A 144,179-nucleotide genomic window follows, 5' to 3' on the forward strand; every position below is an offset into this window, starting at 1 on the left:
TATGAAATAACATTTTTTGTGCCATGATCCCTAGTTTTTACTAGTATCATATTTGTGTACATCACACATTTTGATCACTTTTAATTCGTATATATATATATATATATATATATATATATACATATACACACAGTGTATATATATATATATATATATATATATATATATATACACACACAGTATATATATATATACACACAAAAACAAAAAAAAATCAGCAAGGTTTCTAGGTTGCTGGGATCCTAAGCCACTGGGTCCCAACAGGAGATGCAGAGTGGTGGGGCGTCGAGTCCCCGCAGTTGGCAGCGGTGGATGTAGATGAAACCTTGACAGGCACTGGCCAACAGCAGATATAGGACTAAGTCCAAAGCAGGTATTACTAAAAACACATTTATTTGTCTCAAGGGACAGCGCGTTTCGGGGTACAGGGGACCACTTTCTCAAGTCAGGGAGACAACCCCTGTCTCCCTGACTTGGACTTACTACTCTACTGTCGGCCAGCACCTGTCAAGGTTTCATCTACATCCACCACTGCCAACTGCGGTGAATCGACGCCCCAAAGAATGTTTTTTTTTCACATTTTAAGTCCCTTTAGGAGACTATTACACGCACTTATTAGACTGCATACACTGATCAATGCTATGCAATGGCATAGCATTGATCAGTGTAATCAGCCATCTTAACATAAAGCCTGCCTGTGACTGCACAGAGGTAAGCAATATACCTCAAGTAAGTGACAGGAGCTGCTCAGGTTAATGAAAGGTCACTGCACGATTGCTGCTGCCTGTCATTGAGGGTGAGGGCCCAGCTGCTATGAAGCAAACTTATCTCTTGAGCTCACTCATAGTGCCATAGGAGATAATGGCGTACAGGTATGTCATGGGTCATCTGGTGACATGCGTCCATGCTGTACCCGTATTCCAAAGTTGGTCTAGGGGTAAGTGCTATGACATAAGAATTGCCTTTATTATGAAAATATACTGTAAGAACATGCAAAATGCATTAGGTCTGCTTGAAGGGGTGTGCTATTTTAAGACTATTTCACATATTAGAAAGGGCATTGTGTACCATGCATAAATAAATAGCTGCTGTCGCTGTTGTTTTTAACTGAAAACTTAAACTTTTATCACTGATTTAACTTAAAAGGAATCTGTCAGCACCTGGGCTGGTCTGAGGTGCTGACAGTGTAGTGAAGGTGCATGTTCCTTAAAGGGGTTATCCAGCGCTACAAAAACATGGCCACTTTCCCCCTACTGTTGTCTCCAGATTGGGTGGGGTTTTGAAACTCAGTTCCATTGAAGTAAATGGAGCTTAATTGCAAACTGCACCTGAACTGGAGACAACAGTAGGGGGAAAAGTGGTCATGTTTTTGTAGCCCTGGATAACCCCTTTAATGTATGCGGTACCTTTCTTTTAGCCATCGGTGCAGTAGTTTTTTTTTTATTCTTGCCTGTAACTTGTAGTGGTGAGGTGTTCGTGCCCCACTTAGGCACGCCTCCTGATGACTTTGCTGGCAAGGGCCGCGCGCCGACTTGCCAGTATGCCCACAGTTGCGCTGCTCATCTGCGCTACGGCGAATGCACGATTCGGGACGCAGGAGTGCACAATACATGAGAGATCCAGGGAGCATGTGCATACTGGCAAGTCGGCGCGTGGCCCTTGCTAGCAACGTCATCAGGAAGCAGGAGGCCGGGTCGGGCAGCAAAGAGGGAGGAGTAAGCGATGGTGAGGCGTGCCTAACCGCGGCATGAACGCCTCACCACTACAAGTTACAGGTAAGAATAAAAAAAACAAACAACTACTGCACCGATGGCTAAAAGAAAGGTACCGCATACATTAAGGAACAGGAAGGCACCTTCACTACACTGCCAGCACCTCAGGACCAGCCCCGGTGCTGACAGATTCCCTTTAAACATAAAAAAAACATCATAGACAATAAGTTTTTCTATATGTAGCCTCTTATAATCCTCCCCCCCCCCCCCCTTTCCCCTGCTGGTGGAACAAAACGCACAATTTATTTTTACTTTCACCTTCTTCCACGTATTTTATTCAAATCGTACCATATTAAAGAGATCTTAGGGTGCTTTTACACAGAGAGATTTATCTGGCAGGTCTGTGAAGCCCAAGCCAGGAATGGATTTAAAAAGAGAAGAAATCTCAATCTTTCCTGTATAACCTGTCTCCTGATTATAGTCTGTTCCTGGCTTTGGCTTCAAAGATCTGTCCTCTGTTTAAAGGCACCTTTAGACTGAACTGGTCTGATTTGGCTTCCCAATATCTCAACAGAGGAAGTGCTTTTAATCACGGCTGTCGATATTTTGGATAATGTAGAATTAGTATCTTGAGATCTTAGAGGAGAGGTCCGGCAAAATTTTTTCTATTAAAGTATTGTATTGCCCCCCAAAAGTTATACAAATCCCCAATATACTTTTATTACGGAAAATGCACATAAAGAGCTTTTTCTCCCTGCACTTACTACTGCATCAAGGCTTCACTTCCAGGATAAAATGGTGATGTCACGACCCGCCTCCCAGAGCTGTGTGGGCTGTGGCTGCTGGAGAGGATGATGGTAGAGGGATGCTCAGTGTCCCTCCAGTGCCCTGTGTCCCTCAGTGTCACTCTGCCATCATCCTCTCCAGCAGCCACAGCCCGCACAGCTCTGGGAGTCGGGTCGTGACATCACCATTTATCCAGGAAGTGAAGCCTTGATGCAGTAGTAAGTGCAGGGAAAAAAGCACTTTATAGCATTTCCCCTAATAAGTGTATATTGGTGATTTGAGTAACTTTTGGGGGAGCAATACAATACTTTAATAACAAATTTCACCGGATTTCTCCTTTAATTTTCAAATCTTTAATTCTTCTCCCAACCCCCAGTGAGCATAGAAATGTATCAATTTTTGCACTTGTTTGCACCTCCTTACTGGGGCTATTTGACCTACAGCCTTTGGTGGCATATCAGATTTTAAAAGTGCCAAATTTTCCCCAGGGAAATGGTATATCACTTGTAGAGTAACCCATTTTCTGATTAAGGCCCCTTCACACGTCCATGATAGTTTTTAAGGTCAGGAAATCCTGATCAGGAGGCCATCAGGTAGCTGGAGGTCCTCTTTCTGGATCAGTGGAGGTGCCAGAGGTCAGAACCTACTGTTAGACAATAGCATATCGTATTTATATAGAGGTGGGGAAAATTGGGGACAATGGGTAGGGAAAATTGTGTTTCTGAATACGAGTTTATCTTCCACCATTGCAGACTAGAGCGTGTCTGTCATTTCAGGTAACCCTTAAGGATGAGCTGTCTTGTGTTTGTAAATGAGGACTAACACTATTTCTGGCTATTACATACCTTGTATTTGACATTTTTTTTTACCAGTTTTTCCCTCTGTAGGCCCCATCTTTCATGCACAGAGCCTATGCTCTGAAGAAGTTGATCCTATTCTCCTATCTCTCTATACACACCCTAAGAAGCAGCAGCAGCATGGAGAACATTACACAGCAGTACTGAATAGTCTTAAGTCTTGAACCAAGCCCTGGGTGAGAGCAGTATACATACTAAGCTCTTGTATAGGCTTTTTGTAGTAAAGAAGAACTCCTTATTCAGGACCCTTATTTATTGCCCACAAGGAGAGTGGCTAAAGAGAGCATTATGGGCCCAGCCTGTCTACACCTTACACAAATAGCCTGTTGATTCTGACACAAACTGTGTAGTACCTAATTTCCTATGTGGTGGCACTGTAAAAAATTGAATGCTTGTTGCTGAGCTTCTCCGCAGCTGATCACTATGACCTCTAGCAGTAAGATATATCTGCTTATTATCAGGATAAAGAGCCCTTGTCCACAATGGACATCTCGGATTGCTCAGAATAAAAGCCCATGTTATATAAACAGCTCTACTCCTGAGAGCAGGACTGACATAATTATATTGCTAAGGAAAGCGTGTATACAATATGACAAAACTGAAAAATGACATTCCAGAAAATAGACGTGCATTACCTAAGGCTCTACATACTATAACCTGGTATGATGACAGATTTCCTTCTATAAATTCTGTATGCAAGGAGAAAGCAATAAAACTTAGGTATTGCAGGTTGGATCACAATGTTCCGGTGGTGAACATGTTAAAACGATAGCTGACAAACCCATAGGCTTTCCGGGGATAACGTGAAGGAATCGTTCCTTAAGCCCCTGTTATGCTTCTCATTAAAACTGATAATCTTTTAAGAAATGTTCCCACAAACTGCGTATACTAAACTGTCTTAAGACAATTAGTTCAGCTGTCAAACATTGTTAACTTTTATTTCTGAAAACACTAAACAATAAATAGTAAATCACCCTGGCGCCATTGGATGAATGCTTGTGTTTGGGTGTGTCGTTTCTGTGGTGTATCCTGTGCACACAGGTACATCCAGTGCTAAGTGGATGCAGAAGATGAAGCCTGATTCTTCACTTTTCTGAATTAAGAGTATCATAGGGGTCCCTGGGGGTCAACAGGTCATCACATAGAACATAAATGTCTCAGATGGGTAAGTTTACAGTGATAGCGAAGAGCTTTGCTGAACTCGCGGTCACCTTGTCAGTCAACATCTAGTTGAATTCTGTGCTGCTCCAGTGCCTGAAAAAGCGGGATCCAGTCCTGGGAAACTGGAAGAAGTTTCCTAGGGCTCGATCCAGCTTTTCCTTGAACCCAGAGCGGTACAGAGTTCAAAGGCAGCCTAGCCAATCACTTTGTTAGTAATATATAGTTGCTCATCCATGAGCACTACTCCTTTAAGTTCCATTTTGGCCTCCGGGAGTGGTATAATCTGACAATATAGCCCCAGATCAGAAAAGGCAAGCTCCATGGCCCCTTCCCACTGATAATTGGAGGTCCTGGTGGTCATTCCACCAATCATATGATGATGGATAATGATTAGAGATGAGCGAACTGGGTTCGGGTTCTAGTCCATCCGAACCCGAACGTTCGGTATTTGATTAGCTGGGGTTGTCTGGAAAACATGGATACAGCCAATGACTATATCCATGTTTTCCGCATAGCCTTAGGGCTTTATCCAACTTCAGCAGCCCCAGCTAATCAAATGCAGAACGATCGGGTTCGGATGGACTCGAGCATGCTTGAGGTTCGCTCATCTCTAATAATGATGGATGCCTATCCAGAGGACAGCAAATTCATGATGCCTCAGTCACAAACAACAATTGGTGGTTATAGCCCCACAACTGTGTAATGTACATAGTAAAGTTATGCAGAATCATATAACATTGCAGTTTCATAATATCACATGCCATTTACAATTAACACATAAAATCCAACCCTTTGTTCCAGTACTGCAGTGTGGTATGATCCCCAAACATTTTATACCCATGGCGGCCACCTAAGTCTCCGCCGACAGTAGAGACAGGTTTCATAACATTGATCCAGTTTTAGCAGCCACCACAAATCAAAGCCGCACTCTCAGGTTCAGAAGAACCAGAGTCTGCTCAAAGTCTGCTTAACTCTAATAGGCACTTTTCACAAAAAGCAAACAGATTCAGTGGTCACCGTTAGCACTTACTTTTCACTCTGGGGGCACTGATCCTGGCACTCATTTCCCGTCTTAGAGGTAAGCCTTCCGAGACATGGAGGGGCAGGTTCTAAGTTGTGATCAACATGTGCAGGCAAAACCATACCCACATGCTATGTGAAATAGCTGCACAGTGTCTCCAATATTTCAAAGACACAATGTAGCTATTGGATATTACATGCAGGCACGTTTTGCCTGCGTGTGATGATCATGGCCAAGCGTTCTTGTGCTCTCTATGGGGAAGGGTAAGCTCTGGATAGGGCTTATCTCTCCCAGAACAAAGGGGTCTTGTAGTGATTTTTCCATTACGATCAACCCCTATCACCACCGACATCATCTGTTGGTGGTCATTCAGGAGAGTCCCATACACCTTACACTGTTAGACAGACGCACCGCTTGCGGCGGGTATGGCCAACAAATGTATAAGGTGTATAGGGACCTTTAGCCATTTAATGCTTCTCAAAAAACGGTTTATACACTTTCTGCCCAACAGATTGCAGCCAATAACTGCAAACAACTCACTTAACATTTGCATTAGTATTTTATCTTCTTCCCTTTATTAAAGTAAATCTGGTTCTCCAGGTAAAAAGGGGGTCTCTTTTGGCCATGTGGTCAGGTTCTGACTGCTTGAGCAGGCTCTAACAATCCCAGTTTGATGTGAATAAATTTGGACAATGATATTGTCCCTCTAAACACCGTTGACATGTTAGAACACTGAATATTTTATAATATATGGGACATGCAAGAATTGCTATGCTTTTATTTTGTTCTCACCAATGCTCTAGTAGAGCATGAAATAAACCTTGAAAGCGTCAAGAGTCATGTTTACTTGCTATTATACGCACCTGAAGTGTTCATTGTTAATGTATGACAAATAGGTTTGTTGGTTTGTTCATTGACAACATGGAGTGAAGCCAGGGTCAGTATGACTGCAAACACACGGATGGGGGATCTATCAAAATATGTGATGCAAATGTGAGCAGGTATATTATGAGATACATCTCCTACTGCAGTGCCCTAAATATTACTGAAGAGAATCTACATCAAATCACCATCAGTTCCTCTAGGTTCTTGCAAACAGGTTCTGAAGAAACTCAGCAGGGAGGTTGTACCAGACGTCGCTGATCAAATCCTCCTGTCCTTCATGTAATCCCAGACAGACTCCTTGATGTTAAGATCTCCCGATCGCTACGAGTCTGGACACTCAGAACCGGAAACAACCAAAACTTTTGACGTATTCATGACATTTTATAACGATAGGTACACTTAAAGGGGTCATTCTCATTATGTTTGTGTATTCTGCTGCAGCAACATAATGAACGACATTGCCTGTATGTTTAGGGTCAATGCCCTGCCGTAGAATAAATTTCAAATCAAACATGCTCGAGTCTGATCCTTTGGCTTTTTATTACCGGTGGCTGAAGATGTTGGATACATCCCTAGGGAGTCCTGGAAAATATGGATACAGCCATTGGCTGACCTAACTGCTCTGCTGGACAAGTTTCATTTTCCTTGGCCAAGCACAGCAGCTACAGTCCTCAATATTGGCCATTTCTTTGTGCTTCTACAGAGATTTTAAAAGTTCAGGACTTTGACATCTTTGCCTGGGAGAAACCTAGCAGATTCATTATAACTACTTAGTATCTTGTCGCTGTGCTCTGACTTGATGGTATATGACCTGTGACAGCCTGTATATGTGACCTGGTGCAATGGGGGAGGGACTACAACTCTCAGCTCACCTACCTGCCCCTTCATGAATAAAGAGGTGGAGCTATACCTGACTACACAATCTCTTACACCTTTCTGAGTACCTAAAAAAATGTTTTTCTCTCTTTTTTTTTTTTTTTTTGTATTTGTATTTTAAGGTGCCATGCAGCATTACTGCCTCCAAAATGTCTCACCACTGTACGTACGTCGGGGCTATTTATGTCTTTTTATGTGTCTCACACATGATGTAAGATTCCACTGGACACTACTTTTTAATTTTAGAGTTGGTGGTGCTTTTACATAGCCCATTAAATCCTATGTGTGCATTCATACCATTCTTGCCGTGAAAAAATAGGACAGGTCATAGCGCTGATGGCGGCACCGATGCCTCTCACCGCTCCTGTCTCTCCCCTGCTCCTGTCAATGCTCCCATCTCCCCGTGCTCCTGTCACCACTCCAATCTCCCCCGCTCCTGTCTCTCCCCCTACCCCCAACCCAGATGCAATCAACAGACTGTTTTTCACAGAGTGGACAAAATCATGCTCCGTGAAAAACACTGGACAAGTGAATGAGGCCTAAAAGGCTATGTTCACACTATGAAAAAACAATGGCCATATTTTATTATAACCGTTGTTTTTACATAGTGTGAACATAGCCTAAGAATGGAAGATCCTTCCAGATCCTCTAGAATATAGTTATTGGAGCAGTGTACTTGTCTAGAACACTTATGGCATATCCAGATTAAACTGTGTAGATTCCTGACCACCTCTGTCGTCCACAAACAGACCAGAGGATGCCCAATCTACAGATAGATGAGAAATATAGTTCTGTCTAGAAATTAAGATTGGTATGTGCATTTTTTGTTTGTTTGTTTGTAGGTTTCAGGCCAGGGGGAGGGGAGGGTGAATACAGTTCGGTGGCAGAATGTTAGAAGAAAGTATAAGAAGATGGATGTAACGGTTGGTCGGCCGCTCCACCGCCCGGGCGAATAGTTTGTGTAGCTAGGGATGGGAAGAGGTGAGTTGGGTGGGGAGGGCTGGAGGAAAGGTGATGACCACCCAGTGTGGGATGTACGGAAAAAGGGTGAACAAAGAGCTAGTAAGTGGGAAAGATGGAATGACTGTGTGGAAAGATCATGGTAAAATCTTGTGTTAAGACATTAGCTCTGCAGTGGATGGTCTAAGGTGCCTGGAAGAAACTGGTGCACATTGGCCGGCTTATGTGAGTTGGGCCACCGGTATAGATGGTGTTAAAAATTTCACCTCCAGGGGAAACCTGGTGCATGGAGCATCAGAGCCTCTGGAGAGGTATGGGTTATTAGAAGAGGATAGGGAAGGAAGGAACGAGAGAAAGAGAAAGAAGAAAGAAAAAAGAGGAGGAAAAAAGGAGAAGAAAGAAAAAGATGGAAAGCATAAATTGGTCCCCAAACGTCTGTCTTCCGCACTAGGTGGGGGGGTCCCTGGAGTACCAGTCCTAGTTTTGGAAGGGTAGTTAGAATATTGGGAAGAACGGGGTGTGAGGGGTAAGGAAGGTGTAGCCGTGCAGATTAAAAGCGCCCCGGGGGGTGGAGGTGAGACGACCCGCTGAGCAGGAGTAGCCTATGTGAAATGATATGTAATATGGGAATATCAATTGCTGTATTCACCACTGAAGGGGGAATGGGGTTTATTAGCGACAGAATATGTTGAACAGCTATTTGTGGGATTCACATCAAGGGAACACTAATGAAATATCCCAGATGGGTGTACTCTGTTAACCCCTAGACAACCTCTGTGCAGTCTGATCCCAGATTTTCTCATAGAACATGCCTCACACATAGTCTATGAGAAGAGCGTCAAAAACACTGATCAATGCTATGTAGCATTGCATTCAACAGTATATGCAATGACTTAAAAAGTGTAAAAGAAAAAAATTATATTTTAAAAAATATGACTCAGCCGCTCCCCCAATAAGAGCTTAACTCATCCCCTTTCCTGTTTTATAAATAAAATTAGTAAAAATAAATACAAATATTTGTTAACGTAGCATGCAAAATTGCCCAATCTATTAAGATATAAGATTGTTGTTTCTGCACGGTAATTAGCATAAATGAAAAGAGGTGAACAAAAAAAAATACTAGGGGCGTCGGGGGTCACATTTGGTGGGGTAATACTTTGTCTATATTCACATTATAAGTGTCCTAATTAAATGATGCAATATGCACTAAACTCCCTCCATAGCCCCGCACCACCAGGCCATGGAAAATGGTCTTGCCTGAAGCTGGTTCCCGATGCAAAAAAGGTTGGGGACTGCTCCTCTAGAATATATATTTGAATGCTCCGGAAGAAAGGTGATGGGGAATCACCTTCCTCATCTATAATTGCACCAAGGAGACCATATGGTTAAATATTTGTCATGAATAGCAGTGCCCCAGTTAATTAGATGGAACACAGCCTATTTGTATTTTTATTGTGTTGAAGCCGGAGTTTGTGAGCTCTGCTATCAGCATTATCAAGATCAGATCAAATACAATTAAAAAAAAAAAAAAAAACACCCAGTGATGAAACTGTGGTAATGCTAATCACATTGTAAATCCCAGTTAATTTTGAAAAAAAAAATTTGCAAGAGCCCACATAATCAAACCAAGCCATAATTATGTATACAAAATAACAATAAAATTCTGCTTCAGGCTGCTTTCACACACAAGTTTTTTGTTTTTTAAACTGCCACTGTAGTTCTTGAGCCAAAACTAGGAATGGATTTAAAAGGAATGGCAAATATAAAAAGCTACCTATACATCTACCTATACTTTTGGCTCAAAACTGAAGTGTCAGTTTAAAAAAAAAAAAATGCCGTGTGTGAAAGCAACCTAAGGCTGTAATTTCACACGCGTTAAGAATGCGTTCGGAGCGCTACGGAAGCCACAACCCCAGTTCCTCAAATAGTGTTGCTTTGTTGCAGAGAATCCTGGTAAAATTGCACAGGTATTGGCACAGACCAGGGGGCGTGGTTTCCATAACGTTTAGACCACATACGTGGAAACACAGCCTTATTTCTCTAATCCTCCTAAAATGCGAGTGTAGCCTGGATGACTAGCTTAGCTGCTGTGAGATGAGCATGGTCATAAGACAAAAAGCAGTTGCGGAGGATCCATAATAAAATAAGTCACACTGCGTTTTTGCAATCCATTTCAACATATCAGTTTTTAATCGGTTACTTTTAACGGACAGAAAAATGTAGTCAAAACTATCTTTTGTGTGTGTTAAAAAAAAGCATGCGTTTCGATCATTTTTTATTTTTTAATAATGGAAGTTAATGGAAAAATGGATCCAATTAAATGACATACAATTGCATCCGTTTTTTCCCCCATAAAACGCATACGTTAAATGGATTGCAAAAACGCAGTATGAACCCAGCCTTATACAGAAATCTTGCACAGGGAACTACTCTTTTTAACGGTTTGCAATCATTTGTCACAGGACCACCATAAATGCAAGATAGGCCAGATGAAGATGGGAAAACCTGCAAAACATGCTGTAGCCCTCCTACACAGCCTGAGGGTATGTTCCCACTATGCAATAGGCGCAGAGACTTCAAGCGAATTCCACCGTACAGCCTCTGCTTGAAGTCCCGCCCGTCCCAGGGTGATATTTGCCGGCATATTCTGCAGTCTGCCCAAAGAATTGACATGTCCCAAAGAACACTGTCCCTACTGTCAAACATGGAGGTGGAAACATTATGTTTTGTGGGTGCCAACCACCTTCCCTCTGCCAGGACACTAAAAATGGGTCTTGGTCGGATCTTCCAGCACAACAACAATGACCCAAAACATACAGCCAAGGCAACAAAGTAGTGGCTCAAAAAGAAGCACATTATTCTCATGAAAAAAAGCATAGCCAGTCCCCAGACCTCAATCACATAGAACGCTTATGGAGGGAGCTGAAGCTCCGAGTTGCCAAATGACAGCCTTAAAATCGTAAAGGGGTTGGCCACTTTATAGTAAAATAGTTCAGTGTACAGCATTAACAAGTGTACTCACTGTATATACTGACAGCAGCTCCCTGTGTACCTCTTAGAGCTAAAATCAGACTCCCCTCCTCCAGGCTGTGCTGCCCTGCTCTGTGGTGAGTCTGTCCATAACATGGCCAACATGGAGGAGAATGTGACCATGCCTCTCCACCCAGTGTCTGACACAGAGTCTGTATATGTCTTTTTTGGGCACTGGGGGATGGGGCATGGTCACATGCTGTTTCATGTCGGCCATCTTATGTACAGCCTCACCACAGAGCAAGGCAACAGAGCCTGGAGGAGGGGAGTCTGGTATTAGCTCTATGAGGGGGAGTCTGGTATTAGCTCTATGAGGTACACAGGGAGCTGCTGTCAGTATATACAGTCAGTACACTTACTAATACTGTACACTGAACTATTTTTCTATAAACAAGTGTACTCACTGTATATACTGACAGCAGCTCCCTGTGTACCTCATTGCATATTAGCTCTAAGTCCTCTCCTCCAGGCTGTGCTGTCCTGCTCTGTGGTGAGGCTGTACATAAGATGGCCAACATGGAGCAGCATGTGACCATGCCCTGTCCCCCAGTGCCCAACATAGACATATTCAGACTCGGTGGTGGACACTGGGTGGCAGGGCATGGGTCACATGCTCCTCCATATCAGCAATCTTATGGACAGACTCACCGCAGAGCAGACCAGACCAGCCTGGAGGAGGGGAGTCTGATTTTAGCTCTATGAGGTACACAGGGAGCTGCTGTCAGTATATACAGTGAGTACACTTACTTATACTACGCACAAAACAATTTTACTATAAAGTGGCCAACCCCCTTTATGATTTAGAGATGATCTGCAAAGAGAAATGCCTCATCATCAACTACTAAAAACACCTCTGATTGCTGTGCTTGCCAACAAGGGTTTTGCCACCAAGTATTGTCTTGTTTGCCAGGTGGATTAAAAAATTATTTTGCTTTGCGAAATGCAAATAAATTTACATAATTTATACAATGTGATTTTCTGGATGTTATTTTTGATATTCTCTCTCACTGTTAAAATTAACCTACCCTTAAAAGTATAAGACTGCTCATGTCTTTGTCAGTGGACACATTTACAAATTCTGCAAGGGCTCAAATAAATATTTCCTTCACTGTATGCACGATGATTTACAGATACCAGCAGCATCTCTGTTGCACATTATTATGATAGCGGCAGAAAAGAAAATCGGGCATGCTCTTTTCTGGTTACTGGTGTATTCCATCCAGTGTAAGGGTAATGGTTTGGCCCTAGGAATACCATTTAATCTTTTGCATCCCAATGTGGCCTGCATGTGTTCTTTCCAGGGTGTTTCTGGCATACATAAAAGTATAAAAGTTGATCAGAGCAGTACAAAACCCCCGAAGTCTTTGTCACTGGGGGTCTCATGTTCCTGCATTTTGCTGTTCACAGCCTGTTTTTAGACTCGATTGCATATTAAAAAAAAAAAAAATATATATATATATATATATATATATATATATATATATATATATATGCTCATAACAAGGTTAGCTGAAAAACCTACGCGTTTTGCGCACATGCACGCTTAATCATAATACATGATAAAGCACGCATGCGCGTGAAACACCTAGGTTTTTCAGCTAACCTTGTTATAAGCTTTTATATATATTTTTTTTTTATATGCAATGAAATATTTTAACCTTTTAGTGCTGGGACCATCACTTTGTTACTTCCACTATTGAACAGGCAACTGTCCGAAGCCGGACCCATGCACCCTCTTTCCATGAGCTGAGATCCTTTTGCATCCATGTGGAGGAGAGCTGACTACCATTACATTTCTTGTGTTTAGGCTCAGTTCATCTCAAGTAAAGTTACCAAGTTAGAACACAGGAAGTGGGGTGAACTTAGCTAGTGTTATGTGCAGGAGAGTGTACCTGGAGTCGATCAGCCTGTCCACCTCTTGTGGAAGACTCAAAGTGAATAAAAGGTAAATCAAGGTTTATCTCTCTGAATTATCAGCAATTATCAGTACCTTTTCTTGATGTGCTGCTTTAACAGAGAAGATTAAGTGCTGTTATGGTGCGTTCACACAGACAGATTTATCGGACAGATAATTGAAGCAAAAGCCAACAACAAACTAGAACAGGTCATAAAGATTGGAAAAGAGGGAAAATTTTTCCTTTAGGACCTATTCTTTGTTTATAGTCTGTTCCGGTCTTTGGCTTTAAAAATCTGTCAGATAAATCTGTGTGTATAAATGCACCATTATGTGATTGCCAGCAGTACTTATTACACAAAATAATAACCAGCCTTACTTGGATAGGTTCATGTAATACACAATGTCGGCTGATTGTGGTCCTTCAACTTGTTAAAAGAGCACGATTTGTGCAGGGATGATCTGTGCTCTTAGCTCCATGTAATAGGACGCAGCAGAACACCGCTGACTCCAATGGGCAGCCCCTCGCTGGATGTGCATGTAATTGCACAAGCAGTTAGCAGGGAACGAGGGGAAAGTGAGCCGACAGGTTGGTGCCCGCTTCGCCCAGACTATTGTACCATGTAATACAGCCTTTACAGAGGCACCGTATTTCTCTTAATTGTCTGGTTAAACTGGCCAGTTCTGGTCCCATCCTCTAAAATGGAGAGATTTAGAAATAGATGTGCACCATAGAGAAGAATTCCAGTAAAAGCACCAAAATCAAGTTATCTTACAAAGTTATAAAGGTTTTTAAACTTTTTAAAAGTACAGGTACACTTTAGGGTAGGGGCTATACATAAAAAAAAAATCACCATGTTGTGAAAGCAGCACCAGAGCTAATAAAAATAAATGTGGTCATGTTGTGATCTGCAAATTGCTGTGGCCCAACAGTCATCAGAAGACTATTCAGGGTGAAAGCTATTCGCATGTCCCAAGACTACCTAATTCACTTTTCTTGCAATGCACCATGATCATCAGTGGCCATATACAAACATACTGTGTAGGCATGTTGTGAGTTTTTTTTTTTTTTTTTGGGGGGGGGGGGGGGGGGGGGATTGGAAAGGAAGTAAAATATTAGCAATTGACACAGTTCAGGCCAGACCTAAACAGGTAAGGCTGGGTTCACATATTTTTGCAATCCGGTTTTTAATCCATTTTTTTTTAAACGGATGCATTTGTGTGCATATTTTTCTATCTACTTTTTTTTTCGTTTTTTTTTTTTTTTAACGGACACAAAAAAAGAGGTCAACTACGTTTTTGTGTCTGTCAAAAAAAGGATTTTTTTTTATAATGAAAGTCAATGGAAAAAATGGATCAATATGGATGCACACAAATTCATCTGTTTTTTTTTGTTTTTTTTTTTGCAAAAACAAAGTGTGAACCCAGCCTAACAAAGAACAGCCATTGCTTTGGTCTAGGCTTACTCTCTACAGAACAATCTTCAGATTTCCCCTCCTTACCCAACAAGAGAACAGACAAACTGGAAATAATTCTTTACTTGTTAAAAGCTTTTCATATAAAAACAAAAATTACAATATACAGAGTAAAACCCCTCCCAAGATTAATATACAACAACTTTATTACAGCAGCTATGTACAAAAGAGCTTATTTACAAGGCAAGAAAAAGTATATAAACTGATTCATTCTGCTACTGGCAGCCAATATAGTTTAAAGGAGGTAGCTGTAATTGACAAAATAAACTGAAGCTATACATCCCAACCTTGTGCTCTATCAAATAATTTATAATAGAAAGATAAAAAAATATGCTCACTATATACAGCTGAATTTGTAAAACTTCAATCTAGCTTCTCGGTTAAGATCGGAATGTGTCTAAAAACAAAGAAGGGGAGATGGGATCGTGGGGAGAAAGAAGGGATTGAACTCATTTTGCTTCTTTGTGTGCTCAACGAATACTCAAAAATGAACGGCACTAAGGAATGATACAAACAATAACAAAAAAATTGATTTACAACTTAGACATGGCAAAATATATAGGATTGATTTGGAAGAATTGATTGATAGGGATTTAAGTGCTTAAAATTACATTTTTGAACTTTGTAAAGTTTACCGTCAAGTTTTTCTTTTGGGATAGAGTTGTCTGGTTTGGAGAACCCATTTTTAGAGCATTTTGGGTTAAAGGTGTTTTCTAGGTACAAAGAGTATTACCTGCTATTCACACAGCTTTTCTGTCTGAAAATGGTTCAGTTCAATAACTGACACTTGAACAATAGTTTGGCTGTCAAAAGTCATCCTCCTCCACCATTGTTCTCCCCATACACAGGAATGTTCGAAACAGCTGAGCATTCCTGTGTTCTCTATGGAGTGGGGAGGGGTAAGCCACAGCCAGAGAGCCTAGGCTGCGGCTTTTCTCAACAAATGGGTTCCTATCACCACAGACATCACCTGTCAGTGGCTGCTTGGGAGAGCCCCACACACCTTATACCAACGGTTGATTGGTATAAGCTTATAGAGACTATAAGAATTATTTTTACCAATTTGTGGACGCTGATGTAATAGATTGGTACATCAGCCTGACAGTTCATTGGTCAGTAGAATGGTCACAGTTCACTTATGTCCCAAGATGTATGGAAAACCACAGTGGCATGTTACCTTCGTACATTACCATCCTTGGAAGGGGAGTGGGCAATTTGCATAAAGTAGGAGGAAAAGTTTGGGCAGCATGGATATAGGGGACCCGTAACCTACCCGCTTCATTGGTCCAACATTCTAGGACCACAGCTCTTTAGTCATCTGGATGCTTCCGAAAACAGCAGAATAAGGCATCTGACAGAAAGATTTCTTTTTAAGCACCCAATCTATAATAGTTACTGTAGAAATACATGCTTGTACCTGAAAAACACCTTCAATAGAAGTCATGGAGTCTCCAGTTTAGGACCCTCCTCTATTAGCCAAAGTGTGGCTAAAAATGGCATCTCAGGAGAACCATACTTTATTACACAGACACTGATCTGAATAGGCATGGTTTAAAACTTAATGTCTCCTATGATGGTGCTGCAGGCGAACTGAACACTTGCTGCCTGTTTTGCACAGAATACAGCTGATTGATGGGGACAATTTAACAGGAGGACCCATCTATACATCCCCATTTAAGAAAAAGGGAATATGAATCGGAAAGATTATTTCAGATGCAATTTTGTGGTAAAGCCTGGGAATGATGAGTGCCAGGATAAAGATGTGCTCCATAGTTAACCACATGTCACAGCAGATTCAGGTTTTGCTCTCTGCAAAATCTGCATACTCTGCAGTGTTTACAGCACCATTGTGCGAATAGTAATGGTATCTCCACCTTAGAGGAGCCCATACACATTAGATGATTGTCATTTTGGCAGGCAAGGCAACACCTTACTCTATGGGCACTACTGAGTTTTTTTATCAATTCTTTTTTCGACCAGAGATTTAAAGGACTTGTATGAGATCAGACAAGGGATTTTTTTAAACCCATGCAACCCATTCAAGCCTACACTAGTAAATCTTTACGCCTTACCTACAGATGCCTAGAGTATGCAAATTTATGGAAACATTCTATATACTGGCACCTATTGTGTGTTATATTCACTCTTCATAGCAGGTTTTGTGCATTTCCATGGTAGAATAAAAAAATTATAGCATATTATTAGATATGTTGAAAACTATGGTAAGGACAGGTGGATTTTGTCCAGTCACCGAATGACTTTAAGACATCCTATCTGGTAATCAGTAAGGCACGAAGAATTACTTCAGGACTGCTACAAAGTGTACTGTCTGCAAGATGTCTTTCACAAATACGGTGATCCCCCCCCCGCCCCCAAAAAAAACAAAAAACAAAAAAAACCATTTGGATTATAAAACTTATTGAACCTGTGCACTATTCTCTATTACTTGAAAACCCATTACTGTCCCAGATTTCTAGCCCTTGTGTTAACATATTAGATAATACTGTAATTTATTTTTGGTCTAGGGTTACCTATAGGACAGATGCTAAACTGGAGCACACTTCTGGTAGATCTAGGACCCACTTGGCTGCTAGCACACACAGATGGCGGCATAGCACTACTAGCTGTGATAGACCTTGTGTACAGCAAACTAGCTCCATTCATTCTTCCATACAGACATGTTTTAGGATTACAGTTTCACAGACTGGGAGTGGATCCCTTTTTGACCCTGCAGTAAGTTATCCTGAGCTACTGAACATACAGGCTACTTTGCTGCAGATTATTATTGACAGCTGTCTTCATCCAATGACACTCCCTCAGTATCTGCACGGCGCTACATGACCGATCTACACAACGACGTTTAGCTAACATACAAAAGACATTATACTGGAGAATAAGACGACACGTTACGTAGATTAGAAGACAGACACAAAAAACCGATTGCAGGTAAAATTTTGGTTTACACGTTATTTGTAGTCCAAACAGTCAGTCTTTAGACTTCTGTCTCCTGCAGAAGCAAGTAACTGCTTGCAGCACAAGATACAACGCCCCATAAACAAAGGGTTTCATTTAAAAGTCCTGACATCCTTTGTCCGCTTCCCTTCTTATAAGTGACATGCTTATAAAAGTGCTCCCTTTGATGTTAGGTCGTTCATGGTTTGTGCTCTTCGACCACCGCTATATTTTTGTATATGTATAGATGCCACCAGCGTCTGCTCAGTCTTTCATTCTTGGTATATTATATGCATAACGAACCAATGGAAAGCCACGACTCTGGTAGAAGCAGGCTCGACCGCAAGCCTGGACCTGGTCCGAGCTATCAGACACAAATGAGTCTTCTTCATCTGCACAGTCTGAGTGGGCAGACTGAGTCCCAATGTCCGACCAGTAGTTTTCTGACCGGTGGCAGGGCACAACGGCCAACGTTGGACAACTGTGAGATTTTATTAAGTGTTTACAGGGTGGTGGATTCTTTAGGAGAACCGACTCGCAGTAATCGCACACTGCATAGTTGCCTTGTAGATGAGAATACATTCCAAAGTCATAGTAAAAATCCTGAGTCACACATCCCCTCTGGGCATTGGTTGCGACTGCAACAGAGCCACGTCTCTTGGTCAAATGCCACCTTAGTAGCTTCCAGTCTTCCTTAAACTTGGGGTTAAAGAAAACATACAATACAGGGTTAAGGCAAGCAGGCAATGGGAAAAATATCAAAGTCACAGATTTCATGATTTCAGGGGTTATGGATATAGCAGTAATGAGTGGTGCAAATGAGAAGAAGGCAACGGGGCAAAAGAAAATACAGTTAGTGAAGATGAGCCAGGCAACATGTTTGATCATACTGGACTCTGCATTCTCCGAGAGGTCTTCTTTCTCCAAGGTGCAGTATAGTTTCGTATACGTTATAACCATAACCAAAAATGCCAAGGAGTTTAGAAGAACGAGGGTAACTGTAAAGCCTAAAGATGGCGTCTCTCCAGTCGGGAAAGGCAAGCAAAGAGGAGAGGAGGAAAATTCTCCTACGTGAAACAAAGGCAAACATCCTGCTGCTATTGCAAGAAACAGAGCGACGACTGAAGCAATCTGAAATTTCTTTAAATGCTGGCTCTTTTCCTTCTTAATTATATCCTTTGCAGACAAGCTCCGTTCAATGGCTGCCAAGGTCAAGAAGAAAATGGCACTCTCTGAAGAGAAAATTGCAAGGAACCCAGCCACTTTACATCCACTGCCAGTTTCCCACCAGATGCCAAACTCTGCAAAATGTCCCCAAGATGCTGTGTCCAATACAGTCAAAATTCCTGTATATATACCCATAAAGAGATTGGAGATGGCAATGAGGCCCACAAACAGCTTGGAGGAGGACATGGTGGAACAGGAGGCAAACATGGTCATGATGACTACGACATTGAAGAGGACAGCGAGTAGAAAGATGAACCATACAGTGAGCCGAATCATCCAGCTGCCAAGCAGGAACTCACATGGTTTGAAAGCACCTGAAAAAGAAGGTATGAAAGGATTAACTTGGTGGTCAAGTGAGGTCTGAATAACATATCTAAAGGTGGCTACACAGATAAAAACAAAGTCAGCAGAACCTACTGATTTTGTCAAGGCCGACCATGTTATGGGGAGTATGGGGGTGCCCAATCCTCCCATGACAGAAGTTGCAGGTGGAGAGAGGATCAGACAAGTTATATTTCAATGCCTGATCCTTTTGTGCTCAAGGTAGGTACGCATAAAATTGTTGACTGCAGTAACTACAGCTGGACACCATGTCAATGATTTTTCTAGTTCATCCTAGGCTTACTTACAACAAGTTCACAAGTCCTACTGTGCTACAAACTTACCATACCTTGTTAAATTATCTGGCCTGACTGGATGACTGACCTGGTAGTCTGCTTTACGTTGCATATTCTTGGGGTGAGAGACCATTCATTTGCTCACATAAAGTGGACAACGCTAGGGGGAATGAAAATTACACTCACCTGTAGGTGGATTGCAGTGAACAACTGTTTGCACATGGTCTTTCACTTCCTCTGATATCATGTAATCTTCAATGGCACCTATGCGAGAAGACATTTGTTTTTACTTAGTAGACCTTCTAACAGTTCAACATATAAGGCTGGGTTCACACTGCGTTTATTCAAAAAAAATTATGAAAAACGAATGCAAGTGCATGCACCCTTTTTGATCTTTTTCTCCATTAAAAAAGTGGATCAAAACATTTTTTTTTTGCGTACACAAAAACGTGTTCGACCAAAGGATGCATTTTGATCCTCTTTTTATAATGGAAGTCTATAAAAAAAAAAACTGATGGAAAAAACAACAGATGAATCCAGTGTGAAAAAAGTGAATCCAGCGTAAACCTAGCCTTACTTGATAAGCTTATTTGTTGCTACGAAGGGAGTTTAGCCGATTCTAATTATTGCCTTCCTTCACAAATGCTCTTCTGTACAGGTGGCCGTACATAGTGGGCATACCAAATGAATGGACCTATCATCAATACCAGGTAATATGAAGGCAATATGAAGTCCCGTATCCCACATTTTTGCTGACCGGTGGATGTCTGGAGCATCCGTTCTTCACCAGTTGCAACCCTATGACTGGCATGTTAACACACACAGGTTGGGTGCATTGGGTTTTTCCTTTTCTACAGTTTTTTTCTCTCTATTTTTTAATTTTCCTATTTTACTCTGGTATTTCCTAGCACATTCAGGTGAATACCTTTCTCATGATCCAGCAGAAGCTTCTGGTACTTGGATCCATCCTCTTCCATACTGGAGGTCACATAAGAGTCACATGCGGAAAATGCACAGCACTGATAAGCATATGGAACAGACACAGACCTAAAGTAAAGAGAGAGCAGGAAATGAAACAATTTATCATGCATGCAAAACTAGGCCACACAGCGCACCAAGATGAAAAAAAAGTGATGTAGATCACTTACTGCAGCTTGAGGAAGTCTTTGGCTGACAGGGAATCTCTGAATGTAGGATTTCCCATAAGTTTTAGTTGGGTCAAGCCATGAAGTCCTCCGGTTGGAAACGATGACAACTGATTAAAACTCAGGTCACTGAAAGCATCAATGAGCGACATTATCAGTGCAAGAAAACTATACAATAAAAAAAGTATATTAAATCCTGATCCATAACGTTCAGGGGTAAAGTCCTTGCATGGCTTTGACACTTTGGGCGCCACTGGTCTGTGTTTTTCCAATCTGGTAACCAGGGAGTATAATACTCAACTAGTTCAACAATCAATTTAGCTCAAGCACTTGACATTTCTCTAGATCGCCACTAAAATCTTAATCTGACAAAAATGCCCTTTCAAGCACATTCGTTTTATCAACATGCAATTGCGCGGATTTCTGGCGATTACCCTGGGGGTCTATGATCTTATTAAATACTTTTAGAAAGTAAATCCTCTTAGCATACAAAGACAGATTACAGTGTATGGAAATTAAAAAAAAAAAAAACAGGAGAAAAGGGGAGACGTGCTGCGTTCATGGTTTTGCAGGATGATGTGAGGCTGGTCACTTACAGTCTGGATAGAGAGGTCAGTGTGTTGAATGCTTCACCGTGGATCCTACTGATCGAGTTCCTACTGAGGTCCCTGGAATAGTTAAACACAAAGCTTTAGACCTCAAGAAGATGGTATAAGACAGACTCCTTAATTTATGTTATTGTGGTCCACTTTTAGTCAAATCAGTGATCTCCAAATTGTGACTCTCCAGCAGTCCTACACAGCATGTCAAAACCACCAACATCTGAATGAGGCTTTCAAGCAATTCTCCAGCATTAGAAAAACAGCACCACTCTTGTCTCCAGTTTGGGTCCAGGTTTTGCAACTCAGTTCTATTTAAGTGAATAGACCTTAATTGCAAACTACACTGGACTACTACTGGACTGAAGACAAGAGTTGTGCTGTCTCTGGAAGAAAGTTGCCATGTTTCTCTAACATTGGATAACCCCTTTAAGTACCCCACCCACATTTACTGAGCTGTGTTCAAACCACTGTCAGTGGCTGTGTTTTTTTCTGCGGGCAGATCTGTCAGACTTGATAGGAAAAATAGAACATCCCATCAAAATTCCAGAATCCATTTTCAACCCGGTAGCTCTCTAGCTGTTTTACAATTCACATAATGCCTGGAGAGTGAAAGCTTTAGCTGGAAGGCAGCAGGCTGGACATCCAAGGTCTAAAGGTGGCCATACACCTTCAATAACTAAAGGTCAAACAATCATTTGGCCCACAACACCCCCATACAATGGGACATTTGTCACAGCCAAGCGATCCTGTGTTTTTTATGGGGAAGGTTAAACTGCATCCAGAGAACGCTGGCTGCGGTATCATGCTTGACCCCCCATCTCCACTAACATGATCTGTGGAAGGTCCCGTACACCTTATACCAATAGTTGAACCGTATCAGATGTATGGGGACCTTTAAGTTTCACTAGACTAGATATGATATGTGAAGAAATCAAGCAGTTAATGAATTTTTAGATGTTCGTGATCTTACAGCCAGCCTATCCTCAATGGCTGCTTACAGGTTACAATTGATTACATGTGGTGTGCTGCTGTATACAGTTTTTAGGCTTGGGATGCCTTTAAGAGGTTTAAAAGAAAAAGAAAAAACAATTGTCATAAATCAAGTACTTACAGCATGCGGAGGGAGGTGAGGCCTTGTAAAGACTCGTTCTGTACCTCTGCAATCTGGTTGTGCTGCAGGGAACTATAAAAGTAAAAGAAAGCAAGTGCATATTAAAAGATAATTATAACCTAAGCAAGCGACACTGGTGTAATAGATGATGTATATAAAGGCGCATAGATGTATACTTTTTATTAGGAGCATGTACAGTAGGACATCAGATAATAGCTGCAATAAATAACCAAAATGGCTGCATCATTAAGAACTGCTCCTTACACTTCTTCCAGCGAACTGCAGCCCCTCAGTCCGGTCAATGATGTAATCTCGTTGTAGGAGAGGTCCCTGAAAGAAGAAATAAATGAATATAATCAAAGATCAAAGCCCATAAAGTGAAAGTTACTAATAACAGACTGTCGCTATGGACTCACAGAGATCGAAGCATCTTCTGCTCCTGGCACAAGTTCAGTGGGATGCTTCTTATCTTGGTGCCTGTCAAGGTCCTGTACAACATATAAGAGAAGTGTATGAGTGTATGGCAATGAGATGAGAGATAAGATAAGGGGGATAAAATGTACACTGCAAGGCAGGGGCTGATAAGGGCAATGTTGCTTAACACTGCACCAAACTGCTTAGCTGAGCTCCACTCCATCATCCATTTGGTGTAAATATTTGTGCTGAACGTTAAAATTCCTAAAGGCCCCCATACACATTAGAAGTGTTCAGCTGACAGTCTAATATTTATTAGGGTCTCCTGACTCTTCCTCAGAGACCCCCAGAGAAATAAGCTGTGGTTAGAGTCTGGCAGCATCTTCCTCCTCCTTCTCTCCATGCTTAATATATGAATGCTTATGTGTATGAGGATAGTCAGAGGATAAGGGGTTTTACAGAAAGTTATCTTATGCACATGGCTACCTTTACACTGCAGTCATGTGTACAGCTGAATACAAAAAGCCTCCAGTCAAAGGTTGATGCAAAGTCTTCAACATCAAGATGCCATAGGTAGTCTCTTAGACCTTCAGGGAGTTACAACCATTGTCATTTAAGGGTCTATGAAGACCGTCTTCTTACTGGTAGAATTATTTAAAACAAATGCACCAGCAGTACATTTGCTTTAAGTTTTGCACATAGACAGAACAGCGCCGGCAAGGGGAAGTCGGTGCAGCGTTTTATTTTTTTTATTTTTTTTTTAAATTGCGGCCCAATTCACTCGTAGGGGCTGTTCTATTCCTGGGCACCAGCCAGGAGTAAACTGGAGGTGGGCCGGCCGGCCCCCAGTGAAAGGAAACCCCCGCACCTCTATGACGTGGCTCCATTAGGAGGGGAAGGTGCTTAACCCCTGGCTGATGCCCTGGAATAGAACGGCCCCATACACATGAACTGGGACGTGGTTTAAAGAAAAAAAAAAAAAAAAAAAGGACCACGGCATCGGCTTTCCTGTGCCAGTGCCCTTCTAGCCACGTGAAAAACTTAAAGCGAATGTAGTGATGGTACATTTGCTTGAAGGGGTTGTCAAGAACATGGGGAAAAAAAAACACAAGGTCTGGTTTTTAGAAGAAACCGTGCCACCCTTGTCCAGTACTGCACTTACCCCATGGACAAGAGGTGCAGAGGAGACTTTTTCTTCATTCCGAACTCCTCCTTTAAGGCTGGGTTCACACTACGTATATTTCAGTCAGTATCGTGGTCCTCATATTGCAACCAAAACCAGAAGTGGATTAAAAACACAGAAAGGATCTGTTCACACAATGTTGAAATTGAGTGGATGGCCGCCATTTAATGGCAAATATTTGCTGTTATTTTAAAACAACGGCTGTTGTATTGAAATAATGGCCGTTATTTACTGTTATATGGCGGCCATCCACTCAATTTCAACATTGTGTGGACAGAGCCTGTGTTTTTAATCCACTCCTGGTTTTGGTTGCAATATGAGGACCACAATACTGACTGAAATATACGTAGTGTGAACCCAGCCTAAAGATGCAGACCTCTCCCTTTCCTACTTCAATGCCCTCTGTCGTACAGGTATACTAAGGGCTCTATTACACAGAAAGATTATCATGCGGAAAAACGCTATATTGTTCGAATCTAAGCGATAATCTTTCCGTTTGAATTCAGGCAACGATCAAACCACTAGCGGAAATTTGTTCATGTGTCGTTAAACGCATCCTTTGAGCTGATCATAAAATAAATGTGAATTGTTTGCTAGTCTTTCGGTGAATGTGCACATCGCTTGTTCGTTATTGCAATTGATCATACACTAGAGTATGTGAACGATCGTAATTACAATCATAACTAACAATTATTGTTCCGTGTATTATGGTGAAGGATTTCAGGTCGTTCGTAAAAGCGATCACTTGCAATCGATTATCAGAGAAAAAGAAAAATCACTTTGTCTAATAGAAACCTTAGTGAGTATGCAGGGAGCATCTGCTGCATACCCACTAAGCAGACCACACAAGTGTGATGTGAACACAGTCTAAGCTATGTGGGTGAGCTAGTTATCACTGAGCCAATACAGATTTGCATGCAGCTTTGGATGTAACTGGAGGAGTACAGACTGCATCTTTAAGGTTAGGTACCCTAGGGCTTGCATAGTGCTGATAAATACTTACAGGCTTTCCAGATTAACTGTTCCTGTTAGGTTTGGAAACCACTGGATATCAGATGCCCCTCGAATCACCCTTGTGGAAAGAAAAGCTTGATTAGCATCAGCTTCACAATAACACATACATATCTATGCATCTATTAAGCATCTTAGAACGGGAATTTTATATGTGTTTAGTACTTCAGGGCAATGGTTGTTACATGCTGAGTCTATATACTGCTTTAAAGTGGTATATTTCAAATGCCAATTTCCTTGAGGTTCACTGGTGAATTTAGGCAGCAACCTAATAGGGTGGCATGGGTAACAGCTCCACTTAAATTGTCCTTCTCCCATTTAAACTTCAATTCTGTACACCCAGAACATCCCTCTAAAAAAAAGGCTATCCCAAAATTAAAAGTTATCACTAATCCAAAGGAAATAGGTGATGACTAAGGTCCCCCACTAGTCATGAGAATAGAAGTCCCCCATGTCTTTCTTCTGTTCCATTCACTCTCTTTGGAATTCCCAATTTTCGCTGAGTACACCGCTTGGCTATCTTTGGAAATCCCATAGATGGGAAATAGGGACCTCTATCCTCATGACTAGTGGGGGCTCCAAACACAAGACAAGGGACTGTTCTTCTTGTAACTGGTAGGGATCCAAGTAGTTGGATCCACACTAACCAGCTAGCTATTACACATCTTGTGGCTAAATGATAACTTTTAAACTAGAAGTTGAGATATCAGTATACAGTCAAACAGTCAAAACTGGAGGTAGCCAGAGCCACTACTGTTGTCAAGAGGGCTGTGGAGTCGGAGCTAGCTTTGGCTGGAGTCAGAGTTGGAGTCGGAAAAAAAATGTACCGACTCCAGCTTTAAAAAAAAAATCTTTAAAAAATGTAGAATTGGATCTTGGTATAAATTTTACAAGTTTTGCTCATGAATATATATTATGAGCAACATTCTAATAGGACACTGGCCCTATTACATAAGGGGGGTCATGGAAAAGTTGTCGGTCACTATTTGGCAGTTTGTTTCTGAGCTAAAGTGTCCATTGTGTGGGGGGAGATCTGTGCTGTTCTCTTCCTGGATGCTGGATGTGTGTATATGAGCAGCAGTGTAATATGAAGATATCCTGTGTAATATAGAGGAGGAGGAGGAGGAGGAGGAGGAGGAGGAGAAGACACAATTAGTGTAGCAGTAACCTCTGTCCTCAATGTGTTGTTATCACTATGTGTGACCCCTCTCTATATCACTATGGCTGACCTCTATATTTCAGGTATCTGGCATTGTTAGCAGGGTTCCTTTAAGTACGGCGAATAGTTAGAAACATAGAAGACTGTCAGCAGGAAAAGACCACCTGCTCCATCTAGTCTAGTTGTGAGTAGTTCAGGACATGGAGGCTGGAGACTGGCTGCATCAGCTGCACACACAGGAGAATCTGCTTTATATACAGTATTTTTTTTTTCACTCAGAAGTCACCCCAGGATCATGTAGGACATTAGGGAGAAGCTGCTGAGCCAGTGTGATAAATAACGCCCCTGGTATATGACTGGCCATTTATGAAGGAGCAGGAGTCAGGAGTCGGAGTTGGTCCTGATAAAATTCAGGAGTCGGAGCTGCGGCTTACCGACTTCACAGCCCTGGTTGTCAAGTGTCTTACTTCAAACTTAATAGTAAAGGTTACACAAGTACTTACAAGAAGCGGAGGTCTGATAAGTTCTGAAAAGCTGAATTCCCAACAAAAGACAAAGGATTGTCATAAAGTTGTCTGTGAATTAAAAAAAAAACAACTGTTAGTTGAAATAATTAGTAAGTATACACGTAGTCTGCAGCCACAGAATGGAAATATGTCAATGTGTCACCTGGTTAAATATAAAAGTAAAAACAACCATCACAGCTTTCTTCCAAAAACTCCACGCTTGTTTAGTATTGCATCTCAGCTCTAATACAGTGCCTGTGTCTGAGCTGCAATACTACACACAACCTGTTTTGCGCAGAAGACAGCACCAACCCAACTCCTCCTTAAGCTGACCATACGCATCAGAAAAACTTGGCTCATTCTTGGATTTCTACAGTGGCAAGACCAAAAACCTGTTCCGAAATTTTTCAAATGGAAACTTGTTTGCATGGCATGCAGATTGTTGTAGAAAAACATCTTGAGAGGATTGGTAGTGAGTGTGGAAGCAGATGAGAAGAAATGGATTAAAGATGCTCTGGACCATACCCCGCTATTGTTGAATATTGACTTCCCCGAAGTGGACTATATAAAATAAGAATAAAACATGTTAAAGTAGTTAGAATAATAGGAGGCAAGAAAGGATGGTTGGATTTACTGGTTGGGGAGCTGGACCTGTGGACCCCTTAAAGCAGAATGTAAGAAATGATTCGATTTAAAAGGAGGAAAAAGCAAAAATGAGAAAAAAGTGGCTTGTGAAAATAGCAAAGAGACAGGATCTCTATAAAAGGTGTGTGGAAGAACTGTGGGGACAATGTGGCCTCTGGACACAGGGCTCCCAGATGCCGCATGAATAAAGTATGTATAGGTTGGGTGCCCTGGTCTTCGGCCCTCCATGATAGGTTGGGCTGAGGACTGGGGGTCTCAAAAGTTTGGGTGGGGTGTGCCAGGTGCCCCTAGTATAGGGGCATGAGCTACACTTGGCTGGACCTCAGAAGAGGAGTAATGAGGTTGGAGAGCCTGTCCAAGGTAAGGGAAACAATTCTGCTGAGAAGATCATAATATAAAATTAGGATTTTGTTTCTCCTTTTCCTTTATCAGTTGAGGTAACCCAACAGGTGGATGTGTATAACCTGTGGGGTAAGCGTATGAACACCTGATCATCCTTCTTGTCCTGCATGATTTTAAATTATCTATATTATATTATTATATTTATATAAGCAAATAAAATCATCTACACCAAACTAGGGATGCACGATGCACCGAAATATCGATACTACTATCGATATTTCGGGCAGAAAAACGGTTCGATACCAGGATTTCCTAGTATCGATACTTTATGTTAATTTGCATAATAGCGCAGTTTAACATAAAGTATACAGCAGAGAACACGGCCGGGGGCTATCTGAGTGCCGTCCGTGTTCTCTGTATGCCTCTCCCTGCTCCCACCTGTCACTTCCTCCGCGCTCTCTCTCCCTACGTTCCCGGCGGCGCCAATTTCAAATAGCCGACACATAGCAATTGCTTGTGCCGGCTATGTAACTGCGTTGATGCCGCTGTCACACTGACAGCGGCATTAACCCCTCCTGAGCCGCTCCGTATGCAGCAGGGGTCGGCTACTGTGTGTAGCAGACCCCCACTGCCGGTGTCTGTCTGATAATAGGATCCGGCTCAGACAGACTCTGTTATCAGGGAGATGATTTATGTGGCATGTGGCACGGAGGAGAGCGGGAGGTCCGGGAGAGGAGGACAGAGAGGGCTGGAGGTGAGGAGGCTGACGAGGGAGAGCCAGCGGTCCGGGAGTGAGGAGAAGGGAGAGGAGGTGAGGAGGCTGAAGAGGGAGAGCTGGGTCGGGGAGAGGAGGACGGAGGAGAAGGCTGGAGGTGAGGAGGAGATGCGGCCACTCCATCTGGCTGCACTGTGAGGTGGGGGCCACAGGACTGTGAGGAGGAGCGACCGGGGCCCTCAGATAACTCCCAGGCAGACATCAGTGGGGGATGACCAGGAGGTCGGCCGTGCTCTGACGGGGGAGGGGGGCTGTAACCTGCAGATTACCCTGCCGCCCAAATCCTGGTCACCATGCCCTGAAAGAAGAAAAAGTGCAACTACAACCCTCATCATCCCAATAGCTGAAGTGTGTGTGTGTTACATGACTACAGCCCCCACCATCCTCCTGGTAGCTGAAGTGTGTGCTACATGACTACAGCCCCCACCATCCTCCTGGTAGCTGAAGTGTGTGTGTTACATGACTACAGCCCCCACCATCCTCCTGGTAGCTGAAGTGTGTGCTACATGACTACAGCCCCCACCATCCTCCTGGTAGCTGAAGTGTGTGTGTTACATGACTACAGCCCCCACCATCCTCCTGGTAGCTGAAGTGTGTGCTACATGACTACAGCCCCCACCATCCTCCTGGTAGCTGAAGTGTGTGTGTGTGTTACATGACTACAGCCCCCACCATCCCCTGGTAGCTGAAGTGTGTGTGTGTGTGTTACATGACTACACCCCCCACCATCCCCCTGGTAGCTGAAGTGTGTGTGTGTGTGTTACATGACTACAGCCCCCATCATCCCCAGCTAGCTAGTGTTACATGTCTTCAATTTCTATTCTTGTGGGTTTTTTTTATGTAATTTATTCAGTATCGAATTGGTATCGAGCATTGAAAAAAAAAGTTGGTATTGGTATTGAACTCAAAATTCTGGTATCGTGACATCACTACACCAAACAAATAGGTATGTATGTTACAATAACTTACAGGGACTTTGTAGCCAAGCTCCTCATGTGCAATACAGTCTTAGACAACCATACAGTACTCTGCATTCTTAAACTGGTTGCTCAACATTATGACGAAACCCTATGGAAATTTTAAGCTAAAAATCCTGTAGTACAGAATGTAATCCATGGTGTCCTCAGCTGAGCTACTTACATGCTTTTTAATAAAGGGTTTTTCTCAAACGCTCCATCAGGAATCGTAGTAATGGAATTGCTGTGGAAGCCTCTAAAGAAGTAAAAAAATATATTTTACGGTTAGCCAACCTTTAGAAAAAACTGCTAACGGAAAAGGGCATCTGTCCCCAGGGCGTCTGACATTTACATGATGCTGTAATACAGGGGAATTAGTGGCCAAATTATTGTCAGTCATGCGTTTTATTACGGTACAGCGCTTTATTTATGAGGTCCCACAGACAGATACTTACAGCTCCTTCAAGTTACTCAGAGACTTTATAACATCAGGGAACTCCACAAGGTTATTGTAATTGAGGTCACTGAAATAATAGGAAATTAGTCATCAAAACATGAAACATACCATAGCATCAATTCTAGTTTACTAATATAAAAGTATATTATACTATTTCAGAGAAAAACAAGTATCTTACAGTCTAAGGGCCCATACACACTGAGCAAAAGTGGCAGAATTTCATCCAGAGTCCGCGCTGTGGACGATGCTTGAAATTCTGTCTCATTGATTTAATTGTTTTTTTACTGCGCCTTCGCTCTCCGGCCAAAAGAAATTCTTTGGGCAGAGGCGCTCGAGAAATCCCACCGAAACAATGCGATAGGAGGAATTTTAAACTGCGTCTTCTGCGCGGGCTCTGCTTGAAATTCCGCCACTTTTGCTTCGTGTCAACGGGCCCTAATATAAGGCTGTGCTCACATCTGCAAACAGAGCCATGGGTATTCCATATAAGTATACACTGAGTGAGCCTCCCAACATACACTTTTTTTATTTTTATCAAATTAGTTTTTTTATTGAAATAAAAAAGTTATAACAAAAATGATGCTCAACATATAGAGATAAGGCATGCAGGTGTATCCTATCCTGACACAGTGCTCTCTGCTACCACCTTGGTCCGAGACAGGAACTGTCGCAGAGTAGTAGCAAATCCCCATAGAAAACCTTTCCTGCTCTGGACAGTTCCTGACTAAATAGAAGTAATTTATTCTACATGACTTTCACACCAATTGATTTGAAAGATTTTTTTGCCGGAGTATCCCTTTAAACATATAAGGCAAAGTGCCTTCATATTGCACAGTGACTATTAAAAGAAACAAAAAGGCACATTATACTGAAACACATCTGCCTACAAGAGAGTGGAGCGGCTGGCGTGTAAATACAATCGGTGGTATCCTTATCCCCTGGTTACACCGCAGGATTTGTCTTTCCATCTTTAATTACTTCCTTCAGTGTGCAGTTTATATCTGATCCAGCAAAACAATGGCCAGGGGTCAGTTCAGTTCAGACCGGCAGCTTCATGCATGCTGGATGGTGAGGCAAGGACATAAACACGGACAGAGATGGCAACGTGGGGACCATGCCCTGCTATATTTAATCAGTGTGAAAAATTGGTAAACCAAGGAGGAAAAAGCTGTATGCATTATTTTTATGTAAATGCAGCAGAGCGGAGCTTGTAATTTAACCGCTTGTTCTGTTTCGCGTTAAAAAGCATCCAAATTCAGATAATGCATAGGACCTGTAGTCCTATAGAAAACCATGGATAAACGTGTTGTTCCGTACAACAAACTTAATGAGTCACTGTCATTAAAAAATAACTTTTGCCATGTCATCAGGCATGTCAAATATTATTGATCGCAAGGGGTCTCACTACTGAGACCTGCTTTAATCAGGAGATACAGCCAAGAAAAGAGTGTGGCAGTCGTGTGCATCCAGTCACGGGCTCCATTTTCTGATAATCCTGTCTACAAGGCTACATTGTCAGAATTGGCCAGAGCATGCGTGGTATGGGACAGTGAGCCTCTGACATGATTGTGGGGGCACAGGTAAGTAGAGCTTCTCCTGCACCCCCTGCCTGCTGCGGATTTTTCATTTAGGCCAGACTTCTCTTTTAACACCCTAAAAGAGGGTATGAACCAAACAGCCCCTTTAGTGCCCCAACACATTTTTTTCCCCCCATACATCCTACTGCACTTCTTCCAATTCTCAGGTATGGAAATGCCTCACTATTTGGCAGTCTAGTAACCAGACCCCATCCTTACAAAATTGTGAAATCTAATCTTATGTCAATGTACATGCATTCAATGAAGAATTCCTGAAGACCAACAACATTTGCAGCGTAATCTCTGATCAGAAGGTGACTGGCACTGTGCTGTTTACTGATCCTATCTCCCGCACAGGTTTGGCCCCAGCAGAGCTTATTCTTCATTGTCTCCTTCATACCTTCCTCCTTTGTTTGCCTGTCTGCCTGTGTTGAATTAGAGGCAGCACTGTTACGGTTACATGGAGTAGGGAAAAAAGTTTGGTTTTTTTTTCTTGTTTTTTTTTCCAGGGAGTGACGATATAAATATTCTTTAGTTTTCATACAACCTGCCCGGCTTCCGTGTGAAGCGATAGCAGTAATGGAAGCTGTGCAGGATAAGGGGAAGGAAATATAGATACGCTTATGTTTAACAAGTCAAGAGGAACAAATGTGTTTCAGCTTGACTTGTAACACATCTGATACAGTGGAATTGCAGCTCTGAGAAGCAGACATGTTGACGGGATAGGCAAGAGCTTATAGTCGGGGGAAGTCACATGGTGCTCATATAGCAACATCATATTCCGTGACACTGTAGAGATTGATACTATTCACATTAGTCTTTGTCCCCAGCTGAGCTTACATTCTTACTTTTCTATCTCACAAGCTTGCATTTCAGGGGCGATTTAATACAGTGTATTCATACTTTGCAATGGAGTTGTAGCCAGTGTGTACAAGACTATCTTGCACCGCAGGAAGTTGCAGAAGGACAGATAGTTACCTACATAGTCCTGCCCTATTCCTCATTATCGGGTGCAGGAGACATATAAAGCTAAATAAAATCTCATTATGTTTCTACACGCGAGAGGAAAACTGGAGTTCTGAGAATCTCACGCCTCACTAACCAAAGTGATGGTAAAACATCTTACTGGCTATGGCCTCCCTAGCATATTCCAAGAAATGTTTTCTAAGACGTCGACTATTTCTTCCCCCTCACAATATAAAGAGAATGCTAAAGTAAAGGCTCTTGTGATGAAACTCGTCCCTGGAGTGCCATACCCTGAAGTAACAGATCTAAAATGAAAGAAGTATGTCCGGACACAATATGCAACCATGCTCCTGTCATGCCAGCAGTGCCTTAATCCCAGGAAAAGAATAAGGTGATAGATAAATATTGTAGAGGGACAGGTTAAGCAGTGCGGATACTCACAGCGCCTCCAGACTGTCCAGGCCATCAAAGCAGTGCAGGGCCAGGGTTTTAATTTTATTGTTGTGAAGGTGTCTGAAAATAAGAAACATCTGGATGAAGAAAACAACCAAGACAAGGAAATACTTGTTTCCTCAATATACACAGATCAGACGTAATATTAAAACCTAATGTTATGGAGGTTCCCCTCCAAAATAACTCTGACCCCTATGGACTCTACAAGACCTCTTAAATAGTGGTGAGCACAACGCAAGAATAGCACAAGACATTGTAGAGATGTTCTGACCCTTCTGCCTAGCCACCACAATTTGGCCCTTGTCAAGGTCACTCCAATGGGGAACGGCGCCAGACCGCTTAGCAATAATTTGTATATACTCTCAGGCTATGTTCACACTACATATTTTTTCGTAAAACTACGGCCGTGATTATTATGAAAAAATATGTTACCTTGCAGTCTATGGGATCCCGGCCGGAGTGTATACACATAGTATATGCTCCGCACGAGATCCCTAGCGGCACCACAAACAATTGACATGTCAGTTTTCTGCGGCCGCTATTCATTGAATAGCGGCCACAGAAAACCCTGTCAGTGCACACTGTGGAGGGAGCGGCTCCGGCCGCTCGCTCTATAGTGTGCAGTGGTGGGTTCTGATGCGGGCGCACATGGATGCCTCCGCTTCAGAACTCTGCGGCGCTACAGATCATCTGGCTGGTACTGCAGTACCGGCCGGGATGATCTTTTCAGAGACCGGCCGTTCCGTGACCAGGCCGGGTCACAGAACAGCCGATCTCTTACGTAATGTAAACATAGCCTCAATATGTAAGAGTGTACATATACATACACACACAGACACAGTTATGTAAGCATCAACAACCTTAGTAGACATTCTGCCTCTTTGGTATACATGAAGACAATTGTAGATTTTAATATGACTAGATCAGATTAGTAATTCATGCCGCTGTTTAGAGTACTTACAACACAACCAGGCTGGAGAGATTGGAGAAGGCATAATCTGGTATGTGAGTGATTTTGTTCAGGGCCAGTGTCAAAGCCTGAAGGGATGGGAGATTGCCGAGTGGGCGAACAGGCACCTCTATTAAGCTGTTATCATCCAGCCATAGATGCCTGAGCTGCACAAGACCCTCGAAGCTGTCATCTGGCACTGTGACAATGTGGTTTGCATCTAGTCGCCTGCAAGAGAGACATTGAATTGATCAGTACAGTGTTGACTTCATGACACAGATAGACACAAGGACAGCTATAGCTGATCCCCAATGTAGGGATCTTGTAAACAATCCCACAGCTGTCAATTTTATGGGCCTCGTAAGATGCAGCGTTGAAAATGCAATGGTATCATTATTATCTGTGTGACCAGTAAGTGACCAATAACAGGCAATAGGTGGATGCTACAAACAATAACTTTTTGTTATATAAAATTCTCAGCACTTTTCTTGGATACGTGTATAGGCATAAGAACATGTACAATAGGTGTGTGTACTGTCCAGAGATTACATCAGTGGCGCTGTATTGTTCTGCTTCCATGTGAATGTGCTTGGTCACCATGCACTGCAGTTTTAATACCGTGATCTAGAGTCCATCGGTGCCAGATACGTTTACTGCCCACTTATTCAGAACAGAAGAAATGAATAGGACCTTTTCATTAACAGCCCCTTCACAGCAGTGCTCTGCGACTTCTGGCTATCCAGCTGCTCAAACTCCCAGCATGACCTGAAAGCCAGTAGCTGGGAGTTGGAGTTCCACCATGGGCTGGAGAAGATATTTTTTAATCACTTAAATGTAGTTTTTTCTTATTCCACAAAATATAATGAAAGTCACTGGTAAGTCTTTTTTTTTTCTATAATAAAAATTTAAACAAGTCTAAAATTGTAGATTTGTAGATTGTAAGCCCTTGCAGGCAGGGTCCTCTCTCCCTAAATACTAGTCTGTCATTTACTTCGGCGATAATCAGAGCAAACGATTGTAGTAATGATCGTAACTAATGCTACGTTTACACGGAGCGATAATTCGCCCAATCATTTAACGATTTTGAAGCAACAATTTGGTTTTTATAACGATCAGCGTTTAGACAGAGAAAGATCGTTAGAAAAATTGTTATTGCGATCGTTTTTAAGATTACTTAAGCCTATGTCACACATAGGGTGAACCTTTGAAAGACTGTTTACACGAAGCGATCTGCAAAGTTTTAGCGAACGACCAACGACGATTTGAGAACATGTTGTAAGATCACAATGAACGATTTCTCACTCGTCGCTTGATCATTTGCTGTGTTTACACGGAACAATTATTGCTCCAATGCAGTCGTTATCGCGAAAAATTCAAACGATAATCTTTCCGTGTAAATTCGAAATATAATTGTTCCGTGTAAACGCAGCATAACATCTGATCCCAGCAAATGATGTGGAATTTCACTGAATAATTAACGAACAACTAATGAGTAGCACAAAGAAAAAGTGATAAAAGTGGTGGCTTCCCTGGCGCAGTCTATCTGGACCAGGAGTCTGATGTCTGGATCACTTTCTTTGGGCTAATCTTGCTGGCGGAACTCCTGGCTGAGTTACCAGAAGGTGGCGGGCTGCAATCCCACTGCAATTTTAAGCTCTGAATAGTGTTGTACCTAATTCAGCACGACCACATCAGATGAGCGTGCATACTGTGTACTTGCATTTGCGGCTCCCTCAGAGTTTCATTTTCCTGCACATGCAGTGCTTATTGCTTTTTTCTTTCATCTATTCGAACAAATAATGATGATTTTGGTGTCAGCACCAAATCAACGATCAACGCCACATGAACAATTTCTTGTTGGTCATTTGATCGTTGTTCGCATTTACACAAAGCAATTATCGTTTAAATTTGAATGCTATAACAATTTTTCGCATTATAATTGCCACATGTAATCGGCCCTATGTCTTCCGAACAGGGCGATGGCTTGTCTCCCTGAGAACAAAGAAATCAGGTATGCTGAAATCCAACATGAGTCTATGATTCGCTGCCCCTGTCATAAGGACCCCCCCCCCCCAATTTAAATAAGAAAGTCAGATGATCCGGCTAAAGGCCCTATTCCACCAACAGATCTGACGACAGATTATCTGTCAAGGATTTGAAGCCAAACCCAGGAACAGACTATAAACAGAGAACAGGTCATAAAGTAAAGACTGGATTTCTCCTCTTTTCAAATCCACTCCTGGGTTTGGCTTCAAATCTTTGGCAGATAATCGGTCGTCAGATCTGTTGGTGGAATAGGGCCTTAAATCAGTGGGCTTCGCCAACTTTATTCTAACATGTTTTAGTTTAGTCCTAGCTTTAGTATAAAAGGGTCGCCATACACCTTAAATAAAATTGGGCGATTGGGTTGCAGCAAAATTGTCCGATTTTACTTGCTAAGTGACAAACGCAGCCTACTGGAGGAGCTCCTGCAGGTGAATTGCCAAAATGTTATAAAACCATAGCATTTGCAGTGGTTATGTGATAATTATGACTGCACAATATAAATACACCCTCAGGGTACATTTACACACACTGTTTGAAGGCAGCATCAAAGTTGTAGCAATCACCTAAATACAATTTATACCGCAAACACGGTATGTGTTAATGGACCCTTAAAGTGTCAGTGTAATATCAAAAAAGCTTTTGAAATGTCAGACAGACACGTAAAAAGTTTTGATTGCTAGGAATCTGAGTGTTCACACCCTGACTAATCTGTTGATATTACCGCCATAAGCACATGGTAGCGTGCATCACTTTTTCTGGCTCTCCATCTAGGTGCACTGGGAAAGCTATATAAGTCCATGGGTCCAAACCAGTGCAGCTGGATGGAGATCATGACCAGCGAGTCCTACTCATCTGAATGGGCTTATTCTGACGGCAAGCACAACAGATTTTCTGATCAGACGGCCGGGACAGTCAGATATTTCTGCCATGAGTGAATCCCTAACCCAGTGCAGCTTGTTGCAAAAAGACCAATAAATCTGTTTTCGACAGCATCACTTATTAACTTCAAAGAAGCTTCCTCCAAACATATACATGTATCAGACAGCGTTCTGCCCTGGCGTTTCCCCTCTGCTTCACAACAAGCTGTTTGTGCGTGTTTTGGAGCCTAAATAACATCAATGGAGCAATGTCTAAACCATCGTCATTCAGCGGAGATCACAGCAATGTTTATAACAAAGGGCTAAGCTCTAAGCCAGCGCCCCACCTAGGCTATCACGTTACACTGGAGGTTTTAATTAATCCTCAGTTACGGGATACTTTGAACTGGGAATTGATGAAGTTGTGCTTGAGAACAAAGCGCATGGGAGCGTGCAAAGGGTTAAGATGGAAACTTTGGCCGATGCCCCTGTGGCAGAACCTAGGCTGCACTTAAATTGACAGGCTCCCTCCTGGTTAAACAGAAAACACCTGCACTTTTCTGTCAGGTTAGTGATGAATGGCTGCGCTGCCCGAACATTAAGCTTCTCAAAACAAAGCGCCCTGAGATCATTTACAGATCTCCAATCTTTCGTCTTTCTGAGTTACTGTCAGCTGAGAAATGAAGATGGAACGGACAACAGTTGCAATTTCATTCCTTTCAAAAAGAAAAACAAAAGCTGATGACTGTGCGCATTATCCGTCCTGTCGCCGGGACCACATGAAATCTGGGGAACAGCTGTAGACATGTTGGTTTTTCCTCTTTGTCTGAGGTAAATTGAAGTTTCACCTCCGGTTGAACAGTTGTCATCCATCTTACCCGGAGTGTAAAAAAAGTGATGATTTATGTGTTTGGGCCCCCCAAAAATATTTGTTTTGTTTGCAAGCTCCTGAGGTGAAAGGTGAGAACAGACATCTTTTCTGGCCAACAAGGCAGAGTTTGGCGGCTCTGTTTGGGTCCTCCATCCAGTTAAATAGTTGATAAGTTTGCGGGGATCCACTTCAACCTATAAGCCTACTGTGCTGAACCCTAAAGGGTACTATTCCACGGAGTGTTTTTTTTTTAAATTTTTGTTTAATTGTTTAATCAATAATTAACGATCTCAAACGACCAATATGGCGAACGACCTGAAATCGTTTGCCCAATTACACGGAACGATGATTGTTACTTATGATCATTCTTGTGGTTGTCCTGTTGCTACTGCGAACGACCGAACAATGTCTTATTCCATGCAAACGAATTCTCGTTGGTCATTTAATCATTGACTGCTATTAGACTAAATGATTATCATTCAAATCCAAACTATCTAACAATTATTAGAACAATAATCATCCTGTGTAATAGGGCCCTAAGAGGTAGACACGATTTGCCCTATACAATGGGGGGGGGGGGGGGGGGAATCCTTCCCAACTCAATCACAGAATCCATCCTACCAGACAAAAAAAAAAAAAAATGCATGTCCACATGAATTCTGCCAAATTAACACCATAAATCTGGTGGACCCAATAAGAGTTATTGGTCAGCCCGGTATACTTCATACCAGCCGGCAGGGTGACATTTGCCATGTCAAAAGTTATTGATCCCACAGGGTCTCACTGCTGGGATCAGGAGATATAGCTGGGGAAAGGACACAGCAGCAGCGCAACCCACTCCTTGGATGCCTGCTCTGCCCGTCTAGGTAGACTCATTGAAAATACACTCGTTCTTTGCTCTCATAAAGAGGATACCATTTAGAAATGCTAATTCCCCTCCTATCAATCCTGCCGTCACTTTGACAGGTTGCTTGAAGGCTTCTGAACGTGTCAGAATTATTTTTACAAGCCAAGATAGATCTTCTGAAAATACACTGTTGATGCAGAGCCATGACCTGAGAGCCGACTCCCCTTACGTAATGACACCTGCATGCCTCTTACTCAATGCAAATAAATAATCCTGAATTGATGAATCATTTCTGCCTTCACGAGAGAAAGGAGTATTTAAACAGAGGTGCATTAAAATATCTCAGGATACAAAAGGCCCGAGGCTCCGTCAAAAAGCAACGAGAAAATACCTGTCCCTCTTTGTCCTCTTATTCCAGATTCATCAACCTCCCCAGAAGATCAAAAGGAGGATTCTCCGGTTGGATAAACTCGTCAAAAGTCAACAAAATGCTTTTACTATAGACAATCACAATGCTGCTCAATGGCCTAATGGTAACACTGTAAGTTGGAAGTGGTAGGATTGGATGTCTACTAGAGATGAGCGAACCTCGAGCATGCTCGAGGTTCGCTCATCTCTAAAGTCTACCTATAGTCCAGAAACAACTATGTCCAAGAACTCTGCCATCAATTCCATCAGGGATAACTATCTAAATTTACAATGTGTTAGGCCAGGTTCACACTAAGTTTCCCCATCCATTTAACTTTTTCAGTATGTTTAATGTTATTGTACAGAAAAACATGGTCAACCATGTTTTTGTGTACATTAAAAAAAAAAAAAAAAAAAGAAAACTTTTTTTTTTTTTATAATGTAGGTCAGTTAAAATGGATTCTGCAGCATGGTATACAAATGCATACGTTTTCTTTTCCTTTAAACGGACAGAAAAAATGCAGTGTGGCTTAGTCCATTAACTAAAGTCAACTGATCTATTCTCCAGAAAGTAAATGAAAAAAGAGAAAAAACAAAACAAAACAAAAACACACACACACACAACGCCAGATGTTTTGTCATCAAGATGCCATCAGTTTGTAGTGGGCATTGACACTGTAGAACCTATAGAAACACTAAATTTTCAATTATTTACCAGGCGGTTGCAGCTACTAAACCTGGTGGACCCAATAAGAGTAGTTGGGGTCTGCCCAGTATGCTTGATACCAGCCGGTAGGTAGTAAGGAAGTTCCCCACCCTATTCACTGGATTGCAGAAAGCCCTGAGACAAAGTTGAGGTGTGCTTAACGTAACACCTCACCTGAAACACAATTTCTTATTACAGGGTCTCTATTTGCGGCTATCTTTAGCAAAGACATGTTATAGGGTATGTAAATGTTGCCAAGTACCAAGCCCCATTCACCTCATACTTTTGCCTTCTAACAAATGACATGTCAGGGTTGAAAGGTATCTCCCTGTAATGGCCTCCAGATTCATATGCCATCTGCACCCAGAAGGGGGCGCTAGTGATGTAACTGTCCATATATGAACACTTACACCCCTAAAGTTTTCACAGGGAAGCAGTCAATCTTCCTCTTCTCCCGAGTGCCCTACAGGTGGTACTGCTGACAGCCACTCCACAATCCTTCTGATACAAAAGATATATTTGGGAGGCTATCGGCAGGTCTCCAGATAAATTACTGCTGACAGTGACAAAATTTAGTCACTAATTCCTATGGATCTCATTTGTGTTATTCTGCCATAATGTATTTACTTTGCTCCCCGAAAAAACAAGAAGAGTTAAATGAAAGTGAGATTTCGGTCATTTCCATTGTGTATTCAACGGTTGTTACTTGGCAGGAGGCTCAGTAGCTGTGCAAACATCAAGACCTCTAGGAGGATTTGGTTTAGATCAGACAACCTGGTAGGTCTGGTGGAACACGACCCAATGTGCCAAACCTACCAACTTAAAATTGGCTCGACATCGCCTTCGCTAAAATAAAAACAGTGCCTCATACTAAACAAAAGCACCTTTCAACAGTGCACGTTCTGGTAGGATACCAAGGATGTCAAGGTGTTTGGACAGGAAAAGAGCATGAAAAGACTGGGTATCCGCTTAGTATAAGCCATGTATAAGCTCAGCATAGCACCCTTTCTTTTCATACCTCACAGATTTTAATCACAGAAAATCTATGAAAAGCTCTAGGCAGTGCTATATCCCTTCTTAAAGATGCAAAAGAGTCCGCAGAAGCTCACTTAAGAGTGTGAAGTTCATTTAAGAGGTTTGAAACACAGGACTAGCCAAATATCCCTCTAGGAAAGGACCTAGCCAAAGCACAAAGCGATTGTCAGCCATATTTGGCGATTATCAGCCATTATGGCAGATAATCGATTTTTTTTTATAATAAAAGGCAACAATCAGCCGACATGCAGGATATTGGCTGATCATTGTCTTTTAACGTCATTCAACAATAGCAGCGATCTGCTGCGGTCGCTCTGAGCAATAGAAGCTGCGGCAGCAGCAGACCGCCACTATCTGCCCGTCTTGCAGCTCCACGCAAAACCCTGCATGCTTGTAATTCCGTCCGTACGTATAATATATATATATATTATATATATACATATATATACACACACTCCAGAGTGAATGATCATAAATTGCCTTTGTATCCATATACTGTGAAAGTGTTTACACTGAAAAACTTAAAGTGGCACTATCAGCAGGTTCAGGCCAGTGAACCTGCTGATATAAGCCAGCCGCTATTTACCTCAGGATTCCCAGGGCCGTACATCTTATTGCTGTGGGGTCCGGTATAGCGGCGTTTTCATATAATTCCCGATATGCTAATGAGCTGGTTCAAAGCGTTTGAGGCGTTCCCCATGTTCCTGGAGCACCCGCTCGGCCGCCCTAGCCTGCCGGCCGACCCACTATGCATATTCATATATGTATAGCTAGGCCACTTTTTACGGTGCATGGGAAGGAAGCAGCCTGTAACAAGCGGCCTAGCTATGCATATATGAGTATGCATAGTGGGCAGACGGAGGGGGCAGGCTAGGGCTGCCGAGTAGGTGCTCTGATACCATGGGGAACACCCCAAATGCTCTGAACCAGCTTGTTAGCATTTTGGGAATTATATGAAAATGCCGCTATACTGGACCCCACAGCAATACGGTGTACAGCTCCGGAATCCTGAGGTAAATAGCGGCTGGCTCATATCAGCAGGTTCACTGGCCTGAACCTGCTGATAGTGCCGCTTTAAACGTTTAACAATGATTTTGAGGTCAGCTGAAGAGATGCGATCAACAGCATACAAAAATTTTTTCCTTGTTTGTTGACATGTTTACCCCAGAAGATTAATCCTCTGCATTGTAACAATTTTAACATTTTTTGCATGATAATCGGCCCGTGTAAAAGGCCCTTAAGAATATGACAAGGGAAATAGCAAAGCAAGGTATCCATCCACAGACTGCTGTTTCAGGGTGTTATCCCTCAACAGTGTGGAGTAGGATTCTGGCTGGGCAGGAGCAATGCCTAGTAGATCAACACGGCAAAACAAATCACTGATCTTGGGGAGACCAGACAAAGAAGACACTGTAGGCAGCTTCTTAAAGATGGCAGTCCAAGAGGGAGATCCTACTCAGTGACTGATGGTTCACTCATGCACAAGCCATCAATTATTTAGTAAGATCACCCATTGGACTCCTAAACCAAGATGGAGTCTATGTTTAAAGGTAAAGGTAATCTGTCATAACTTCCATGTTGCAATCAGGGTGGTCTCATTGGCTTTTGCCTGCCCCAGCAGCCTTGTTTGACAGATTTCCCCCCCATACACAGAGATCGATCAATCAATTAGGCTTGTGAAGCACCACCCCCCAATGAATTCGGGCAGCATGAATTTGATGACAGGTTTCCTTTAAGTGGCTAAAACATAAGTTATACTAACCTATTTTTCCACAAATGCATGTCAAAACACAAAGCTCAAATGTGACATATTAAAGACTACACAGATCTTTTAATGTCCTATGAACTGTATATCAGAATGGAGATAGACAGTAAAAAGGGCCTTAAAATATGGACAACTCCAAGGAACCAGGCATCGGACAGGCAACCATTAAAGCAGCTTAATGGCTTATTCAGCAAGGACCTAGCAACCCTAAACCTACAATGCCACCCTATTATAGGGAAAAATAAATGCATTTACTTTAATGGTATCTACCCACTTGTACTTCTGATAAAAGGAAGTGTGTATAGAAGGCGTCATAATTTATAAGCCACTATGTAATATATATTTCTACCCACAGCTGCCATTTCCAGTATTTCTGACCCGGGCTGTAGACGATCCTGAACACACACAGCAATGATCACTGTGGGGATACCAAAATAGATCTTTGCATAGATTAAATTATAGTGTTTGGTCGGGCTAGAAACCTCACAAGCATCTTCCATACTTCAAATGTACATTCTAAAATGGGAAAGGGCACCAGTCCACGACCGTCATAACATTTATTTATTCTACGGCAACCTAAATCCAGTCTTCTGCAGCTGTACACAGTGTTATTTGTGCAACCACACCGACAACCAACCCTTTGCACAACACACTGTTTCCATAGCAAAGAGACGGACGTCTAATTCATGATAGTTAAAAAGGGGACTGTAAAATTAAGCATCTTCATAGAGCGGTGCTGCTTCCTTACGGGTTATCCATGTCAAATTTGTAATTGGTGGTGTCTAGACGTTGCAGTATAATTTTAGCATTGGATTTAACACCATCTGTTCCTGATATATAGAAGAGTCTGATATATATTAAAAAGAAATAAAAATTATTTTCTTTGCACATCATTATCATCAATCTGCAATAACATACCAGGAGGTGAAAAAGTTCTACGGTCTTATATGTTTAACAAATCTATAGCAACAGAATCTGTCAAAGTGTCTCAATTCTTTTATTGTATGAATATACAGAAAAAACACACACGCACACTAAAAAGACAGATAGTGGATGCTAGGTTGATTTTTCCCCACTATGGTAATTAATGTACATCACCATATATCTATGCAACACCCTAAACCGTGACAGATGAAATGTGAACAAATTCTATTACATCTGTAAAAATTTCTAGAATGAAAAAAAATAAAATTAAAAAAAAAAAAAAAAAGGAAACCGCCAAAATCATAAAGCCACTTACAGTGACTGAAGGGATCCCAGGACCTTTAAAGCCTCGCTCGGAACAGTCTTCAGCTGGTTGTTCTGAAGAGTCCTACAATAATAGAAAAAAAATAACCATGTGAGGGATAATTATTGATTATTACAGCAATGCCGACTAATTGGGGGGGAAGGGGGTGGGGGTGTTGATCTCAAGTATCACAAAGGCTTTTAGGTTGTTTTTAACCATGATAAGAAACCAGAGGGCCGATGTCCAGTATCTCTCAAATGACAGTTGACAGTGTCTTTAAATGACCTCATCTTCTGCAGCCTCTAAATAACATCTGAATGAACAGCTATTAGGCTTCTCTGCCCACAAAATCTACGAGAAGTTTACTAAAGGCCCTATTACGCGAAACGATTATCGGCCATTTTCTGACGATAAACAGCTTGTGTAATAGAAGGCAACGATCAGCCGACATGAACGATGTCGGCTGATTGTTGAAAGACAAATAACTAATAGCAGTGATCCTTTTGGTAGGGAATCACTGCCATACAATGACTCCATATAGGAGTGTATTACAGAGGTATTTCTGTGCAGAATAACGCATGATAACGAGTGGTAAGCAGACCTTGAGCACACAGTGGATCGTCTGAACCAGAGCATGCAGCATTTGATTACCAGTGGCTGAAGAAGTTGGATGCAGCGCTAATGGTACTTTTACACGGAGCGATAATTCGCCTGATCGCGCGATTAACGATTTTGAATGAACAATGTTTTTTTTTTTATAATGATCAGCGTTTAGACGGAACGATATATCGTACGGAAAAATCGTTATGCGATCGTTTAAGCCTCACACATAGGTGAAATCGTTGAATGACTGTTTACACTGAATGATCTGCGAAGTTTTTGCAAACGATCAACGATGATTTGAGAACATGTTGAAAGATCAAAATGAACGATTTCTCGCTCGTCGCTTGATCGTTCGCTGCGTTTACACGTACGATTATTGTTTGAATTTGATCGTTATCGTGCAAATTCGAACGATAAATTGTTCCGTGTAAAAAGACCATAAGGCTGACTGGATTTCCGGGACTCCTAGGGCTGCATCCAACTTCTTCAACCAGCATTAATCAAATACCGCATGCTCTGGTTCAGATGATCCAGAGTGTGTTTCAGGTTGGCTCATTTCTAATAATAACATCATGGAACACTACATGATATGATTTTTATATTGGAATTGATGGAAAGAAAAACTATGATTTAAGAGACAAAGATCTGAAGCCAAAGCCAGAAACGATAAGCTGTAAACAGAGATCAGGACATAAAGGAAAGCCTGAGATTTCTCCTCTATTTAAATCCATTCCTGGCTTTGGCTTCAAATCTTTGGCAGATAATCTTTCTGTGTAAATGGACCCTAAATTACAGTTCCCCTGGATGAAAAAAAAAAAACAAAAAAACACACAGGTGCCTTCTTCCCAAAACAGTGCCACGCCTCTCTACAGGTTCTATTTGGTATTGCAGCTCAGCCCTATTTACTTCCAAGGAGCCAAGCCAAAGTAGATGCAACCAGGGGTGGTCCTGTCTTTGGAGGAAAGAAGTCATTTTGCCCTAATCTCTCTCTTTCTTGGAAGACCAAGCACATGCTCCCACACCAAACAGAGAAATAGATATCTTTATATAGATTACTAATGTCCGAGGATAGCAACCATTACCACCCAGAAGTACTAATATTAGACGTCATCTGTAAACAGGGGGTGGGCAGTGTCACAGGAGGACAAGCGATTTCCCCTGGGTCTATGAGGGTTAAAGGGAAAGGCTTGCTGTGCTGACAGAGCAGGGCAAGCATGTAATTACTAACAAAACTGCACAATTACTTACAGAACTTTGAGTTCTCTCAGGCCAGACAAGGCCATGGGATGGATGAAAGAGAGGTCATTGCCCGCCAGCCGCCTGGAAGAAAAATTGCAATAATAATTGAGACTGAGAGGGAAAAAAATAGATAAAGTGAGAATTTATTAAAAATATTCTAATAATGAGTTCAAAGAATAAAAAAAGAAATCTGGAGCCATTGTTAATTGATTGAGAAGAACATTTTACTTGTTATATCACAACAGTAAATGGCAATAAGAGACACACTGTACAATAATGAGACCTGGAGAGTGCCCAGTGAGGATGTCTCGTACATCAGACAGGGACTCGGCCAGCCTTTTCCTGTAATCCTGCCAGTGCTCGGTCATAATGGGACAAACTGTGACCTAGTTTAGCGGCTGTATCTAAAAGGGGGTCATTTTTATTCATTTTCCATTAAATAAAAAAAAAATCCTAAATCCACACAGACTGCCACTCAGCTCTCCTGTAAGGGCATGTCCACGTGCGCAGGTCCGATGCAGAAAATGGTCAGCGATTTGGCACCAAAACAAAATCAGATTTGGTCTTGCATGCAGATTTCAATGCTGCAAAGCCTGTGGCACCTTTGCCTCAAGATCTGCATTACAAAAGAATCTACAGATCTTTGTAACCTAAACTACAGGCAAAATGAAACTTTAACAGACTCCCCTGCTCCTACATGTGCACATATCCTAAGGCTGCATTCATAAATGGCATTTTGGATGGTTTTGCCACAATTTTACGCCAAATTTGTGGTAAACGGCACCATTTTACTGCAGTTTACAGCTGAATAGCCAGAAAAATGTGGCAAAAACACTGTGTGAACGCAGCCTAAAGTATTTTTTTTAAACTTGACATTTCCTAATGGTGCGTTTACACAGATTTATCTGACAGATTTTGGAAGCCAAAGCCAGGAATGGATTTAAAAGGAGAAATCTCAGTCCTTCCTTTATGACCTGTTCTCTGTTTATAGTCTGTTCCTGGCTTTGGCTTCAGATAATGTTTGTGTAAACGCACCATTAGGATGGGCCATAAATCACCATCAGGTGCCAACAATCTACTATTTGGCATATCTGTGGCACCCAGAAGAACACAGGGAATGAAGCCAGAAGCCCAGTCTACACACAGTGTAGTGGCTGGGCTACTGCAGGGTCAGCTCTCACCAAGCAGTAACCAAACATGTCCACGGTTCTGCTGAATGGCTGACCAGATTTCATATTAACGGATTCTCTTGAGGACAGGTCTCTTTTGACATTAAAAATTATATTAAACTACAGTAGTGTTCCCCCCCCCCCCCCCGAAGATTGCTTTTCTGAAACCACCTTAAGGGTATGTTCACACTGAGCAAATACGGAGAGACGCCGCGGAATCCTGCAGTGCTCAGTGTCCCGATGTGAATGAAAGCGCACGCTAACTCCACTGCCGCTGCTCTCCGCTCATAAAAGTGACATGTCTCTCATAGACAGGCTATGGCACACTGAGACAGGCAGGATTCCACCTGTTCTACTCAGTGTGAACATACCCTTAGGATTAATTTATGTTGTTTTGTTGTGGTTTGTGATAGCATACACAAAGAAAAACAAAAAAGAGCCACACATGGCTCTTGATGTAGAAACCATGGTCTGTTTGTTTTTAAATATAGTAAAATGTATTTTTTGAGATTCAGGGGGACACATTACAGGTGACTAGATAGGACAATGACTATGGCCACTTTCTTCCAGAGACAGCCCCACTCTGGTCTCCAGCTTGGGGGAGGTTTGCTGCTCAGTTCCATTGAAGTGAATGGAGCTTAAAAGGGTTATCCAGCGCTACAAAAACATGGCCACTTTTCCCCCTACTGTTGTCTCCAGTTCAGGTGCAGTTTGCAATTAAGCTCCATTTACTTCAAAGGAACTGGAGTTTCAAAACCCCACCCAAACTGGAGACAACAGTCGGGGGAAAGTGGCCATGTTTTTGTAGCGCTGGATAACCCCTTTAAATGTGTTAAGTGGTATTGGGTACCTAGAAACTATCTATAAATCCATTAAGTTCCATTAGACTATGTACACACACAGGGTTGGACTGGCCCACCAGAGCACCAGAGAATCCTCCGATGGGCCCACAGCTTTAGAACCTGCACTAACACTGACTAACATGTCATTTCTCACAGGTTCTTTATTGGTGGACCCCCAGAATAATTTCCTCTGGTGGGCCCCAGATATCCCAGTCAGACACTGCACATAGGATTTTGGTACTCATTTTGGTCAATATTCAGATTGTTTTCCAATTTTTCCACTTCTAGCTTTTACTCTCGTCATGTTGAATATACTCTGGCAATTTGGCTCTTGTCGCTCAGATCCTTTGACTTGCTGTCTAATATATCCCACCCTCTCACATGTGTCATTGCTCTACATCACCCGTTATGACTGAAAGTGAAAACTAAAAAATCCTACACAAAAAATAATCCGATTTTTGCAATTTTGATGCATCCACATTCATCGAATCCATTCAAATGTGTTCTGGGGGCAGATATTCATCAGCGGGAATAAAAGTATTCTGCTCTGTATGGTAGGGTTGCTTATAGTCTCGAACTGATGTCAGGGCACATCTATTCTACAGATCCTGGCAATCTATGAAGATCAACAAACAAACTAATCTCTTCTAGATGTGCATTTCTCTGCACAACGTCCTTCCTCCTGGCTTGTTTTCTTCTGCTCGGTCTACTTCCCGATAAACATTTTCTGTGTGGTCCAACCTTTGCTTGCACCATGGCTTAAATATCACAAGCCCTTTCCTGAATGCAGAATCAGACAAGTGCTAAAATGTGGCACACCTAGTAATCCCAGCCACCAGGCTGCCAACACCAGATCGCTTTACACGGTAAGCTGAGCACAAGCTGAATAGTTCCTTTTCCTGAGAAAAGAGGGGGGGCTCCCAGGGTCCGTCTCAGCCCGGCTCTTCACAATTTACATGGCTATTAAAGAGGGGATGTGCTCATAATTGCCAACTAATTGCTCCTACATCGGTTTAACAGCAATGTCCTTCTATCTACAGGAAAGCAAACTGGACAAGTGCACAGATTGCCTGATCACGACCAATACCAGTCTATATTAGGTAGATACGCAAGATAAAGGTTCCCCTAAATGCCATTTGACTTGTTATAAATGTTCCTCAAGTCGGTACGATTACGATATGTAACATGTATAACTTATTTTATATGATTACTTTTTAAAAAATTTAAACCATTTTTTAAAAATACATGTTCCTTAAAATCGCTTTATTCCCATGCTTATAGCACTTTTATCCTTTGGTCTATGGGGCTGTGTGAGGTGTCATTTTTTGCGCCATGATCTGTACTATCGGTACCTTGATTGCACATATGCAACTGATCGCTTTTTATTACAATTTTTTTAGATTTGATGAGCAATTTTGCACTTTGGAATTGTTTTGCACTTACGCCATTTACCTTGCGAGATCAGAAATGAAATAAAATAGTTTAGGCGATTATGCATGCGGCAATACAAAACATGTTTATTTATTTATTTTCGTTTATAAAATGGGAAGGGGGGGGTGATTTAAACTTATTAGGCGAGGGTTTTTTTTTTTTTACACACATATACTTGAAGCCCCCCAGGGGGACTTCTAGTATTGCCACACTGATCTCTCATAGAGATCTATGCAGTATAGTAATACTGCATAGATCGATGAGATTCACAATTAAAAATTTACAATGAAATCTACACTTTGGTATGTTCACACACGGAAGTCATTCTGCACCAAAACAAATCAGTGTATATACACAATCAGTTGCAGATCTGACGGTGTGAATATACCCTTAATGTAAGGTTGGGGATTCTCTGCAGATGAGCAGTAAAACCCTTAAAGGGGTTGTCCACCCAAAATGTTTCTTTCAAATCAGTTGCTGCCTGAAAGTAACAGTGATTTGTAATTTACTTCTATTAAAAAAATCTTCAGTATTCCAGTACTTATCAGCTGCTGTGGGTTGCAGGAAGTGGTGTATTCTCTCGAGTCTGGCATAGTGCTGTTGCATGTTGATGTTGCCATGAATGGAAGTAAAGGCAGTCTTCTCGCTGCTTCACAACATACAGATTTACCCAATGTCACCATTTGATGGTGAAGAGAAACATGCTGATATCAAGAGCCATTGCGTGACTTTAGGTCTAGCTGAACTGCCTACCTCAAGGCAACTCCTGTTTATTCAGCCTGCTAAACCAACTAACAGAGAAGAGCAATTCACCCAGCATCCGCTTTTCCTCACTTTGGCAATCTTCCAGGAAACAGGATACAACTGGCCGAGTAAGCGAAAGGTTTTTCTAACATGCCTGCCAAATATTCGTGGGCCGTTGACGGACTTACTGCTTAGAAGGGTCAAGAACCTCATAATTAGAGGCGGGGAGGGGATGTGCACTATTAGCACTAGACACAAGCTCTTCAGATGATATAAATAATGCCTTCAGGATTGAGGAAGCGGAAGATGAGACATTTCTTCGCCTGCAGGCTGCAGTTTGTGTTTTCTTTTTTTTTTTTAATGACATATTAAACCTTTAACATCAAGACATTACCTGCAAGCTCATATCCGTAGCATGCGGATTAGCTCATGGATAATACCCAATTTGGGGGCAATTATATAGGTGGGCTGATTTTCACAAGAATTCAGTGTACACTTAAAACACTTAAAGTAAAAAAATTATATATATCATTTTTTACTTTATACACACATAATTTTGTGTATATATATATATATATATATATATATATATATATATATATATATATATATATACATACATACACACACACACACACTTTGGGGGGCACTATATCATATGGGGTCTGTAAGTCTTTGGGGCTATATTAAATTGGGGCTGCTGGACAGGGGGCAATATCATATGCTGGACAGGGGGTTGGCTATACTATTTGGAGACTGCTGGAGAGGGAGGTTAAACTATAATAGTGGGGTGTATAATATACGGAGACCTGATTGTGGGGTGTGTAATATACTGGGACCTGATAGTATGGTGTATAATAAACTGGGGACCTGATAGTGGGTGTATATTATACAGGGGACCTGACACAGGGGTGTGTAATGCTCCCTTTGTATTGTTCTGACTGTAAAATTCTGAAAAAAAAGACATGACAAACCACACCCACACACAGACCACACCCACAATAGGCCACAACTCTTGTTGTCAACGCTAAAGTGTGCCTGGAAAAGTGTTTCAAATGTTGGCAACCATGCTCGCAGCGGCTTATGTACGAGAACAAAACAATTGGTCTTCAGATGAAATCAGTGGGTTTGGCCAACATGTCACGACCAAGACCTTGAATAAAAACACCCCCCACCCCACAAATTAAATATCTTCAATTGTTCAATGTCTAGAGCTCTAATGGAAGCTTAGGTGTCTCCATGGTAACAGGCTATAAACTGTAGTCCTGTTTTGCAGGCATAATATTCCCTACTTCCTGTTACATACTAATGGTAGGTACAGAGATTAACGCAATTCAAGCCAATTGTTCGCCACTGAACAAGTTGGATCCAGCCCTAGGGGGCCGGGAAAACATGGATACAGCCTGTGGCATGCTCATCTCTAGCGAGTTATAGTAAGGGGACAGGTTTAGGAGCAGCGACTGCAGCATCTAACTGCACAGTGTCTGTTACCAGGCTTTTGCTTCACAGCTGCATCAGAGCAATGAAAATCATTGGCTGTGTGGACGGACCTTTAAAAAAAAATCACACTTTAAAATCACTTTAAAGGTTGATAATAATTAGTAACCCAAACTGTTCTTTTCATATCTAGGAGGCTCATTACATATATTACTCTGGGCTGAGCTGTAGCCCGGCTGTAATAAAACACTTAAGTGTCGACATCATTTTGCAGCTACCCAGCTGAATAATTTGCTGAACTATGAATGGGGATTAGCAAAACTGTGGCTGTGGTTTTAGGTTTCGGGAAGAAATATCTAACACCATTTTTTGGCTGTTACAGTTACAGCGGAAGAGAAGGGGTCCACTCAATATTTCTAAAATAGATAAGGCAGCAAAAGAAAAGGTTAACGCAAACAACAAAAGAACGGATCCCAGAAGTGTTGCACACAGGGTGGGGGCACTTATGCTCCATGCGCTGCATTTACAACAATTTATGCCAACTAGTCGGGGGGTTAGGAGAGGTCAGTCTTTTCAATTTACCCAAAGTATCTACAGGTAAATTGACACAGTGGGTGGGAAACCCCAAGCAAAAAAACAACATGTACTATATTTGGGCAAAATTCATATAGACCTACACCCATGTTTACCAGTTTAGTCTGCATGGGTGTTACACTAAACTGAACTCAATGCACCATAGGAATCTAGCAGAACTATCGGGGATTGGTGTATATGTAGGCCATCTAACATTTCTCACAATTTGCAACAAATGTATTATACCACAATTTAAATAACCTTGGTGCATCATGTGACAACTTTAACCTCTTAAGGACGGAGCCAATTTTCGTTTTTCAGTTTTCATTTTTCCTCTGTGTTTAAAAGGCCATAGCACTTGTCTTTTTTCACCTAGAGACCCACACGAGCCCTTATTTTTTTGCGTGACTAATTGTACTTTGCAAAAAAATTATATGCGTGGTGAAATTTAAAAAAAGAAACGCAATTCTTTTTCTTTGGGTTTTTCATTTTTAGGCAGTTTGTCCTATGGAAAAACTGACAAGTTACACATGTTCCTCAAATCGGTACAATTAAAACAATGTGCAACTTGCATAACTTTTATATTATTTGATGGCTTTAAAAAAAAAAAAAAAAAAAAAACCTTCTACAGAAAGAAAAATGTTCCTTAAAAATTGCTCTATTCCCAGGCTTATAGCGCTATTATCCTTTGGTCTATGGGGCTGATAGAGCTGTCATTTTTTTGTGCCATTATGTGTTCTTTCTATCTGTACCTTGATTGCATATATGTGACTTTTTGATCGCTTTTCATTACAAGGTTTATGGTCTTGATGTGACCAAAAATGCACAATTTTTGCACTTTGGCGGGTCTTTGCGCCATTCACTGTGCGAGATTAGGAATTAATAGTTTGCGCGATTATGCACGCGGCCATACCAAACATGTTTATTTATGAAATGGGAAAAGGGGGGTGATTCAGACTTTTAAGGGAGGTTTTTTTTTTAATTATTAATGAAGACACCACTAGACACCAGGGATGGGCTGCATTTAAAGACAGTTAGATGCAGCTGTCATGTTTGACAGCTGCATCTAACCATCTTAATTAGCGGGAGCGGCGATCGGCCTGCTCCCGCTAATAGCCAAGGTCCCAAGCTGCAGATAGCAGCCGGGATTGCGGCAGTTCAGAGCGGGGTCACGGTGCGGCCCCCCTCTGAACTCCTCTTCTGGACATATGCCGTACATCATTTGCCATTTTACATCAGTCGAACCCTGTGGAGAGGGGAGGCGGGAGATTAGTCGCCAGCACAGAACAAAGGATTACACAGCGGGACCTGTGTGAAAGCCGGTATTCAGAGGGCAGAGAGGTCAGTGCTAACTTCAGAGGGAATAGCCCGGTGATTTAGCTGTAAATTAAATCTTTTTCGTCCTGTTTTGGTGCCTTTTCTCCCTCCGCCCCTCCCTTCTCCATAAGAGAACCATGGAGACAGGAGGGAAAGCTTTAAACTGCTTTTTCATTATAAAAACACATTTTTCGGCTAATAAACCCAATTACAAAGTTTCTTAAAAATAGTCTTTATTATAGATTTCTGCAAAAAAAAACTTTTTGGGCAGCTTTTTAACTGGCCAACATAGTGCAAACTTTTATTGGGTCCTAGGTTCAAGACTTCACTGTACGTTCCACAGGTTCCTATAAAAAAAGGCCAATAGGCGCATTGGTTTCCTATGAACAAGGACCGAGAATGAATGTTTGAATAGCAGATAGAGAAACTAGGGACAGAGACTGGCGATATATTGAGAGACATGCAATGTGGAGTTACACTGTCGTGCAAAAAAAACCGACACCACTCAAGCAATGCTAAACCTGTTCTCTATGCGGTAATCCCTGTTAAGTAGCCCCACCTTATTTTGTGCTCCAAGATGGAAAGCATTAAGAGAACATGACATGTAGGCACCTGGCAGGTAAGGAGTAAAGATCGGTTTAGTGTGCAGGAAAAACACAAGTTGAAGGTGTAAAGCGTAGGAGCATGTAATAAGTACACACTTGTACTTATGTTGGGCAGAAATAGCTGTGCACATATTGCGAAATGCAAGGCAAATATTGCAGGCACCATCATAACACCTCGTAGGTTGAGAGAACCTGACCTGACTGCATTAACACCTTCCCTGTCAGAGTGCGGAGCTACTCAGCCCAGAGATCAGGACTTGTGAAGTATTGGGATACCCTGTATAGATTTCACATGCAGGAACTCTACCAAGGTTTAGCATTTCAGCCTCTGTGCTTCTTTATAGTACTGTACATTCTGGATCTCAAAGAGGAAGCATGATAACGCCATGTACTCCATACGGTCAACATGCAAGAAGAGCTCATGAGATCTATCCATGACAGTATCCCAAATAAAAGGATTGGTTCCCCATGAGCTAAAACTTTCAGCAGGAGCCTGAAAAAGCACTAAAAGGCCCTATTACACACAGACTTCTGTCAGATCAATGAAGCCAAAGCCAGGAACAGACTATAAGGGCCCTATTCCACGGGACGATTATCGTTAACGATAAACGTTCTCAAACTACCGCTTTGCGAGCATCTTGAGATCTTGTGCATAAATCAACGGAGCGATGGTCGTTAATTCTAGTCATTTTTTGCGTTGGTTTTGACCTCGTTGATCGTTCGCTTCACAGCAATTCCACAGAACGATGAACAACAGATTATCGTTCAAGTAGGTGGGGCGAGCCCATTTTTTCCCTCGTTCTCCGATGGGCAGATTCTTTCGTTATACTCGTACGCAATCAATGAATAAAATGTTCGCAAGCAATAAATGCTATGCGAAAAATGTGTCAAACCATTATATTTAAAGGGGCTACAAAAACATGGCCACTTTTCCCCTCTGTTGTCTCCAGATTGGAACTCACAGTTCCACTGCAAACTACACCTGAACTGGAGACAAGATAATGGGCATGTAGTAGCGCTGGATTAATTTGGATAGGCCAAAAGAACACAAGCAGTGTATGCAGTGTATCCCATTGGAGAAAAAAATACTTTGGGCGAACCTTCTGTTGCGTAGCAAAACCGTTGGAATGTGCATTTTCCCCTTTTTCATACACAATGTATCCCATTGCTCAACTTCGATTTTTAAGAAGGATACTGTGAGTGAGCTTTTTGTGTGATAACTAATTCACGGCAAAAAAAAAAAAAAAACACGGTCGAAATGGCCCTTTCCTTAGTACGCAATTTCTCAAGTCTAGTGCGAAAAATATTACAATAAGAACATTTGGGGAAGACACCCCCACCCAAACCCCTCGTATATTGACACTACCATGCTCTATAAAACTTGCACGCCGCTCGCCGGCACGTAGCACTGGCTGCCGCGGCCTTCACTTCCGGTTGCTGACCACGCGATCAGAAAGGCCCTTTCCTTCGTACGCAATTTTTCGAGTCTAGAGCGAAAAATATTACAATAAAAACCATTCTGAGAAGCCACCCCACCCAAACCCCTCGTATATTGACACAACCATGCTCTATAAAACACGCATACTGCTCGCTGGCACGTGGCGCTGGCTGCCTCTGCATTAGCTTCCGGTTGCTGACCATGCGGTCGAAATAGCCCTTTCCTTCATGCGCAATTTCTTGACAAAGAGAACAGGTCATAAAGGAAAGACTGAGATTTCTCCTCTTTTCAAATTCATTCCTAGCTTTGGCTTCAAGAAACTGTCAAATAACTCAAATTTTTCTGTAAAATTTTTATTTGCTATTGCCGTTAAATCCGTTAATATCAAAACATAATTTATACAGAGTGCTAGTGATGACTAAAAATGTAACCCAGAAATAGAAGCAGAAATGTCATGCCAGGTCGTACAAGAGGGAGAAAAGTGGCCTTGACTAACAAGATATGCTAAAAGCTTAGAGGGCGGAACAACTGTGAAACACATAATTAACGAATGAAAGCATACAAACTATCCTGCATAGATCACTTAACAAGACTTATATACTAAGGAAGCAGAGTCCCCAGCTTATACATCTTACATCTCCAACTCTAGACTTAAACGCCACTATCACTTCCTGGAGACTGCAGCTGAATGGGGCATGCCTGACCCACCTTAGTAGGCTGTAACCAAGCATGCCACTGCAACACACTGCACAAAAAGTGTAAGACACTTGTTTACCCATCAATCTACTTTTATCTAACGTGTATTGCCACCTTAAGGTGGTCTATACACGTTAACTAGTAACTAAGTCAGGGATGGGCAATGAATTTTTCCATGGGGCCACATGAGAAATTGGAATTGTGTTATGTTTCAATGTTTTTTATTGGTTATAAAACAATTGGAATGGATTTAGAGGGCAAAAGTAAAATACTTAAAGGAGAAGTCCCACCAATTTTGAAATCTGCAGGCAGGCAGGGGTGGCTATGAAAATAACAAAGAACTCACCTGTCCCCCTATGCCATGTAGCGCATCTGCCAGGGTCTAGTTTGATGCCACATCACATACCCGGCTCCTGCAGCAACAACGTCTTGGTGAGGCTGAGCGATTGCCCGCTCAGCCAGGCAGTGACTGGGGCGATAGCTGGGAGCAGTGCTACGAGACATGGGCGACATGCTTAACCCCTCACTTTACCCCTGGGCCCTGGCAGCGTCTTAGGGCGGCTTTTGCAGCAAATTTAATAGCTGTGCCCCACCCCTGGTAAGCGGCACTATAAGCATCCTTCACCTGTCCTTATGTTTACCTGGCCTGGTGTGGTCCCCCAGCTTTCGTTCGCTGGGAGAACAAACGCAGACAGAGACCTGTACACAGTGTCAGCAGCACTCTAAAAATGACGTTTTGGGGTGCTTTAAATGCTGTACAGCAGAACTGGGGACGGAATGAACTACAACTCCCTAAGGTCGTCTGACTATCCACTAGACATCAACTGTAGATGTAGTAATACTAAACAGAATATTTCAAAACTCTAAAAAGACCCCAAATATTCCGGACTATCAGAAGATCACTGATGATAGAAGAAGCGCCTCTTTTCTGAATAAATAACCTGCCAAAAGACTAACATTTCTCTATTGTCTGCCCAAGAGACTCATCTGGAAGCAATTTACAGATTTCTGTATCGCTGTATCAGCCAAAACAGACACTCGGACCACCGGGAGTTGTGTGCTGCAGTGCAGGAGGCGCACGTTACGCAATACGCAAGCCGGACACCACAGGGAGGTGGCTGGAAAGCAATGAAAAGCAACTTTAGTGCTTGGCCACATCTCATAAGCCACACCTCACAGAGAGGAGATAAAAAGTACATGTGTGGGGAGCACGGCTTTATTAAGACAAGTTGACAAGCTTGTGTTCACTATCTTACTATGGTCATGACTTATATCGGAATAAAAAAAATTAAAAAAAAAGCATCATCTCCACTTTAAGAGATGATTCTACAAAAACATCTCATCATTCATCTTGTACTGATCCTGATTTAGAGCCCGTATTATATGTCAGAGCTGCATTTACAATGTTTTAGACTTCAGAGCTGAAATCTCCCGGCATGCACAGACATTGATTTCTATGCTGAGAAGTGTTATTAGAGAACTGTGCCAGGTGATAAGTAGAACAGTAATCATGCTGACTGCTCATAGTGACAAGAAGCGGAATTGCAAATGCTCCTCTGTAGTATAGGACTCCATAGTCATCTGTAATATGGAATCTTTGTAGGGTTTCTATTGATCAAAATAACAGGGTATAGCGGAAGGGTGAAAGACCCCATCATAGGGCTCAATGAGGTTTACCCTGCACCAACTGGGATCTGTTATACAAAAGAATCCAGCACCTAGTTACTGGTCCTAATATGAACCAAATATATGACCTGAGCTCCTGCATAGTGACATCCTCCCTCCCTAGGCGGCCGGCGTGTCTCCTATGCAGCTGAGTGCGACGGCCATTGGGAGAGGGAGGAGCAACGTTTAAAGTGTGGATTCCATTCATTATCATGGGAATCCCCGCTCCTGTAACTTTGGTGTTCCCAACTACCTCAAAAACTGTCAGCTGAACTTTGGTATTCGAATAAAATTTCTCCTAAAGTGTTCAACTTCAAACACCAAGGTGTTCAGAAACCAAGGTCTTGCTGTATTCCTCTGCTGCACTAGCCATCTGTGGGGAAATCCAGAGGCAAAGGTCCACATACACTATGCGGTGTCTAGGGCTCTCCCGACCGCCCGACAGATTATATCGGTGGAGATGGGGATTGAGTGTGATGGAAAAATTACTGCTCAACCCCTTTGTTTTTGGAGAGAGAGCCACAGTAAGAGCTGTCTGGCAGTGGCTTCTCCCTCCCCTCTCCAAAGAAAGCACAGGAAAGAATGGCCGTGCCAAATGTTCCAGTGTATGAGGAAGATTGAGGAGATAATATACTTGACGGTTAAATGATTGTTCGGGTTTCAGTTACTGAAGGTGTAAGGCCAACTTAAGTGTTCAATTTTTTCTGCAGTGCCCCCATAGTAGAAAATAAGTTTTCCATTTGCTATAATAGCCTGTGTAATAAAGGACAAACCAAACAAATCTGTCAGATAATCTGTGTGTGTAAAGGCACCCTAAGAAAGGAGGATTCTAAACCTTGTAACATAATATTTGTTTCTTCTCTACGTGCTCAGAGATTTGTTCCTCTAATAGATGTTAATTAAAAATTCCGCCCTCGTCACACCCTTTGTTATGCATGAAAGTGGATTTCTGACTACTGGTTGTGAGGCATTTCCAAACCATCTAACTAGGTCACATCAGTCCAGCTTTCATTAACACCGTCCATGGCAGTGACTGTTCCCGAACGTGAAGGTTTTTGAAAATCTGAGAAGTTTGTGTGTCACTAATTATAAGGCGCTTCTTTATACATCATGTAAATACGGAATAAGCTAATTTTTCATCTCCGTTTGACAGAATGAAGCAACATTCTCATCGGATGAATACAATGACAGGACGGGCTAATTGGAATCAGTTGGAAAAGCAGTCTTGCAAGCCTTTACGTATACACAGCCTAGCGTTTAGAAAACTCCCACCCACTTAGATAGTGTAAACACTAATTAGTTTCACTTTATGCCATTCTGAACACATGTGTACAAATACAAAACAGTCACAACTGGCACAAGGGGCGGTAGGGCTTGGCACATCCGCTTTCCAATACATACAAATACATTTGTATGTAATAGATACTGACTATAAAGTGCAAGCATTTGGTTGCTTCAGTTTTACTATTAGACACATGAAAAGTTTGGATCAGTCGGGGTCTTACTCTAGACAGCAACCCAACAAAAGACCCAGCGAGGAGACGACTGCAGTGCCATGTGCTCCTCTCCCTGCCCTGTCTGTGAGCAGGACAGCTCCATAAACCTGCATAATACGGCCATCCAGGTCACGTGACACAGAGCGGGAGAGAATGCGCTGAAATGGTTCACCCTTATTGGGGTTTTTTTAGGCGTTTTGAAATGCATTGTCCATCTGTGTTTGTTTTTTGTATATGTGATAATGAAGATATTGAGGATTTAATAGATTTGTCATACAGTGAGTCCAAGAAGTATTTGATCCCTTGCTGATTTTCTTTGTTTGCCCACTAATAAAGACACTATCCTTCAGCACTTTTAATGGTAGATATATTGTAACATGGAGAGACAGAATATCAAGAAAAAAATCCAGAATATAATTTTAAAGAATATATTTTAATTAATTTGTATTTCAATGAGGAAAATAAGTATTTGATCCCTCTTGCCAAACACACTCAATACTTAGTGGCAAAGCCTTTGTTTGCAAGCACAGCGGTGAGATGTTTGTTGTAGTTAACCACAAGTTTAGCACACACACCAGGGGGAATTTTGGCCCACTCTTCTTTGCAGATTCTCTCTATATCATGAAGGTTGGTGGGCTGTCGCTTGGCAACTCTGACCTTCAGCTCCCTCCATAGATTTTCGATCGGATTGAGGTCTGGCGACTGGCTGGGCCACTCCATGACCTTAATGTGATTTTTCTTGAGTCAATCCTTTGTTGCCTTTGCTGTATGTTTAGGGTCGTTATCATGTTGGAAGACCCAACCACGGCCCATTTTCAGAACCCTGGCAGAGGGGAGGAGGTTGTCCCTCACGATTGTGCGGTACATGGCTCCATCCATCTTCCCAGTGATGCGGTGAAGTAGCCCTGTACCCTTGGCAGAGAAACACCCCCAAAACATTATGCTTCCACCTCCATGCTTGACAGTGGGCACAGTGTTCTTCGGGTCATAGGCAGCATTTTTCTTCCTCCACACATGGCGGGTGGAGTTGAGGCCAAAAAGTTAAATTTTGGTCTCATCTGATCACAAAACTTTCTCCCATTAACTTGGTTCATCTTTCAAATGATCATTGGCATACTTGAGGCGCGCCTCCACATGTGCTCTCTTCAGCAGGGGTACCTTTCGGGCACTGCAGGATGTGAATCCATTGTTGTGCAAAGTGTTGCCAATTGTTTCCTTGCAAACTGTGGTCCCAGCTGCCTTCAGGTCATTTGCTAACTCCTGCCGAGTGGTCGCAGGACAATTTCTGACTGTTCTTAGCATCATTGCCACCCCACGAGGCGAAATCTTCTTTGGAGCACCGGGCCGAGGTCTGTTGATTGTCATGTTATACTCTTTAAACTTTCTGATAATTGCACCAATAGTTGTTACTTTCACATCCAACACCTTACTAATCTTTTTGTAGCCCATTCCAGCTTTGTGAAGGTCAACAATTCTGACTGAGGTCCTGTGACAGCTCTTTGGTTTTACCCATGTTGGAGACTTGAAATCTGTGTGATCTGTCTGATTCTGTGGACAGTTGTTTTTCACACAAGTGATTAGTGAGAACAGGTGGCTTCAGGTCAGGTAACAAGTTGATTGGGAGTGTCTTAACTGGTCTGTAAAAGCCAGAACTGCTAATGAATACTAAGGGATCAAATACTTATTTCACTCCATGAAATACAAATCAATTAATATATATTCCTTAGATTTATTTTCTGGATTTTCTTTTTAATATTCTGTCTCTCCATGTAAGAATACATCTACCATAAAAAGTATAGAATGATCATGTCTTTATTAGTGGGCAAACAAAGAAAATCAGCAAGGGATCAAATACTTCTTGGACTCACTATGTTTGTGGGTGCGCCATTGTGGTGTTTTTCTGTGTTTTACCGAGTGTCTGGTATATGGAACACAGGCAGCACCCCACCTGTAGATCTATAGCAGCTCCCACCTTTTTGTCTCTTTTGCGCTGAGAGCCTCTGTGATATATCAAAAGTTTTCTTCTATTGACAGGTATGCTTTAAAGGGAACCTGTCACCATGAAAATACTATCTAAGCTATTGGCATCATGTTATATATCAATCTGCTCAGCTCCTTCTGCTCTATATCTTTATTGGAAAAGATTTAACATAACTTTATTGATTGAAAAAGTCCAGTCCATCGAGTGTCACTGCCCACTGGACGCAGTTTAATTGAGAGAGAGATATATGCTCAGTCCCCAGAATGACTTTGGATACATAATACAGTCCAGGTGGGATCCTCACTATACAAGTACGGTTACACAAGTTGAAGTCAAAAGTTCTTGCATTATAAAACATATATACTTACAATTCTACAAGATAAGGCAAGCCTTTAAATGCACCTTCTGGTAACTTTGTGATGTTGTTCATGCTGATATCCCTGAAAATAAAACACAATTGAGTTAGGATCTAGAAGAACATTTTTTTAATGATAGCAAAATATACAAAGATTTATATTCAAGAAAATAAAGAAACCAGCATAACATGCACAATGAGGTAGGTGGTAGAATTGACGGAGATAATGGTCCTATTTCTATCTGTACTTTGATAGCGTCTTTCCTAAAACCATATAATCCCTTTAAAAAGGCCATACGATCCCATTACGGTAATGTGCCGTCCTATATCAGGGAAAGGAGGACATCTATTAAAATGACAGCAGTTAGTAGTGATAATGATATCTGCAGCTGCTATGATCCCGTAGTGGGAAGATAGGCTGTACCTGATGTATGCAAATACATAGGGATAGAGATTCCCACTGTCTGAAGGCAACAGTGTTATGTGCCATGCTATTCTAGCTACCCACAAGTGACAGAACCCTCACTGCAACCTTCAACAAGCACAATTGCAGAAGGGAACACAGCTTTAGTCCTTGGTGAAGTCCTCAATATATTCGTATAGGCCTAACAAATAGGTGAAACCTTGCGTTTCAGGCTTACTATCTTTATAACATCTCTGAATGCTGCATACACTTTTTTTTTTTAAATGTTTTACTTTTATAGAACACAAAGTCTAGATGTTAGCAATCTGTAGACCGTGCAAAAAAAAAAAAAAAAAAAAACATAACAGGGTCAGCTGTGGACAAACATATGTTCCGGATCTTAAATTAGTATCCAGTTATGATTTACAGTTCAAGTAAATATAGGGTTGCCGTATAGAATTTAGTGTTATGAAACCTAAATGTGTCAGTATTTCTGGTTTCCACATAAGCAGCAGAACAGTGCCAAGTCAGGACCTGTGTGATCATTACACTTAGGGCGGCCATGATGTACAACCAAGACCTGGTAAATACTCTTCAGACAGATGCATATCGAATTTAAAGGATTTGTCCAAATGATTTAAAATACTCTCTACAACTTCGTTAGAAGTAAAAAAAACAAACAAACATATAACCCCGTTTTATCTTTGTTGCATCCATTGTCGCCACTCCGATCCTCTGCCAACTATGCTTACATGGTAATTTCAATGACACCCAATAATCACTGAAGCCAATCGCTGTGGTATAGGAGCAAGACGGCACTCGTGGTAGGAAGCAGTCCAAGCAAGTAGTAAAGGAATATCCCGGCCCTCGCCAAGTTCTTAGTTTTCTTTTATTAAAGTGTCACATCATACAGGTACAAATAAGGAGGACGCAGTGTTTCCGCCTGTGGCCTTCATCAGCTGATGAAGGCCGCAGGTCAAAGCTTATTTGTACCTATATGATGTGACACTTTAATAAAAGAAAACTAAGAACTTGGCGAGGGCCGGGATATTCCTTTACTGAAGCCCATTGCTGACCTTCCTAACCTCATACCATCCAACAGCAATTGGATGAAGGAAGAATGGGCACATTGCCATAGGGAATTAAAGAAAGTAGAAATGGACATGGAGTAGTGAAGCTGCACATCAGTGCCAAGTGTGAGAGGGCTAGCAGCTAACAAACCTACGATATCATATACATTGGGGCTGACAAATAATAAAAGACAAATCTGAGTGGGTCACATCACATGACAGTAAAGTGACAAATTAACCAGGATGCCATACAGAGTTTATAGCCAAGATGAAAGTCAGAAAACCCCTCTAACTCACATGATGCCATCTGTTTCTCTTCATTGTACACACACACATATATATATATATATATATATATATATATATATATATATATCTTACACACACACACACACACACACTAGGTTTCATACTATAACAGATGATAAAATAGTTTAACAGTTTGTAGCTTCAATTATTAATAGCAATTTTCCTAAACTTAAGATTTGCCATTTATATACCTACAGGACATGTTTGCTGGCAGAAAGAAAGCACTACCAACCTATTCCATATTAATAATATTGATTACACTAAAAAATAAAACAAAATATCCAGGTACCTTGTGCCCAGAACACCCAACCACACAACCCTAGAAACAACAGGGAATATCACTCGTGGACTAGAACAATAAGCTACTGTTTGTCTTGGCCCCTGTCCCAAATTCAGAATGCTCATCCCTGAACATTTTCACCCACGTCTGTCCTCGAGGAGGTCTGGGACATGAAGATAGTTCACAATTTAAGAATAGTACAGTGCAGGTCACGGTCTTCCATCAGCACGTATCTCATCTGTACCATCCAGAAGACACTATATTCACAGAAATTATGGCCAGAGAAGTAATGGAACCATGATTATCAAGAAAAACAGCAGCCTGTCAGCAATGGCTCATGACTTTGCCCGATACACATCACATTATAGCCAAGAAATACAATAAAATCCCTATAATCTGGCAGCCCTGCCAACAATAAAACATTGTGCTATTTGGTTAAAAGACAATTCTGAGGAGTTAATAGGCTGACTGTCTAGTCTTAAAGTGGTACAGTGGAGATTTTTTTTTTTTTATATATATTACTGTCAGACTTGTAAATTACCTAAAAAAATATAAAAAAAAAAAAACCTCAAGAATTCAAGTACTTATCAGCTGCTGTATACCCAGGAGGAAGAGGTATATTCTTTCCCATCTGCCACAGTGCTCCCTACTGCCACCTATGTCCATGTCAGGAACTGTCCAGAGCTGGAGAGGCTTTCAATGAGGATTTGCTACCGTGGACAGTTCCTGACATGGACAGAGGTGGCAGCAGGGAGCACTGTGGCAGACTGGAAAGGAAACACCACTTCCTGTAGAGCAAACCATTATCATTTTTTGTCGGAAGATATCTCCCCATTCATCTGTCTATAAACAAGGGTGTTTAAACAAAAGGATATTAGGGCTCTACAGAAGACAGATACCTGGGGGCCTACTCCACGGAGCGATAATCACTCCGTGGAATAGAGACAACGATCAGCCGGTGATCGTGTCATCGACTGACTGTTTATTTAGGTACAAACCTAAAATCGGGCACCGATCGCGCATCGCTACGTGGAATGGAGGTGCGCAGCCGTCGACCAACGATTTCACAAACACCATACTTTTCCTAACCATGCTGCAGGTCTTCTCCTGCGCTCCTTATTCCTTCCGGTCCCGCACAGCAGCAGCAGCTTCGGAGTGGCCTGTCTGAGCTGACAGACTGCTCAGCCAATCACTGGCCAGGACCGCTGCGGCAAGTGATTGGCTGAACGGTCTGTCAGCTCATACAGGCCGCCCCTGAGCTGCTTCTGCGTAAGAGAAGACCTGCAGCCTGGTTAGGTAAAGTATGCTGTTTAAACAAGGGCTGCAAGGACATCGGTAACGTTGCCACTGCAGTCCTTGCTAAATCGTTATCGGGCCGTGGAATAGGCCCAGTAAACGAGTGCAGATGGGGCTCGTTTACATTATTGATGGGGCCCCCATCGGCCCGTGGAATAGGACCCTTACACAGACCGATTATTGGCAAGGAACGAAACGCTCCTTTGTCCGATAATACATGACTTCCTGCAGGACATAGAGCAACTGATATGTACTGAAGGAATTTTTTTGAATAGAAGTAAATGACAAATCTATATAATTTTCTGAATACATTTAAAGTGTCGCTGTCATCATAAAAAAAACTTGACATGTCATAGAGACATGTCAAAAGTTCTGATGGGTCCAGGCCTGAGTATTCAGACCTGTACCGATTGGGAGAACGAGCCGGGAGAAGACAGTGCTAACAGCGATCCTCTCCCGTCTCTGTGTCAAGTGATTAGTCGGGCTTCAACTGATAGACATCTTTACATTAGGGAACAAATTTAATGGAATCCCCAGAATAGGAACACCCATCAAAAATAATAAATGAAAAGGCAGGTTACAATTCAGCAACAACAACTACATTTTCCAGCACAAAGGGGGGGGTGGACACATGCTCCGGAAAGAAAAAAAACTCAGAAGTTTGGGGAAAAGATAAGTTATAAAAACACATAACATGTAGGCGAGCCAGCTAATGCGTTGCCACTTTTAAATTAGACGTGACGGGTTGGAAATGTCAAACTGGACGGAAATAGCCTGAAGTAGCACAAGGAATACACAGTCCTAAAACGGAAAATATGCAATAAATTTGGCACTATTATTTTTGACTAAAAATATGTTTTACAAGACTGCAAAGGCCGAATTATTTATTGCACTTGGGTCAGCAATTGTGTTTTGATGGCTTCCTGCATCCTGGCAACAGACTCTTTATACATGTATTTATGAAGGGGTGGGGGCCCCCAAAAGAAGAACTCCTTGGCCTCAAAATTAAAACCCAAGGCTGAATTTAAAGACTGACATCTCAGTGATCTTTTTTACTTTCCCATGCTTGTGGACAACATAAGTTGGTGGAGTCAATTTTCATAACCGTTTCCCACTAACTTCAATGGGTAAGTAATAGAGATGAGCGCAACTAGAGCATGCTGGAGTCTGATCCATGGGCTTTATGTTTTCCCAGACTTTCTAGAGCTGCATCCAACCTTTTCAGCCATTGGTATTTCAAAGCAGAGTGTTCGGACTTAAGCATGCTCGATTTGCACTCGTCCCTAGTTATTGATGTGCAAACATCTAAAACAAAAATATAGTGCTGCTGCTTTTGTTGTGAACTTCTTGCAAACTCTGCAGGAGATTGAATAGATAACAAGTATGAACTGTAATGGGGCGCTTACACAGACATTTATCTGACAGATTTTTGAAGCCAAAGCCAGGAATGAATTTGAAAAGAGGAAAAATCTTAGTCTTTCCTCTATGACCTGTTCCCTGTTTATATAGTCTGTTCCTAGCTTTGGCTTCAAAGATCTGTCAGATAATTCTCTGTGTAAACGCACCATTAGTCTCACCATGGGCAGCAAGACATTGAAAGTCATGTTTGAGTGGAATATCCCTTTAAAGGGGTGTTCCGCTCAAAGATAAGTTTTCATATGTTGCTGCCCATGGTGAGACTAGCAATTCCTTCAATACATATTATTTATTCAGTTTTCTTTCCCCAGTTCTGAGCTGCAGATACCTGCTAAAGACATAAAAATCTGTATATTGGCTTTTCTCTCCACCCCCCACCCCCCGCTTCTGAGACGACTGCTGTAAACCTATCAGCTACTTTGTAATGCTGAAAGGATTGATCACAGTGAGTTCATCAGCAAATTGACCTGGGATTAACCCTCCCAACCTTACAAGGTAGCTACAGTGTTGCAGATAAAGCCTGCCAGGGACTTGTTTACATAAACGTACGAGAAGGGAGTAGGGAGGCTGGGATTAAAGTTGAGAAACTGGGGGAGAAAGCTGAGAACTGGGGGAACTAGAATGAATAAATAATAACACATATGGAATAAATTGTTAGCTTTACTATGGGCAGCAACATACCCAAAGTTATGTTTAAGTGTAATATTCTCTTAAAAGGTCTTAATACACTTTAGACTTGACAGCTGGTTTGACCGTCAGTATAGCGTGCATGGGGCTCTCCTGACCATCCAACGACAGATGATGGAGATAGGGGTAGGGCATTATGGAAATTCACGCCCGACCCCTTTGTTTCGGATAGATAAGCTGCTGTCAGAGCCCTCCTGCTGCGGCTTATCCCACCCCATAGAGAACACAGAAGGCTTGGCTACTGAAAGCTGTAAACCACAGTCTATGAAGAGGATAGGATTTTTTACAGGGTCCTGTACAGTTCCCACTGGGTCCAAAAGGAGCAGAGTAGCGCAGAACAAGTAATACCGCATTATACTTTAGGGAGGTGCTACTAGACAGCCAATCATTGCATACACTTCAGTAATACAGGTGTGTTACCAATAAAATATCCACTTTTATTAGTCAAACCCCCTAACCTCATGGACAGCGCTACAAATTTACAATTATACAGGAAAGACCCATGTATGGTAAAAATTGTAAACTGAGGGACCAATGTATATAAGTCATTGATATTTGTGTTTTGGGTATATTTAAAAAAAAAAAAAAAAAAAAAAATGTCAACATAAAAACATATACACTTTTGCTAACCAACAAGTGTCTCACCCGTCAGGTTATCTGCTTCAGTATCATTAGATAACTGTTCTGGTACGAAGGGGGTAACAAACAAGAACATTACAAGATCAAAACACATTACATGAAGGCAGATGGCAGACTGATACATGGGGAAGAGGACCCTGCCCACGAGGGCTTACAATAATATATATATATATATATATATATATATATATATATATATATATATATATATATATATATATATATGAATGAATGAATATAAATAAAAAAAACTGAAGGCATTCAGGCGGCAAAGTGTCCAATTTCTCCCCCAAAGCATCCAATCTGGTTAGGCAAGGGTTAAATGGCCATTCACGTGGAAGAGAGGACTCCACCCCGATCCATTACCCTAGTGAGCCTCACAGTGAATGTCTTCCATTCACACCACACTCTGTTGCTGCAGAGGTTGCAGATAATGAATTCAGGGGTCAGGTATTTAAGATAAGACTCACATTACTAGACTAACAAGAGGAGGGAAAAGAAAACACTAAATACCCCCTGGGAGAAAAGAAGCAGATTCTTATTATTACAAATGATTCTCTCTGGCTTCCCCAAAGAGGTCGCTCCTACAGGTTTACTAGAGAAGAACACCACCTCCCCTTACCTACAAAGGATGATGTTTAATTGAGCATAAGAAACAACAGGTGGCTCAACCAAATACTGTGTGAAATAACGGGGGTGCCACTCAATGTCTAGATAGCAATAATGTTAACCCACAAAGAGACAAAGAGCTAGACAAATGTTAAGTGCACTCCACCATATAATAAATACATAAAGATATATGTCCAGAAAAATATATATGTAATTTTTATTAGTTGAAAATACTCATATAAAACACTCACAAAAAAAACCCACTACACAATACACTTAAAAACATTTAAAAATTCCAATAAGGAACATGCAAGTCTACGGTCTACCCACACAATCAATAAAGGGTATCAGACCTACGGGGAGTAGCAAACAAATAATATTGTCAACATGACCCAAAGATGAATCAAAAATATCGGCAAAGCAACAAACCAAAATGCCAAACCATAAAAGATATATAGATGTATGAGGCTAAGAAATTTTTTAAAATATATATCACCCAGCGCAACACAGGCAGAAAATGTATATATCTCGGTGCCTGGATGGATACAGGGTCATGGAGCTGCTACCCCCGGCAAAGAACCCCACGCGTATCGTCACCCTCCGGTGACTTCGTCAGGAGTAAATACTGTGTGTCACAGTGTCCTTAAATACTTTAGTGAAGCTAAGTGTATATGCAATACAGCTGCTAAATTAAATAATCGCGGCTACCTGGTGGTGTTGTGCTGTGTCGATGACCCGTCAGACATGGCCGCTCTTGGCGTCCTCAGGCGGCTAATGCGCATGTCCATGCGCTCAATGTCATGTGTTCATGACGTCACCTTATTGGAATTTTTAAATGTTTTTAAGTGTATTGTGTAGTGGGTTTTTTTTGTGAGTGTTTTATATGAGTATTTTCAACTAATAAAAATTACATATATATTTTTCTGGACATATATCTTTATGTATTTATTATATGGTGGAGTGCACTTAACATTTGTCTAGCTCTTTGTCTCTTTGTGGGTTTACAAAGGATGATGTTTAGCAAGACCTAGCAATTATATGACATGAAGACAAGAAGACGTGACCATCTATCATCTGTCAGTCCCCTAACAGGGACTTGGGGGGGGGGGCGCATGTCCCCTATTATGTGGTTGGACGGACAATGATTCTTCGTTGGGGCAGAAGGGTCCGATCAGACGATGAATGAGCTGATCACTAGCTCTAATAAATAGGGCAATTTTGGCATATTCACCACGTCTAATAGGGCCCTTACCGTTATCTTATCTGTGCGCCAAATGTGTCCATTTACTAAGATGTCACATGCGGAGCAACAAATCTGGCACAATAGGTTACAGCCCGATTAACCAACACAACTATAAATCAAATCAGGCAAATGTCACCCTAAAAGGGCATATGAAATTCGGTTTCCTAAACTGGACAACCCCTTTAAGAATATGAATAATATAAGAGAACAGACTAAGGTGTGAATTGGTGACAGCTGCCAAGCAGTTTTTGACATACGTCAGCTGCCACTTCCATGTGCCACAGTTTGCTTTCCCTTTATTGACTTACCCAGAGCTTAACAAGTGTCCAGGATGGCAGGAATGGAGAAGAGAAGACAAATATTGGCATATACAGTATAGAGAGTAGCTGACTTCAAGCCAAAGTGCAGAACAAACAATGTCAATTGGAGCAAGTCACAAAGCGTCAATTTGTAAGTGGTTGATTTGCCCCGGAGCTGAGCAGCTCTTCTTCCGCATTTCCCTCTCAGCAGAGACAATGAACAAAATGTATTGTGGTGAAGGAGAACACTAACCACCTTCTCATGAAGGAAAAAATACAATCCTAAGCAGAGATGTCAAAATAAAATCTATATAAATTTCTTTTGGGACCTAGAGGCTCTAGGGAGAATCCAATGTCCACAGATGGAACCTGTGGCCTCTCCCACATATCTGTTGTAGGAACTGCTTGTATTCACAGTTTTAGGGGGAACCTGACAAACCCGGTAAGGCCCCCAAACCCACCCCAACCCTGGGCGCCGATCTGGCGCTTAATATGCCAATGAGCAGAGATGAGTCTCATGACCATAGGAAATCAATGGAGCAGTGATTTCATATCGCCATCGGACTCATCTCCGCTCAGTTACATACTGAGCGCACAGATGAGCCGCGGCCAAATCTCAGTGGCAGGACAAGTAGGAGCGGGTATGTATGCTGGGCCTTGCCAAGGGGTGGGTTTGGGGGGACTGCCCGGGGTGACAGGTTCCCTTTAAGTTACAATCCTGGAACATCTTTACTCATAGGTCTGTGATGTGTCATCCTTATCATATCCCTACTGAAAGTGTATGACAAACTGATATCTGGGTGCTACCAGTTTGAGGGGGGGGGGGGGGCGAATTTCTATCTGAAAAAATGTAAGCATGAGAAGAATTTTTAAAATCTCAACCCAATTCATGTCTCTGTAATTTCTGTGTGAACGTACTCTTATACATCTACATGTTCTTATACAAAACCCAAAAGTTCAATGAAAATCTAGGAAACTGGAATTTTGTGGGTACAACAAGAACACAATCCAGGGAAGTTGATTGGGCCTAACAGAGTTCAAACTGGATTACATTAAAATAAGGCCGAGAATTATTCAATATTCCGTAAAATGTGACTAGTTCTATATAATCTGTATAATGACGACAACGATATATCCTTATACCAAACATTTTCCCCCAACGGAGAATGCATATATGTCCTACAGAAGAAAAAAAAATAAAATATTCAGCCTGAGCATGACCACATTTCGCATGCACGCCTAGTTGTACCTTTCTGAAAGGTACAATGCAAACCTAAAAAGTTGGAGAGTTAACACGTTTATATAGCAAATTTCTATACAAATTGCCAAATTCTGTCAATTGACAGTTGTTACAGAATTTCCCCCATTGTGTTTCACCACAGGAAACCAGGAAGTTTAACCCTCCTTATTAGACAAGTAAATATCATCCCCACAAAAAGGCTCAAAATACACAATAAAATCCTTCAGTTTAAAGCAACGTACCAAAAAAAAAAAAAGCTAAATCGAACCATCACAGATCCAAGAATATTTGCCTTTATTTTCATCATTCTGCAGCTGCCTTTCACAGAATGACAAAAAAAAAGGGGGGGGGGGGGGGGGCGCCAATAATTGGCTTCTTTCACCTCCGTTAACCACGAACAAAAGTGTCAGTAATGTTCAGAAAGCACATAGTGCACCAATAGCAGGCCGGTAAACCAGGCCGATAGGGACAGCCAACAATGAGCCTGAATCATACTTTTTCTTCAGCCTCCTTTGTTGAATCGCACAAAGCCCTTAATTAAGGACGGGACAAAGCACTCCCACCGGCTCCGCTCAATAACGCATTACACGCCTGTTTTGCTGAATTTAAAGGAGAGGGGAGAAAATAGCAAGGGCCTGTAAAACAGCTATATTATATGAATGATGCAAATGCGAAGGGTAAAAATGAAGCAGCCCATAATTATAAGAGCCCTATTACACACATATTCATCTGACAGACCATTAAAGCCAAAGCCAGGACCAGAAAACAGTTCCTAAAGGAAAGACTGAGATTTCATCTTTTTTTAAATCCATTCCTGAGTTTGGTCTAAAAAAACAAAAAAAAACAAAAAAAAAAACAAAAAAAAAACAATCCGTCACATAATCTGTGTGTGTAAAAGGTCCTTATGTAACCAGAGGAGGGAATCGCTCAGCTGCACACTTCCTTTAGCCATATCTAGCAAATTGGCTGGAGTCTGAACACACAGACCGACACCAATAAGAAAAAAAAAAAAATATCTTAAGGTTTATTTTTTTTTATATATTTTGCCGAGGACAGTTTGAAGGGGTGCTCCAAGATTACAAAAACAATTTTTCTTGGAAAAACAGCCCCCCACACCTGCACCCATGTGAAATTACATTACGTTTTGGTGGTCACATCCAGGGTTTAGCAAGATAATCGATAACAAGACATGAGCGCAACCAGAGCATGCAGAGTCAAAATGCTTCATATTTAAATACCAGAGGCTTAAGTTGTTTTTAGCCCTAGGGAGTCCTGGAAAACATGGGTACAGCCTATGGGTATGTTCACACTGAGTAAATCAGGTGGAATTCCGCGGCAGAACTTTCCACCTGTCTCAGTGTGCCATAGCCTGTCTATGGGAGAGCGCGCACTCCTCCACTACCGCCGCTCTCCGCTTGAAGAAATGACATGTCACTTTGTGCGAATTCCGCCTGATTTACTCAATGTGAACATACCCTATGACTGTATATGGCCTTTAGCTGTATCCATGTTTTCCCGGACTCCCTGGGGCTGCATCCAACTTCTTCAGCCACCGGTATTCAAATGCTGTGCAATCCAAATCCAGCATGCTCAAGTTGGGCTAATCTTTACTGATCACTATTTTTTTTTATTCAACTTAAGTCTGTCTTTTCACTTAGGGCCCTATATTACAAGGCACATTATTGTGTTACTGCTTGGGTCCAGTGCAGGATCGTCTGGTACTTTGGCGGGCTACTCCAACCCTCTTTTTCCAACACATGGATTATCCTACCAATTAGATTTCACCCTACATTTACATTCATCTGCAACAGAACTGGCAAAGTTATCAATGCGATTTGTAGTCTCATCCACATGAAGAGCCAGTGGAGACAAGAGTCTGCGGCAAGCTACAGTGCCTCCATATGGTATGGTATTATGGAGAAAATTTTCTCTCGAAATTTTGCTTTTAGAGGAGAATGCCTTAGTAATGAAGCATCTAATGCATAACATCCCATCTAATGGATTAAATCCGTTAGATGGAATATTATCCATTAAATGCTTCATTACTAAGGCTTTCCCTCATTTACATTAGATGACCTCAAACACAAAAAACAAACATAACACACTTGTCACTGTACTGAAAGCATCTGCAACTTTACTTTATTGTTGGCAATTGTTACAGTCCAGTAACAGGTCTCCGCTCCCAGTGAAAGACAACTCAGGTCTAGAAGTCGCAGCATGCCTCATATAACCTGTGGAATGCTCGGCCTTTATACCTGAAGTATGTGAGAGCTTTGTTATGTTCACAAGCAGGAAATGCTAGAAGGCTTCATGAATGGCCTTTCTGCCGTCAAACCAATCATGTATTGAATGGCTTAAAATCTCGGGTATTACCAGAAGTGACTGCCTAAAAAAGGGGAAAAAAATTTTCCGAAGACCCAGAAAGAGATTCTTTCTAGTGGCTAGGAACCTTGGTGTCACTTGCTGGATCCAGATGCAACTGAATTTAGGAACACAGGTGCCCCCCAACCTGGGAAAGAACGTTTGTCATAAAGGGGCGGGGGATGTTACCGTTTTGTAACAGCTGAAGAGCCACAGGTCAGAGAACACTAGATTAGTGGAATTGTGCTTGGAAAAAAAAAAAGTTATAATTTATTTATTTTTATTTTACTGCCTTATAACATAACAAACAAATATTAAACTCATGTAGGGCTGTAGCCCACTAGGTGTAAGCACTCAACTAGAATACGACATCAACCAAGAGACCCACTCAACAGAACCATTGCCGGAGGCTACAACATTGTACTGCAGGCTTTACCATCAGATAAAGGTTCACCCCACCTACTTTGTGATAGCTATGTGAAGAAGTCGAGAAGATCGGTTCAAGTTACAGCAATGCTGGGGTTAGGTTTCTTCATTCAAAGCTGACAACATAAAAAATTGACTTTCCACCCATAAATCAAGAGATAAACAGCTTCCAGCTAATGCTGGGGGACACGTCGGCTTTCATTTCCATTCAGTCCTGATAAATATATATGACTGGGAAGTAAAATGATTAACACTTCTCTGCGGCTAATGAGCTCCAAGGAACCTTATTTTTCTAAAAGGAGGGGTCCTAGATTCCTCAAAAAGCAATGGTACACAGTGATGGGTTTCCAATGGCTCCATTGGTGGTACAAAAGGCTAAACAACAGCTTAAAGGGTAAGTGGACTCCTGCAAGTATTCTGATTGCCCCTATTTATAAAAAAAAAACACACACACACACACACCTTGATAATACAACCTGTTTTAAAAAATAAATAATTTTTTTTTAGCTTTGTGCACACTGTCAGCTGGCAGTCCAACTCATTGATCGGAATCGGGCCGGCCATAAAATGGTGTTTATGGCACGGGCAGAGATGCGTGCTGCCGCGAACAGGGGCCAGCGACGGAATCCGCAGCGGCCTTTACGCACGTATTCCGTAGTGTGCATGCACCCTGACAGATAGTAAAAAAATGGATGATGCTGTACGGCATACAGCAGGGTCTATTTCCCATTGACTTGCGTTATTTAAAAAAAACGTAATATATATAATTATGTACACCTCATTCTGTATGTTAAAATTAAACATACTGTAGTATAACAAACAGTGCAAGGGACAGAAAAATGCAGTGTGAACACATCTAACAATGTCTGCAGATGGGACTTGCAATCATTCTGATCAATAAATCACAATGATCCACCAACTACAGCAACAACATCATTACCTGAGTAAAAGTATTGTAAGGGCAAAACAACTCTTAAATTATTCCCTGCAAAATTAAGAGGCAAACATGAGAAAAATCAATCAATATAACAGTTTTTTTGTAATGTTCAACTTGTTCTGTATAGAATCTCAGCTGAACTGAACAAAAGACATTTGTTCTGATGGTTCTTCAACAGATATGGACATGAAGCACTCAGTGTTACAAATCTATCCTCAGATAAGCAGAAAGTTCATCAATAACCAGCACGGCAGATGCCAGAAATGCTTCAATGTAAGACACACCTTGTGAACTTGTGCCTGAATACACATGAGCACTTCATACCACTTGCTTGTCCATTTGTTCACATACCACTCAATGGACAATCACTGGGGGTCACCATTCAGACCATGAGGTCAAATATGGGATAATAATAATAATAATAATAATTTTAATAATAATAATATAACAACAACAACAGTAAAACAAGTATTCATGGTGCCATATACAGACGAAGTTTAGCAGACCAGCAATTAAAGTTATAAAAACTAAATAAAAATGAATGAGAATAGGCAATTTAATTGAAATTTGAATTTATTGAAGTCACTAGCCTGTAGATGACATCACCACCTGATGACATCACTGAGTAATTGCCCTACTTCTAAAAACTAGTTCAGCCCACAAAATGGCAGCCTTCATATTCTCAAAAAGTATCATCTTTACTTGCTGCCTCCCAGAAATATCTGGACTCAAGCCAGGATGAATGGGTGAGACACGAGTTAGCCCAGATTGACCCCTCTGTGGCTTCCTGTAAAACCGAGAACCCAGAAATATGCTAATGGCAGTATAAGAAGCCTGCCATCACATATCACACATCTCTGTACTATAGCAACAAAGCTCGATAAAAGTAGGACAAAAGTGGAATAAAATAACCTAAAAGCAACTGTCAACTGAATATGGAGCCACGCACAAACTAAAATTTACAGCTAGCAGATGTTACCGAGAAAAAAAAAACACCAACCATACTTGAAAACATTGTGCTTGTAATTTCAGTGTTTATGTCAAGTTCATACCAGGACTGAAGGCGTAATGATCCACTACTGCATCCCAAAAACATGCAATGTGGCCTCAAAGTCAATGTATTAGGGCCCTTGCACACGGAGTAAGGCTGGGCTTACACTACGTTTTTCCTATCTGTTCAACATATCCAATTTTTTAAATGGATACTCTTAATGGACAGGAAAACATAGCCAAAACTATTTGGCTAATGTTCACACAAAGTTTTTTTTTTTAGCTCCGTTTAAAATGACGTCCGTTATATTGAGTCTAAAATAATGGACGTTATTTAGCAGCCTTGCCTCCCCTTAGTACAATGACGGCTGTTAGCATATTATTCTAGTTTGGGTTACTAATTGGACTTTGGGTGCGGCTTAATTGAAAAGTCCATTGAATTTAATAGTAAAAACGGAGAAAGGACAGTGACAAAAGAAAAACTGTGTGAGAATAACTAATAAAAATGTCCGCTGTTTGCAAAAGACATCCGAAAATAATGATCATGTTCATTATTTTGACGTCCACGTCCATAATTTAATGCATTGTGTGCATTGGACGTCCGTCTTTCCATTGACTTCAATGCATTGCCGTTGCAGTCAGTTAAATTGCGGCAAAAACGGACGTTTTAAATATCAAAATTGGACGCCTTTTCTCTATTTTTGACGTTGTGTGAACATAGCCTTTGTGTACCGTGTGAAAAAAAAAAAAAAGCATCCATTTCGATCTTTTTTTTTAATAATGGAAGTCAATGGAAAAACATATCCAAATGGATGGCACACAATTGCATCCGTTTTTTCCATAAAACATACGTTAAACGGATAGAAAAAATATAGTGTGAACTCAGCCTAAGAGAGGCTTAACGCCACTAGAAATTCTGCCTGTCCTATTTCTTCAATGGGATTTTTCTTACGCCTCTCCTCTCTGCTCAAAGAATGAACATTCTTTGAGCAGAGGACAAACGTGCAAGAGAAATCCCATTGAAGAAATAGGACAGACAGACTTTCTAGTGGAATCCGCTTGTAAATGCAGCCTCTTTTACTCAGTGTGCAAGGGCCCATACGTAGAGAATTATATATATATATTAAAAAAAAAAAAAAGTGAAAAATGCAGCAGACCACCAGCGAAAGAGGATTTACAGCTCTTCAGCTTTTGCAAAACTACAATTCCCATCATGCTTGGGCAGCCAAAGCTTTAGTGCAACGCTGCTACAATAGTTGTGTATACTAAAAATACATTTAAAGGAGACCATATGGTTTATTAAAGTCATAAGGGTTAGGGGTAAAAACAACCAAAAATACAGACGATCAGCCAGACTTTACAAGAGACAAAAACATTTTGTTATGTAGCCGTCAGTTCTTGTGGGACCTGTATAGGCAGTCTGAACTGCTTGTTACCAAACTTGGCTGGAAACAAATGCAATAGAAAAAAAAAAATAGCCACTTTCTTCAATGTTATCCTGATAATGAGAATTCTGTGCAGAAATCCAAGCAGATACTGCATTTAAAAAAAAAAAATTAAAAAAAAAAAATCCAATTTTCCCTGAGAATGAAAGAATATGAATAAAGATTGATTAGGAGTGTCTACTCTAATAACACTTTAAATCTTAAAGGGCATTGTATGTGCTGTCCCCAACCTAAGAGCGATCTCTTATTCAGGAGCCTGTAAACGCGGTCTCTAAACCAGGCATTAGGAGATTGCCCTTGGCACAGCACCAGCCGGTACAACCCCCTATAAAAAATTTCATTGGCTTCCAACAACATTGCAGGGAGTGAAACGTTTGCAGCATGAAGCCGATTACACAGGTTACTTGGTGTTTGCTCTTGGTAGATATTTGACTAAAATTGATTTGCTTGTATTCTATTCACAAAGGGAACTTTACAAGGCAGTGCAGAATGTATATGTAAGGCAGTGAGGCCCAACGTACTTTGTCAAAGGCATAAATCACGGCCCGGGGACAGCTCGAGGCACTGCCTTGTTTGGAAATGCTCACCGAGCAACAAAGTTTCTCCAAACAAATGTTACAAAGGCCAAAGGGCAGGGAAGGTAATTATTGTGAGGAAATCTCTCACTAAGCCGTGGTGGAGAGGAGATGTGATCGTAATGGGGGTTACTGAGGTAAACGCTGCCTGGCAAGGAACTCTATCCAACACATAATGGGCCCCACCAATCAAAACTCAGACAAAAGAACATCCTTGGCCGCCAACGTTCAAATTGGAGCTTCCAAAATGGCAAAATAGGAGCCAAACCCAACTGGTTGACACCGACAACCTAGGACACGCTCTTAGCGACCATGTTAATGCATGAAGCTCAAAGAGCATATATAGGAAATTATAGCAACTAGCCAAAATGACTGACAAAGTATAACATAGCGTGAAAAAAAAAGAAACAGAACTCGGCAGGGGCTACAAATTTTGATGATGTGAATGCAGGCATCTATACAATATTTGTTGTAGATGTTTACCTATTACTATGCCACCTTATCAAACATTCCTACAGCACCCATTGACTTTTTATGGGTTCCGCTGAATGTTCAGTGCAAGCCCATTAAAATTGATGGGATCCACCAGGTCTTAGAAATTACAAAATCTATGTTCATTATGTCTTTCTATGTAAGCAACATTTCTATTCAGCAATAGTAAGGTACTGAGTAAATTGAGCATGTAGTAGTTACGTGTTTATTGGACACCATGTTGCAGCTTATGCTCTATGTATAGAATAGCCAAGGAGGTAAGCAGCTCAATAGCCACTGGCCGCAGGTCACATTAGGAGAAGTGCGGCTCCAGTCTTGTGTGCATTCTGGGAGACAGAGGAAGGCTTCAATACACTTGTCCTACACAACCAGAGTAAAATATTAACTGTTTGTTTAGCACAAGGTGTGCAAACAAAAGCAAATATCAGAGTTACCTTGCGGCCATATGCTACGGTTCCCATATCTGACAACATACTGGACATATGACTGACTCAGAGCAGTGACAATACTTAGATGCTAATTGTGGGGTTGTGGGAGGGGAACGAAGACAAACAAGACCTGAGGTGACTTGGACTGGAGATGTAGAGGCAGGAATAAGAACCAACTGACCAATAAGAACAAGATTATTGGCACTAGAAAATCTGATCACTTGCGTCTCTAACAATTAAGACCCTTTGCAATGTGCGGACGTTACCTTTAACACACCATCTAGAACACTTAACTGGGTAGTCTGCTTTAAAGGGGTACTCCAGCAGGAAAAAAAAAATTCTTTTGAATTAACTGGTGTCAGAAAGTTATAGAGATTTGTAATTTACTTCTGTTTAAAAAATCTCCAACCTTCCAGTACTTATCAGCAGCTGTATGCACTGCAGGGAGTAGTGTATTTGTACTAGTCTGACATAGTGCTCTCTGCTGCCACCTCTGTCCATAGCAGGAAAGGTTTTCTGTGGGTATTTGATCTTGCTCTGGACCATTACTGTCATGGACAGAGGTGGCAGCAGAGAACACTATGTCAGACCAGAACAAATACACAATTTCCACATGTTGAAAAACAAGCGACTGATAGCTCTGTCACTCCGTGGAATAGGAGCAGCAGACCGCCGCTATGCTCTATGGGCTGCCCGAACGATCTAGTGATCACCCGACAACCCCCCCCCCCGCGGCCCCTCCTGCACTCACCCACTCGCTGCTGGCACACAGAATAGTGGCGGCAGCGAGCGGGGAACAAGGAGCAAACAAGCGCCGACAGCGCTTGTTTGCTCCTCAGAGTGGCCTGGTGGAATACGGCCTTAATCCTGCTAAAAACTCCAGATATCCCATGAACAAAACCCAACAGCAAGAGTTAAATTTTCCTGTAGCGCCACCTGAGGCAAAACAAAAGCATTGCACTGTTCCCTATGAAATCAGTGGGCTGTTCATGTAATGCAGATGTGCTGGGTCATTCAAAGAGAGACACTTAGCTGCTCTGGACAAAAGACGGGGGTCCTGAATAGGGGAGCTCAGCTGCATGACTGATAACCTCCTCCCATCATCTACCCATTCACTGTAGAGAGCTTACAAAACAAATGCCAAATGGCACCTCCTAAAACCAATATATTATACCTTACATGTTATATATATTATTCATGTATGTATAGACCAGTGTCCTTTGTACTGAAATCTTTGGCCCAATAAATGACGTAACTCATAGAAAAAAAAAAAAAAAAGTGCTGCCTGCATGCTTCCCATCCAGCCCCACGCTCTGCCAGTATGGGCAGCAATGAAATATCCCATATGTTTACTTTGTCAACAAGATGTCTATTGAATGCAAAGCCACATAAGCCTCCTACTGAGGCACTGGGTCAAAGCATTCATGTGTAACCAAGATGCTAATGGGGAAAGGAGGGGGGGCAGTAAAAAGTATCTTAGGCGGATGAAATGGCCACAAATATAACAAAAAAAAAAAAAAACATAACACACACACAGGCCTTGGAGTGCACAGTCCAAAGTGCATCATGGATTTTTTATTTGCCTGCTATCAAGACACATTTTTGTAAATTTTGTTCCAAGAAAAAAAAAAAAAAAAAAAAAAAAAAAAAAAAAAGGGATGAGGCTACAGGATTACAATACACAGAAACTGTCTGCATCTTAGGGTCCTATTACACGGAGCGATTTTTAACGATTAACGATCACAAACGAGATTTTTTTATTGTTAACTTGAAATCGTTCACCATATTACACAGAACGATAGTCGTTAGTTACGATCGGTATTGCGATCGTTACTATGATCGTTTATTCCTTCTGATCGCACAAAACAATGGACAATGTGCTATTACACTGAACGACTAGTGAACAAATGCGGAACTTGAGGGAACGAATGTGGAATTACAGCGAACGATTAACGATAAATTTAGGTTCATATCTAAATCAACAATCAACGACATACGAACAATTTTTCGATCGTTGCCTGCAATTACACAGAACGATTATCGTTTAAATTCAAACAATTTAACGATTTTTCGCACGATAATCGTCCCGTGTAATAGGGCCCTTACTGCGGTGATACAGAAACACATTCCCAGGAAGTGGAGTTTTTAGCCATGATGGGCAGTGTTCACATCTCTAGTGACATGAGGGATTACATTGGAGGAAAAAAGGCTATAATTTCCTGACACAGCAACATACATCAAATACAAAAAGATTCATTTACAGAATCATTAGACAACATCACTTCAGCCAATTGTAAGGCGGCTTTAATACAACAAAGAAACATGGACCCACCCTGAGCCCTCTATGTACAGAGGTGCCCAGACCTTCCCTGATCACAGCTCCATCTGTTAGAAGATTAAAGCCACCATTTACTATGACAAAACAGACATAACAGCAGCTACTAGAACTACTAGAGTTCAAAAGCTTCATAATCTCCTCATCATAGGAGCACTAAGAAATGATGGGAAGGCAGAAGGAGCAGTGCTCCAACATAGACGTCTGTGGAGACACCATCTAACAGCAAAAAGGTCCATGTTCCACCGTATATTCCGTGTAATAGGGGATGTGTGGATGACAATTATGGCGGCTCCTGACATGATGGTCAAGTCTTCTAGTACTCTTAAGGATCCCCATGCACCTTCATAAACTGATGGACGAGCAATCTGCTCTACGATAAAAGTTTAAATGTGTATAGGAATGTTGTTTATTCCAGCCTGAAAAATCATCGGCCACCGGGCACACATCACTACGTGTAATAGCAGAACACATAGTGAACACGTAGCAGATTCTAGCAGAATTTGCAGCGTAGGCTCCGCTTGAAATTCCGGAAATCCTGTGTTTAGTCTGTTTTTTTCAGCACCAGCAGAAGTCAGAACATCTGCCTGGAGGAGACTGGACCTGGATTTCTGGCAAGTACAGCTTTGCATTACAGCATGATAACAACAAAATAATGAAAAGTAAATGCAAACTTTCTTTATATCACATCTACTGATGATTTAGATTTTGAAAGTTATAACAACAGTGACACTTTAAGCAACATTCAGATGTTCCATGCATGCACTGCGTATACGTACAATGTGTTACGGACCGGACTTTGGAATTCCCAACATCATCGTTATGATGCCATGAGCTCGGAAAGTGACATGGCTGCACATCACCCTATGTCAACAGGGCTGCGGGGCACACACTAATGCTTAAAGAGCCACACAAATGATTCGGACACATACATGGGTTTGTATTACACACATGTGGAAAACCCATACGTCCTTGAAGCCCAGATAAGGCTACATACACTCATAACACATTTAGATGAACATGTTTGATACATCAGGAAAAATTTCACAACACATAGCCATAGGCCTCTATGATTCTTGCAGAGGATTTTGGCCTCCATCACAGTGGTATGAGCATACACTGCATGGCGGCCTACACACATTAAGGGGTATATGTCACAGACAATCTGAAGCCAAAATGCAATGTGTACAGACCCTTACAGTCAAGTCTATATGCTGTCCTTCAATGCCAGACAAAGCCCAGGGACAAGAGCTGCATTTCAGGAAAATACTTTTTTTTTCTCTCTTGTAATCCAGTCATGCAAAACTAATAGCTCCTGCCTCATTGCTGCAGGCATAAAAACTATAGACATATGGCATCTGACAAGACTGACCCCTCCAACAGGAGAACAGGTTTCCAGGCGTACATTGGGAACTCTCTCTACTGTCACACATACTCGTGCTCCTATATATACGGTTGTGTCCTACTGAAACAAATGGTATACACAATGAGGCCTTCTCCATCCTACCCAAAAAGAGAGAGAGGTGCCAAATGGACAGTCATAAACTGGAGCGGTCAAGAATCAAAAGGCAGCTCTGAGCAATGCAAGGAAGACTAGAAAACCATTTGAGGTATTGAATGTAATCCGTGCCAGACAGGTCTGTAACACCTGGGTGGTAAGTCTGCCTCTGGCACAGTAGCAGCAGCATAAACCTCTGCACGCCATCTTGTGCCCCATTGTACAGAGGGCAGGTGATGCAACGCCCATTTACGTACAATTGTTAAGTTGCACTTTTGTGTGAGGTGAGTCAGTTATTGCAATGAAGTCTACAGATGTGTAACTTGGGTTGGCAAAAAAAACAAAAAACCCACACACCCTTTTAGGGTGCGTTCACACCTACAGGATTTGATGGTGAAGATTTGATGCTGTGTTCAGTTATTTAAATTAAATCTACTGCGGATCTGCAGCAGAAAATCAGCAGCGGATCCGGTAAGTGTGAACGTACCTTTAATCTACATTCAAGGAACCTACTAGGTCCCAGAATATTCTAGATTATCAGATTTATTTATTAATAGTTGCTTTTTTCTCATTTTTATTTTTTTTTTATTAAAAGAATAAAGAACTGATTTACTTTCTATAGTAGCAAACTTTGGGTTATCCCAATTTTATATGTTACCGATTGGTGTGCTTCCAATCATTAGGACCCTACTGATCACTGAAGTCCCCTATCCCCCAGCCCCCCTCTCCCCCAATATGATCAGAGCTATGGTTGAGCATCCCTTGTTAATGGGACCTACTAGAGGGACAGGAGAGTACAATGCTGGACAGTCTTCAGCAGGCCCATATGATAAGCCACCTAAGGCTGCATTCACACGTCTGTTGTTCTGTCTGCAATTGCAGCCAGAACATAGGACCAACGTTATTCAATGGCCCCATTCACACATCCATAGGTGCCGCGATTCGTGCCGCAAAAAAAAAAAATAGGACCTGCTGTAACGCGGACTGCTGTGCTAATGAAGCCGCAATGTAGCGCTCCTTGAAGCACAAAGCACTACAGATGCACATTCGTAGTGCAGGCCGCGGGTCAGAAATGGCCAGACACTATTCGTATAGGACTGACAGACACAGGGGTATGAAGGACTTTTTTTGGTGGGGGGGGGGGGGGAATATAGGGAAGGAGGGAATCCTTCAATTCCTAGAAAGCACAGCTGAACACGTGAGCCTTTTGTAGCGTGATCCCAGCATTTACCTCCTTAGTAACTTACGACTGAGGACACAAAAACCACAGAGAATATAAGAAAACTTGAAAGCAAGAGACTAAATAAGCAGGGAGTTCAGTCTCCCGGGTGCACACTGATGTGAATCTGCATTTTCAGATCTTACCAGTGTCCCGACTTGTTGCTGCTTGCTTGTTTACCTTGAAATTCCTCAACCAAGTCTGAGAAATGGCCAAGATATACAGTGTTTAGTAGGACTCACAGGCACTTACATAAGGACGACGCAGGGAGACCTTTTATTAGAAAAGCCAGAAAATCCCTGGTGCTAAAGCCATTGCCATTGTATACAAAAGTGCTGAATAACCTGACCCGCCAACAGGAGGAATCAAAATGGCAGATCACAAGAATAAAAATAAAGAGACAGACAAGATTAAGATTAAGCCAAGACCACACAAGGCAATGTGAAGGGTAAGAGAAAAGTAATGGGCGAGAGGAACAAAAATATCAGAAGTTCTCATATGATAGAAGAGGGTTTGATCAGCAAGGATCCAACCACAGAGACCCCACTGATGAAAAGAAAAGGGCTCCCGTATGCCCAGGACTGAATGGAGCATTCGGCTATCTATATCTGGCCATAAAGTCAAACCTCCAACCACCGATCCTTTTAAACAAGGGGACACACAACGCCCGCCATCATATTCATCACCTATGTGCTGGCGCCCTGTAGGAAAGACCCTGTAAAGAGCAATTCTCCAGCATACAGTACACAAGATGTGATCTGTTACTATTCAGTGGCTGTAAGGTGGTGTTTCCAGCTGATGCAAAACCCCATAGGTTGACCACGGGTCGGGAAATCATGCAGTACTGTGTGCGTGTGCACTTTAATGCTCTATTATCCACCAGATATCTGACTGATTTTTGAAGCCAAAGCCAGGAATGGATTTGAAAAGAGGAGAAATCTCGGTCTTTTCTTTATTACCTGTTCTAGGCTATGCTTTGGAGTCTTCAACAAGATGGTGGTCAGTACCATAAACAATCCTTAAAGGGGTTATCCAGCGCTACAAAAAAAAAAAAATCTCGTCTCCAGATTGGGAGATGTTTCAAATTCAGTTCTATTGAAGTAAATGGAGCTTAATTGCAAACTGCACCTGAACTGGAGACAAGAGGGGGGAAAGTGGCCATGTTTTTGTAGCGCTGGATAACCTCTTTAAAGAGGGGTATTCCACTCAAACTCAATGTTTTATATGTTGCTTCCTATGGTAAGACTAACAATTCATTCCATACTTGTTAGTATCTATTTAGTCTCCTTCTCCCAGTTCTTAGCTGCTGCTGAAGGCACAAAAAATCTGTGTGAGCTTTTCTCTGTCTCCCCCCCCCCCTTCTGAGACAGCTGTTGTAAACAAGTCCCTGACAGGCTGATTCTGTAACATTGTAGCTTATTTGTAATGCTGGGAGGGTTATTCTAAGGTCAAGTTGCTAAAGAACCCACTGTGACTTGGGTACTATTACACCAACAGATCTGACGAAAGATTATCTGCCAAAGATTTGACGCCAAAACAAGGAACAGACTCTAAACAGAGAACAGGTCATAAAGGAAAGACTGGATTTCTCCTCTTTTCAAATCCACTCCTGGGTTTGGCTTCAAATCTTTGGCAGATAATCTTTCGTCAGATCTGTTGGTGTAATAGTACCCTAACCCTCCCAGCATCACAAGGAAGCTACAATGTTGCAGATACAGCCAGTCAGTAAGTTGTTTACATCAGCTGTCTCAAAAGAGAGGGGGGGGGGGGGGTGAGACAGAGAAAAGCTCACACACAGATTTTTGTGTTTTCAGCAGAAAGCAGCAGTTCAGAACTGGGGGGGAAGGAGACTGAATACATAATATCAAGTATGGAATACATTTTTGGTCTCACCATGGGCAGCAACATATCAAAAGTTATGCGGTTCAGGGAAGAAACAGAGTGCTGCACCTCACACCTATGGCTGATACTAGTGCCCCTAGGCTAAATAAAAAACACATCAGAATTTTGTGTATGAATTGATCAAGCCATACTGCCCCATGTACCTCGTGCCGGTATCTGATACACATGGGTCCATACTTGGGTCTGGTCCTGTGACATTGGGGTTGCAGGGCCGTTCCATGGCCTCCCTTCCCTGCACGTGCACGCTTTGCGGGGTTGGCAGTCGCTGACCGACACGGTGTGGAGTTAGCGTAGGGACCCGTGTGGACCAGAGGACCTGCGCGGTGGTACACGGGGCAATATGGCTTGATCAATTCATATACAGACACTCTGGTGTTGATTTTTAATATAGGCCTAGCGGCATTAGTATCAGCCATAGATGGGATGTGCAGCGGTTCCATTCTCTCCAGTTCGTGTTTTGCAATTCTCCCTCTCTGAACAGCTAGCACTCCTTTATAAGACCCACATGACCAAAATTAGCAGGAGATGCCTGTGCTCACATGTCTGGACCCTATGTCTTCCCCATTCTGTGAGAGCAGCAATGGTAAGTGTAATACCATATCCATACTTGTGTCGTTTGGGGGCAGCCTTCCCCGCCGGTGGTGCTGGCTGGGTTTTGGTGGGGCTTTTTGGGTCTGGTCCTGTGACATTGGGGTTGCAGGGCCGTTCCATGGCCTCCCTTCCCTGCATGTGCACGCTTTGCGGGGTTGGCAGTCGCTGACCGACACGGTGTGGAGTTAGCGTAGGGACCCGTGTGGACCAGAGGACCTGCGCGGTGGTACACGGGGCAATATGGCTTGATCAATTCATATACAGACACTCTGGTGTTGATTTTTAATATAGGCCTAGCGGCATTAGTATCAGCCATAGATGGGATGTGCAGCGGTTCCATTCTCTCCAGTTCGTATATCAAAAGTTATGTTTAAGCAGAATTTCCCTTTTAGGATGGTCAGGAGATGCTAATCAACTACAGAACAAGGATTTCTGCCACCAATTTTTGGATTATAGCAGAACGTTGTCTTGGACGTTCTATATATCGGTCAAATCAAACACAGATTATAGCAAAGAGGTACAGTTTTGATGCAATTTGTGGCCATTAAATCCCATGTAAAAGCCTCCAGTAATCGAGCCAGATGACTTTCCACCCAATTACAGAGGTAATGCAGCAGTCTTTTGTACTGCTAAAGCCATAGCTTCATTTAAAAGAAATCATAAAACACTAACAGAATTTAGTTTTCTATTTAACAGAGTCTGAACTTACATCAGCGGACTGCACAGACCTAGTACACATGGAAATAACAAAAACCACAGCATAATGGAGGGGACCCCTAGCATTGTAGAGCAAAGGGATGAAATGAAAAATCCCCCTCCTGCCAAAGCGATGAGCTGTATCACATCTGCAGTGAGGAACAAATCACATACTGATTCCATTTACAGCTAAGGTCGCCTATAGAAGACGGCTGACCACCAAGAGGCAGACTGCAGAAAGCAATGGTATGTATGCGCCATATAGTGTAAATAAGCTCAAAGTATTTCTCACCCAAGGTCAGCATTTCATACACCGCCTACAAACCATTCACCACTACTAAGTTCCTTCAGTCATAACCAGACAACTGCACAACTGGCGCTTTACGGCTGGGTCCACATGCAGCAGACATTGCATTTATGTTGCATGCACATCTAGCTGTTGATTCAGCGAAAATCCGCAATGAACTACAAATCCAAGAGAATGAGCGCGCTTAGGCTGGGTTCACACTACGTTTTTGCAATCAGTTTTTTTTATCCGTTTTTTGCAAAAAACATGAAAAACTTATGAAAAAAAACGGATGCAACTGTATGCATCCGTTTTGATCTGTTGTTCCATTAACTTCCATTGTAAAAAAAAAAAAAAAAAAAAAAAAAAAAAAAAAAAAAAAAAAAGGATCAAAACGGATCTTTTTTTTAGCGTACACAAAAACGTGGTCGACCTCATTTTTGTGTCCATTGAAAAAAAACAATCCGTTTTCATCCATTTTTTTTTTTATAATGGAAGTCAACGGAAAAATGGATGTACACAATTGCGTCTGTTTTTTTCATCAGTTTTTCATCCGTTATTTTGCAAAAACGTAGTGTGAACCCAGCCTTATATTTCTGCACAGGAAAAAAAATAAAACAAAAACACAGCATCTAGTCTGCAACTCGCTGCAGAATTCACCTGTGCCAATTGTAAAATCCAAAGTTGCACATGTACATAGAGAATAACAATTCTAATGCATCACTACAGTCTATTTGGACTCTTAAAGGGACAGACATGGTCACTGTAGACAGAATGAGATCATTTACAGATCACTGGAGGGACTGACTGCCCATAATGGACTGCAACATTATAAAGTAGTATTAATCCAGGTAGTAAAGGTCTATTCACACATCAGGATTCAGGCAAAGGAACCCGTAGCAGCAGAGGCTATGGTGGAATTGTAAGGGACAAAGTCACATATTATAGGTGTGTGTGTTTGTAGTTGCACGTCTACAGTACTCGAGGAACTGAACCGACACAGGAGATAGAAGTGCCTCAAGAAAGTGTCAAGGTAATAAATTGCTTGTCAAATTAGACTTTTTTTCACAGACCCCCTGTGGCTCCACAACAGTTCTGGAACTAGATTTCCCAGGACCTTATTCAGCGACTGGACACCTTTTTCTGTTCTGTCCTAGCATCAGAAAGGTGCATATAATGGAGAGCTGGTGCTGTCCCACCATGGGCACCAGCAGCACCTGGCGGTTTCCAGTGAGGTCTGTCAGGATCCCTCAGTCTCTAGAGGAAGAAAGCTGCTACACACTGCAACAATTATCCCAGCAAATGGCATGGAATCCGCAACACAGGGTCAAAACAGATGTAAACAGAGCATAATGGTGCGTTAATAAGCACAAATCTGACAGATCAGTGAAGCCAAAACCAGGAACTAAGTATATACAGAGAACAAGTCATAAAGGAGAGACTGAGATTTCTCCTCTTCTCAAATCATTCCCGGCTTTGGCTTCAATAATCTGTCAGATACATCTGTCTGTGTAAACACATCATTAGACTGTCTGACATAATGGACTGCTGGTCAGAAAAGAATACATCCCCACGCTATTCTCCCAATCCCCAATAATAGATATGAATGCTTATAAATAGAGGGAACACATGAAAGGATCAGGCAAGCATCAGGTAACTTTAATATAAAGGGGTGTGTGTATATTAATGGTAGGGTTACATATGGGGATTTTTCTGCCACGGATTCTCTGCAGCGGACAGGCTGAGGACATTATAATCTGCACCATAGAAAATGCTCACCATATGGATACAAACACACTCAGAGATATTTATCAAGGGCTTTGTGCCTATTTTGAGGTGAATAATTGGATTTTTCATAAGGGTTCTATTTATGAACCAGTATTCGACGGGTGAATATCTGGAATTTGCGCCCAATTTATCATTTGCGACTTTTTAAAAAAAGTTACAAAAACTGGTGCAGACTTCTGCCTGGTCAGTACCGGGTGCGACTTTTTACTTAGCTGCGATTACTATGACAGTGCGACTTTTCCATAAATCACAAACAATATAATGGAACGACGTAAACACCGACCCACATTAGACAAGTCAGACATATTAGACTCCTTAGTAAATGTCCCCCTATGTGAATTCATGTTCCTTCCTCAGTTTCCTGACTAAAACAGTTCATACTGTAACAAGTCTCTACGTATACACAGACAGGACAAATCCCTGGTCAGGTAAGCAATGTATGGGAAGATTTACAATGGTTTGGGGTCATTTACCATCTCCATCTAAAAAAGCTCTCACTGCTGGCTCATTGGCCCCTGGAGTGGTCCAGCTGGCCACTAAAATTATACACCATCTTGTCCACTGAGGCTCTATAAGGTTTGCTGAAGTCGCCACCTGCACAGCAACTGGGTGGGAAGCAGGGTCACCGGGGGTAATTGCAGAATGACTTCAACAATATTGTCACCTCTCTGCAACCTGTCCATAACCTCTCCCAGCTGCAGCACTGCCTCACAAATCTATATCATATTGATAAAGGGTTAATGCACATAACCATAACAAAAGCACAAGAGGAGTAAAACTATTACTATTACATAGACTGGAAACTAAACTGCTAAATGTCCCAACAATAGTACATAGGTGATGCAATGGCGTGTGTCTGGCTGCACCACCGCTCGCACAGCAGCTGCCACCCAGCTTTCCCAGATTCCTGGACTGCATAGCTGGTATATAGTCAGAAAGCAACTGAGGCAGGAGGGTACATCATTGACCAACAGGGCTGCAGCTGACTAACACAGAAGTATCAAGCCGAACATGGAATTATATATATATATATATATATATATATATATATATATATATATATATATATATTTCTTTTTTTATTTTATTTTTTTGCCCCACCACCACACATTAACAAATAGACTGTAATAGAAAATGACTAAAAACTTTCAAGCAAGAGCCTATATAATAAATAAAGCCCCCCCCCCCCCCAACTAATCCAAGCACAAGAAGGAACATGGCAACAAAACAATCCACATCCTCCATGTATATATGGGGATTGTCATAACATATTTAGCTATAGTAATGACTGCGACATGTGGCCCCATACAAGCCAAGGGGATGGCAGGACATGCTGGGAGTTGTAGTTTCTCACAAACTGCTCTGAGGGTTGAATAAATAGTATGTTGCCATTTCCCCCAACACATTACTATCCAGTAATATTCTACAGGTAGAACAGACAAGTGTATAATGACCTGCCTGCCAGGATTACATGTCACCATCAGGTCATACAATGTGACTTCTGGCCAATCTCCCTTGTGCGATTTTTCACTCTCCTATATTGGTGAGTGTGCCCGGTTCTCCGTGGCAGGGTGACCCCAGTATTAGTGAGTGTGTCCGGTTCTCCATGGCAGGGTGACCCCGGTATTAGTGAGTGTGCCCGGTTCTCCATGGCAGGGTGACCCCGGTATTAGTGAGTGTGCCCGGTTCTCCATGGCAGGGTGACCCCGGTATTAGTGAGTGTGCCCGGTTCTCCATGGCAGGGTGACCCCGGTATTAGTGAGTGTGCCCGGTTCTCCATGGCAGGGGGGCCCCAGTATTAGTGAGTGTGCCCGGTTCTCCATGGCAGGGGGGCCCCCGGTATTAGTGAGTGTGCCCAGTTCTCCGTGGCAGGGTGACCCCAGTATTAGTGAGTGTGCCCGGTTCTCCATGGCAGGGTGACCCCGGTATTAGTGAGTGTGCCCGGTTCTCCATGGCAGGGGGGCCCCAGTATTAGTGAGTGTGTCCGGTTCTCCATGGCAGGGTGACCCCGGTATTAGTGAGTGTGCCCGGTTCTCCATGGCAGGGGGGCCCCGGTATTAGTGAGTGTGCCCGGTTCTCCATGGCAGGGTGACCCCGGTATTAGTGAGTGTGCCCGGTTCTCCATGGCAGGGGGGCCCCCGGTATTAGTGAGTGTGCCCGGTTCTCCATGGCAGGGGGGCCCCAGTATTAGTGAGTGTGCCCGGTTCTCCATGGCAGGGGGGCCCCAGTATTAGTGAGTGTGTCCGGTTCTCCATGGCAGGGTGACCCCGGTATTAGTGAGTGTGTCCGGTTCTCCATGGCAGGGTGACCCCGGTATTAGTGAGTGTGCCCGGTTCTCCATGGCAGGGTGACCCCGGTATTAGTGGGTGTGCCCGGTTCTCCATGGCAGGGTGACCCCGGTATTAGTGAGTGTGCCCGGGGTTCCATGGCAGGGTGACCCCGGTATTAGTGAGTGTGCCCGGTTCTCCATGGCAGGGGGGCCCCCGGTATTAGTGAGTGTGCCCGGTTCTCCATGGCAGGGTGACCCCGGTATTAGTGAGTGTGTCCGGTTCTCCATGGCAGGGTGACCCCGGTATTAGTGAGTGTGCCCGGTTCTCCATGGCAGGGGGGCCCCAGTATTAGTGAGTGTGTCCGCTTCTCAGAGCTGCCCCCCTGGCTCACTACACTACCACGACTATAAGAGGTATCATGTGGCCCACGGAGTTGCCAGCACTTCTCGCACAAGTCTACAAGCGGCGGTGTGCACCTTTCCCCCAACCTGCCATATACTCACAGCATGTTGGTGAATACGCTCAGACCCTCCGGTACCGCGACCAGTCCTTTCCCGGAGCAATCCACTCCTCTCTCGGCGTTACAGCGGCACGGCAGCGGGCAGGGGGGCGGCGAGGAGACCCCGCTGGGCCCACCTGAGGAAGGGGAGACCAGGGAGAGCAGCAGGAGCAGCACGGCGCCCGGCGCCCACAGCCACCCGGGACGGCTCATCATCCTCCTCAGCAGTAGCAGCCAGAGCCTCCTGCTTGTATAATGGGCGACAATACCGCGTCCCCCGGAGCCCGCACTTCTCTCTCACAGGCGATCGCTATAACAAACAAGAGGCTACGCCGCCTCCCCCTCCTTCTCCAGCAGCGGCGGCGGCTCCCGGGATCGCGCTGCACTACGGATACAATGTAACTGCTGCAGCCATTCCGCTCCCTCCTAGCGCCGCACGCAGCCTTCTCCACATGCTAATGAGCCAAGGTGCATGTTAATGAGGACGCGCGCTCTCATTGGCGGAGGCGCTTTCATATGCAAATTTCATCCCAGGCACAACAGGCCGCGCTGTGATTGGCTTACAGTCAGGGGGCGGAGCCGCAGACCGAGGAGGCAGCGGGCTGCTGAGGTCCTTGTCAGACTAGAATCGCAGTGTACAGTCCGGGGTGTAGTGTACCTCCGTGCTGTGCTGTGTAGGGGGCGCTGTAGTCATCCCAGAGACCAGTGTGATGCTGGGAACTCCTGCATGGCTGGACAGCAGGAGCCATACTGTCATAACAACCCCCTCTAAATGTCTGATATTACTGATATCCCCTCACCTTGGAGAGTGTAATGGTGCATGTACACAGAGAGGTTTATCTGACAGATTTTATAAGCCAAAGTCATTAATGGATTTGAAAAGAGGATAGATTTCAGTCTTTCCTTTATGACCTGTTCTCTGTTTACAGTCCAGTGTTCCTGGCTTTGGCTTCAAAGATGGACTTGGCTACATTTTACCCTCATTAAATGTAATCGACGTCCAGGGTACCCATTGTAGTTCCGGACAGTACATACATTACCTGCTCCCCGCTCCGGCTTGCTTTGGGGGCTCCCAGCTTCTAAACGGCCCGCTCAGCCAATAAGTTGCTGCGGCGGGAACCCCTGAAGCAAGCCGGGGCAGGGAGCAGGTAATGTATGTACTGGCCGGCGGGGGGTTAACGGGGCTGTCACATACTCGCAGTGGGATGTTAATATGTAATCGTATTGAAAATGACAAAGGATCAGCAACAGAGTTTGCTGCAAATTTGCAGTGTAAAATCAGCAGCGGATATGTTACATGTGAATCTGGCCTTACTCAGTTTTTCTTGGTTTAAAGGGGTACTCCGGCGGGGGGCTTTTTTTCAATCTGGCCGGGGAGGAGGTGGCTGAGGGCAGCAACGTCCACTCGCCTCCCCGGTTCCAGCGGCGGGTCCCGTATGGCGGCACTCCGGTCCCCGCTGCTTGGCCGCTTCCTGGTCTCTGACACGGGCTTGAGACGTGATGTTTGAAGTCTGCTCAGCCAGTCAGTGACAGAGGTGGGATCCCGCCTCCGTCACTGGCTGAGTGGACTTGAAACGTCACGTCTCAAACCCGTGTCAGCCACCTCCTCCAAGGCCAGATCGAAAAAAAGCCCCCCCCCCCCCGGAGTACCCCTTTAATCCTTTTGTTTAAGCATCAGAAGAAATTCACAAAGACAGGTATGAAATAAAAAGACACCTGAAAGGGGGTCTATGCGTACACTGTACATGGTTTTCATTCTACAACTTTTCCTAATAATTCTATAATGTACAGTACACCAGTATACGTTTTACTAGACAATAAAATGGTTACGTGACACACTGAAATGTTCTCTTTTATGGGCTGAGTAGATTTGGGTATACGGACTGTCCAGGCCATAGGGAGGATACAGGATAGGTGTATGTTTGGAATTATAGCTGTTAACATAATACATATGCCTGCAGCAAGAGGATGAAACGTGCTGCTTCAGGTTGTGAGAGATAGTCGAAGCTACTCACTTACATGGACTCTCTTCTCTTCTGCTTCTTTAAACTTGTATTCCACTCTCAGAATGCAAACGGCTTTAATGGTCCAAGTCCAAAGCAGACCGCTGCTTCCTTCAATGGGCCACCTGGACAATCTAAGGATCATCCTGGCAGCCCCTCCCACAGCTTCCCGCACCCCCCTTCCCTGGTTCCCCCCTGTAATAATACAGACAGCAAGCAGGAAATGAAGGGGAACTGACCGCTGACGTGACAGGTCGGCCCTCACTTCCTCCTCAAGCTTGGGCAGTGTAATACGGCCCTTGGTCTGGGATAAAGAGTTGTCCATCAGTCATCTTAGATAGTAGGGTGCGAAAAGGTCTAAAAGGTATCCTGGCGCTGCCACAAACCATTCTCCAAAGCATGTAGCATTAGGAAAAATAGATTCGTAAAACCAAGAGGTATAAAACAAATAGAACAATTACACGTTTCAGGACAGTGTATATTCCAGTCTGTTTTATGCACTAAGAGATTTCAAAATTGGCGCCAAACCGAACCCCAGGGGGCGGTGGCTGTGGATTGTGAACATAGTGTACTGTGCAGAGAGAGAACATGAGTTAACACAAGTAAACATAGGCCTGAATATATTAACTCATATATTCAGGCCTATGTTAACTCATGTTCTCTCTGGGCACGATACACTATGGGGGTATTTATCAGACATGGTGTAAAGTGAAACTGGCTCAGTTGCCCCTAGCAACCAATCAGATTCCACCTTTCATTCCTCACAGACTCTTTGGAAATGAAAGGTGGAATCTGATTGGTTGCTAGGGGCAACTGAGCCAGTTTCACTTTACACCATGTTTGATAAATCTCCCCCTTTGTTTGCATTCCGCAGGCTCTGCGCCCCTTGGGGGTCGGTTTGGCGCCAATTTTTAAAGAGAACCAATCACCTAAAATTAACTGTCCCTATAATAAAAGATTCTCTCTCCCTAAATCTATTCCTGAAGATACAGACTGCCTGTGCAGTCTGTATCTTATGCTTTTACCTAATCCTGTAAAGCGGAGCAGTAAGGACGGGGGCGGCCATCTTGATGACGTCACAGTGGTGCTTTCCAGCGCTGGAACGCAAGGGACGTAATCAAGATGGCGCCCGGCTTTACTGCACCGCTACAGAGGACTGGGTAAAGTATAAGATACAGACTGCAAAGGCAGTCTGTATCTTCATGTAGTTTATTTCTGAAGATACAGACTGCCTGTGCAGTCTGTATCTTATACTTTACCCAGTCCTCTGTAGCGGTGCAGCTAAGCCGGACGCCATCTTGATTACGTCCCTTGCGTTCCAGCGCTGGAACGCACCAGTGACGTCATCAAGATGGCCGCCCCCGCCCTTACTGCTCCGCTATACAGGATTAGGTAAACGCATAAGATGCAGACTGCACAGGCAGTCTGTATCTTCAGGGACATACTAATAGGCCCAGTTAGAATAGACATACACAGTGATCTCTCGCTGTATAGCGCGGGATCACTGTGTATTTACAGAGCGGCGGCAAAGGCTCATGGGAGCCCTTCCTGCCGCTCGGCATGCCGGGAGCTTCCTGTCTCGCGCCGGCTCTTTTCAAAAGAGCCGGCACAAGACAGGAAAAGAGAATGTGTATATTGTAAAATCATGGGCATAAAAGTAAATAATTCCAATTACAAATATTAATAAAATATTAATTTACAGCTAATTAGCAAAAAAAAAATTTTTAAATTTCGGCCATGATTGGTTCTCTTTAAATCTCTCCGTGCATAAAATGAACTTTGTTACACAGTGCATGTATAGAAACTTATATACACTGTCCTGAAACACGTCATTGTTCTACTTGTTTTATACCTCTTGGTTTTAAAATTGGTTTTATATGCTAATAAAAGACTATTTCCTTTACTACTACACGCTTTGAAGAATGTTCTGTGGCAGCGCCAGGATACCTTCCAGACATTTTCCTCCCCTACTGTCTACTCAAAATGGGCCCCTTCCGTGGGAGCATCCAGCCGGCAGCCCTCTCCACGACGAATGGTACCTCCTGCCTATTGGGGTTACATGCACTAAGCCCAAGGTGCAACAAGGTGAAAACCCACCTATCTCTATACTCTGATCTACTAACATATAACAGGATTACACGAGGTGCCATCCTCCCTGTCCTTTTTCTTTCCTTCTACAATCTGCATCTCTAACGTTAAAGGGGTATTTCCCCCAAAATTATGTTTGCATTAATACATTGCCCACCCATAGCTTTTCATCTTTCCAATATCAATGTATTACGGATTCTGCACAGTTTTGCTATTATCTAGGTACATTCACCCCCACCAAACGCATAAAATCAACAAATCCCAGTCCAACCCGTCTCCACTCCTTGCTCCTTGGGGGGAATACCCCTTTAAGAAGGGCTGGGACTAAATAAAATTATGTGTATTTACAAAAGTGACTATAAGCAGCACAGTCCTTTCCCTGGCTGCAACAATCTCTGGTTTAAGAACATTATTGACTCATTTTAAAGGAGTAGTGTGGCGCTAGCTAAAATAATAAAATCACTTGTAAATGTGCTGATATGGCCTACCATTATTTCGGCACACTCCCATGAGCCTGGTGACACCAATACCGCTGCTTTTTCTGTAACCATGTCTATTTTCAAAATTTCCCGCACTTCATTTTAGCCGATGTGACGTGCGCTGCCGATTTCCCATGGTGCAGCGCGCGTCACACGTCATAATCCCAGCCCTCCCTACCCTCCCACCTTATCTATATTCATCCTACCTCATTTCCTATGCCGCCCTTCTCCTTATCCTAAACACTGCCCCCTCCCCTGTATTACCCGCCCCTCACGCCCGTTATGCTCGCTCCGTAGCCTCTGGAGTCTGCATATTCACCCTGTCACTGTGTAATGCATAGTGAGGATTCGACAGTGACAGGGTGAATGTTGTGGAGACACTTGGGGATTACCTACAGGAGACATTGGGGATTACACTACATTAGCGCATGTGCGCCAGGAGGCTATTGGCCGAGCAAGCGACGTCACATAGCGGGGCCGAGTTAAGGATGGAACTAAAGGCGGGCTGAACGGGTCGGACAGCCTGGCTAGCCCCGAAAACATCATGCGATGACGTGTTGACACAAAATGGCTGCCGGGTCTATGGGTCGACGTGCCGAAGAAATAATTTCAAACCTAGCACTTCCGGCTGGGGCAGGACAAGCGAAAAAGAGTGGAAGACGACCGGACAGGTAATAGCACCACATGACTTTGTCATGTAGTGCTTGATTCATATAAAAGCTTATCGCTGCACTACCCCTTTAATGTTACACAGAGTTTAGGAGACTGAGCAATAGTTGTTATTTTTGCATGGACTTCCACCACAGATGGTGGGACCCTGGCACCCTCTTGGTCAGTCTGGTGAGGCCCAGGCATAACTTTGCTCTGTTGGGTGAAGCTACAGTACAAAAGGTTTGAGACGCGCCGTTCTAAATCATACAATCCCTTTAATGAAATGGCTGAATGTTATGAGCTCATATGTTGAACCATGACTATTTTCGTTTTTGAGTGATGGTTTTCTACTATTGGCTTACCAGTTCTTCGGTGAATCAAGCACATAATATTTCCTTTGTTTCCAATCATGATTCTTTTACTTTTTGCCATGATTCATGTACTTACTCATTCAGCTTATACAACTTTTCCTTTAGTTTTAACTTGCTGAGAATGACGAATGTGAGCAACTTTTATTTAAAGCGAGTTTTAATGACAACACCAAGCATCTCTTTAATGTCAATTATGTGTTTTCTTATTGTATTTGAGCAATAAAATGTATTAACATATTTATGCCAAGGCTTAAACATCTTCATATGCCGATATATTTTATTCAGTAAAGAGGATCAGCCTATTCTTCTCAAAGGAACGCATTTGCAACATTTTTTTTTTTTTTACTGTAAAATACATGTGATATAGCCCAGCAAGTCTACGGCTCCTATACAGAATAATGCGTCATCATGGCTACAGACTGCAAACAAAGGTTGTGTTTTGTCTGATCCTTTAGTCATGCGTTACTCCACTCCCCTTCTCTTGCCAACACGCTGGCAGACAGGTATGAAAGAAACCTGGAGGATTCCATTAAAGTCAATATGGCTTGTCAGACACCATTGTTGTCCAGCATGTGAGGGATGTGGACCACCTTCTCTCTAGCAACAGGAACGTGTGGCAGATGATGTGTATAGACGTGTAATGTAAATTCTGCATGGATATCCCCTGCTTTAAGGGGTTTTCTCATCTGTAGTAGTTATGCCCTAGCCACTATTTCCAGTTGTTTAGACCGCCACAATCTCATAGTTATGTTTCCTGTGGATACTGTGGATAGGGGCTAACTACTCCTGCAGGGAATACTTCTTTTAAGAGGACATGTACGCCTCTATATGTTGGGATGTTAATACCATTAAATGACTTCCGGTTCCGGCGCCATGCTGTAGAGACGTGTGGAGACACAGCTCCATGCTCACCGCGCCTGCTTACCTGCTTTATACCCGCACCACCGCTCCTACCGACCCCAGCCATAGTCACATCGTGCAGGGGAGACTTTATGGACCGCTTCGTGCAAGCAATGGGTCCTAAAAAACAAGGCAAGTCCATGGGCAAAGCCGTGAAAGAGAAGGCGCGAGGCGCCAAAATGGCAGACAGGCCGCCGGCTGCTGAATCCAGAGATGGCTCTCCCACACGGTCGGGCAATGAGACCTCAGATGGAGAGGACGCCCCACACCTGGACTATGAACGACTGGCATCGGCGGTTGCTAGCCGCCTCCTACCAACGATTCAGTCCACACTTACTACCACAGTGACGGCCACCTTAAAGAAGCTGAAAGCGCAGGTCACACAGCAGGGCGGACGCCTGGATGAGGCAGAAACCCGTATCTTACAGCTAGAGGAAGGTATGGATTCACTTGTTCCCACATCAAGGGATTTAATTGCTGATAACCGCAGACTGTGGCACAAAATCCAGGATATGGAAGACCGCTCACGGCGGAACAACCTACGGGTTATAGGGGTCCCGGAAACGGTTGCCCAACAAGATCTTGTGACGTTGTGTGAAGTCACCATACCTTCCCTACTGGGCCTGTCTCGCACTTGCAAAGTAGAACGGGCACATAGACTGGGGGCTGACTTGAGAAACCAACCTAGAGTATCGCTGCCAGCTCTCCAGCATCGCCCCAGACCCCGCCAGGTCATTGTACGGTACTTAGATTATTCTGATAAAGCAGAAATCTTACAGACATTCAGACGCCATTGTGATGGGATTTTATATGACAACGTGAAGCTACTGATCTTTGCGGATTATTCCGCAGAAACCACTAGACAACGTAAGTTGTTCTCCCCGGTGTGCTCAATACTCTATAAGAGGAAGATCAGATTCGCTCTTCTACACCCAGCCACACTCCGGGTCTTTCATCAAGATGGCTCGTTCTCAACATACCGATCTCCGGATAAAGCCAAGGAAGACCTAGGTCTCTACGATGATCCCCAAATGCGAGACGGGAATAGACCCACTCAGCGCCAGGCTTCCCTATCACCCGGGCGACGCGGAGAAACACGAGCCTCTTCGGGAGATTCGGAATGGTTCTCTGCACCCAAGGAACAGCGTCGCAGGAGATCCTCCCTGCCACCTTGAAGCCCTCGAGGTCTCGGAGGGTGATGAAGTTGTGAGCAGGACACTACAGGAGGGTGACTGTTAACCTATGGTTGAGTTAAATCGGTTCTAGCTCTCATGTTTATACCTGCGATGTATGTTTGCATAGTTCAGGGTGGTTATTTTCTAGCTCTGCAGTTGGCGGGCGTGGTGAGAGGTAGCTGATAGCCCATGTTAGATAGTATGACGATGACAATGCCTTACAGCATGGAAAGAAGTGGAGTCCATGGACGCCGCTCTCTGGTCGCTGCCCAAGCGGAACAGCCGCCAGAGCAGCTGGTCTGGTTACTTGTGTTGGGGGGGAGGGATTGTTGGGGGTTTGTTGGGTGGGAACAGGGTGGGTTGCTCGCTGAGGGAGGTTTCGCCTCTTGTCTCTATAGATATGAGATCAACAATGCTCCAGGCTGATGTTACGCCTACTTTCTTGGAATATCAAAGGGCTTAGGTCACCCCAGAAGCGGACCATGGTCCTTAAATATCTCAAAAAATTTAAACCTGACTTGGTTCTGCTGCAGGAGACCCATTTGGGCGAGGAGGATTTATTCCGTCTTAAGAAACTGTGGGTACGTGATGTTTATGGTTCCCCTGCAGTGGATCGCAAGGGTGGAGTAGTAATCCTAATCAGTAGAGCCTTTAATGGAGAAATCCTGGGCTCTGATCATGATACGGAAGGCCGCATCTGTTCTTTAAAGGTGAGATTATTATCTGAAGAGGTTGGGACTTACAACATATATGGCCCGAACGGGAATAATGGCGCCTTTTATACTATGCTTACCTCCCGACTCCTTGCTGACCCCACGCCCAACAAATTGGTAGCAGGGGATTTCAATGAGGTTATGTCCGTTTCTGAAGACAGAACGCGTAGTCGTTCCGTTTCTACGCCATTGCCTCAGAGATCTACTCCTTTAGAACTCTTGACCCATAATGTGGGACTGTCTGACACGTGGAGATATCTACATCCCGACTCACGTGAATTTTCCTTCTACTCAGCCCCCCATGATTCCTGGTCCAGGATTGATTATATCCTGTCCTCCTATTCCTTTCTACCAAAATTACTGTCCCATACTATAGAGGAAATGGTCATTTCTGACCATGTTCTTCTGTTAAGTACTTTTGTAACAGATTTGCCGCGCGGTGGTGATTTTCTCTGGAGGTTCCCGATTGGACTAGCTAAGGACGATGAATTTAAAGTTTTACTTAAGGGCTGGTGGTTGGAGTACGTTACCCATAATGCGTCCCATGCTGATCGACCCCAGCTGTTCTGGGATGCAGCGAAGTCTGTTTTGCGGGGTTGTATTATGGCGTATAAGTACTCCCTCCAGAAAAAACTTGCGGTTAACATCAGCAAATATAGCACTGCTCTTAGGGAGGCATATATTCGCTTCCAGAATGCCCCATCTGACCTAACAAGGACAGCTTGGCAGCAGACACGTGCTGACTATGAACAATGGATGGAGAGGAGGGAGGCGCTGAATAGATCATATTTCGATGCCCTTCTTTTTCGCCACGGCAATAAGGCAGGCCGTATTTTGGCCAGATTTGCTAGGGGCCCCCTTCCTCTACATTGCATTACAGCACTGCTAGACAAAAGGGGAACAACACATAGTCATCCGAAAGAAGTGGTCTCTATCCTCCAGGGGTATTACCAAAATCTCTACACAGCTCCCAACTCTTCCCCTGTTGGGGACATGGCTTCCTGGCTGACCTGTAATCTACCTTCCCTGTCAGAGGAACAAGTTTCCTTTCTTAATTCCCCGCTCTCCTTAGATGAATTATCAGGGGTCATTAAACACCTAAAATCACATAAGGCTCCAGGTCCCGACGGATTTTCTGGTGATTTTTTATAAAATCCTCAACCAGGAAATTTCCCCTACCTTGTTAGCACTTTATAACACCTACCTAGAAGGCACCCCAATACCTGGCCCGTCTAATACAGCACACATTAAGGTGCTTTTAAAACCGGGCAAGGATCCAAAACTGCCGGGATCCTACCGCCCTATATCTCTATTGAATTTTGATCTAAAAATAATCTCTAAGGTTATGGCAAACCGGTTGTCTCTGGTTATGCCAGACCTTATTTCACCGGCCCAAGTAGGCTTTATTAAGAATAGGGCGGCTGTCATAAATATAAGAAAAGTTCTGGCGGTCTTAGATGAGGTCAGATTTCGACCTCAGGATCATCCATCCCCAGCTCTCCTGTCTATTGACGCTGAAAAAGCTTTTGATAGTGTGAGCTGGGGATGGATGATGGAGGTGATGGGGAGGATGGGCTTCACGGGCTCCTTCTTAGCCTATATTAGGGGCCTATACAGTCATCCCTTTGCTAGAATTCATCTGCCTGGCTTCCTTTTTCCATCTTTTCCCCTCTTCCGGGGAACACGCCAGGGGTGCCCGCTGTCCACATTACTTTTCAATTTGGCTATAGATCCCCTTTCTAGAAAACTTCAAATGGCGCCAGACATAGCGGGAGTGAGGATAGGAGCAGGGGAGGTTCGGGTGGCTCTATTTGCTGACGATCTTCTCGTCTTCCTGGATGACTATGTGAGGGACACAGACACGGTGCTCAGATATCTGGAACAATTTGGTAGCCGCTCGGGCTTTAAAGTCAATGCTGACAAAAGTGAACTACTGTCCCTGTCCTCCAGGTCGTCGGCTGGGTCGTCACCAACTAGGAATTTGCCAGTTAAGTGGGCATCTTCTTCAATTACTTATTTAGGAATTAAGGTGGGTTGGGAAGCGGGTTCCCTTTACTCTATGAACTTTTCCCCAATAATTAGGAAAGTCCTCGGAGATCTCCAGAAATGGTCAAAACTACCATTCTCGCTATTGGCACGTGTTTCATTGTTGAAGATGATGGGTTTTGCCAAACTCTTGTACCCGTTGCAGACAGTCCCACTACTTCTTAAGCACATCGATGTTACAATTCTGGCCAAGGCGTTCAGCTCTTTCATATGGGCCTCGAAGAGGCCACGGATAGCGCAGAAAAAATGAACTCTCCCCAAAGACAAAGGAGGTCTTAGCCTCCCTGACGTGCGTCTCTACAATCTAGCCTGCATGCTACGTCATGGGATAGATTGGGTGAAACACACGAGCTCTTATTCTAATTATGATTTAGAATCCCGGTTGGTAAATCCTTGGTCACTAAACAGCCTGCTCCATACAAAATATGGCGCTTTACCAGCTATGGTTAAACAAAACCTCCTATTGAGGGATACGGTCAAGGCCTGGCAACACAGTCGGAAACTTCTGGGTCTTCCATTTCTGGTTAGTGCACATATGGAGCTTTGGAGACACCCAGAATTTTCCCAAGGCCAGCAAAACCCTATGTTCCGAGAGTGGAAAACAAAGGGCATTAAAGTGGCTTCAGATCTTATAAATGTTTCATAAAGGAGATACCTATCATTTCAGGAAATACAGGAGGCCTTTGCCCTCTCACCTGGTCACTTTCTTGCTTTCCAACAGATCCATGGGTTTCTACTTTCTAGACTGCGAAACTTACAGAATGAGCTGACATCTAATCCAATATCTGCTTAAATATGCACCTCTATGTCCACTCATTCTGTTTCTTTCTTGCATAGTACTCTACGCCATGTCGCACTTAAAGGGGTTGAAGCATCCCTGTTTAAATATTGGGGGGACAAGCTGTCTCTCCCTGAGTTGCCAGCTCAAATTCTTAAGGGCTGGAACACGGTGAGAACGGCCATCATATGTGAAAATTGGAGGGAAACACAGTTCCGTATTTTGCATCATGCCACTTATGGGTTCACTCTCCCGAGAACCCCAGAACGTCCGGACCGGATCATAGCATGCCCAAACTGTGGCGAACCTAAGACGGATCTTTACCATGGGCTGTTTACCTGTCCTCTGGTCAGAACTTTCTGGGGAGACCTTGTCTCCTTACTTCGGGAGAAACTGCATGTGGACATCCCAGTAGACCCCCACTTGATGATACTACACATCCCTCCTGATGAGGGTAGATTGTCTCTATTGATCCATACTTTCCTTGTGGTGGCGAAACGCTGTCTTTTGTCTAGATGGTTGGTCCAGGATATGCCCACTGTTGGACAAGTGCTACAACAGGTTAAATATTATTTATACATGGAACAATTGGAAGCTGAGCCATCTAGAGAAAAGAGGGCCAGGCCCTTCTTCAAAAAGTGGAAAAGGTTCATAACCTCTTTTCTAGATCCCACTGAACGCCAAAAGGTTGTCAGGCCCTTTCGTAATACTAAATGGTATCTTATGGCGGATATTGCTGGCACCCTTGGTGACCTACGCCTACCTGACTAGAATGCTGCAGTAGTATATTTGGAGGGAGAGGAGAGCCTCTGTCGCGAGCTGGGGAAGGGAGGGAGGGGAGAGGGGGAGGGGGGGGAGGGAGGGGGGTTATATTGATTGTTTATTCGACATATGCTGTTTATGTTGCCAAAGTTAGAGACACATTGTTCCTTTCTATCCTCTATTCTTTATTGTGTAAAATTGGAAAATTTGAATAAAAAATGATGTTTGAAAAAAAAAAAAAAAATACCATTAAATAACATAGGGTGCTCAGATTACATATTTTTTTAAATAATTTCTTGATATTTCCTTCTTATACAATATTACAAAGGCAGAGAAATGGCAAATTATGGTTAACGTAGTAAAGCTTATGCACTTTTATGTGCATAGCTTTCCGTCTACTGCTTGAGTATGCACACAGGTGTGCAGAGGTACACCTTAGGCTAGGTTCACATGTCTACCAGGGCTCTGTTTTGGACAGCTCAAGTTCCATTTGTTTTGTAGGAAAATAAATGAACACCAGACAGAAACCTGACAGACCCCACTGAAGTCAATGGGATCACACAGGCCGATTAATGCCAAGAATCGCTGCTAGAAATTCTGTATATATCTGTGCTGTCAGTTTAAAATAAGGACATGGAGAGAAAGGAGCTGCTTCACCTCATACCTATGGCTGACACTAATGACACTTGGCTACATTTTAAAACCCATGCCAGGATGTTGGTAAATTACTTGATCAAACCATATTGCCGCATATTGCTGCAAAGCGAGCGCAAGCAGGGAAGGGAGGCCACGGAATGGCCATGCAACCCCACTGTCATAGGGCAAACCCCAAGGGCCTCCCCAAACCCAGCAGGCGCCGCCGGCGAGGAAAGCGGCCACCAAGCAACACAAGTGTGAACAAGGTCTTATTGCTCACCACTGCACCGGAGGTAGAATGGGAGAACTAGGAGGTACTTACCATGTGTGCACAGGTGCTTCCTGCTAATTGGGGTCACATGGGTCTTACCAGGAGGACTGTTAGCCACTCAGAAAAGGGAGAAAGATAAAATACGGACATGGAGAGAAAGGAGCTGCTTCCCCTCACACCTATGGCTGACACAAATGCCTTTCGGCTACATTTAAAAACCAACGCCAGGATGTTGGTATATAATTTGATCAAACCATATTGCCTCATGTACCACATGCAGGTCCCCTGACTCACATGAGTCCCTAAACTAAACCAACACTGTGTCGGTCAGCGACTGCCAAGCCCGCAAAGCAAGCACACGCAGGAAAGGGAGGCCACGGAATGGCCCTGCAACCCCACTGTCACAGGACCAAACCCCAAGCACCCCCTCCCCCCCAAACTCCGCAGGCACCGCCGGCAGAGAAAGCGGCCACCAAGCAAGTGTGAACAAGGACATGGTACATACACGTGGTACATGAGGCAATATGGTTTAAACAAACTATATACCAACATCCTGGCGTTGGTTTTTAAATGTAGCCGAGAGGCATTAGTGTCAGCCATAGGTGTGAGGTGCAGCAGCTCCTTTCTCTCCATGTCTGCTGTCAGTTTAAAAATCACAAACAGCAGTGTATGCATACCAGCCACGCTTCCTGGGATCTGGCACTCCAGTCTGGCCACTGGCTTTATCTTCAGGCCACGCCTCCTCTGGCAGTAAATCATTCTGAAGGAGGCGGGACTGAAAATGCAATTGGACTAAAGGACTGGAGGAGAAGTGCTGGATCACAAGCAGCGGGGATGTAAGTATAGACTGCTGCTTGTGATCTTTAAATAGACTGTCAGTAGGTTTAGGCTGTCCTATCTAAGGCTAGCACTAAATAGTGACCAAGAAGCTGAACAGAATGATGTATCACTTACATTGTTCTGTGCAGCTGATCCAGAGATATCCTCCTTAATAACATGGACTATAATTAGTCCTCTCCATTATGTGCATGTGCATAGTCCTGGATATTCATGAGAAGAAAAAAAAAACTCCGCCCACCAACTGCTGATTGGCAGTTATCTATCCATGCTGTATATAGGCAGTCATGTGTCAATATATATTGTATAATAGAAGAAAATGGTAACTAAATCCAATGCATGGATACAATTATGAGGCTTTATTCCATAATGTTCCTTAAAATCCAGCATAGTCAAGGGACAGCCACCACCTATGTTGCCTTTGGTCAAGGATATTTCCTTTTATGTTTTTTTTTTTTTTTTTTTTCATGTAAATAAGTGAATCACTGTTTGTCTTAGTAGCCATCCTACAAGCATTTGAGCCTATAAGAGTAGTAGATATTTGGAGCAAACTTCCAGCATCTGTGGTCGGTAAACCCAGTTAATGAATAGAAGCATGCCTGGATAAACATTCATCTATCCTAAAATAAAAAAATAAAAACAAGATAGTATTAGGGCAGATGAGATGGACAATCTTCTGTGTTCCTAGGACATCTGTTTTGCAAAGTAACAATATTAACCGCTGATAAATCCGATTTCAGGCCACATTACCCATAGTAGTGATGAAATGATACAGGTGCCAGGCTCAGGTGTTGTACCTTCCAACCAGTACATTAAACTTAGTCAGAGAATTGCAGAACATCACAGAAGAGTGGAAATGCAGGTGGAGCAAGTTTTACTACTACATGTTGCAAATGTACATGACACTGCTTATTGTATATGTTTGCTCTTCATATAAGAAGTTTAAAGTCAATCTATCAGCTGTAATTTAGGTTCCAAACTGCTGACATTGTTAGATAGCTGTCAGGACAAGGAAACCTTTCATATATCTATCTGTGCTTCCAGAATGTGGCAACATTCCTTCATTCTACAGTATAAGGAGTCAAAGAGACTTTCCCAAGCTCCTGAATAACTGCAAGTTGGAATGTCTCCTGTTTTTCCCTTCCTAATGATTGACATCTGGAAGTCCCATGCAGGGGGGAGTAAGGAGTCATTAACATGTCTGCAATATAGAGTCCGTGCACAGACTGTATACTGCTGACTATACCTAAGAACTCCCAGGATGATCATTCATTATGATGCCAGGAGCTGCGAAACGGTTTACATATTTGTGCTACTGTATGATGATGCTACTGCTGCTATGATGATGCCGGGAGTTCTATAGTCTGGTCTGCAGTATACAGTCCGTGCACTGACCGTATAGTTCAGACATGTGAATGGCCCTGTAGGAGGTGTTACAGATTGCTACACTTCAGGAGCTCGGGAAAGCCTCTTTAAACTCTAGAATGAAAACATTTAGCTACATTCTGGAGGCACAGACAGGTACCATGTGTCTCCTTGACCATGGTACCTGTCTGTGCAGACATCTAACAGTGTCAGCAGTGTGTAACATGATATACAGCTGTCGGATTTCATTTAAAGGAGAAGTCTGTCAATTGCTAAAATCCTGCAGCTGGCAGGGGGGAAACCGATTGCAAGTAGGCACTTACCTTTCCTTGTGCCTGCAGTGAGAAGCGGCCGCGTGACCCCTACCAGGAGTAATTTCCCCCCGAGTTGTGATGACGTCACAACCCAGGCGAATATGCCTGTCCCTGCTGCTAAACTGGCCGCTCAGCCAATCAGTGACTGGAGCAACCTGTCCATCAGCCAGGTCGTGACATGGAAATCGCGGAGATCGGCAGGGCTCCCATGGCCGCTCCCACCACTCACTGGGGGCACAAGGAGAGGTAAGTGCCTACTTGCAATCAATTTCTCCCCTCTCCCTGCAAGCTTCAGGATTTTAGCAATCCCCTGACTTCTCCTTTAAAGGCCAAATTACACGCAGGGCTATGGAGACGGTAAGCCGCAGCTCCGACTCCAACTCCTGAATTTTATCAGGACCGATTCCGACTCCTGCTCCTTCATAAATGGCCAGTCATACACCAGGGGAGTTATTTATCACACTCACTCAGCAGCTTCTCCCTAATGTCCTACATGATCCTGGGGTGACTTCTGAGGGAATAAGGAAATATATAAAGCAGATTCTCCTGTGTGTGCAGTGGATGCAGCCAGTCTCCAGCCTCCATGTCCTGAACTACTCACAACTAGACTAGATGGAGCAGTTGGTCTTTTCCTGCTGACAGTCTTCTATGTTTCTAACTAAATATTCACCATACACACAGAAACACTGCCAGATACCTTTAATATATATGTCACACATAGTGATATAGAGGGGTCACTGTGGCTGTGGGGGCACGCCATAGCACACACACACACACACAAACACACAGCCTGCTGCAGCCATAGCGCACACACACACACAAACAGCCTGCTGCAGCCATAGCGCACACACACACACACAGCCTGCTGCAGCCACAGCACGCATACACACACAGCCTTCTGCAGCCATAGCACGCACAAACACACAGCCTGCTGCAGCCATAGCGCACACACACACACAAACAAACAGCCTGCTGCAGCCATAGCGCACACACACACACAGCCTGCTGCAGCCATAGCGCACACACACACACAGCCTGCTGCAGCCACAGCACGCATACACACACAGCCTTCTGCAGCCAAAGCACGCACAAACACACAGCCTGCTGCAGCCATAGCGCACACACACACACAAACAAACAGCCTGCTGCAGCCATAGCGCACACACACACACAGCCTGCTGCAGCCATAGCGCACACACACACACAGCCTGCTGCAGCCACAGCACGCATACACACACAGCCTTCTGCAGCCATAGCACGCACAAACACACAGCCTGCTGCAGCCATAGCGCACACACACACACAAACAAACAGCCTGCTGCAGCCATAGCGCACACACACACACAGCCTGCTGAAGCCATAGCACGCATACACACACAGCCTTCTGCAGCCATAGCACGCACAAACACACAGCCTGCTGCAGCCATAGCATGCACACACACACACAAACACACACACAGCTGCAGCCATAGAACACTGAAGAAAAACACCACATTGAGGACAGAGGTTACTGCTAGAGGTTACTCCTCCTCCTCTATATTACACAGGATATCTTCATATTACACTGCTGCTCATATACAATCATCCAGCATCCAGGAAGAGAACAGCACAGATCCCCCCCCCCCCCCACACACACACAATGGACTCTTCCAGCTAACAAACAAGCTGCCAAATAGTGACTGACAAATTTTCCTCGACCACCCTCATCTAATAGGGCCAGTGTCCTATTTGAATGTTGCTCATAATATATATTGATGAGCAAAACTTATAAACTTCATATCAAAACTCAATCTGAAATCGTTCTAAGATTTTTTTTAAAGCTGGAGTCGGAGTCTGTACATTTTTTCCGACTCCAACTCCGACCCCGTCTCCAGCCAAAAGTAGTTCCAACTCCGAATCCATGACTCCAACTCCACAGCCCTGAATTTACACGGTCCGACAGTGAGGAGCAAATGAGCGCTCTCAGCGCTTGTTTGCTTCTTGTTCCCCGCTCGCTACCGCCGCTATTACACAAGGCAGTAGTGAGCGGGTGAGTGCGGGAGGGGCCGCGAGGAGGTGCGGGGGGGCTGCCCGGGTCATCGCTAGATCGTCCGGGCAGCCCATAGGGGATAGTGGAGGTTTGCTGCCATTGCTCCTACTCCACGAAGGGGCAGCAGCAGATTGCTGCTATCCTGGTCGTTTGTCTTTCAACATGTTTGAAAGACAAACGACGCAACGATCAATCGACATGCACGATGTCGGCTGATTGTTGCCTTTTATTCCACGGGACGATTAGAGGCCAATAACGGGGAATAGGGCTTTAAGCCCTTTATCAAGCTAATGATGGCAGGACCCTTTGCTAACAATAAATACGGTTGTTTTTGAGTCACATGGAAAAAATACAGTGGATCCACAGAAATCAGCCATTTATCCACACTTTATCACATAGGAAAACCCCTTTAAGAGACAAAATATAAAAGGCTGATGTTGGCATTCCAATACAGCTCCTCTTTTGGAAGATCAAGAACCAGCAGAAGTAATATAGCTGCAGATGTCATACTGTATGTCACCCTCCTGCCTGTTTCCATAGACATAAGCATTTGTGGTTATTTCTCACCTCTTCTGACTCTCATCCGCCAACGTAAGGGTGCCTTTACACAGAGAAATTTATCTGACAGATTTTTAAAGCCAAAGCCAGGAATGGATTTGAAAAGAGAATAAATCCCAATCTTTCCTTTATGGCCTGTTCTCTGTTTATAGTCTGTCCTGGGCTTCGCAAATCTGTCAGATAAATCTCTGTGTAAAGACACCATTAGACAGGACAGTGTGATATTCCACCAGATTTGACCTTGGAAGCAATCACCTCCTTCCGTGCGCTGTGTGTATGGAGCTCCCCCCCAGGGCAACATAGCCTTCCTCCTCCTCTCACCTTGGCACACATGCAGATCCCTGGTCTCTGGAGGAGGCCACAGGTAATGCAGAATAGGGTGATCGCATCACGGCGGGTGCTGGAGCTGTACAGCGGGATGGGGGGTCTGCACTGCCCCCCCCATCCCACTGTACAGCTCCAGCACCCACAGTGATGCGATCACCCTATTCTGCAGTCCCTGTGGCCTTTTCCAGAGACCAGGGACCTGCATGTGTGCCAAGGTGAGAGGAGGAGGAAGGCTATGTTGCCCAGTCCTATTCAGTCACCCCCAGCTGCCCCAGTCCCCCTCAGTCAACCCCAGCTGCTCAGTCACCTCTAGTTTGCCCCAGTCCCCTTAAGTCACCCCCAGCTGCCCCTATTCCCCTCAGTCACCCCAGGGACAACGAAGATCTCCTATACTATATGGGGGCACAGAGTGGCACATATTTGGAAAACCTACTTATATGGGGCACAGAGGGGGCTTGTCTTCTACATGGTGGGCTTGTCTACAACATGGGGGAACAGGGGGAGCTCTGTTACACTGGGAAGCAATACAGTTGTCTCAAACATCATTAAAATAGTATCTTACGCTGCAAGGAAAGAATGCTCTGTTTATTAAGCAAAAAAGAAAAAAAAATCAAGAATCGTCCAAATTTCTTTAAAAAATCTAGATTTAATTTTTTGGTCATATCGCCCAGCCCTATTCCCCATACATATCAAAATCTGACACGGCCAAAAGTGTGGTCATCTGTGAAACGTGCGTCGGGGTGTATCAGGGGAACAGCATTTCATGATGTATGATTTGGGCTGCTATTATAGCAGTTATGTACTAACAATATAGACCAGAGGTCCGAACCCGGACAGCGGAGGCCAGCTGTCCGGACCCCTGGTCAGACCTCCTAACCGCCCCGGATCCGGTCCGTCCCGCTCCCCACCGCACTGCCTCCCGCCCCATAGGCGTACTGTCCTTAGATGTCAGTACGCCTGTGGGGCTGGGGGCAGTGTCGGTCCGGCCCCCGGCTGATACGCGCTCTCTGGGGATGTCCCGGGGATTCCCCAGCAGAGCGCGCACCACAGACCTCAGTGTACGCTGCCGGCCTGTCCTTCCCGGAAGTGCAAGCCGGCGGCGTACGCTGAGATCACTGATGCGCGCTCTGCTGGGGAATCCCCGGGACATCCCTACAGAGCGCGTATCAGCCGGGGGCCGGACCGACGGGAAGAGAAGAAGACAGCCGCAGCGGGGAACGAGGTGCTAGGTGAGTTGTTTTTGTTATTTTTTTTTTCTGTCTGGGGGGCATCTACAAGGGGAGAGCGCACAGGTGGACTATATACTACAGGGGGGACCTCACAGGGGGCTATATACTACTGAGGGGGCTATATACTACTGGGGGGAGCGCACAGGGGGCTATATACTACAGGGGGGACCTCACAGGGGGCTATATACTACAGGGAGGACCTCACAGGGGGCTATATACTACTGAGGGGGCTATATACTACTGGGGGGAGCGCACAGGGGGTTATATACTACAGGGGGGACCTCACAGGGGCTATATACTACAGGGGGAAAGCACAAGGGGGGCTATATACTACTGGGGGGACCTCACAGGGGGCTATATACTACTGGGGGAAGAGCACAGGGGCGCTATATACTACTGGGGGGAGCTCACAGGGGGCTATATACTACAGGGGGACAGCGCACGGGGGGGCTATATACTACAGGGGGAGCTCACAGGGGGCTATATACTACAGGGGGGAGCTCACAGGGGGGCTATATACTACTTGGGGGGAGCTAACGGGGGCTATATACTACTGGGGGGAGCTCACAGGGGGCTATATACTACAGGGGGAGAGCACAGGGGGGCTATATACTACTGGGGGGAGCTCACAGGGGGCTATATACTACTGGGGGACAGCGCACAGGGGGCTATATACTACAGGGGGAGAGCGCACAGGGGGGCTATATACTACTGGGGGGAGCTCACAGGGGGCTATATTCTACAGGGGGAGAACGCACGGGGAGGCTATATACTACTGGGGGAGCTCACAGGGGGCTATATACTACAGGGGGAGAGCGCACAGGGGGGCTATATACTACTGGGGGAGCAACAGGGGGCTATATACTACTGAGGGAGAGCGCACGGGGGGGCTATACACTACTGGGGGAGCAACAGGGGGGCTATATACTACCAGGGCAGTCACCCCCTTTGTACCTAATATCAAAGGCCTGGTGAGAGAGAAAAAATTCCAGTTTTCCCGCTAATAAGCAGCAATTCTGTATATAAATAGTTGAACGTTTGTGACAAAGTAACAAAACACGTTTCCTACTGATGTTCAGCTCGGACCTTCACCTGACAATAGACCCCGGTAAGTGGACCTTCACTAAAAGTTGTTGAGTACCCCTGGTATAGACCCACGGAGACCTTTTAAAACAATTGATTAGTCCGTGCTCACTCAGTGTTATCTTTTGATCATGAATCTATTGATTTTATAAGAAGTCTGATATCCCATTTCTGTTCTGTCCCTCTGTACTGTTTTCATCTTTCCCTCATTCTTTTACGTATATATATTTTTTAATTATGGTTTTATCAATAAAGATTTATTTTTCAAGTAAAGAAAAGCATGCTCAATTGTGTCTTTGGTAGGTTATGGTATTTTTGATTTTTTTCTGTTACATTTGGGTTACATAATATGCGGGATAATTGACTAGCATAAGAGACCTATATGGAAAAAAAATCATATGATACTTTCCCGCAATCTGGAACCATTTTTTGTATATATATATATATATATATATATATATATATATATATATATATATGCACAATGGTACCTTGGTTTAAGAGTTACTTGGATTGAGAGCGTTTTGCAAGAAGAGCTCAAAGTTTTTCAAAATTGTAACTTGGTTTAAGAGCAAAGCTTTGGTTTAAGAGCTCCCTGTACTGGGTGGGAGCAGGAGTGGAGGAGGGGCATGGCCTGAATAGTGTGGTCTACAGCACTGTACTCTGACCCAGGAAGTCTCCCTCACCTTCCAAATCATAGGAGATCCACTTCAGGCTGGGGCTTGCATCAAGGGACAGTACTGTGGAGATAATCTCTTCATAGCCATAACCACTCTCTCCACAGACAGGGTGTGCTGCATTTATGTGCACACATCTGCCCTGCTCATTCCTTCATACTCCCTGCAGTCTCTGTCAGCCCTTGTGTTTCCCATCCTCTCCATTCCTGCTATAATGTGCCTGCACTCACACTCATCTATAGACACTGCTGTATATAAAGTTTCTGTCTCTGTCCTCCTGCACAGCTCTGTGATTCTTACTTACTGATTGGTCCATGCTGAACACACACCCCTTTCCCCATTGCTGTCATTTGACCACACAGACCTCTGACAGCAGCCCTGTTTCTCTATTCTAGCTTGTTTTACTACACTACTGCATTATGGTGATCTGCATCTCCTTTCGGTATCTACAAACTGCTGCTGTTGTTTTCAGGTTATGCACTTACTATACATTATACTCCACATGCTGATGGCTATACTGTACAGTAACTAATATAACAGATTCAGCTGTTTGTAAATGTTTGTTTCATCTGTTTTACAAGTTATTCAGAATAAAAAATCATTACTTTGGGGTGTGGAACCAATTGTCTGCATGTCAGTGATTTCTTATGAGAAAATTAGCTTTGGTTTAAAGGGGTACTCCGGGCCAGCTGTATAATCCGTATCTGGCCGGGGAGGGGGTGGAAATAGAAGGCTTCGATGACCTACCTCCCCGGTTCCAGCGCCGGCTCCCAGATCGCGCCACCCCTGTCCCGCGCCCGCTTTACGCGTTTCAAGGAACATAGGTCCTCTTTATCAGAATAGTAGTGCAACGATGCACTACTATTCCAATGAAATGGACATATGTTCCTCGAAACGCGTAAATATTGTGCACTTTTACTAAATGTTTTAACTTTTTTCTGCCTAATGGCAGCGCTAACATTTATGGATTAGCCATGCACCATTTTTATACTTAGACTAGCCTTATCCCCACGGACTCCTACCTGGGAGCATCCCGTTTGAACTATCCTAGTTGGCTTGTAGCCCTGCACTCTCCACCAAAACACCATATCCTGGCATCTTCTAAACACCTGGTACCCTTTGGGTGATATGCAAAAACCCAAGGGGCTTGAAGGTGAACACCCCATCAGCTCCTTGCACTATTATTTGACTTGTTTGTACGGTATCACATGAGGCGCTGCTGCCTGGCCTTTTTTCTCTCCCTTGTCTTGGTTTAAGAGTGGATTTGGATTACAAGCACGGTCCTGGAACGAATTATGCTCGTAATCCAAGGCACCACTGTGTGTATACATATATAATGTTCAGAACTCACTTAACTCAATATTTCCTTGATTCTCAATAGTTTAGTAAAGAGAAGGCTATTTTCTGGATTTCATGGTCAGATCATGGCTTCATTACAAGCCTTGAAGTGGTACACAATACATTTTAAAGTCTAAGTATTTGTCTAAGTATTTCCCAGCCAGCAGCAGTAAGGGAGCTGTTCTAGCCTCTCGGCGACTGTCAGTCAAGCTTTATTCACATCAAAGTGAACATGTTTTTTCATAGTTCCTTCATTGGGCACAATGATCTAAACACAACCCTGCACCACAGAAATATTTCTGCTTTTGAAAAACAAGAAAAGTGAACTTGCATCTAAATCGCTTGGACACATTTCAAGTCTTTTAAAGTCTTTTAATACAGAACTAAACCTGATGAACTGTTCATGATAGGACTAAAGCTATAAAATTTAAGGGAGGGCACATAAACTATCTAATATACAAGTACAAAGAAACCATATGTAACAATAAAAATATACATATTTGGAAACAGAGTTGTTCAAGACATTGACCCATCTGGGAAAGCCCTATCCATATGTCATATTAGTGCATGTGGATGTAATAGAGAGGGAATTAAAGTAATAACAACAGTCTATCTGCCACATCACTTAACAATTCAGGGGTATATGTATATGGGCCTATTTAGGTCACTGATATGACATGATGGTCAACATTGTTCACTGTGTTCCTAAATAAACCAGACTTTGATAGGAAGCTGGCAGAAAGTGTTGAGTGATACATTTTGTGACAGTATACAGTAGAGTCAGTATTGTCCACTGCCCCCCTAGCTGTCTCCCTCTTTCCTGTCTTGCCTGTCTGCTCATGCTGATCTACTCAATCAGCTGCGGCCAAGGAGTCCATGGCATACCCTGTGTACATGTTGTATATCATTAGTGTTCCAGCAGTGCCTTTCTTATAGCACATACCATATTATGTGTTTCTTTCCCCTTGAAGAACCACTAGCACAGTATTTGTCCCAGTCTGATTCTGTTTACCCTTTCCCCTACCACCCCTTTAAAGTCTGTTTCCCTTTGGTATTCCTCTCCATCCCTTTATCACAAGATCATTGCACAGAACTCCAACCACCTATTCTCTTTAATGCACTGCCCCTACCACTGTCTGTGCCCTCTCTCTTAACCCCTTAACGACCATAGGCGTACATTTACGCCCCCGCTGCCTGGGGCTTAACGCAGGATGACGTAAATATACGCCCTGCCAGGGTCCCGGGGTATGGAGCGGCCTCAGGAGCTGAGCTCATTCCATAGCCAGTGAGCTATGTGCAGCCAGGCCCTCACCCTCAATGGTGGGAGACCGTGATCTCAACCGTAGCGTTTAAGTGTAAGTGACCGGAGCATCTCCGGTCACTTACCGATCGGGACCCCCGCACTGCGTCTTCGGGGGTCCCGATCACACTGCCTGACTGCCAGGCAGGTCTAATCCTTACCTCCGTGCATTCCAATCCAGGCTGTATCAGAAGATCGCAGATAACACTGATCCCTGCTGTGCTATGGCATAGCAGAGATCAGTGTGAGAAATCTAATGTATGTGTGTAAAAGTTCCCTAAGGGGACTTAAAAAGTGTAAACAAAAAAAAATAAATCAATAAACGTTTTAAAAAATGTCCCAAAGCCCCTCCCCCAATAAAAGTGAAAATCACCCCCCTTCCAATTCTATACATAAAACACATAAAAATAATAACGTTAGCGTGCGTAAGAGATGGCAGACAGAATGCTGCCATCTCTTGGTTTTATTTTAAACCCCCCAAAGCACTTTCAACACCTCTGACCTTTCTTCCCCCCACAAAGCCCCAGCCAGCTGCTTTGGCTATGCTCTGCCTCATCACAAAGTCCTTGACACTTTATACCCCCCCCACCCCATCCAATGACCCCTTCAATACCTTTTCCACCATATGTGCCCACTTCCTGTAACAAAGCCTCTTCCACCTTGAATATTCTTGCCACCCCTTTTATTAGAGGGTGCGGGGAGTATGGCAGCCAAAAATGTGCTAATGAGAGCGGGTAATATTGGCTCTTTGCTGTAGAGGGAAGCCCTGGAAACTATTTTCCAGCTGGGCATAACTCACCCCAATCCGACACTGATCCCATCTTCAAAAAGTTTTCCCTCCAAAGCTCATTTCTTCCCACAGACCAATGGCATACCAATAAACGGGTAAAATAATACAAGAGTAGGTTTGAGTGACTTGGAAAGTCTTGAGTCAAGCTCAGCTGTCTTTCAGGATCTGTGAGAAAGTGCAGGGCTTTTGTTTTGTTTACTTGACCAAAGTCTTTGAGGATGCAGAGAATAGGATCACCTTACACTTGTGTATAGCCCCAGAGCTAGGATGGATCTAGCATAACCCTACTCTGCCCTTTATCCCGGCAGATTATTTAGGATAAGGCGGTGTGTGAGGATCATTGACCCTGGGCTATCAATGAGATGTAAATACAAGCAGATTCCACATCCCTTGGTTTCTGACAATAGTGGGATTATCTGTAGGTGCTAATAAAAAAACTAAATGTCACATTTCCCCTCATTGTGCTGCCAAGACACAATAAAACAATGATTGTGTGGACAATGTAGCCAAGAGCAAAACTGATCAATAGCTAAAGCCACCCACATCAAATCTATGGATCAATTAGTGATCACGTTCCTGTTTATATTATTAGTCATTATATTTAACTCCCCTGATCTTCCTATTAACATTCATCATGGCTGACAACTATGTACCCTGACCTCCCCATTGTATTTCTGGTGGTTTGCTCCCACTGGCATCTTACCTGTTGCCCATGCTATGGGGTCCTTCTCTGTGGCCAGCTCACTACTGCTCTCTGTCCCTGCACTTCCAGTTCTGACCTATAGGGGCAATGCACACTTGCCATTGGGGATTTAAAGACCAATGTCCTCAAATACCCATCACATCCTTTACCCCTTAATGACAGAGCCAATTTTCAGTTTTGCGTTTTTGTTTTTTCCTCCTCGTATTTAAAAGGCCATAGCACTTGTACATTTGGATTTTTTCCACTACAGACCCACACGAGCCCTTATTTTTTGCGGCGGTAATTTTAGTTTGCAATGGCAGACAATTCTTTTTATTGGGGGGGGGGGGGGGGGGGGCGGGCTTTGTTTTTACACCGTTCATCCTATGGTAAAACTCACGTTATATATGTTCCTCAAGGCAACTCGCATAACTTTTATATTATTTGATGGCTTTTAAAAAATTAAAACCTTTTACAAATAAACATTCCTAAAAATTGCTCTATGACCAGGCTTATAACGCTTTTATCCTTTGGTCTAAGGGGCTGTGTGAGGTGTCATTTTTTTGCGCCATGATCTGTACTTTCCATTGGTACCTTGATTGCATATATGTGACTTTTTGATCGCTGTTTATTACAATTTTTCTGGGTTTGATGCGACCAAAAGTGCGCAATTTAGCATTTTGGCGGGTTTTTGCGCTTACGCAGTTTACCATGCGAGATTAAGCATGGTATAATTTAATAGTTCGGGTGATTACGGCGATACCAAATATGTTTATTTTTATTTATAAAATGGAAAAAGGCTGGTGATTCAGACTTTTATTAGGGGATAGAGACCAGTGTAGTATTCTTTAAACAGCACCGATCAATGAGATCGGTGCTCTATTGGTCTGGTCTGCTGCAGATCAGATTAATAGAATACAGAGTGGGGGTGGTATGTTTTTGAAAGAAAGTAGCTGTGTTTTCCTTAGACTGCATTCACATGTTCTGTTTTCTGTCCATATAACATGGACTTTGACTGTTCCCCCACCTAGGATGATGTATCAATATCATGCCGGGAGCGTGTCATTACAGTGCCACGGAGATTCAAACTGTTCCCCAGATCCCAGCATGATATTCATACATCATGCCAGGCGGGGAAATAGTCCAGGTTGGGCATTCAATGTTCGTGTTGTGTGAATGCAGCCTAACTCTGGATAACCTCTTCCATATCCAGCTCAGCAACACCTATGTAAGTCTGCTCCACCTGCTCCCTGGTTTTGTGGTTCCATAATGTCCATTAGGAATGCTCGCTAACTCTTATCTTGTTGACTTTATATTGACCCACGCCTGTTTTCTAGATTCTGTCTCTGCCTGATCCCTCCTGTACCATACTGTTTCACCTGTGACTGACCCAGAGTGTTGTCCCAGAACCAGTGCCACCTGCCTCAATCCCTTTTGCCTCTTGATTCTGCCTCTGTCTGACCTGTGTACCATACTTCTATTGAATAGCACACCACTGTAATATTCATTAGCGGGGTAAGCCAGAAAAGCAGATTAGTGCAACAAGAGCAGCATTCCCCAGTGAACCAAACAGCCTAATATGTGTAGTGAATAAAGTCAAGATCTACCAAAAACTGCGCTGAAGATGAAGGTAAGAAAATTACCTTCATCCTCAGTGCGTCAAGAGCTATGGGAATATAGCAGCAGGTTAGCCCTAGTCTACACATCCATTTTACTTCTGGGACTTGAGTCAGTGATGTATGGAGAAACCATCAGAGTGGCATCAATGAGGCTTCAGTTTTTGTGAATACAACAAAACGGATAAGAGGGTAATAAATAGGCACAGGGTGGAGCCTGCCTAGAGCTTGCTTGGCAATGCTTGAGTTAAAAACAGACAGCAACAGCCAAAAGCTATCTCCACCTGACCTCCCCGTTATCTTTCATCCCTTGTTTCAGCCATCTCCCCTGACCTCCTTGTTATCTTTCATTCCTTGCATCAGACATGTCCCCCGGACTCTCCGTTATCATTCATTCCTTGTATCAGCCATCTCCACCAACCCCCCCCCGGTCATCTTTCATCCCTTGTATCAGACATCTTCCCTGACCTCCCAGTTATCATTCATGCCTTGTATCAGCCATAACCCCGATCTTCCTGTTATCCTTCATCCCTTGTATCAGCCATCTCCCCTGACCTTCCTGTTATCATCCATGCCTTGCATCAGCCATCTTCCCCGACCTCCCCGTTCACATTTATCCAAAGAACAGTCTACAACATTCTCCTCTAAATTCGCCATTAGCACGCAGACTGGGATTGGCCACACATACGTGTTTATTCAGACAAAGACAAGATGACATTAGTCAATGTATAGCGGTAAAAAGTACATATCCCAATATAAACTCTTAACAAATCTACATACAAATAAAAACCACCAACACTAATCACACATGTCATTTAATTTTTTTTTTTTTTTTTTTTGCAGAAATGAATAGTTCAAGCGATTTTAAGAAACTATGTGATAGGTTTTATTAAGCAAAAAAGCCTCTTTTTGTACTCAAAAAGCAATCTCCCAGCCTCCCCCCTCACTTATTATCTGTGCATTATCAGACAAAGCCATCTTCATTACAAAGAAGCAAAGTGAAGACGGGTTCTTCTGTTTCCATTATAACCTATGGAGGGGGAGGGGCCAAGGGAGATAAGTGAGCAGAAAGAGCAAATAAACAGCTCTGCAGTTTGGAGACTGGGCACATAAAACACTGGATTTACAGGTCAGAAAGGTCAGTGTTTATCTGGGAGCTTGGTGAGAGAAGATTCTTCTACTAAAGTGTGTGTGTGTATGGGGGGGGGGGGCTGCAAAACAGCTTCTTGAGTACAGAAAGAGGCTCTTTTGCTTAATAAAACCTATTACAGAGTTTATTAAAATCTCTTGTATTAATAATATAATGCAAAAGACCCTAAATAGTCAATTATACCATGTGGGGAAATAATAGATAAAGCAGTATTAAGGTGTACTGGGGCAGGGAGAAATAGTATTAAACATTATATTTACCTAGCCCTAGTCCCCAACAGCTACCATTCTTCTTCCAGTCACTGATTGGACCTGCCCAATCACACAGTGCCTGGATCTAGCAGGCTGCTCTGAGTACATGTCTCAGATGTAGGGAAAAAGATTGGGGCACTAGAAGGAAAAGAACCAGAGCTGCAGGGAATCTGCCTGAGGTCAGGGTTGGGTAAGAATATTCTGTTTTTTCCTAGTAGCATCTCATTTTTTTAACATGCAGAATGCTCACTGCCATTTCAACAAACATTGCGTAAATCAATTGTACAGGCAAATTTAAGAATTTTTGTAAAATATTTCTTATAAAAAAAAGCCTTCTTTCCTGCTCTCCCTTCCTGAACAATCATGCTGAAAAAAACAGATCACTAAGGGAACAGGTTTCATATTGCCCATACAAATCTATAAGGGGGGTGGGGGGTGAAGAGGGGGAGAGAGACTGATTGAAAAGAGACAAAGTTGCAGAGACTACATACGACTAACAGGTTAGACATGTATTATGCTGCTGCTTTTTGAGTTTACTATAAAGAGATAGACGAGGAGGGAGGTGGAGGCATGATTAAAAAGAGACAAAGCAGCAGAGACTGCAAAGAAACTATATAAGAGTCTACTGTGTTAGATCTCACTTCCTCAGGGCTTGATTCACAGCTTAGACTGCTCAGTACTGCTCTAACATTTCCATCATGCTGCTGCAACTTCTTGGAGCTTACTATAAAGAGATAGATGAGCAGGATCCCCTTTTCTGGGTGTACACAGTGTATGGGAGGCCATATGCCATATATAAAAGTTATATCATGACTACAAACCATGCCACTCCTTAAAGGACAACTCTCATGAATAACTTTTTCTGTAATATGCTTCAATCACCTATCTGCCTCCCTTCCCTGTCTTTTCCCCCCTCCACCCCCACCAGGAAGTGTAGGAAACTCACACATACCTAATTACTGTCGTCACCAGGCTCTTCCCTCAGCTCCTTCTTGTGACGATGAGTCATCAGCAGGAGGGCTGGTCTAGCTTCTGTTACACCAGCCTCCCCCTCCCCTGTCTTGTCAGGTGACTCCGCTTGCTCAGCTCCCATTGGCTGAGCAACTGCAAGCCATCTGAGTCATGTCACTTGCTTATCTTCCCTAGTGACAGACTCCTGGCACATAGGCAGCTCCCCCCCTCCCCTCATACTCTCTCCTGCTGCCGAGTGGACTCAGTGAGTGAATGAGTCATGTCACTAGGGAAGATAAGCAAGTGACATGACTCAGATGGCTTGTAGTTGTAGCCCGGGACCGCAGCCATTAGCCGTGCCCGCTAATTAAGTAATCAGATGCAGCTGTCAAAGTTGACAGCTGCATCTGATTACTACTTGCAGCCTCATACCTAATGTCTAGTGGGGGGGATCAACCCCCCGTGACGCGATTGCGGAGAGGCGATCCCCGTGTCCTTACCCGGCCAGGGTCTGCGCCATAATGGCGCTGATCCTGGCTCGGCACTCTGTTGTTTTCGGCTACAGCAGCCGAAAGCAATCGAGTGCCGATCTCATTGCTATACCGCATAGATCTTAATGAGAGATCAGTGTACTTATACTAGAAGTCCCCCAGGGGGAATATCCTAACCCCAGGGGAACTTCTAAGTGTACAAAAATGTAAATAAAAAGCGTTTTTATTAGTAAAAAGCCCCCTCACCTAATAAAAGTTTGAATCACCCCCCCTTTTCCTATGTTTTAAATAAAAACAAACATGTTTATTATCGCCACGTGTGTAATAGCCCAAAATATTAATTTATCACATACGGCGTAGGCGCAAAAAAATCCCATATGCGCAATCAAGGTATCAATAGAAAGAACACATCATGGCGCAAAAAATGACACCTGACACAGCCCCATAGACCAAAGGATAAAAGCGCTATAAGCCTGGGAATAGCCTGACAATTTTAAGGAACATATATTTGTTAACAATGGTTTAAATTTTTTACAAGCCATCACATAATATAAAAGTTATACATATTACATATCGTTGCAATCGTAAAGACTTGAGGAACAACTATAACAAGTCAGTTTTACCCCAGGGCAAACGGCGTAAAAACAGAAACCCTCCAAATAAAAAAAAATATGCTTTTTTTTTTTCAATTTCACCACACATTTAATTTTTTTCTGGTTTCGCAGTATACTTTATGAACTAATTCAGCCTGTCATTGTAAAGTACAATTAGTGGCGCAAAAAATAAGGGCTCATGTGGGTTTCTAGATGAAAGAAAATGTAACTGCTATGGCCTTTTAAGCACAAGGAGGAAAAAACGAAAACGCAAAAATTGAAATTGGCCCGGTCCTCTAAGGGTTAATGGTGTATTTACACAGATTTATCTGACAGTTTGGGAGCCAAAGCCAAGAATTGAAAAGAGGAGAAATCTCAGTCTTTGCTTTATGACCTGTTATCTGTTTATAGCCTGCTCCTGGCTTTGGCTTCAATAATCTGTCAGATAAGTCTCTGAGTAAACACACCATAAGACAGTAATAATCGGCCACAATGTACTTTTATTGAAACCAATGGAAAATCAAACACGTGAGCCATAAGCACTTGTAATTTCTGATCACATTTATTCTAATGTTTTATCACATATAAATGCTAACATATATCACAATGGTGTCTGTATAACAAAAAAAATGCAATATATTTAAAAATGGCAGATGTGAAACCGCTAAAGAACAGTGTCCCAAGTATGCCACATTACATATCAAGCACCAAGGTACCAGCACTATAACAGGGATCTCTTCTACACATGTATATACACCACACAACATCAAAGGAAATAGGCAACAGATCATTTATGACAATGTTTCCCCAACCTGCGACTCTCTAGCGGCAGCTTTGACTCCCATAATGACACAGGCTGGGGAACACTCATTTACAACTAAGCAGAATATAGGAAATCTCTTTACTTAATCTGTGCCTCTGCAAAATACATTAGGTCAGTGTTAAGAAAACCCCCTCGAAAATCTAGAAATTTCTCTTTGAAAAAAGAACTGTAGTTACAAATGATTGTTTCCAAGTCACTTGGGGGTAGTAGTGTGGAAGTTGTGGAGACTTCAGCTTTCAGAAGACAAAGACTACTGGAACCTGTTGTCTTCTAAGCTCAGACTGATAATAATGGGAGTATAGGACACACACCACCTACATCCTGACTATTCTGAACCATGCAGGCTGAGGTGGAGAATGAGCACAGAAGAGGTTTGCATCAACCAAATGTATCCTTAGTGCTAACCCAGCTTGGAGTCATCGGAGACAGACAGGCTGCTATGGGGCCGTCAGGCACTGCAACCATAGCAATAAAGTGTGTCTCAGACTACTCAAGCCTTTACCTTAAAGTGATATCCATTCACTAAGATTGGCACAGAGTAGGCAGAGAAAAAAATAGCAGTCTGCCGGTACTAAAAATTGATTTCTCCCCTTACACCCTATGCACAGGATTCATATTTCCCTAAATCTAAAGAGAATCTGTCACCGTGAAAGTCCTGTCCAATCAACCTGCATCATGGTATAGAGCAAAAGACTGATATAGAATTTATAGGGGAAAGATTTAGTTTATTTTCTACTTTATGGATTGAATTCTCTATTCCTATTAGCCTTAGGAGTCCAAGAGCGGTATCACTCAAGACACTCAGCAGGACCGCCCACTGGACTCCTGAAGTCAGAAGGCGCTGGGACTATTACAAGATACACATTTCCCCCCCAACACAATATACTTGCTCTATAGCATGATGTTGGCAGATAAGAACACTTGTTAAAAATGGAAACTTCCTTAAAACAAAAAAGAATAGAAACAAACTTTGTGATGCTAACAGTGGGTTATTCTGAAGGAAGGTTAAGACTTCTCTATAAGATTGGAAATTCAGAAGCATGACTAAACTATACCTAAGGAATGATTCAGCAGCTCCTGTAATAAGGGCAGCCACAGCGTCCTCAATGTAGTGGAGTGCACAGGGATCTCTAGCTCTGCCACATGCAGTACCTTCTGATGAACACATATACAATATCATTATAAAATAAATCACAAAGAAACATAATTAGGCTGGGTTCACACTATGTATATTTGAGGCTGTATTTGTGAGGCTGTATAGCAACCAAAACCAGGAGTGGATTGAAAACACAGAAAGGCTCTGTTCACATAATGTTGTAATTGAGTGGATGGCCATCATTTAATGGCAAATATTTGCTGTTATTTTAAAACAACGGCTGTGGTATTGAAATAATGGCCGTTATTTACTGTTATATGGCGGCCATCCACTCAATTTCAACATTGTGTGAACAGATCCTTTCTGTGTTTTCAATCCACTCCTGGTTTTGGTTGCTATGAGGACCTGACATGAGGACCAAATACAGCCTCAAATATACATAGTGTGAACCCAGCCTTAAAGTTTATAGTAACATCTATAAATACTGGTCCCTAACCTTTTGATGCTCTAGCTGTTGATAAAACGCAACATGGCAGCTGGGCATGCTGGGAGTTATAGTTTTGTATCAGCTCAAGAGCAACAGGTTGGAGAATACTGGGCTCCTATATAGGCGAACACAGCTGCCAACCTCTGAAAATTAAATGAGTGGGATTCTATGATTTGTATATACCCATAGATGCAGACAGGGGGTTGTTCACAAGACAACCCCTTTAATGCAGATGAACCCTCAATACATATTTTGTTCTGCAAAATCCAGTCCTGAGAAAAAATGGTCATTTGCATACATAAACACACAAACTCAATGAGATGCTTAATGTAAAACGCCATCTTTACAGCGCACTTACACATACAAGGAAGACAACAATTTTGCAAACACACTTAGTCCAGCTCAACATGATGAAATGTCATCCTTATGTGGTGCCTGTGAGTACCCTAAAATGGCTGCCTCTTTTACAGCAATGTCTATATCTAAACTAAAAATAAAGCTGTTACACATTATATATTATTCATACACTAATAAATCGTGAAATTCTATAGTGAGCATTGAATCTGGAAAAAAAAAGAATGAAGCTGCTGGAGCTTATATAGAAAAGTGATGTAAGCCTGCCATCTTATGGCCACAGCAGTGAACTGCAGTTTGCAAGAATATTAATTTCCACTAGTTGCTATTGGCAACTTTTCTAGTCTACCTATGTAACTGTCCTTTTAAGAGTACATTCACATGTACCGTGTTTGCTGCGGATTTGATGCAGTGTTTAATTATTAAGTTACACTGATTTACAAAGCATTTAATCTGAAGCAACCACTGTACATGTTAATGTAACCTGACAGGTTAGATGTCTAACCTATCTTCCTTCCTAGCCAACACAATGTTCTTCTGCAATATCTGAAGTGATGTATTCTTAGCACAGATAGTTGCATCACACTGGCTAAACTGGTGACACATCCAATTTTATTATTGTAACACCCACTTCCCGCTTTAATATTGGGATGAACTTTAATTTGGTTTTTAATAGTTTGTGGTTTTTTTTTTCATATCTAAGAATTTTTTATTACAATCACTACTTAAGTAAAGCTGGGACTGTTCCTAAGCAATGGCCATACAATAATGTTGGTGATAAGTAGCTAATTTACATTGGAAAGGCTAAATAATAGATTTGCCTACTACTACTTTACAGAAAGAGCAGAGTCAGGTTTGCAATTAGCTCTGCTACATTCACAAGATTTAACAAGAATTAGAATAAGGGGCATGGAAAGCATCAGAGCATAAGCTGTTCTGTCCACTCAATTCAATACACCCTGATAAGATCATTAGTGTTCCCATTATTCCAAGAAGTACCCAGCCCATAATCATGTTCTACTTCGGGAAATACAAGGTATACCGTTTTCTAGAAACAGCCCTACTTATGCCCTTATCAGACACTAAATAGAGAGTCTTGGATGCATCCTGCACAGATATGTCGGCAATGCCATAGGAAAACTTATCAGTGATGCCAACCTGTTGCTGTTTTACATATGTGCTTTCTCAAATGTATCATCATGTGTGGTCAAGTTTTCTACTTCTGATGGAAGAGTTCAAAAGCAAGCTCTCTTTAAGAATATTCTCTCCTTGGCAAACAATTTTATATCCTTTAAAAGCATATAGCAATTTGGAATTTAAAAAAAAAAAAAAAAAAAAAAACTTTCCTAGAATTTTGAGTCTACAGCTCATAGGCAAATTATGTTTTTCCATGGCAACAGACTCCCTGTGTAGCCTGATCATGCCGTCATACACCCATATATTTACCCTCTATGAGACTGTAGGATGACACTACACAGACATTGAGTCAAATGGCGTGTATAGGAGCAGTAGAGACAAAGGGGAGATTTATCACACATGGTGTAAAGTGAAACTGGCTCAATTGCCCCTAGCAACCAATCAGATTCCACCTTTCATTCCTCAGACTCTTTGGAAAATGAAAGGTGGAATCTGATTGGTTGCTAGGGGCAACTGAGCCAGTTTCACTTTACACCATGTGTGATAAATCTCCCCCATAGTGACAGTTTTTATTTAAGATCTGTTGGTGGACATAGGATTTAGAGGGGTTAATCAGGTTAAGAAAAACATGGCTCCTTTCTTCCAGAAACACCACCTCTTACCTAACTATAATACCAAACACAACCTAAGGACAGGGGTGGGGCTGTTCTTGCAAGAAAGTAGCAATGTTTTTCTAATCCTGGATAGCACCATTAAGGAATAAAAAGGTTTTACACAAAGTGCACTATATAAGCAGGAGCACAGGGATAACTATGTATCAATACCCCACATTCTGCCATTAAACATGACATCAGATAAAATGTTAGAATTTCTGCAGAAACATCCTCAAAGTAGCAAAAAAGTAAAGGGTCTATGTTGAGGACCCCAGCAATAATGCTTGTTCTCCCTAGACTAGAAGAGGGGATATAGAAGAATGGTAATGTATGGACATGCATCTGCCCTATGAGCTACCTCTTGAAAACTACAAACCCACTAATATATACAGGACCCAATCTAAAGCCATCCCATGCCCCTGAACCATCCTCCATGGTGCCTCCTATTGAAACCGAATAGGACTGTCTGTAGAATACACTGAGGAAAAACACAGTTTGCAAATGTCACTATCACCACCATATTAAAAATGCTTCTTTTTTTCTTCTGCTATCATTGTTTGACTTTAAAAAAATGCGGGTAATTAAAAACTGCCCTGTAAACGTGTGAACATTCCTGTAGCATCTGTATGGTTCTAGGTTCTAGGCTTGGAACCCAGACCGTGCACTGTATTGGTAGTTCACAGGGGAACGTCATTTATTCTACAGTGATACTGAACAGTTTGTGTCTTGTGTCCACATTGTGCTCTCTCCTTAGTTTTGCTGCCTGCGTTTAGCCGATCTCATCTTTTCGAAGCGTGACTCCATTTCTTCCAGGACGCGGGGGGTGTACCGGACCACCAGCTTTACCTTTCCTTGGGCAGCCTTCAGAAGCTCCACGGCTTTCTCGTGATGCTCGCCTTCCACGCTCTGTACAGGAGACAAACATCAGCATTGTACTGCAGGGTTCTTTGCAGCTCTAGGTTTGTACTGAGCTCTATGTAAGTCATCCTAGGTAAGAAAATTAACGGACTACAATAGGGAAGATGAAATCCACAAGCAACTCTACTGTGGATTATAAATGAAGGATTTATTTATTCTAAGGAAATCTGCAATGCAGATTGGTTCTGTATATTTTGTTGTTGCCTTTCCACAGCAAATCCATCTACTGCATTTACTCTTAAAGGGGTACTCAAGTTAAAAAAATTGAGATAACAGCTACACTGTCCATTTGACAAAAATGTTGTTAGGGAGATTCACAGATCTGCAGGGCAAAAAGGAAAAAAATGCAGTTAAAGGGAACCTGTCACCAAGACAATGCTATCTAATCTACCACCATCATGTTATAGAGCAGAAAGAACAGAGCAGATTGATATATAACTTTGTGGGAAACAATTCAGTATAACGTTAACATGTTGATTGAAATCCCTGATCATTCTGTGTTAAGGAGTCCAATGGACAGTTTCACTCAATGGACTGGACTCTAACATGGAAAGATCAGAGATTTCATTTAATAAATTTAAAAAAAATAAAATAAAAATAAATAAATAAATATATATATATATATATATATATATATATATATATATATATATATATATATATTAATATAAATATATATGAATATATTATTTTTTATCTATATCAATACTCTCAACTAATTCTGCTCTATCACTGATGACGCACGTATAAACTTAAATGCTGCAATCGCTAGTGTTTGTGGTATCTGAACAGTTAAATAACCAGCATCTGACAGATGTCCAATGTCTGTCACTAGTGGCAGAACTGTCTGCAGCCCGGCTCCCGAGCCTCCTCACACTACCCCACCCGACCCCTGCTGTAACTGTACATTAAAGAGGTTGTCTATGATAAATTAATAATTAGGCAGCCTGCTGGGACAGCAGGGGACATGTCTGCAATGCATACTTACCTGTCCTGCTCCCCCCCGAAATGGTCAGTCGGGATTGACAGTATAAGCTCTATGCTGACCGGCCATTTCCGGAGGAAGTGGGACACCACTGGATGTTTCCAAAACACAGACAGCTGTGGAGAATGGGTGGCCCGAGGCATGTTCTCAGATGCTCCTGGCTGAGCGGGCCTGCCACACTACGTCCCAGGTCCCCTCTCAGACCTGGAAGTGGCCTGGGTCCCGCGTGGCATAATGCAGAGCTGGCAGAGTTCCCCTTTAAGGTCTGAGCCTTTCCAACTATGGACAGGATGGTGATCACACCTAATTCCTTCTACGTCAGGGATACAGGTAGCTCTCATGTCTGAAGGAGAAATGCTTAATCGATAGTCAGCTGGAAGCTGAGCATCAAGCAGTGTTAGGGATAGGAGGGGGAGCAAGAAGGCATTACAGCCCTCAAAATTTCAGCTTGGGAAAGCCTCTGGACTCTTTGCATGGGAAAATAAAGGCATGTTTTTTACATTATAGAAGTATAGGCAGCTATATGAATGGTACCATGGAACTACTTGCTATAATGGCTAAAAGTGTCAGCAGTATGAAACCTGACTGTAGCCACCAATATCACACATACACTGCCCATAAACCATCACTAGGTAATAACTTCTCTAATAACCCATTTATGTGGCACCAGCACTCATAACTGTTTCATGATACTGACAATTTGATAAAACACAAGTTACATAGGGGTCCTGGAAGCAGAGATTTGGGCTGCTGTTTGTAAGTGCCTTTGCAGTAAGGTACCGGTTTTGCTATGGCTGAGATGGGGAAGTAAAACAAAAGGATTACCCAATAAATGACTGAAAAAGAAAGTGTCTCCAGGACTGACGCGTTATAAGAGAATATTTTCTTTACAGCTTCTGATGTGCTGGTAAGTGGAGGACAACAGTTCCTAGAATTCTATAAAGAAAAGTTGTCATTTTTTTTCACTGAACTTTCCTATTAGATGATAGGATGATCCTTACCACTCCATTAACAGACAGCAGCTGGTCCCCACGCTTGAGGCCACCATGTCTATCTGCTATACCACCAGGGATGATGCGAGAAATATAGATGGGGGAGTTCTGCTCTTTTCCTCCCATTATGTTGAATCCAAGTCCTTCTTCTGTTTTAGGGAGTTCAACAACTCTCGGGTGAGAATGACCTTCACTGGCTGCAAAGGCAGCAACTGTAGCCTAGAAAAGAGCAAGTCTTACCATCAGTGATCACAGCAACACAGTATTACTAACTTACCAAGTTTGTAACGTAACAAGCAACATCACAAAAAAGCCAACATGTCCCCTAATTGCAGGACCCATCTTCTCTGAGAAAATGGTTCCATAATGATATTACTGGTGGTTAAGTCATTTTCAATGACTACCCACTGTCAACCACTAGATGTCAGTGGAGTAGCTGCAGCCATTAATGTACAAATCGCTTCATTCGTCTGCCTTGTAAATTATAGGACCTACCAATTTTACAGGGTACCATCCTCAATAATTTTGTTGGGTCACTACAAAAGACATTTATTAAAGGATCCTAATCTTTAAAGCGACTCTGTACCCATAATCTGATCCCCCAAACCACTTGTACCTTCGGATAGCTGCTTTTAATCCAAGATCTGTCCTGGGGTTCGTTCGGCAGGTGATGGTTATTGTCCTAAAAAACAACTCCTAAACTTGCAGCCCTGAGTCAAATTGGCCTGGCCTAGAGTACCCATGTCATAGGATTGCGACACCCCTCCGTCCCTCCTCCACACCATTAGGAATGCCCCTGGAACATTTTCTCCAGTTCCTCACCTGTGTGAACACTGCACATGTACTGGATCGCTAAGGCACTTGTGCCGTGTTCAGATAGGTGAGGATTAGGAGAAAATGTTCCAGGGGCATTCCTAATGATGAGGAGGGCGGGGAGGAAGGATGGAGGGGTGCTGCAATCTTATGACATGGGTACTCTAGGCCACGCCAATTTGACACAAGGCTGCAAGATTAAGTTGTTTTTTAGGATAATAACTGCATCACCTGCTGAATGGACCCCAGGACAGATCTTGGATTAAAAGCAGCTATCTGAAGGTACAAGTGGTTTGGGGGGGGGGGGGTCAGATTGTGGGTGCAGAGTCGCTTTAAAAGTCACACTAAAACAACATCTATTGATTCAATTGCCAGGCCAGTAGAAAGTATCTATACACATCATGCTATAACCGGCCACCTACATTTTCACTAAAGCAGACAGACATCCAAAATAAAAGAGAAAGTGTGTGAGGGCAGACAGACGTGCCACTGCCAGAAAGAATTAGGGGGCTACCAGATGCGTCTAAAACAGTTCAGCTAGCCCTACTGTGTATTGGACCTCCACTGATTGGCAATGGGTTGCCTTTCCCGATGAGGGATGTTTTCTGCTTCATCGAATAGATGGAAGTTGGCATATCAGGCAAGAAACATCAAAGAAATACCATGAAGACTAAAACCAAGCATCTTAAAGTGTCACTGTCGTGATTTTTTTTTTGCAGAAATCAATAGTCCAGGCGATTTTAAGAAACTTTGTAATTGGGTTTATTATCCGAAAAATGCATTTTTATCATGAAAAAGCAGTTTGAAGCTCTCCCCCCTGTCTTCATTGTTCTCCTATGGAGAGAGCTAAAGAAAAGACCAAAACAGGACAACAAAGAGTTAATCTACAAATCCCTCACGGGATATCTCCTGTGACAGTCACCAGTGACCTGTCTGAGCTCAGATTACAGCTGTCACCCAGCTCCATGCCTGTAATCCTCTGTTATCTGCTTTCTGCTGTCGGCTAACTCCCTCCTCCCCCCTCCCCCCTCCCCTCTCCCTAGAACAGACAGGGGACGACTCCTGCAACAAGTCACAATTTTCAGATTTTTTGGAGTGGATGAAAAAGAGGAAGGAGGGGGGGACCTGGGAAAAGGCTTTTTACATGCAGATAATGGCAGATTTGGCTAATAAACCCAATTACAAAGTTTCTTAAAATCGCCTGGACTATTGATTTCTGCAAAAAAACAAAAACAAAAAACGACAGTGACTCTTTAAGCATCTGTGGGAGCACCTAGATAATTGTGTTCGCTCTATGCACTCTCTCCTACTCACCATGCTCCGCAATGCACACAGCATTTATCAGCTGATGGTCATAATAATGTGACTTGACTGTAGCTACTATACTGACATCTAATGGACAATGAGTATTACACCATCTTTCTTTTTTACCCCTCGCTATCTGTTCCTTACTAGGAAACCTCCAGTCCATCTGAAGGCTCAGACCTTATTCTGACAAAGCTTATGTGCGGACCCGCAGCCCTCCCAGCATCATGTATGAATTTCATGTCAGGAGAGCTGAAAGTGTTTAAATCCTCGCAGGACTGTACTGATACAGCCGCGCAGTTATATCAGTAAAGTCCTGTGAAGATTTAAACAGGACCTCAGCTGCAGTCACCCACTGCCACTGCTACACCGTGAATGGAGATGAACCCTGTTCGTAGAGCAGTGTGGGGGCAATGAACAGCTGATCGGTGTAGTTGCCAGGTGTCGGCATCCTAAGGATCAGTGACTGATCCTTTTTTTCTGGAAAACCTTTTAAGCAACTATCTTCAGTGTAAAAATAACAAGGAGTCCTGGTGATGATATGAATGTGATATAGATTTCTCTTTCTGTTCATTCACTTTATATTTTGTTAATTGATTAAATTTAATAACTAACACTATTTTGACAGCATTCTTACTTTACAGCATTATATCTACACCTACCTGGTTAGGACAATAGCTAAACATTCTACAGAACTGTGTACCAATCCTAGCTTTGCACAACTGAGGGTCTAAGACACATTATGAAAGCTCAATCTTCCATAACTAACTCTTGACAAGACACCTTTCAAAGGGTAACCCAGGAATAGAAAAACATAGCCGATTTCTTCCAAAAATAAAGTGCCACACCTGTCTTCAGGTTGTGTGTGGTATTACAAGTGCACTTCCATTCACTTCAGTTGACCTTTATACCACACAACTTAGGACAAAAGTGGTGCTGTTTTTGGAAGAAAGCATGTATGTGTTTTTAATCAAGCAAACCCCTTTAATTGAAAAACAATCTAGGTGACTACCTTGTGATGCTAGCGGAGAACATAAAGAATGTGCAAAGCCGTTGTTAAAGGAGAAGTCCAGCTGATTATAAAATGCGGCAGCTGGCAGGGGTGAAATTGATTACAAATATTAACTTACCTGTCCCCATGCCCACGGTGAGCGGGGGGACCGGCTACAGGAGCCTCCGGAGCTGAAACATCACGACCCAGCTGCCACTCAGCCAGTCAGTTACTGGGAGTGGGACGACGCTCCAGTCATTGACTGAGTGGCTTGTCCATCAGCCGGGACAGTCCTCTCTCCTCTCTCCTCCCTCACGAGTTGTGATGACTTCTGGAAATGCCTTTTGGTGGGGGTCCCATGGCCGGTCCCACCACTCACCATAAGCACAGGGAGAGGTAAGTGCAAACTTGTAACCAATTTCCCCCTGCACCTGATGGATTTGATTATTATGGACTTCTCCTTTAAGGCAAAAGGGGGCTACACTAAAGAATGTGAAATATAAAACATATTCTGGTCTGCTTACTACCATTATAGTTTTCATATACTTAATATGAACATAAAATGTAGAAAATAAAAAAGCAGGAAAAACAGGACTAAATGTACTATATTGTACTGTAAATCCATATCAATACTACCTTACCTTAGCAGTGGCATTGGCCCTCACTTCTGGGCTGCTATTAATGTCCACAGTCTCATACACATGTTCATAGACCTGTAAGAAAATCAGGTACTGAAACCTAAGACAAATTCACCCTGCATCCAATGGCAGGAGTGTGGCTTAACTTTGGAGACCACCAGATATAAACACCACAGTATTGGGCACATGCCCCTTACACATGACGCTGACCTCTCTCACAGCTGTACAGAAGTCACTCTGCAGGACTCTCTGCAAGGCGTGGAGTTTATGTGGGGGAACTTCTCCGCTCCTCTGGAGCTTCTCCAGCAGCTCAATGGCCCTTGAGATGTCTGAGGAAAGTAAGACAGATTATTTTTACTTTTTAGGAAAAGGAGGAAACAGGGCAATTTCGCTATGACAATAGAGTTGCATAACTGTATATAACTGTATACTGTGTACGTAGTTGCATACTCCTATCTCAAACACGAGAGATTGCCACTTTATGATCGGCGGGGTTCATCTGTAATACACAGTCATACCCACTAAAACAAAGCTGTGTGGCATGTCACTGTATATCTGGTTGCCAGGAAAGCAGCTGTAAAGAAGAACTGAGGAAAGTGCCAAGAGCGTTTTCAGGACCCATTCCTCCCCTTGAGATTCCTAGATGGAGTGAATCAGTGCGACAGTTGCTGACTAGGTTGGGCACATTGGATGTTTATACTCACCTAGACTTTCCATCCCTACAAAAACAGTGATATTTATAAAGGTGTGGAGCACATCTGTACTATCCTGGTTCAAAGGAAAAGAAGTGATAATGGATCCTCAGTGACAGGTGACCGGGCTACAAGATAATGAGGGGTCAGTGACAAGTGACCAGGCTCCGGGATAATGGGGGATCAGTGACAGGTGACCAGGCTGCAGGGTAGTGGGGGATCAGTGACAAGTGACCAGGCTGCAGGGTAGTGGGTGATCAGTGACAGGTGACCAGGCTGCAGGGTAGTGGGGGATCAGTGACAGGTGACCGGGCTGCAGGGTAGTGGGGGATCAGTGACAGGTGACCAGGCTGCAGGGTAGTGGGTGATCAGTGACAGGTGACCAGGCTGCAGGGTAGTGGGGGATCAGTGACAGGTGACCGGGCTGCAGGGTAGTGGGGGATCAGTGACAGGTGACCAGGCTGCAGGGTAGTGGGTGATCAGTGACAGGTGACCAGGCTGCAGGGTAGTGGGGGATCAGTGACAGGTGACCAGGCTGCAGGGTAGTGGGGGATTAGTGACAGGTGACCAGGCTGCAGGGTAGTGGGGGATCAGTGACAGGTGACCAGGCTGCAGGGTAGTGGGGATCAGTGACAGGTGACCAGGCTGCAGGGTAGTGGGGATCAGTGACAGGTGACCAGGCTGCAGGGTAGTGGGGGATCAGTGACAGGTGACCGGGCTGCAGGGTAGTGGGGATCAGTGACAGGTGACCAGGCTGCAGGGTAGTGGGGATCAGTGACAAGTGACCAGGCTGCAGGGTAGTGGGGGATCAGTGACAGGTGACCAGGCTGCAGGGTAGTGGGTGATCAGTGACAGGTGACCAGGCTGCAGGGTAATAGATGATCAGTGACAGGTGACCCGGCTGCAGGGTAGTGGGGGATCAGTGACAGGTGACCAGGCTGCAGGGTAGTGGGTGATCAGTGACAGGTGACCAGGCTGCAGGGTAATAGATGATCAGTGACAGGTGACCCGGCTGCAGGGTAGTGGGGGATCAGTGACAGGTGACCGGGCTGCAGGGTAGTGAGTCCTCAGCGCCCTCTATCTTGCTTCTCCTTCTCCTGACACTGAGGTTCCTGTATCTGGGATCCATTGCTCCAGTCTGCGGGTCCCTCATCCAGGGTGCTCCGCCATCAGTAGAGGTACAGCCGGTGCTCCGGACCCCCACAAAGCCCGCTCCCGTCCTCCGCTGCCCGCACACTCGCACACACAGCGGCCGGCACATCTGACATGACCCCCGCACTGTGCCAGCCTCTGCCCACATACACACATCAGCCGCGGAGTCCACAGAACCGCACTGTATCTCTCTGTGCCCGATACAGCGCTGTGTACACCCGCGCCTCCCCTGTCCTCCCCTCACCTCTCTCCAGTCTGACAGGTTCCCCGGACACCGCCATCTTGTCTCCAGCTGGCTGCACTGGCCGGAAACCAACGAACGGAAGTGACGTCAAACATAAAACCACGTGATGAGAAGGATCATGGTCCTTGTAGTTTCTACCTGTGTTGCTGGGGAGCCGCTCTCAGGCGGTGGTCAGCACTTATTTGCTTCACATTAGAGGGATAAAGATGGCGATAGAGAGATTGCAGTCGCTAGTTGTAGAAGAAACATCCACTAATGCAGGCGTGTCCTATGTACAGTGGGCGGAGAGGAGGGATTTATCACTGCAAATAGGGAGACATATCAGACAGTCCTAGTAAGAGTCTGATTATTGCCCATAACAACCAATCACAGCTTAGCTTTCAATTTCCAGGAGCAATATGAGAAATGAAAGCTGAGCTTTGATTGGTTGCATTAGGCCACAAAGAGAATGATCCTATAATACAATGTGATAAATCTCCAAATGTCATGAGATGAGCGATCCTGCTGAGGTTCGGGTTCGTATGAACCTGAACTCTCGGCTTCTGACTGCCGCTGTCTGCCCGCTCTGTGGAGAGGGTGGATACAGCCGAAGGACCGTCTGGAAAACTGGTATACCGCCTATGGCTATGGCTGTATCCCAGTTTTCCAGGCAGTCCTCCGGCCGTATCCACCGTCTCCATGGAGCGGGCAGACAGCGGGAATCAGAAGCCGAGAGTTCAGGTTCATACGAACCCGAACCTCAGCAGGTTCGCTCATCCCTAGTCATGACATGGCCTTGGTGGATAAAGATGAGTGTGGTTTGCTACAGTAGAGTTCTAAAAACTGTGTCTTGTAACAAGCCAGCACCTATGTGTCCATTACATGACAGCACAGAGTCCTATCCACTTAAACGAAATAATGAAGCTTTATATTGAAAGACAGCAAACAGAGATCATAAAACCTTAAAGAGGACCTGTCACCCCCCCGTGCCGGGGTGACAGGCTCCCGACCCCCCGTTAGATCCCCCTATACTTACGTTATCCCACCGGGTCCTGGAGATATCAGCGCCCGAAGCCCGGCGCGCGCTGACAGCAGAGTCAGACGCCCATAGAGAATGAATGGGGAGTCTGATGCTCCGTCATTCTCTATGGGCATCGGACTCATCTCTCAGCACGCGCGCCGGGCTTCGGGCGCTGATATCTCCGGGACCCGGCCGGCTCAGGAAGCGGGATCACACAAGTATAGGGGGATCTAACGGGGTCGGGAGCCTGTCACCCCGGCACGGGGGGTGACAGGTGTCCTTTAAAGGAATCGCTATAGAAAGTATATTAAATAACACACTGGCAGATGTACCCAGCTTCACACTCATCTGTTTTGTTTAAAGGGAACCAATCACTAGTATAACGCAGAAAACACTTTTAGCAGCTCCTTACAGATCTGCTATAGCATTCTCTTACTATACTTTGTCTGCCATTGTCCTAGGGGGTATAACATTGGGGGGTAGAAAACTTTGTTTTTATTCCGTTGCATGCTGCAGTGAGAGAGGTTGAAACTAGTCATCTGAGCTGTGACTAGTCACAGCTCTGCGTTAGAAGCCTCTTTGCCTGTCAATCATCTCTGTAGAGTGCGCTGACAGGCAGAGAGCTATGACTAGATATGGACCAGCAACGCACAAATAGCTATTTCCTCCCTCTCTCCCTGCAGTGCACGCTGGAATGAAACAACATTTTTTTCTCTATAACCCCTAGAGATTGTAAGAGAATGTTTAACATCTCTATTAGGATCTGCTAACAGCGGTATATGTATTATAGTTGTGATCAGTTCTAAGAGATTTCCCCACAAATAGTGATTTCCCTGCAGGTTTCTGTGGGGAGTATATGTCCTCTTCATTTTTTCCTGAGAAGAGAAAGAAATTACTGAAAGAAAATAAGCATAATGTCTGGAAAGGAGTACACTATACTACACGTAACTCCCTCTCAAACTCTTAAAGTGTACCTGTCATTATAACTTTCAAAATTCTAATCAACAGTAGATGTGATACAAAGCAAGATTGCAATTTACATTCATTATTTTTTTTTTTAGTTCTCAAGCTTTATAACAAAGCTGAACTTACCAGAAATTCAGGTCCAGTCGCCTGAAGGCAGATCTTTAGTCATATGCTGGTTAAAAAAAAAGAGAGACTAAACACATGAAGTCCTAGCCAGTACAGAGAGTCACGGCTCAATGTTTCTATCAATAAAATGACTGCCTTCTCTCTGAGCACACAGGTGGCCTGGGAAACATGGGACTTCCTGTGTTTAGACTCATTGAAAAAAAGAGTCTAAACACAGGAAGTGCTGTGTTTTCAATCACTAAAAAAATAATGTAAATTGCTTTATTTCACATCTACTGTTGATTTAGATTTTGAAAGTTATAACGACAGTGACAGACACTTAAATATTAGAGTGGACTTAAGAAGAAAAGGCACCTTCTCTGATAATGTTACTGCAGCCTGTGAGACAGACCCTGCACCTCTAATTATGTGACTTCAGCCTGTAAGACAGACCATGCTTTTCTTATAATGTGACTACAGCCTGTGAGACAGACCCTGCACCTCTAATTATGTGACCTCAGCCTGTAAGACAGACCATGCTTTTCTTATAATGTGACTACAGCCTGTGAGACAGACCCTGCACCTCTAATTATGTGACTTCAGCCTGTAAGACAGACCATGCTTTTCTTATAATGTGACTACAGCCTGTGAGACAGACCCTGCACCTCTAATAATGTGACCTCAGCCTGTAAGACAGACCATGCTTTTTTTTAATGTGACTGCAGCCGGTGAGACAGACCCTGCACCTCTAATAATGTGACCTCAGCCTGTAAGACAGACCATGCTTTTCTTATAATATGACTGCAGCCTGTGCGCCTCTAATAAAGTGTTTGCAGCCTTTGAGACAGACCCAGCACCTCTAATAAAATATCTGCAGCCTTTGAGACAGACCCAGCAGATCTAATAAAGTGTCTGCAGCCTTCGAGACAGACCCAGAACCTCTAAAAAAGTGTCTGCAGCCTGTGAGACAGACCCAGCACCTCTAATAAAGTGTCTGCAGCCTTCAAGACAGACCCAGCAGATCTAATAAAGTGTCTGCAGTCTTTGAGACAGACCCAGAACCTCTAAAAAAGTGTCTGCAGCCTGTGAGACAGACCCAGCACCTCTAATAAAGTATCTTCAGCCTGTCAGGCAGACCCAGCAGATCTAATAAAGTGTCTTCAGTCTCTGAGACAGCATGCTTCTCGGATGATGTGACTGCAGCCTATGAGACAGAATACTCTTCTCTGATAATGTTACTGCAGGTTGTGGGACAGAGCATTTCTTTCACTCCTGGTTCACAACACACAGACACCTTGGAAGCTTTGTTGAGCTCAGCTGTGTCATCTCTGAGACACATAAGGCAATTACTTTGTGGCACTTTGCAGGCACCACACTTTTTTTTTTTTAAAGCAAGTCAGAACCTGCAGAACCTGGAGAGTCGCAGAGCTTTTTACAAATATCTGGAGAACAAGTCCCAGAAAGAGTACATACCACATCACTCCAACTAAATTGTGCTGTTCTTACCTTGTACAGTATAGTCAGTGAAACATGTCTGAATTATCGATATGAGTACATTTTCACACATTCTGAAAAACCTTTGTATGAGTTATAATTGTTAAGAATTCCTGTAAGCATCGTAATTTTTATTCCATGTTTTAATTGTTAATTCAATTACACGGCTTGCAGAGGAATGTTCAATTTAATCTTTGTCTTTCATGGTGATTCTCAACAAGGCGAGAAATGATGTATCCCTTGTCTGGGGAGGATAACGTAGTCCTTTTGTAATGTCTGTGGGCTGAATCCGCTGTTACATGAAGATTATAAAGAGTATACACAATGTTCAAAACAAATAGTCTCTTGGATTTTATTCATGTAGACATTGTAGACATATAATGGGATCAGTGTATCGGCACATAGACTACAAGGGACAACTCCATAACTCCATTACAGTTAATATTCAATGTTGTCTGTAATTGAAAGGGGTGTAACTGTTGCACATTTTGCACTGGGGTCCATTGGCTTCAAGTTACATTGATGAAGGTAATTGATGAAGATTCCCTTATCTTGTATGCAGAAACTTTGTTACAGCATTACAAGAGACTGTTAGTTAAAGAAACTCTGTACCCACAATCTGACCCCCCCAAACCGCTTGTACCTTCGGATAGCTGTTTTTAATCCAAGATCTGTCCTGGGGTCCGTTCGGCAGCTGATGCAGTTATTGTCCTAAAAAACAACTTTTAAACTTACAGCCCTGTTTCAAATTGGCGTGGCCTAGAGTGTGTATGCCCTAAACTTGCACCGCCTCTCCGTCCCTTCTCCCAACCCTCTTTACCATTAGGAATGGCCCTGGCAGAATTTCTTCTATTCCCCACTTGTCTGAACACTGCACAGGTGCCTTAACGATCCAGCCTATGTGCCGTGCTCACACAGGTGATGAATAGTAGAAATACTGCCTGGAGCATTCCTAATGATGAAGAGGGCGGGGAGGAGGGACAGAGGGGTGGTGCAAGGTAAGGGCATACACACTCAAGGCCACACCAATTTGACACAGGGCTGCAAGTTTAAAAGTTGTTTTTAGGACAATAACTGCATCAGCTGCCGAACGGACCCCAGGACAGATCTTAGATTAAAAGCAGCTATCCGATGGTACAAGCAGTTTGGGGGGTCAGATTGTGGGTACAGAGTCACTTTAAAGTACATTGGTCTCACCAAGTGATTTTTGTTAGAGAACACTGGCCTTGCTGAGTAGCCAAAGGGACAGCAGCCTAGAAAGTTGTGTTTGAAACAAAATAAAGTAGCACACCTCCCTTCTAAAAAGAGCTGTTACTGTCATTCTTGTCTGCAGTTGTTTCTGGGAAAGCCTGGAGTTGTTGAACTGACTCTGTATGACTGTCTAGGAGCCACACTATAGGCCCTTTTACAAGGGCCAATTATTACCAGAAACATTAATTCGGCCCATGTAAATGTGTCAGCAATCAGCCAATGCATGAGACTGCAGCCAGAACTCGTCTCCTCACTCACTCATCATAAAGAACCTTTGAGCCTGCCTCCCATTTCAGACATAGGGGCACATTCATGAAAGTTGCACCCCTGGCGTACGACACGGAAGAGGTGCAGAATTTTTACCTTTTACGTGGTGTACGCAAGTCATAAACCATGCAGGAATCTACACATGCTCTGTAGCAGGTGTAGATTTCTGCTCAAGTGATGGGACAGACGCAAGTCCGTCCGCCTTTATTAAGAGGTGTGCGTCTCTTAATAAATCTGGCTGTGTAAATGGGGGGGGGGGGAGGATAGGGTTTTATTTAAAACTGGCATACTCATTCCAATCTTAGTAAATGTCCCCCGTAGTGTCCCTACACGCTGGCCACCTATGTCTTTCCACCAACAGCCCTTGTAACGCAAAGAGATTGCCCAAAGCAGACAATGCCTTGAATACATCCTAAACTATCAAGCGGCAAATTACGAGTTTTGTGTGAGTGTCTAATAATTACCATAATTGGGAATCAGCCCAGAAAAAAATGGACCTTGGCAAGAAGAATTCAAGAACATGGCAAGAAGATTCTGCTGAATCGTGAATGTACTGAATGCAAATTGTGCCAGAATGTGTGCCCTCTAGAGTCTCCTCTGATACCTTGGGGTGTCAGTCTAACACTTTGTACATATTGTGGGTATGGTCACAATAAATAGTTTTCCTTTGGAATAGTACACCACAACATACACACCAGAAAAGCATGCTACATTTTTTTTTTTTTTTTTTGCTATGATTTAGTTGCAATTTTGGATGCAGATTAGCCACATTCAAAGGGGGTGTATTCTTATCCTGACTCTCCAATGTGTTTGTCAAATATGTCACTTATCTATGCATAGTTTAATAGTTCTCCCACTGATCATAAGAATGATGGTCTTGCTAAATAAAACAGCAGGCAAGTGTGTGTCCAGGTGCTCTGTTCAACTCTATGGAAGCGATGGAGACATCAGAGTACAGCACAGCCAGATCTATCACTCCCATAGTCTTTGATTGGAACAGCAGATGCACATGCTTGGCCCCTACCTAAAACAGGGAACAAAGCACCCCCATCCTTACGTAAAGTTAGGCCTCTCCAGTGATCAGACACTTATTACCTATCATCTGGTTAATCTCCTAGGACATAGGGCCAACAGAAGATCAAGCATAGCTCCTGTTCACACTATGTTTTTTTTTCAAAGTTTAAACTAATGTACCATCATTACACTTGCTTTAAGTTTATCCCATGGATTGAATGGTGCCGGCGCGGGGAAGCTGCCGATGTGGTCCTTTTTTTCCCCCGCGTACAGCGCCGTTCTATTCCTGGGCTTCAGCCGGCGGTGAAGCACTGCAGGCAGGCCGGCCTGCCCCCAGTGGGAGGAAACCCCCTACCCTCTATGATGCGGCTCCATTGATTCTTTTGAAAAGAAAAAGAACCACGACATCGGCTTCCCCGCACCAGCGCCATTCTATCCTTGGGCTAAACTGATGGTACATTCACTTTAAGCATATATATTAATATAACCACTGACTAACACTAAATAACTTATACTTACGTATCCTGTATGTCAGCATATATTACACAGCTATCCATCTTTTCCTTCAGTTACGCAGGATCCAAATCCGTAGCCATACTGTGCTGTTTAAGACCATGTTCCCACTCTGTAAGAAACGGGCCGTTCTGTGACCCGGCCGGTTCACGGAATGGCTGTTGTCAGAAAAGATCATCCTGGCCGGTACTGCAGTATAAATGTACTGCCACTGAATTCGAGTGCATCCAAATTTCCCGCTGCACACAATGGAGCGTGCGGTCAGTTTGTGTGAACTGAAAGGGTTTTTTATGGCTGCTATTCAATGAATAGCAGCTGCAGAAAACTGACATATACGTTTCTTGTGGCGCTGCTACGGATCCTGGCTGGAGTGTATACCTTGTGTATACACTCTGTCCGGGATTCAATAAAAAGGCAGCACTACGTACAGTAGGTTCCGTAGTAAGGGATTACTATGGAACTTATACATTGGGGACATGGCCTAATCCTGCAAACAAACCCTACACCTTACACCTGGCACAAAAGCACAGTGTGAATGGGGCCTAAGGAGAAAGTAGGTAAGGGTTTGAACAATAAGATGACTAATTCCAGAAATGATCTTTAAATAGTTAACGTATTATGATAATGTCTTGCACATCCATAAAGCAGAACTTGCACAACGGTTGTGAGCAACTTGATATGCGGCTGCGTTTGCTGCAGGCAGATGTGGCACCCGTCTTCTTTACCGTGTTTTTTTGGACCCACTACACAGAGGACGAGGCTGCTCCCCACATATTACAAGTGACAAACATTGTCATTTACTAATGAATTCAGGCACTTTGTCCTATTGTTATGAAGTAGGGTCACACCGTGCAGCGCCTGGGAGATGACAGCACATGTCAACTGGATGCACATCTATATCTGAAGGCAAACTTGGGTTTTTGAGTATAAAGATCTGAAAAAAAAATGAGGGGATCATTTGGCAAATAGTGTATGATCTGCATGTAAACTTACTTCAAAAGGGGTAATCCCATCTCATTAAGCTATGTATATTCCACCACTTTGTGTTTGTTAGGGGTCTGACCCCTGGGACCTCAGCCAATGGTTAGTGCTGGTTTAGTCTTCCATGTTCCATCTTATATAGGCTGGGTTCACACTACGTATATTTCCGTCAGTATTGTGGTCCTCATATTGCAACCAAAACCAGGAGTGGATTAACCCTTTAAGGACATGGCCCATTTTCGTTTTTACGTTTTCGGTTTTTCCTCCTTGTGTTTAAAAGGTCATAGCACTTGCATTTTTCCACCTAGAAACCCACATGACCCCTTATTTCTTGCGTCACTAATTGTACTTTGCAATTACAGGCTGAATTTTTGCATAAAGTACACTGCGAAACCAGAAAAAAATTCAAAGTGTGGTGAAATTGAAAAAAAAAACGCATTTCTTTTATTTGGGGGAAATGTGTTTTTACGCCATTCGCCCTGGGGTAAAACTGACTTGTTATGCATGTTCCTCAAGTCGTTACGATTAAAACGATATGTAACATGTATAACTTATATTGTATCGGATGGCCTGTAAAAAATTCAAACCGTTGTTAACCAATATACATTCCTTAAAATCGCTCCATTCCCAGGCTTATAGCGCTTTTATCCTTTGGTCTATGGGGCTGTGCGAGGTGTCATTTTTTGCGCCATGATGTGATCTTTCTATCGGTACCTTGATTGCGCATATACGACTTTTTGATCGCTTTTTATTACATTTTTTCTGGATTTGATGCGACCAAAAATGCGCAATTTTGCACTTTGGGATTTTTTTGCGCTGACGCCGTTCACCGTACGAGATCAGGAATGTGATTAATTAATAGTTCGGGCGATTACGCACGCGGCGATACCAAACATGTTTATTTATTTATTTATTTGTTTACTTTTATTTAAAACCTGGGGAAAGGGGGGTGATTCAGACTTTTATTAGGGGAGGGGGATTTTTACTATTAACAACACGTTTTTTTTTTTTTTTTACACATATACTAGAAGCCCCCCTGGGGGACTTCTAGTATATACACTTTGATCTCTCATAGAGATCTCTGCAGCATAGATATGCTGCAGAGATCCATGAGATCGGCACTCGTTTGCTTTCGGCTGCTGCAGCCGGAAACAAACGAGTGCCGAGCCGAGGACGGCGCCATCTTGGACGCGTCCCCGGCCGGCATCAGACAGGGAGATCGCTCCTCCGGGACAAGGTCCCGGAGGAGCGATCTCCCCCACTAGACACCAGGGAAACGTTGCCTCCGGTAATCGGAGGCAGCTGTCAACTTTGACAGCTGCCTCCGATTAGCTAATTAGCGGGCACGGCGATCGGACCGTGCCCGCTAATAGCGGCGGTCCCGGGCTACACGCGGCACCCGGGATCGCGGCACTTCAAAGCGGGGCCGCCGCGCGGCCCCGCTTTGAACTGCTAATGAGGACATAGGACGTACCGGTACGTCCTATGTCCTTAAGAGGTTAAAAACACAGAAAGGCTCTGTCCACACAATGTTGAAATTGAGTGGATGGCCGCCATATAACAGTAA

At 43.2% G+C, this 144,179-nt stretch overlaps 2 protein-coding genes across 2 annotated transcripts; both read right to left on the reverse strand.

The window, feature by feature from the left end:
• Positions 1-17,042: 17,042 nt before the first annotated feature.
• Positions 17,043-91,740, reverse strand: LGR4 (leucine rich repeat containing G protein-coupled receptor 4). The gene is made up of 18 exons (XM_069965772.1): positions 91,292-91,740; positions 61,072-61,143; positions 45,319-45,390; positions 43,480-43,551; positions 33,717-33,932; positions 32,744-32,815; positions 29,758-29,826; positions 29,487-29,558; positions 26,582-26,653; positions 24,912-24,980; positions 22,728-22,799; positions 22,576-22,641; positions 22,312-22,383; positions 21,195-21,266; positions 20,602-20,727; positions 20,379-20,500; positions 19,640-19,717; positions 17,043-19,150 (listed from the first exon to the last, which is right to left on the reverse strand). The coding sequence occupies exons 1-18, from the start codon at positions 91,501-91,503 to the stop codon at positions 17,874-17,876; spliced, it is 2,883 nt and encodes a 960-aa protein (XP_069821873.1). The 5' UTR covers positions 91,504-91,740; the 3' UTR covers positions 17,043-17,873.
• A 34,423-nt stretch (positions 91,741-126,163) lies between these two features.
• On the reverse strand, positions 126,164-135,102 carry LIN7C (lin-7 homolog C, crumbs cell polarity complex component). The gene is made up of 5 exons (XM_069968366.1): positions 135,022-135,102; positions 133,144-133,262; positions 132,937-133,008; positions 129,196-129,405; positions 126,164-127,197 (listed from the first exon to the last, which is right to left on the reverse strand). The coding sequence occupies exons 1-5, from the start codon at positions 135,056-135,058 to the stop codon at positions 127,042-127,044; spliced, it is 594 nt and encodes a 197-aa protein (XP_069824467.1). The 5' UTR covers positions 135,059-135,102; the 3' UTR covers positions 126,164-127,041.
• Between the last annotated feature and the right edge of the window lie 9,077 nt (positions 135,103-144,179).

The sequence above is a fragment of the Dendropsophus ebraccatus genome, chromosome 4 (genome assembly GCF_027789765.1).
Source record: "Dendropsophus ebraccatus isolate aDenEbr1 chromosome 4, aDenEbr1.pat, whole genome shotgun sequence".
Classification (NCBI taxonomy): Eukaryota; Metazoa; Chordata; class Amphibia; order Anura; family Hylidae; genus Dendropsophus; species Dendropsophus ebraccatus.

Bases quoted from the DNA above. Each gene is read 5' to 3' on its own strand.
- LGR4 (XM_069965772.1), bottom strand. From the start codon at position 91,503: ATGATGAGCCGTCCCGGGTGGCTGTGGGCGCCGGGCGCCGTGCTGCTC. The intron at 43,552-45,318 runs GTAAGTAATTGT...CTATTATTGTAG, and splicing joins CTGAGAGAACTCAAAGTTCT to GACTCTTCAGAACAACCAGC. The intron at 29,559-29,757 runs GTAAGTATCTGT...TTACTTCTTTAG, and splicing joins CTGAGTAACTTGAAGGAGCT to AGGCTTCCACAGCAATTCCA.
- LIN7C (XM_069968366.1), bottom strand. From the start codon at position 135,058: ATGGCGGTGTCCGGGGAACCTGTCAGACTGGAGAGAG. The intron at 133,009-133,143 runs GTCAGCGTCATG...ATTTTCTTACAG, and splicing joins TCTGTACAGCTGTGAGAGAG to GTCTATGAACATGTGTATGA. The intron at 127,198-129,195 runs GTAAGGATCATC...TCTCCTGTACAG, and splicing joins TGCTGTCTGTTAATGGAGTG to AGCGTGGAAGGCGAGCATCA.